The sequence below is a fragment of the Cupressus sempervirens genome, chromosome 2, assembly GCF_028749045.1.
Source record: "Cupressus sempervirens isolate cs-2001-9-10 chromosome 2, ASM2874904v1, whole genome shotgun sequence".
Classification (NCBI taxonomy): domain Eukaryota; kingdom Viridiplantae; phylum Streptophyta; class Pinopsida; order Cupressales; family Cupressaceae; genus Cupressus; species Cupressus sempervirens.
In genome coordinates, this window is record NC_143119.1 from 529,345,892 (window position 1) to 529,490,070 (window position 144,179).

General features: G+C 36.3%; 2 long non-coding RNA genes and 2 pseudogenes across 2 annotated transcripts; 3 read left to right on the forward strand and 1 right to left on the reverse strand.

Annotated features, from left to right (window-relative positions):
* Positions 1–30,290: 30,290 nt before the first annotated feature.
* LOC149573284 (uncharacterized) lies at positions 30,291–37,336 on the forward strand. Its single transcript, XR_016359651.1, has 2 exons — positions 30,291–30,426; positions 36,883–37,336. It is a non-coding gene; the product is annotated as an uncharacterized LOC149573284 (long non-coding RNA).
* LOC149573285 (pentatricopeptide repeat-containing protein At5g15010, mitochondrial-like) lies at positions 31,485–32,922 on the forward strand (annotated as a pseudogene).
* Positions 34,222–35,708, reverse strand: LOC149573286 (uncharacterized; annotated as a pseudogene).
* Positions 37,337–38,157: 821 nt separating the features above from the next.
* On the forward strand, positions 38,158–100,960 carry LOC149573287 (uncharacterized). Its single transcript, XR_016359652.1, has 2 exons — positions 38,158–38,210; positions 100,671–100,960. It is a non-coding gene; the product is annotated as an uncharacterized LOC149573287 (long non-coding RNA).
* Positions 100,961–144,179: the final 43,219 nt, after the last annotated feature.

Here is a 144,179-nt window from a genome sequence, read left to right on the forward strand (position 1 = left end):
GCGGCTGCAAGGGGTCGTAGGGGTAGCAACACCTACAGGAGGCAAGTGCAGGGAGTGGTGGGTGCCGACAGAGGACAGGGAGCAGGCGAAGAAAATGGTAGAGATTGTTGCGACGGACTGAGATCTGAGGGAGAAAAGGGAGGACATGGCAGAGGTTGGAACAACGGCAAGGGTCGTGGGGAGGAGGCGAGTGATGGTGGCGAGGGTTTGCAGAGGTTGCGGCAGGGACAAGGATTGGTGGCGATGGTGGCAAGGGTTATGGCCGCCATGGTGGAGCAAATGGAGGAGGCGGCGGTGTCGAGGTGCCGTGGGTGGCGGGAAGGGCTGCAACGGCGGAAGTGCAAAGGCAAGGCTGGGCGACAGGAGGCCGCGGGTTTCGTTGGCAGGAGCTGCTCGGCCGGCGGGGGAGATGAGCGGCAGGGCCAGAGGGGTTATGCGGCCAGTAGTGGCTATAGAGAAGCCGGGCAGTGCGGGGGCAGAGAAGTTGCGAGACAGGCGGCGCCAGGGGAGCGGGGGCCGCAGCGGCAGTTGCACTGCTCATGGGCGCCGTCGCAGCGGTGGCCTGCGACACACAACAAACAAAGTTAAAAAATTGCTTTGTTGTTTTAAAAAAAAAAAATTTAAATATTATTATTTTAATTATATATATATATATATATATATATATATATATATATATATATATATATATATATATATATATATATATATATATATATATATATATATATATATATATTAATATATATATATTTTTTTGTATTTTGATATTTGATATTTGATTTTTTTGATTTTTGAATTCTTAAATATATATAAAAATGCTAACAAAACCCCCCCTTTTTTTTAAGTTTAATAAATACAAATAATTTTAAATGATTTTTGAAAATAAAAAACGCACAAATGCATTAAAATAAAATGACCCCCACTCTTTTTTTTTTTTCAAACAATTTATGTATTAACAAAAAGGGGAGTATATTTTTTTTTCTTTTTAAATTTTCCTAGTAACAAATATTTAATGCATATGTACTCTAAAACTTGAAAACAAAGAAATAAGTAAAATATAAAGTGTTTTATGTCAAAAAAATTCCCTCAGGTCCTCCAAATGCAATGATGGGCTTTATGGCTTGATTAGACGCTCCTCATGAAACTTGATCTCCAAATGCAAGTTTTTTAACCTTCAAGCTTGAAAACTCATAAAACACTCAAAAATACATTAGATGGTTAGTTCGAACCCGTGAAGTGGATCCCACCGAGTGTGCCAAAATGTGTTGCATAAAAATGTAACTAAGGAATAACACTAAGCAACTAATGCATCTTCCTACATTAAATGCAAAACCTCAAAATATGAAAGAAGACATGTAAATGAACAACAAAATAGCACTATGCAAACCTCATGAAACCATCAAGTGTAGATGATTTCATTGCTCATGGGATGTGGTTGCTCACAAATCCAACAGCATAACAATGAGGTAGAAGGTGCTTGATAAGAATGAGGAAAGGGCTCTCCTTTTATAGGAAAATGGATGGCTAAGATTGAATGCAAGATGGATGGCTAGGATCTCTCAGGATCAATGAGGTGTCCATGAGGTGGAGGCCAAGTAGACTCCATGTGGATTAGGATTTTGACCATTCAAAGGGGGGAAGATGCTCACACATGTGTGAGCAACCTTTGATGTTACATGTCTATGATAGGTGTAAGAGGTGTGTAAGATCATGTTTCCTCACACATGTGTGAGACATCTTTGAAAGTGATGGGTCAATAACATGTGTAAGAGGGTTGGAGGCTCAAGGTTTCTCACACATGTGTGAGACACCTTGGTTCACATGTGAAGGGGGACAAGGTTGTAAGAGATGTAAGAGTCACATGTCACATGTGACTAGGGTTTGCTAATCCTTTGATTAGGATTGTGCAAATGATTAGTGATGTGATTAGAAGGGAAACTAGGATTAATTAGGGGATAAGTAGATTGACCTAGGTTAGAAGGATGGGTTAGGTTAGGGAAGTGAGGTTAGGTGAGGGTTAAAGTTAGGAGCCATGTGCTCAAATAGGATTAAATTTAATATTTAATTCCAAGAGGGATTAGGCAAGGATTAATTAAGTAAATGACATACTTAATTAAAGTGAAAGGGGTTAGATGCAAGTGGGAATAGGTTAGGATTTAAATAAACCTTAGTTTACTTAAATCAAGGAAAGGTGAACATAATTAAATAAATGTAAATTTTATTTAATTAAAGGTAAGGGAATTAAATAAATAATAAATATTTATTTAATTGGTCAAGATACGTGATTTGGACAATTTTAGGTGTCTACAATAGCCAAGCTAAGTGTCTTCCCCTTGAGAACACTCTGGTTTCTTCGGAGGTCATCACTGGCAAGGGGGGAGATTCTTCTACCCCTATAGGAATTGAGGCCAAGCTTCATCTCCTCATTAAGAACACTGATCATGCACAACTCGCCCTATGGGAAGATAGGTTAGATAACAGTGCGACGGATAGCCTTGATGATTGGTGCATGGTCAAGAAGAAAAAGAAGAACCAGAAGAAAAATCCCCCCCCCCCTCCCCCCATCTCCTGCTTCAACTAGAAGTAGGGTTAAAGCTGATATTGGGTCACCCCCCAAGGGAGCAGGAAGAAAGAACTTAAATCAGATTCTGCAAGAAGAAACAAGAAGGAACTTGGCAGATGGAAGCCAGAGGTCCATCAAGGATTTCTCAGGAAGTAAGAAATGAAAGTTATCTCTTGGAACATAAGGGGCCTTAATGGGGCTCACAAACAGGAACTCGTTAGAAATATGATTAGAGACCAAAGACCTAATTTTCTGATGTTACAGGAAACTAAGATGAAAAGGGACCTAGTAAGAAGGATATCTTTCAGTAAAACTTTTTGCTGCAAAGCATCTGATTCAGATGGAGCTTCAAGTGGTGTCTTAACCTTGTATAACACCAGAGCTTTCAAGTTAACTACTCTTTTCAGCTCTACTAATGCTCTTCTTTGTAAGGTTTTTCACTTCCAAAGAAATGAATCTTGGTTAATCCTTAACCTGTATGCCCCCAATACCAAGAAAGAAAGGAATGGCTTTTGGACAAAGCTCCTTGGCATCTTATCTAATTGTAACTTGAATAAAGGGATTATAATGGGGGACTTCAACTCGCCTCTATCTGATGCAGACAAAAGGGGGGGTCATGCCCTAGATCAGGATAGTAAATGCGACCTTGCTTCGTTCATTCAACATCTTGCCTTCCTAGATTTGGACCTTCAAGGTGGCAGCTTCACTTGGTCTAACAGAAGAATTGGGGGTGATAGTATTCTGGTTCGCCTTGATTGAGCCCTCATCTCCCCCGAATGGCTCCTCTCCCACTCCTGTAGATTATCCCTCCTCCCTAGGGTGGGCTCTGATCATTCCCCGATTTCTCTTTCTGCCTCCCCCCTCTCTAGCAACAAGGCCTTCCCTTTCCACTTTGAGAAAATGTGGCTCTCACACCCTGCGCTGGAAGGTAATATTTCCCATTGGTGGAGCATTAAGGTTGAAGGCACTATAATGTACAGAGTTGCCCAGAAGCTGAAAAATGTGAAAAGAAACATCAAATCATGGAATAGAACTGACTTTGGCCACATCTTCCAGGAGAAAGATGAGATATCTGATCAGCTCTATTCTATTCAGAATGAAATCCAGCATTCAGGATACAATGCTCATAATAGCCAGCAAGAAAAGGCCATCCTTTCGGATCTGCACAACATCATATCTAAGGAAGAGCTTTTCTGGAAACAGAGATCAAGAGTCAATTGGTTGAAGGAAGGAGACCACAACACCAAAATTTTTCACCTGACCAACCTTAAGCACCAGGCTAATAATAGAATAACCAACATTGTTAAGGGCCAAGTTCAGGTTACCAAGGAGGATGAAATTGAGAAGGAAGTTGTCTGCTACTTCTCATCTCTCCTCTCAGTTGATCCTTCCCTCTCTGGGTTTGAACAAGAGGAAATCCTAGCGACCATTCCCCCCATTCTTCAAGTTCACCACAACTCCATGCTGAAGGCAATTCCCTCCTTGGAGGAAATCCATCAAGCCCTCTTCTCTCTCCCGGGGGATAAAGCTCCTGGCCCAGATGGTTTCCCAACTTTTTTCTTTTAGATCTTTTGGAATATAGTGAAAAAGGATGTGGTTAAAGCGGTTTAGGAATTCTTTGGAGCCAGGAATTTGCTTAAAGAACTTAATGCTACCTTTCTGGTCCTCATCCCTAAAATCTCGGGTGCTAATTCTTTGGATAAATTCAGGCCCATTAGCCTTTGGAATTCCTTCTATAAGATCATTGCCAAGGTTCTCACTTCTAGGCTCCTTAGAGTTCTCCCTCTTATTATCTCTCCTTAGCAAACCGACTTTGTCCTAGGCAGGCAGATCCTTGATTCAATTGTTTCGGTTCATGAGGTTATCCACTCTCTTGAGGTGGGCAAAAGGAAGGCTTCCTTCTTAAGCTGGACCTGTCAAAAGCTTATGACAGGGTTGAATGGAAGTTCCTCTTTGCTATTCTTCATGCCTTTGGCCTCGATGATCAGGTTTGCAAGCTCATCTCCCAGCTTGTGTCTTCACCCTCTTTGTCGGTTCTGGTCGATGGCCACCTCTCTCCTTTCTTCTCCCCCTCTAGGGGTCCAAGGCAAGGAGACCCCATCTCTTCGGTCCTGTTTGTTATCATGACGAAATATCTTGGTAGACTCATCTAGAAGAAAATCAGGGACAGGTGTTTAGTGGGTTTGAGGCCTTCTTCGGGTCCATCCACTTTCACTCATCAACAACTTGTGGATGACAAGATTTTGGGGGGTGAAGCTTCAATTCAGGAGTCCAGGACCTTCAAAAGCATTCTTAATTCCTACACTAGGGGTACTGGACAAGCTATTAACTTAGACAAGAGCTCTGTCTTCTTCCTCAACACTCCTCTGGAGAGGCAGAGGAAAATTGCTCAAATTTTGGGTTGTGGCATTGGGTCCCTGCCGGCGACTTATCTTGGGCTTCCTCTAGGCTCCAAACCCTCAGACTCCTTTTGGACAAGCATTATCGACAACTTCATCAAGAAACTTGCTGGTTGGAAAGGGGCCACCCTTAGTCAGGCAGGTAAATGCACCTTGGTTAACTTGATTCTCCAGAACCTCCCCACCTATGCCCTCAGTCTCTTTGGGATTTCGATTAAGTTTGCGGACAGAATGGAGAGGATTCAGAGGGATTTTCTCTGGACTAGAACTGATGACCACAAGAGATACCACCCGGTTGCCTGGGACCAGGTTTGCTTGCACAAAAGCTACGGAGGTCTTAGAATCAGGAAAATTTCTCACCTCAATCAATCCCTCTTAGCTAAACTCCCTTGGCACATCTTTCAAGGCACAGGTGTTTGGAGGGACATCTTGGCTGAGAAGTACCTGGGAGGCCTATCTCTCTTCTCCATTTTCCAGGGGGCCGAGCTGCCATTGGGTTCTAACATTTGGAATGGTATCTTGAAGGCCCTTCCCCTTGCTAAATCCAGGGCCAAATGGAAAGCTGGAATGGGAGACAAAATCCTTTTTTGGTAGGACAGTTGGCTTTTTCAGGAACCTCTCAATAACCATCCTTCATTCGATAGGTGGGCTGATCAGGCAATAGGTAGATATGCTATGTTGGTTAGGAAATACAAAAATAGGAATGAATGGCACAATCTGGTGGAGCTTTCACAGGATCTCGAGCCTTTGATGGCCTCTTTGAACGCTATCAACATCAACCAGATAGGCGACGCCTTAGTCTGGGGAGACTCTTCTAGAGGCCATTATACTATAGCCTTAGGCTATCTTTCCCTTGTGGGCACAGGGGAGAAACCTATTTGGGCCAAGGCTTGGACCCCTGGATTAACGCCCAAAATCAACATTTTCTTTTGGCTCCTCTTGTAAGACAAAATCCTTACCCTGGATAATTTAGCCAAGAGAGGCAAAATTATACCCAGCAGATGCTGCCTATATAAGCATGACCTGGAAACGGTTAATCACATTTTCATTCACTGCCCCTTTTCCTCTAGAGTGCGGAGTCTTCTAACTTCCAATATGAACTTCTATTGGTGCCTGCCAGCCAGTATCCAGGAATTCTTCATACAGTGGAGTAGCAACCAAAAAGGCCTGAACTCCCAAATTTTGAGTTCCTGGATTATCCCACACTTTTGCTAGGGAATATGGAAGGAGCGCAACAACAAGATATTTAGAGACAGAGAAGCTCCTAAGAGTATTATAGCAGAGAAAATTGATGGCCTCATGAAAGAGAACTATTCCACAACTAGAGATGGAAACATAAAGGACAGAGGGAAAATTAAGGCCAGGAAAGAAGATAGGATCAAAAGAAGATAGCAGGCTACTTGGTCCTTCCCCCCCAAAAATTAGCATAAATCCAATTTCGATGGGGTAGCTAAGGGGAACCCTGGTCCCGCCGGATGCGGTGGAATCATAAGAAACAGCTTGGGAGGGGGCATTGCTACTATCTCCTCCTCTATTGGTCACCAAACCAACCATTTGGCTGAAGCTAGTGCGGCCAGACTCACTGTTAAGCTAGCCTTGGACTCAGGGATCGAACATCTATGGCTTGAAGGAGACTCCCTAAATATAATAAATTGTATTTTAGGAGTAACCAAACCCTTATGGACCATTGAAAGCATAATTGAGGACCTAAAAATGGACTTGAGAAAATTTAAAAATTACCACGTCAGCCATGTCTACCGTGAAGCTAATGTGGTTACTGATTGGTTCACAAATGCAGCGGTCACATTCAATTCGATGATGACGTGGGGAAACAATAATCATTTTCCAACGGTGGCTATGGAGCTCATCCGAAAGGAGAAAATTCAAGGTACCAACTCAAAATCTTTTTTATGATGATGAGACATGCTAAATCATGTTTTAAAAAGGGAATCATTTGGAGTTATGCGGAACCCCCACCATTTCATAATAACATGTACGAAATACACGAGCAAAAGAAAGCCAAACTTAAACCCAATAACACATGAATTAAAGCTCTTGTACTTAGCAATTTCTTCATCTTTGAGCTTTGCAATTCTGTTAAGGGTTTAGGGTTAGAGAGGCATAATATCGCAATGGTGGGAGAAAGGATTAGAAGAGAGCCATGGGGAGAAATGGAGAGCTGGAAAGAAAAAGGGAAGGTTAGGAAAAAACTCCAGAAGGGCGGCATAACTAGCTTCATGGAGAGGCTCCATGGTTTCAATGTGGGGGTTACCAAGATTATGGTTGAAACCTAGCACAATGGAAAGGTCAAAATTGATGGTGTTTCCCACCAAATCACAGAGGGTCTCATTGCGGAGGTGACTAGCTTCTCCCAGGAAGGCATGAGCTTCTTCAAGGATAAGAAGATGTCCGCCAATGCTATCAATGATTTCCTCAAGAACGACAAGGAGAAAAGCAAACTGGTAAATATTGACACCTACTATGACATTGAGTCCATCAAGAAGATCTGGGGGCATGTTTTGAGGATCATCATAGAGTATGTCACTTTGGAGCCTAGGTTTGATAGAGTCAAGACCCATCATTTTGTTCTGCTTAATCATTTTAGACATAAAGTGAAAATCTCCTTTCCTTTCTATATTAATACTTCTATGACTAAGAATATAGAGAGTTACAAGAAATGTCTTGTCAAGAACCTTGCCCTTCACGAAGTCCTTCTGCTCCTCATTTTTGAGTTTCTGAAAACCCATACAAGAGGCAAGTCCATTGGGGTTTCGGGTGGCTCCTCGGAGGACACCGCCAACTCAAACTCAAGGGAAGTGCGTGTTGTGAAATCTGTCAAGTCTAAAACCCAAAAAGCCAATCCCTCTCCCCACTTTCCTAGTAGGAAGAGCCCTAGGTTCCCTCCCCCTAACCCCCCTTCCCCTCATCCTAAGGAGTCTAGTGATGAGTCGGATACGGAGTCGGAGGAGGCAGATTCGGTGGCAGAGAAGGAAAGTGAGTTGGAAGATGACAAGGAGAAAGATAATGACAAGAAGGAGGTGACCCCCTTGGTAACCTAGGATAACCCCAAGAAAAGAAAATTGGACTAGACCCTAACCCATGATCATCTCAGTGACCTCGTCGATTTGCTTCCTAGCCCTATTGCACCCACCTCCCCTCTGGAGGTCCCCATTTCGCACCTAGAAGAGATGATAGAAATCATGGTTGAAAAGGGGGGGGGGGGCCATCAGGGAAAATAAGAGAAGAGCTCAGAGCAATCTCAATGTGGATAGGGCCAGAATGGGCATTGTCAGAGAACTTGCTAAAATCCAGGTGTTGGGGGATCTCGACAGTAGCACCCACTATAACGAGCTCCTTGACCTGACTCTTCTAGTTCTCTCTGACAATGTTCGTGAAATGGGTTTCAACTTTCTCAACAATGTAAAGAATAGCCTGATTGATAATTTCTACTCCATTAAGTGGCTTTTTCAAGAAATTAAGACTCTGAAGGATAGGTCCAACCAGACCAACAATAGGGGGGATGTCAAGGATCATGAGGCCAGAGGTAGTAAAGACCAAGAGGGCAACCAGGAAAAAGATAGAAGTTAGGACCCCAGAGACAATCAGGAGGACAGAATCACCCAGATCGAGCAAAAGGTCCAAAGGTTGGATTCTGTCCACCAGATTGTGACTAAACAGATTGTGGATACCCTCCATACCTTGAATGAAAACATTGTTAATCTGGGGGACTATCTGACCAATGTCGATCTTGTGGGGAATGTGGAGTAGAGTATAGAGTACAGAACAAATCGGGAAGATCCTCAGAAAGAGACTAGAAACCAGGAAAGTCAAAGGGACCAGAAGCATTTCCTCCCCAGGATCCAAGAGGAAGAGGCCAACCAGAAGGAAAGCGATGCTGCAGAAACCCTGCAGGCAATGGAAAACAAGGGACACTAGTCTGCCTACCAAGCTCTATTCCTAGTCTTTGTTTCTCAGGCTTCGGGCCTTTTTGTTTATGGCCTTTTGAGGTATCTTTTTTTTTTGTCTTTTAAGTTTTAAGTTGTTTTCTGCTGTAAAACTTTGGGTTTTAGGATCCTTGTAAAACCTATTTTCCTAATGAAAAATAAATATCTCTTGGATCAAAATATAACAAGGTAAATGTCTGTAGAACATAATGAATGAATCCAATATGGACAATCCATTTCTAATTATTTAAACATTTAATAATGGTTGTAAAAACAAAATAAAAAGGCACTTAAAACACATAAGAAAATATAGTCATAAACATGACTAACCACTGCTACAACAACCTAGTCTAGTGTAGCAAGATAATAGTACACAGTGCAATCTCTACACACATCTTAGGGTAATCACATAACAACATCATGATACCACATTGATCTTGGTAACCACTGGCCCAAACCTTGATGAACCATAAATCACATCATAATCTCAAAAATTAGCCATAAGCATAATCAAAGTAACTAATACAGTAACACAAATCCAATCACCTCAAGGGTGTAGACCATTCATGGTCCCAATCATGATCCCTTCTCAACCTAAGAGATCAACAAGGTTGCATTCATCAGGATGACTTATAAAAGTCAAATGGGAGAGGCACTACAAATTTGACCTTATCGGGATCCACAGAGATTCCTTCAGCAAATATAATGTGCCCTCAGTAATGAATCTTGTTTTCAAAAAAGGCACACTTGGATAACTTCCCATATAGGTTATGTTTACAAAGACTTTACATTACTAATTGTAGGTGGGCTAATTGTTCTTCTTCACTTCTAGAGTAAATAAGAATTTCATATAGAAATTCTATCACATTTTTTTCTAGATAGTCATAAAATACAATATTCATTAGATTCATAAAAGTAAAAGGTGCATTAGTTATCTTGAAAGGTACTACTATGAATTCATAGTGGCCATATCTAGTTTAGAATGTTGTCTTTAGTATGTCTTCATCCTTTATCCTTAATTGATGGTATGCTGATTGAAAATCAATTTTTGAGAACACTGTCACCCCTTTCATTTGATTAAACAAGACATCAATTCGGGGTAAAGGATACCTATTCTTGATGATTAACTTATTCAACATTTTATAATCAATGTATAGTCTTAAGGTTCCATCTTTCTTTCTAAAAAATATTACAGGAGCAACCCATGGTGATGCACTAGGTTTATATATCCCTTTATCCAATAGTTCTTGCAATTGTATTTTTAGTTCTTGCAATTTCATAGTATTTATCTTATAAGGGAATTTACATACTGGAGCTATTCCCAGCATTAATTCTATTGAGAAATCAAATTCTCTTTTAGGTGGCATCTGCAGTAATTCCTCAAAGAAAGCATCCTTATACTCAAGGAGAAAGGGGCTATTCTCAAAAGTAAGAGTTTCCTTCTCCTTATTTTCTTTTATGGTCACCATAAAAATTTGGTTCCCCCTTTTTCACCTTTTTTTCTTCAATTTCATAGCATAAATAGTCCCTATGGCTATGGGTTTATATGTGCCATAAATCTCAGTTTGGTACCCCTCACCATCTACACAATATACTATCTTATGGAGATATTCCAATGTGGCTTTATGTTCACTTAGCCAATTAATTCCTAGAATCACATCATAGGTTCTCAAGGGAGCAATATATAAATCCACCCTAGTGGTTATCCTATAAAATTCAACTAGTGCATCCTTTAGACATTTTTCAACTATCCTAACAACCTTATCCCCCTATTGGATTGTCCATGATGTATTCATTTCCATTACTGGCAATAACATCCTTTTAACTAATTTTGGAGATAAGAATTTTTTTGATGAACTAGTTTCTACCAAGATGCAAATAGGCTTACCAAAGAATGTACTTGTAGCCTCCAAGGGTGTATTCTAATGGTGGATTTGGTGATTTCTTACTACAACATAGATTTGGCATTGTGGAGGTAATAACCTAGGAGTTCCTCACAGTCCCCCTAGATAGTCCCTATAAAACTAATCTCCTTCACATGTGAAACATCCTCTTGCTAGTTGGGTAGGGGCTTGGGGCTATGCATTCCTCCTATTCTATTGTGCATTCCCATTACAATTATTTCCTTAATTCTAGTTAAATATCGACCTTGTAAACTCTCTCTTATTGTTCCTCTAGAGTCCTTGTTCTTAGATTTCCTTTTGAAGGGAGGTATTTTATCATTAAAAGAACATCTAGAAAATGCTAAAGATTGAAGTTTTCTTTCCTACTTGCAAGTCTTTTCCAACATTTGATTCATCCCTTTAAGAATGAACATATCCACTTCAACTCTGATCTCTATGTTCAAACCCAAAATGAACTTTCTTGCTTAAGCACATTAATCCTTTTAATAAATGGGGAAAAAATTCATCAATTTAACAAAGTGGTCTCAATACTATTGCATAGACTACTGACCTTGCCTTAGGTTCATGAATTCTATCATCTTCTCATCATAGTAAAGTTGAGGAAACCATCATTAGCGAAAGTGCTCTAAAATTTGTTCCCAACTCAAGGTGGCTTTAGTGTAATTGAACTACTCCTTAATATTGGTCCACCAACTAGCTACTTCACCCATGAGTTGATAAGCTCCCCATATGACCTTCATACTATCTAGATAATTTGTTAGTTCAAATTACTTCTCCATCTTAGTCAACCAATCTTCTACAACATCCCCAACATGTTTTCCATCAAATTTAGGCAGGGCAATCTTTTGTATATCCTTAGAAGGATCAAATAGCATTCTGAGCTTGTTGGGTCTATCGCTTGTGTTCTATTTAGGGGTGATATTTGTGAGTGGTGTAATTTCTTGTTCAGCTCTATAATGATGACACTCCTCATTTCTTTTCAAGTTCTTCGTAATATTCTCAACTTGCCCCTATTGGTTACTGAGATCATTCATAGTTTGTTGGAGGTTATGAAATTTTTCTCGTTGCTCCGTTAACAAGTTGATGAGCATCTCTATTTGATTTTCAGCTTGCTTATTTGGATTTTTCTCCTGGTTAGAGGTTGCATCTCTGCTTCCCATTCTACCTCACAATCCCCTAGTTTGGGCCATTTCCACCCTGAAATATACATGCCAATAATGATTATTCATTAATATCTAATATTTCAACTTTTCAATTCCTCTCTTTTATCTATTTAAAGTTTTGAAGTACTAAGAAACATACTTGTTATTAACAATAATAAAGTACAATTTTGTTTTCATAGAAAATTCATCTTCATTTATTTCTTTATACAAAATATTACAAGGATGCGAGTTATAAATATAGATTTCACTTCATACCTCACTGTTATGTATTTTACAATTAAACACAACTCTTTACACATAACATATACTAATAAAAGTCTTTTTAGCAAAGAATCTACTCTACTTCCACTTCCTCTTTCGACTCCTCCTCAGAGTTGAGAATGATGGGTACATTCCTTGGATGCACTTGTTCATGATGCTCCATTATTTTGTCATTAATAGTAGGGGCATTATGCCCTATTCCAAATGGAAAATCTTGCACTTTAGAGGGTATTATTTATCTTTGTGTCCACCTTACTTTGGCCCCCTTGTTCTTATTGTTTCAAGAATGTCTATACATAGTGGTGAAGGAACATCCTCTTGTTACACTCGAGGATTGGGTAGTGTAATTATAGAGGGTTTTCTCCTTCTTTGCATATATAATTCCCCATTTAGATCTCAAATTAATTAATTCATTCATTCATCTATTAGTAAAATGTAACATTCATGAATTATCACATGATAACATTCATTAACACATAAGATTCATTAGAAAATTCACATGAACATGAAAACATAAGATTCATTAGAACATTCACATGAACATTTGATAGCACAATTAAAACATCAAGACATAAACATAAAAAATTGTCAAATAAGTTGCATAAATGAGAATCATTTCTTTTTTGTCTTTTTATTTTTTTCTCCTTCCCTATATTGTTGCAGAGGCATATCCATGTCATCATCAATATTTCTTCTCACCATGAACGTGATCTCACCATCCTTTGAAAAGGTGGGTCCTCTACAATAACAAATAAAAGGGTTAAATTTAAACACTTTAAAGAACATAAACATAGCACTCTTTACTTTGTCCAACCACATCATCTTGCTCGATGACTTGAACCTCAACATGCTCATCAGAATCAACCTCTACATCCCCTATAATTGCAATACAAGATGTTTTCTTAATCCCAACATATATTAAAGTTAAATTTGTATTACTACACTAAATTCAATTTAAAATGTTTACTTGTATTAATAATTCAGAAATCAAAATTCAAATAGAAAATATATACCTTGAGTACTACAATGCACATTTGATTCATTGCCTCCATGGTGCTTAGTAGTGTATCAGGATTGGCAGGCTGCAATCCAATGTAAATAATTAGTACATCTATCAATAATATATACATATAAATATAAGACAAATACTAAGAAATGTTAATCATTTATTTTAATATGCTTATAAATATTCACTTTAAATTTCTAAACAAATATATAATCATTGTTTCGTTATTTAAGACAAATATAATCAATTTATGTTGGAACTTAATATCCAATATAGTAATTTGTAAAGTATTCAATTTGAAATAAAAATCAATTGATTTATTTACTTGATCGATAGATCCAATAGAAGAACCTTGTACACTCATTGCTCGGAGTTGTTCAACCATGACTGTATAGCCTTGTTTGTAGGCTATTTTCTTGTCCTCTTTAGAAATCATTCTTTTAAACTCGAAGGCCTACATTTTTGCTTGGTATCATGAAATTTTTATTGTATTGAATTTCATGAAGACCAAATTTATAACAATTTATAAATATTTGCATATGTTTTTTCATTTACTAATATTTACAATTTGTGTAGCAAGTTTTGAATATCCATTTGGGCCGAGCTTGTGTTTCCCATGTTTTTTTTTCTTGCTTCAGTTACCTTTGATGTGTCAAGAAACTTGTGTGAAGTTTGAAATATGTTAGATTACATAATTATTAAGAGAAAAAAGTACATAATTTCATTCTTAAAGTTATGACATACCTTCTTTCCTCCGGTGGCACTATTTCTCCATCATGTCTTGTACTTTTCTTAGTGGAATTCTTTTTAAGATTCTCCTACTCATTAATAGGAATATAGGGGGATCACTCATTATTAAGGGTTGTGTTCCATTTGGGTCCTATAGTTGTACCTAACATACTTCAAATATTTGACCACTTTCTCAAGGAGCCTAAGTTTTTGAAAGACGTTAGGTCCAAAATGTCTTGTCATAGCATCAATGAGTTTATCCTTTACCTTGTAAATTCCACCTTTTAAGAAAAAAAAACTATTAGATTCACAAATGAATTGAAGCTACCTTTTAATATATTTGAAGAAATAGATCAAAGGAAATTTGATCTAGCAATCAAATCAAAATATGATACCCTATGCATATGGTCAACCCAAATATGCACATACATTCATCATTAATCTTTTCATAAAATAGATTATTCCTTGCAAAATAATAATGGGACCAGTAGTTACTGCAAGGGACTGCACAAGAGGTTAGTACATTTGATTATGAGTATAAGATTGTATAGTAAAGGAAAGGATCAATCTTTAAAGTGCCTTTAAAGTTGGCTATTCTTAGGGAGTCCATCTTCATTTCTCACACAGAATTGATCACAATTATTTATTATTCCTGTACATCTAACATAGGTACATCTAGGAATTTCCTCATTGCCTCCAAGATAAAATAAATATGATATTACAAAATGCCCCCTAATAAATAATAGTTCAAGTGAAATAAACACATGAAAAATGAGAGAGAAAAAGAGGAATTTACTTACCACTAGGCATTGCCACCACATCTATGGCCATGCTACGTGTTGCCAAAATTGCAATCGACATTACCTCTATGGTTTTCTTCCTCATAGCAGGTGGCATAGTGAACATAGGATCAATGCTACGTGCTAAAAAATAAAATTGTTAGAGCATAAAAAAATATGGGCAAACATGGACAAGATTGTTAGAGCTATTAAAAACAATTGTATGAGCAAAACACAAATGTAGGATAGAATATGTGATGTACTTGAACCACATAAAGTATCCACATTTGGGGCATGGCCCTTTAACCTATTTTGCATCCTCTGTAAAAATAACACATTCATTTTATTTAATGACAAATAAAAAAGTATACTATAAAAACCATTATTGAACTTTTGTTATAATTAAAAACTACATTAATACTTACTATATAAGTCTGAACTAGGTGCATCAACTAATCCTCTCTCATCTGTATTTGAGGAGTCTAAGGTGAAATTGATGCCAATCAAGTTAACTCTCTTCATAGTGCACGAAGGACCTTTTGTAGTGCATCCACAAGATAAGTAGCTAATGCAAAATCAACAATGAATGGATCCTGCTCATCCCACGACTCCTCATGGACTACTTCTTCCTTTCACTCTTTCTAATCAACACTAATTTGTGAGAACAATATTATTAGCACCATATTTAAAATCAATCCAAAATAGTAGTGAAGCATAAAACTTAATAAAAAATATGCATTAACATATTTCTTGTATCTAATTTGAACAAAAACAATGAGTTTTACTTGTTAGGAAGAAGAAGTCCCATGAGAACCATCATCACTATGCATATCAGGTGGCTATTGATCCATACTATAGCCTTATATTTAAAAAAAAATCATTGAGACATGTTAAAACACATGTTTTCTTATTCTAATTTAGTAAACAGAACATTTAATGGTGTGTTGGAGTCATTGATTGGAGTTGATTTAAAATGTGAATAGTATGTACCACATCACCCATGATAGTGGCTTTGTTTGTATATATGGGATTTCTACATACAAATACATGATTTCCCTTGTGCACCTCAAATATGCAATTGGGTTGCTTCTTAGTTGACATAGGTCATGTACTATTTATAAAACTTACAATATTCCTTGATACTTTTGGCCTTTTCTCAAGGTATATAGCTATTGTTTTACTTTGTTCACTAACTTTTTGTTGTATATAATTTGTTGCGAGTGCATACTTGCACATACTTTTTTATATATCTAGTAATCTGCATCCAACTATTGTAATCATACCAAGGTCTGACATACTCCATCAATTAAACAACTTTTTTGTAAGAGACCTTTATTCCATCCATGGAAAATAGGCCCAAACCATGTAATGGGGATGGTGCTATGTGATATATCCTCTCTCTAACACAAAAATTAGTGTTTATTGGAGAAAGTTTATCGGGGACTCATTATTTCTGTAGATGTTTGTACCTAAAGAGACATCAAAGTCACCTTCACTCTCATCATCATAATAACATGACCCCTCTTGAGCAAGGAAAAATTTCATGCGCTTATTGAATTTATTTTTGATCTTTTGACCTTGAGTCAATCTTCTTGATTTAGACATACTAAATGTCTCACTTTCTTCTTCCATTCCTACATTTTCCTCACTCATGGAAGAAAAATCTAACAAATACCTATTCATTGGTACATACACTCCACAAAATGAGAGAAATTGATGGAAATGGGAGAGATATTTTAAATTTAGTAAAAGACATTAATCTCTACGGGGTGTACTGACTTATACCTAACGATCCATGAGACTGTGTGGGATGCTCGTGAAAGGGCTTTAGGTTTTTACATATGTAAATAAATTATCTTATGTTAGCTAAAAAATTCATGATACATATACTCAAAATAATATCAAATATTAGCATCACATATGAATTATAAACATTAAAAGGTACATGACAAGTTAGTCAGATTAATCATTGATCTATCAAGAACTCAATATTGAATAGTATATGTATTAATCACATAACTATACATTTCATTCATGCCATTGATAATCAAACCCCCCTTTAATTTTAGCTAATCAACCCCCTCATCATTGATATTATTCTTCGTCCATCTCATCATTAGGATCATCTTCATTGTCAACATCATCACCACCAGTATTGTGATCGTCTTTCTCATCCTCCTCCTCCTCCTCCTCCTCCTCATCATCATCATTATGATTAGTACCAAAATCATTGTTGTCTTCTTCACAAAAAAATTTACACCAGGAACATCATCAACTAATTCTCAATCATGATCATCATCTACATCATCTTCCACTTCTTCCTCTTCCTCAATATCTTCTTCTTCCATCGCATTTTACTTTATCAACCTTCCTCTTGGATCATGTCTAACAAAAAATGACTAGCTCAATTTATGTGGAACCTCTACATAGAATACCTACTCACATTGGCTTGGAAGAACATAGGGCTCATCCCCAATTGGCTCAAAAAACCTTGTATTAGTCATTGGAAATCTATTCTCATGCTCAATAATAGTTCTATTACACTAATAGGATTTTGCTAAATAAATGACTATGTGACTAAAACCTTGAGTCACAAGACTAAGAATTTTAGTCACGTGACTAAAAGTGATCAAATTCTAGTAATGTTTTGTAATTTATAGGTATAAGTGATTAAATAAATGATTAGTTTGGTCATTGGGTAAAATCACAAGGTAAGACAAAGATACATAACTAAATAAAGGATCAAATAAATGACTAAACAATTGGTCACCGAAAAAAATGATTAAATAAATGATCTATTAATTTTTTATCATATTAATACATTTAAAAAAAAAATTATAACTTTTATTATTCACCAATAGAGTTTTTCTCCTATCAATGTATCATTATTAGTTAACTTCTTTACATGTCCTCTTAATTGATATTGAACTAGAAGTGAACTCAAAATTGTCCTAATTTGCAATCAAACTCCTCAAAATCTATCTAGAAATTCTTTAAGAAAATAAAATCCCTCCATGCACTCATAAGAAAACTCCAAGTGTATTGCTGCACATCAATTAGATCAATTATCAATTAAGTATTTTATAATCTCAACATATTATTCTAATTAATTATATTAACGTTATGCAATAACCATCTTTATAAAATATAATACTATTTTATTATCATTACATTTAATATATTTAAGTATCAAATCTTAAAATAAAATGATTTAATAATGAAAATGATAAATATTTATAATTTGAATTGTCATATTTATTATTAATAATTCTTAAGCCGATAGGCTTTTTATTGTGGAAACTGCAATAGCCAAAAACATGTTGGATGTCAAAAAAGTGTTTGATATGGGAAAAAAGTTGCACTTTTTCTATGAGCATTCTTATATGAATAATTAAGAGAATATTAATAAATCATGGAGAATTAAATACATCAATTGTAGTTAAAACATCACCCATTGACAAAAGCTATCTAAAATAAGTAAAATATTTGATACTAGAAAACATGTACATGTAGATTTTTCCATTGAAATTTTTTGTTATCTTAACAAAAACTATTTTTCTCCTTAAATATAGACATCAGGAGTGGGATGCGACTTATTCTTTATTGTTAATGCCAGCAAAAGGAGTGAATATTAGTTTTAGTTTCAAAGAGGTTACAACTATAGAGATTATTTCAATTTTGTATGTGATCAACTTTAATTTTTGAAGTTAAGAAACTTTGGATTATTGAGAGGAGTTAATGTAAGGGGTTTGCAACATATTTGGTGTTTGCAGAGACCATCAACTATATGTGCTTTTGCAGTTATGGAGACCAATGCTCAATCACCAATTCTAGGGATATTTTTGAATTGGAGAATTACTGGAGGTAGAACAAAAGAATGTGCTCAATGTTGTTGTGGGTAACAACATTTTATGAATGGTAGAGTTCTTTCTATCCAAGATCTACTACCGACTAGAAGCTTTGCTATTTCTTTAATCATAATCTTTGTATCAAGCTATAGGATCACATTGTATCTAAATCTTGTAAATACTTGTATAGGTGGATTCACCTTCTAAATTTTGTAATTTGTAAATAGGGGTATGCCCCTTAGTTTTTATGTAATTTTTTAGGACGAAAGTCTCGGGCAAGACTGGAGGTTTTCTTCCCCGTTCTTTCCTACCAATGTCCGCTTGAATGGAGGACATGTAAAATTTTGATATTTGATTAATAAAATATATACCAAGGCTTCAACCATTTACCGATTTAAAAAAAAAGAAAACAACATTTTATGAATTATAGAGGAAATGAAATTGGAGGTTGTAGAGACAGATAAGCTCTAATTAGTATTGCTAAATATGATTTTATTTATAACTGATTTTACCCCTGAGAAGGCCTTCTATAGGTCTTTGTAATGACCCGTACCAGTAGGCCACTAAACAAACTCTAGATTTTAACGCAATGCTAAAATATATTGCTGAAATTAAAGAAATAGCAGTGCCAATGTATTCATTCAATGAAAATCAAATGTTTTTACAAATGATATGGAAAATTTCAGCACCAAAACATTATGACATAGCACATTACAAAGAAACCCTAATTGGTTGTATACAATTGAGAATTTGTTGCAACTACAGATTGAAATAAAGAACCTGGATTGATCAAATGGTGGAGACTGAATGCTGTAGATGATATGGTGAAAGTGCAACTCCACTGGAAACTCCAAATCAGCAATTAAGCACAAATGAAAGGATTGAAATATCCTTCCCATAGCTGCAATAATTTAGGTGATCTCTCACACCCTCAAAATTGCGTACCAATTGAGAGTTTTCGTTCTCAATGGCCAATTGTGACTATTTGTAGAAACCCTAGGCTCCACAATGCACATAAGCAAAATCAATAATAAATCTCGATGATAGACAATGATCCCTCAATGCCTATTTATTCTTTTTTCCTTAATAGGTCGACCTCCCTTTTTAATTTTTCTCTGCTTCTTCCAACAACCTCTAGAAGTTTTTCTTTATTTAATTTATAAAGTTACCTTATAATATATATATATATATATTTTTTTTTTAATTGATAATTTTATAATTAATTCCTCCCAAAAACAATAAATAAAAAAGTGGGACATTATAGGTCCGCCCCTCCTAAAATTGCTTGGCCTCAAGCAATCTTAATCTTGGATGCTGCAAAATCACTTCTCCCTCCCAAGTAGCATCTTCAATAGGCAAATCTTTCCACTTAACTAGATACTCTTTGATTACTCTCTTGTGAAGCTTCTTCTCTCTACTATCTAGAATGAATTCTAGCACTAAGATCAATTTACCTTCATCATTCAAGGGAGGTAATACTGCAGAAGGCATCACATTCTAACCCAATGCCTTTTTGAGGCATGATACATGAAACACATTGTGCACTTGACTATCTGTGGGAAGCTCCAACTCATAAGCCACCTCACTAATTCGTTTGATGATCTTGAATGGTCCATAATAGCGTGGCTTGAGTTTCTCTGTACCACTCTTCTTGAGAATGGACTGCTTATATGGCTGCAACATGAGGTAAACCATATCATTTACCTCAAAACTACGCTCAGTCCTCTTCTTGTTTGCATACTATTTTTGCTGGTTCTAAGCTCTAGCAATGTTGTTTTTGAGAGTAGCAACTATATCCTTACTTTCTTGTAATAGTTCACCTGCACGGGGTACTCGACTATCTCCCAACAACAAATCTAAGAAACTAGGTGCCTCATAACTGTAAAGTGCCATGAAGGGTGTAATTTGTATAGTCATATGATATGTAGTATTGTAACAATACTCACAGAGATATATCCGCTGTTGATCTGCCACATAATTCCTCAAATACCCTTCCACCCATTTTTTTACAATCTCTGTTTGACCATCAGTCTGTGGGTGATAACTGCTACTAGGTGTAAGCTCAGTGCCAGACAACCGAAATATCTCCTACCAAAAGTGACTCATGAAGCAGCTATCCCTATCACTCACAATGCTCTGAGGTAACCCGTGTAATTAAAAAATCTCCTTGAAGAAGACCTCTGCCACCTGAGTTGCTGAGTATGTAGTAGCGATAGGGAAGAAGTGAGCATATTTTGTCAGCCTATCCACCACCACATAGATACAATCACACCCCTGGGCCCTAGGCAAGCCCGTAATAAAATCTAGAGATGCACTCCCACTTCCTGTCAGGAATAGGAAGTGGCTATAGGAGCCCTGCTGGATAAGTGTGCTCTTGTTTGTTCTACTGGAAAACATGACACTCACACACATACTGCAAAACATCAGCCTTAAGTCCCTTCCAAGTGAATTGTTCCTGTACTAACCTGTAAATCTTGAAATACCCAGGATGGCCTGCTGTAGGTGAATTATGGAATGCTCTCAAAATCAACTGCTTCACTTTCAATCCTAGGACTAAGAAAATCCTATTCTTGTAAATGATAAAATCATCTATGAGAGTGTATCTGGTGTCAGTTGTTGTCCCCTCCACTATAGAAGAGGCCCATGTGTCTTTGGCATATTCTGCTACAATCAAGTGTTGCAAACCTCTGATATCTGAATCATAGAAGTGAGGTGTGGCCTACGGGATAAAGCATCTACTACAATATTTTGTGTCCCCTTAACATATGTGATATCAAAATCATATGCCTGTAACTTACTCACCCACTTCTGCTGACGATCATTCAGGTCCCGCTGTCCCAAAAAGTGCTTCAAACTATTATGATCAATTTTAATACAAAATTTTCTGCCCACAAGATACTGTCTAAATTTGGCCAAGGCATGCATGATGGCCAACATCTCCTTATCATATATGCTAAATGATCTCTCGCCCCCTTTGAGTTTCCTACTCTCATAAGCTATAGGATGCTTGTCCTGCATGAGTACAACACCAACTCCCTCTCCAGAAGCATCACATTGAAGCTCAAATGGTTTCGTGAAACCAGGCAATGCTAATACTGGGCATGTAGTCATTATTTCCTTGAACTGCATAAAACATTCTTATGCCTCCCGAGTCCACACAAATGCCCCTTTCTTCAGCAAATCTATCATGGGTGCTGCATGTCGTGAGTAGCCACTAACAAACCTGCGATAGAATCCACATAGACCAAGGAACCCTCTTAACTGTGTAAGGTTCTCTGGTGGTGGCCAATCAACAATAGCACAGATCTTTTCAGGATCCATTCGCACTCCTTCTGCACTAATGATGTGTCCAAGATACAACAATTCTGTCATCCCCAAATCACATTTGGACTCCTTGGCATACAAGGACTCGCTCTGTAAAATGCTTAATAATGTCTCCAAGTACTCTAAATGTTCCTGCCATGTCCTGCTATAGATCAAAATATCATCCAAGAACACTAGCACAAATTTCCTCAACTGATGGTGGAAGACCTTGTTCATAGTGGACTGAAAAGTGGCAGGTGCATTAGTCAAACCAAAAGGCATGACTACAAACTCAAACTGACCGTAATGACATCTAAAAGTAGTTTTTTCAATATCCTGCTCTCGAACTTTGATCTAGTGATAGCCTGATCTCAAATCAATTTTTGTGAAATAACAAGCCCCATGCAATTCATCTATTAGCTCATTGATGTGTGGGATGGGATACTTGTTCTTTATAGTTTTCTTATTCAACACCCTATAGTCAATACACATTCATAGAGTTCCATCCTTCTTTTTTACCAAAACAACAGAAGATGCAAAAGGTGACTTACTTGGTCTGATGTGTCCCATTGTTAGCAACTCGTTGATGGTCCTCTCGATCTCATCTTTGAGTCATTTTGGATGCCGATATGTTGTGATCATGATAGGCTTAGCACCTTCCTCCAACTCGATAATGTGCTCAATACCTCTGTTTGGTGGCTTGCTTGGTAGAATCTCGCTGAATACCTTCCCATACTTGATTCTCAATTTTTCAATATCTGGATGATATTCAGTTTTATGTTGCTCCCCCTGGGTAGGCATCAAGGCACATATTGCTGGTCACTCTATATTATTATGCCTGGCTAATCTCTCCAACCGCCTAAATGAGATAGTCCTAACATCACCATTACAGATAGCATTTAGCACATGAGTCCTGCCATCCACCACGAATCATATCTCCATACCCTCCAATCTTAGGGTAACCTCCTTCAAAGAATGTAGCCATTGCATCCCAAGTACTATGTCCATGTCACCCATGTTGACCACATGATAGTCTACCTTAAACTCATAGTTGTTTAGGCACAAAGGTAGATCTCGCACCATCCTATCACAACGAAGAGTATATCCATCAGCTACCTTAACTCTTAGTCCCTCGAACTCCTCAGTAATGAGTCCACGCCTCTCCACAAATTGTGCATCAATGAAATTATGCATGGCACCTATATCCAACAGAGTAATAATCTTTTCTCCTGCCAAGACTCCTCGAAATCTGAAAGATCCCTCTCTTTGAATACTAGACAGAAGTGCCTCCTGTAAATGTATCTCTGGAGCCTCTTTTTTCTCAGCACTATCTACCTCTTGTTCACCCTCTACCTCATCAAGATCCTCATCAGGGTGCTCTGAGATGTCTGAGTCTGAACCTTCATAATAAGCCCACATCACCCGGTTAGCTTTCCCCTTAGGCTTCATAGGACAATCATGACCAAACTCATAGGGACCTTTGCAAAAGAAGCATAGCTTCTTCCTACGCAGGTCATTAAGCGTTTTCTTATCACAAGGTGCAGCTAGCTTGTCTTTTGAGTCACTAACCTTCTCTTTACCCTTGCTGAATTCCCCTTTGTTATCTCTAAATGATGAAGAACTCTTTGAACTAAACCGGTTTGTTGGAGCTGCAAGTTCCATACTACGGGCTTTCTTTATGGCTTCCTGTAATGTAGGAGGATCAAAGACCTTTACCCACCCCATGAGTGGTTCAGTTAATCCCTCTGTGAATAAAATGACTAGCCTCCTTTCTAAAATGTTAGGAACCATCATTGCAAGCTTATGGAAGGCATTGATAAATTGTTCTAAACCTCTTGACTGTCTCAACTGGGCTAATTCCCAGAAATAAAATTTAGGATTTTTTTATCAAACCTTTCTATCAATCTATCCACAAACTCTTGATAAGTGGTTACCTGATTGTGTTGCAATGTTATCATGCCATGTGTCCACCAATCATGTGCTACCCCATCTAAGTGTAAAGTGGCATACTTGAGTGCTTCAATTTCTATCATAGTCTTCAGAGATAGGAAAGTATCCACCTTATGAATCCAAGCATGAGCAGTCATTTTTTCACTACCATCAAATGTGGGTAATACCAACTTGTTGGTGACCTGTTGCAACTCACTGTGTTTATCTACTTGCTTCTGCCTGGTAGCTTTATAGTTTAGGTACCTATCAAATGTCCATTGATCCTATACATATTCTGGTAATGAATCCCACTCATTCCTTTCTTGTCGAAGTTTATCTACAATATTAGTTACCATAGCATCATGTGTGCGTGCTAGAGTTTCTTCTCTAAATGTAGGACGTGTGGGTCTATCAGCTGTTCCAGACCGTGTCCTATGTTGTGATCCTGCCATGCTTCTATCATCCTGATCATGATTATTTCTCCTATTTTCCCCAATCAAATGTTGCATCATATCCATCATTTCCTGTGTACTTGCCTCAATTGACTGTAGAAGCCTCTCCTGTTGCTGTAAAGTCTCATCATCTCGCACACTTCTGGATGGGCTTGGAGAATGTCTCTTAGCCATATTCTTAGTTATGCTAGTTCCTTTGTAAACTAAATTAAATGGTGGCTGGGTAACCCTATCGGGTTGGCAGGAAATCGCTTTGAGACCATTGTAATGACCCGTACCAATAGGCCACTAAACAAACTCTAGATTTTAACACACTGCTAAAATAAATTGCTGAAATTAAAGAAATAGCAGTGCCAATGTATTCATTCAATGAAAATCAAATGTTTTTACAAATGATATGGAAAATTTCAGCACCAAAACATTATGACATAGCACATTACAAAGAAACCCTAACTAGCTGTATACAATTGAGAACTTGTTGCAACTACAGATTGAAATAAAGAACCTGGATTGATCAAATGGTGGAGAATGAATGCTATAGATGATATGGTGAAAGTGCAACTCCACTGGAAACTCCAAATCAGCAATTAAGCACAAATGAAAGGACCGAAATATCCTTCCCACAGCTGCAATAATTTAGGTGATCTCTCACACCCTCAAAATTGCGTACCTATTTATTCTTTTTTCCTTGATAGGTCGGCCTCCCTTTTTAATTTTTCTCTGCTTCTTCCAGCAACCTCTAGAAGCTTTTCTTTATTTAATTTATAAAGTTACCTTATAATATTATATATATATATATATATATTTTAATTGATAACTTTATAATTAATTCCTCCCAAAAATAATAAATAAAAAAATGGGACATTACAGTCTTGGTGGGCACTTATTTAATATGGGGATTGCTGAAGGAAAAAATGACATTGAAGCAAATCTTATGTATGTTATATGTGAAGCTCAAAATTGTGCAATTCATTTTGTCAATTTAATTTTCATGGGTACAATATTGAACATCATTATTTAAGAGGTTTAATGCATAATTTTGAACATCCTTATAATAAAGATTTTTAGAAGTGTAATTTTAAGCATTAGTTAACCAATTGAATATAGATCATAGATCAGATTGACGTGATCCATGATTTAAATTGATTTAACTATTGCTAATATATTGTAGAGATTTAGTAGAAGTTTTCTTTCTAATATATTTATTCATCTGAAAATAGGAAATGTCTATATCCAAAGCTCTTCACCTATTTTAAAATAAATTAGATCTTATTAATAATCTTATTAAAAAATTTAGGATGAGACATTGCTTTAGTGAACCCTTAAATAAGTTATTACAAACAAATATAAAAGATTTTGTTAAAAAATAAATTGAAACTGAAGATATCAAGTTGCATTTCACAACACAAATTAAGAACATTTATCTAGATTAAAAAATCCAAACCTTTCCACCATTTTATTTAACTAATGTAATTTTTTAAATTTATAATTCTAATCATCCAAATTAAACACACTAACTAGAAACAAAAACACCATCAATTAAATTTTTTTTATATGAATACTAATTTTTTAAAATGGTATAATTTTTTTAACAAAATATGTTTTGTAGATGGTATAATTTATCAAATTAGATTTTCTCAATATTATATTTTGAATTGTCTTCTAAATACTCATTGTACACCTAGGAGTTGTTTATAAGAACTTATGAATTATATATCACTAGTATTGGATCATGAAGACTCATTTATGATCAATCATCAATTTTCATGAAGAAGTCTTAGAAAATTGCAAGCACAAAATATTTTTATATATTTTATACATATTATTATATAATATTATATAAAAATATTAAATTTAATAGTGCAATTTTTTTATAAACATATACCTTTTGTAGAACTCACTCATAAGAAGGATGTTACAAGGGAGGAAGAAAACAAAAAGATATATTAAAATGAAATAAATAAAGAAAAAAGAACATTATAAGATAAATATATGAAAAAGAGATCAATTATAGAAATAATATATACTTCCATTATACCATCCACTAAAATTCAAATTCAAAATTTAATGTATTTAAAAAATTAGATCTATTTTATTTTTATTTATTCAATATTTTAATTTAACATAATAAATAGTATTAACAAGAGCTCTAATGGAGCTAGAGTCCCTGCCTTTTGTAAAAAATAAGAATATATTTGATCTACAATTAAAGAACAAGCACTAAAGAGGAAAATAAGCAAGGTTAGGAATATTTGATCTAAACAAGTGTGTTTTCCATAATATTGAGGACAACTGTGTCATGCCCAAACTACGAGGGCAAGAACATAAATTTTTTTTTTTTTTTAAAAATTATAATTAAAATGCTCTAAGTCTTAATCTGATTTCTTACAAGAGAAGTGAAGGTTCACTACAATTCATCTAAGGTTCAACCAAGAGAAGGAAAAATAAATTGTTTTAAAATTTTAAACTCTTACTATCAAATTTGTTATCAACACTTGTGCATTATCTAATTAACAATAAACTTAACTTTTTTCAAACTGGTTTCAAAATGAAGTAAAGATAAATAAGTCAAACTCTTTGAATCTTTTGAATTCAAAAGAACTTACTAATTAATGTGATGATACATTCGTAATTAAACATTATTTAAAAGTTATTCAAATTTTACTTAATTAAACCATCATCATTCATCCTATTTTTGATGAGCATCCATATAATTGAAAAATTACGATTAAATCTCATGGTAAGCAACATTACTCAATCACCATTTTTATTGGCAAACCTGATTCAAAGGCTCAACAGGGAAAGAACTAGGAAGAAAAGCTAGCGTCGTTGCCATTACAACAAGGTTTTGAGATACAAATTACATAGGATTTCAATCTTGAATTACAACACTTAAATTAAATTTCCTTCATGACCCTCGTCAAGGGTTCCATATCAATTTCTGCAAGACATTTCTAAGAACCGTGGAGGGAACAGAATCTGATCAGGTGACAACAAGCATGACTAAGAAACAATTCAAGCATGCATATTCATACAAGGTTTTCACAATATGATTCACAATGAATCAAAACTAGGGAAAGGTGGATTTTTCCAACAGAAGACGTCAGACACAACGTCAGTCCAACTAAAATGCCCTTTCCCGAAATTGGCCACTTCTGCCCTCTCCAAGGGTGAGTAATGCCAAAACACCCATGCAAGAACATCTCAAAAATTCATACAAAAACATGAAAGTAAATCATTCAAAATAACATGGTTTTCAAAGCTTCCCAACATAACCACAAACATACAAACATTCAAACAACAACAAGGTAGCATAAGCATGAAACAAACATGAAATCTGAACAAGGGAGATGAGAATTCCTACTTTCACAAAGAGGTAATGGAAAATGAACCAGTTTGAGTAGAGCTTTTCCCTTCCTTCCTTCAATCTTCCAAGACTCCTCTCTAAATGTAGAGATTGGGTAACAACCTCTACTAGACCAAGAAGGGCCTCTAAATAAGCCTCAAACTCAACCACCCAAGAGATCAATAACTTCTCCCACCCACTTACAATTCTAGAAACTCCTAACTCAACCCACACTATGGTTAAACACTAAGTGGAGGTGGGGTGATGAAACTCATGGTAACCACTTGCAATTTTCGCACAAAGGTAAAATGAGACTTTTTGAGTGATCTCAAAAGTCAACAAAAGGGGCTTAGGGTTTGGAAAAGACCCCCAACCCATACCCATACCCCTTGGGTATAAATATTTCATGATTTAAAGCCTTAGGAATAGGTTTAGAGCCAAACAAAAGCTAGGAAATAATTAGGACCAACTAACAACTCTAAAATGCAGATTCAGCACTAATCCGAATTAGGGTGACTAAACTCGATTAAGAACTCAATTAGCAAACTGACACTAACTTAAACCGACTAAGGTCTAGAGGTTACACAGCTAACCCTAGCTAGCACGAAGAAGAACATAAACAATTCACGAGTGTCAAGCGACACTAAAGAAACATAGTTACGAACATTAATATTTATTGATCACATAAGGATACATACATACATCTTAATTTAATTACGAACAACAAGGTTTCCAAAATTAGCACATAGAGATCAGTTATGTTCCTTCGTCAATTTTCTCGGCTAAAATATCTACACACTCATTGCACACATCAGTAGTCTCGAAAATCACATGTACATATGTATATATACATATCAGGAATCACATAAATTAAAACATCCATCTACAACAAAATCAGGGTTCCTCTCATCCTATTCAATTCTTAACCATTTAAAATATCTTAAACCAAAATGTTAATCCTACCTTAATTCATCAACATACATATACATAAAACATTAAATGACGGACATCAAATATCTAAAAATAACATCACACAACATGAAATAATATGATATGTTCAAGTATCTGATAATGTCTCGACATCTCGAGTCGTGAGTATCAAAATGATAAAGTAACAACTAAGGCTACGAAGGGTCGAGGTGAGGCTTGACAAACTGACTTAGTTCACTTAGAAATCATAAATGAGTTAGTAGAAATTATATGGTTACTTTGGAGTTATACATAGATGAACCATTTAATTATAATTTTATCAAAAAGTATTATCTACATTTTTTTTTTGATACTTAAATTTTATTAAATTGATAATTCAATGGATACTATATTTAAACATTATACTCTGCTTTTATTTTAATTACTTGTGTACATGCAAGAATGTAAGGTGTAGTCAAGTCCTTAAAATTTGAGAATATCTAGAAATGGAGTCTTAAAAGATGTTTCAAAGGTCTTTGGAGAGATTTTTCAAAGTAAGACTATTGCTTGGAGCACCATGTCTCCTAGCAATTAAAAAAATTAGTATGTTGATGAGGATATGAAGTTATTTCAAAACTTGATAGAGATGGGTAGATCTAGAATGCAATTATTGTTGAAAAAATTGAAAGTCTCTTAAGTTATCTTAGATAAATGCACATGGTTTAAAGCTAAACTCAATGATCTTTGTTGGTGTTCTTCTTGCATGTTTCAACACATGATATGGAAGTGCACGGAGGAATCTTTAAGGGATAGATATGAGGCAAGATTGGTCTACCACTCATGGTTTCTCTACATTATCATGGATGGAAATGTAGAAATAAGCATTGCATGAGTAAGACATCATGTTTGTAGCAAGACACTTGCCTACTTATATTTTCAAATTCAAATGAAAAAGAAAAATTATAAAGATAATAATGTGACTAGAAACTAAATATGTAAAAGTTTCATATTAGGTGGCTATATTGGTGTATATGAGATTTGTTAAAAATATATTTCATATAAATAAATAAATATACAAATTAAACTTTGTGAAATACAAATTATTTTATATAAATAAATAAATAAATATTTTTAAAAATAATTTACATAATATTAAATAATTTGAAAATATTTATAAGAAAGAATTTTTCATTAAAATTAGTAAATATATAAATAGTTTTAATTTTTTAATGAATATATTATAAAGTACATTTTTTTTTAGATTACGCTTTACAATTTTTGAATTTACATTTAGAACACATCTATTTATTTATTATTAGAAAATGGTACAAATGTAAAAAATGATTTACTTTCCAATTTACGTTAAAAAATAATTTACTTTCCAATTTCTAATGCTATGTCCAATCTTTTGTTTTTCCAAATACGGAAGTAAAGATGGCTCGAGAAAAACACACTCGTAACAAAAGGTTCGAGAAAAAATGAACTTGTAAAGGTGCTAATTAATTACCTCTCATCACCACCTCTTTATTTTCTTCAATTTTCTACTTACAAAATTACACATAAACGCTCGGAAATTAGCAACAAACCAATCAAAAGTTTGAAATTAACATACTATAATTGATTTTTTAAATCTAACTTTAGAAAACTGGAATGTAGCATAAGTTTTTTTAACACGAACTCATGCTCATCGAGAACATTAGTTCCTGCCTATAAGGAATAATATTTAAATACTATACAATAAATGTATGAAGAAGCCAATCACACCTGACGATTACTATTTTAATAAAATAAAAAAATATTTACAGTATTTTTTTTTCGTGCACTGAAACCCTAGTGCGAAACGGAAAAGCTGAGAGAAAATCACCAGAGCCGAAAACAATGAGCGCAGGTAATACTTTCATGATTTCTTCATATTTTGAAGTATTATTTTATGTTTTCAACTGATTGCATGAGCTTAGACTGCTGGAGGTAAAACTAGTTTTCTAGAAATGAAAATTGTAAGAGTGGAGCAAGTGTGTTTCGATTTTCATTTGTTTATGTTTTCAGATATTTTTAATGCATTTCAAAGTTGCATCAAATCACAAAAATTCTGGTAAATCCTTTAGTTCGAGATATTTTCATTCTTTTGACCTATAAACTGAGTAGATTCTAAGAATATTAAATTCTAATAAATCTCTTTTCAATTTATGTGTTAGGGTTTTGAAAATCTACGCTTTTAGATTCTAAGAATAATAAATTCTAATAAATTTAAGAAACTAAAGATAATAAAACAATGGAGAATATAAAATCTAAAATACTAAAATATTTAATTAAGAAAAAACAAACGGAGTAGAATGTAGATTTCCCTTTTAAAATATAAAGGCTTCAAAATTTGTATTATCAATTATTAAAAGAAAAAAACGCTGAAAAATTACATGTTACATGCAAATAGATAAATGAGCAGAAGTAAGAGGTTGTGATCATGCAACCAAACCGTAATTTTAACTAAAATTATATCATTAAAAAAAAAAACATAGATAGGATGAATCACATTTTGGCAAGTTAATCTTGAAATTAGACTGTGCTGCATCATTAGTTATGTTACTAGAACATCTTTAATATCCCAGGAAATTTACCAGCAACATTGATCGAGCATTGTACACAGGCAGCAATGGTTACTAGAACATCTTTAATATCCCAGAAAATTTACTAGCAACATTGATCGAGCATTGTACACAGGCAGCAATTGTCCTTAATATTGGGAGTATGGTCACTAGGGCTTGAACTCGTGGATTTATAATGGCCATAGCTCTGTCTTGTCGCTAGCACATACCCTGCTAAATCTACCGGTGCAGTTTCACTTTCTTGTTTTTCTGTCTTCTATAAGATGCAATGTAATTGTTAACAATGTTAATATTTTCTATACATAGCAGTGCACACCATTGAGATGGAGATGGTGATGGAGAGATGAATGTTAGGGATAGGCTCCTTCGGAGGACCATGGTCGAATGTCTATGGCAGACACCTATTTTTTATGTTCTTCCTTTATCAGCTATTTTGTCATATTTGTTTGTTCAATTATCTGCAAGGGTATTTTCAGGTCTTGCTGAAAACAAAATTGGAAATACAGAGGAACATGTGAGACAAGACATAAAGGATAGGGTTCATTGCTTTGTTTCTTAAAGTAAAAAATATGGCAGACTGAAAATAAAGTATCTGTCTCGGGATTTCCTTGCTCAAATAGACAACCTGTGCACATTATTTAAGGAGAGTGACATTTTTGTTCCTATCTTGGAGATAATTTCTCAAAGAAAAGATAACTTTCACAGCAGGTTTATTTCTACAAAGTATAAGATCTGTTTCTATTGATTGTGAGTAAGCTCATAGGATTTTGCAATGGATTGGGCAGCAGCCCGGGTATAGACACTCACTAGAAAGCTTGTATCTGATGATTCATATTTTGGGCAATGAACATCAATATTAGGCCATGTGGGAGTTGTTCAAAGATATAAAAAATGAGACCTTTTGGTGACCGACTTAAACTTTAGAACTCATCATTCATGACATATGAAAGATGGAATGTTAAAAGATTTAGTGGATGCTTTTGAGAGGATTGAAAACTTTGACCAAGGAAGTGGTACAGGAGAATTCAACAACCTAGTTCAAATTCTCTGCTGTTAAAAGCGTGTTGAGGATTGTCAACTGATATTTGAGAGATTGAAAATATAGTTTCACCCAATAAGAAAACATTTAGCATTCTCATCCATGGATGGTGCGAGGTAAATAGGCCAACATATGCATTTAGAATACTGGAATAGACGAGCCAAGAAGGTGTCCAGTCAACTTTGAGGCAAACACATCCTTTATAGAGGCACTTAGTGAAAAAGCATACAATTTCTTGATCACTTGCCTCTGTATGCTAGGTGAGTTAGACAAAACATGTGAGTTCTTTCTGAGAATGGTTAGATAAGGCTTCATTCCATATGTGAAAATATACAACCATGTTTTTGAAAACTTTGGCAGTAAAAAAAAAAACTAAAGAAGCCTTTGAGCTGTATAAGAGTTTCTAGAACAATCTTTTTTCTTGAGCCTTTAGGCTCATGACAACTTGCTTAACATGTTTTTATCTACTAGAAACATGGACATGCCATTTCAAATTTAGAAAGATGTGTAAGAATAGGGTTATAATTGTGGACGTCAGAGTTGCAGTGTGCTAATAGATGGTCTCTGTTCTAATGGTATACTTATAGAAGCTTTTGATCATTTTACAGAAATGTTAGAGAAGGGATTTATCCCAGGCTATCAAACCTACAGGATTTTAGGTTCTAGTTTTCTAAAAGTTTGAAACATGGAAAAGTTTAATGAGCATGAAGATACAATTAAGCAACTTGGTAAATACAGCTAGTAACTCACATGAAACAATGACAGAGTGATTAGAAGTTAATTGATGCAGAGGTGGCAGTGGAAACACAATGAACCCACAATCCGCTCTCATTCAAAAAACACATTATAACATTCTTTGACAAACTCAAATCTTTCCAAAATAGATACTTGAATCAAGTTCCAACTTTAATTTATCACAGAACAATAAGGAAAAATCGAAATCACATATGAGAGAAATATCACGAAAACATTGTAACAATTCTGAAATTGTCATTTTGATGACATATTTTATATACCCTTAATTAGGCAATCACAGCTTTAGATGGATACCCAACCCATTCAAATCCAGATCCCTTCGGTCAGAATTGGTAGAATTAGATTTCCTCAAACATGTAAAAATCTAAGCCAAATCCAACGGTGCACTAAAAAGTTATGATCCCTATAAAATGAATCATGTCTACTATTGCAAAAAATGTGTTGCTGGGTTGTGAAATAAATTAAGACAACATGAAATTGATGGACATTAGGATAACCAATCTGCATATTGCTTGGGATGGGTGTAGTTTTGAAAATAGAAAATGAAAGAAACTCAATATCTATGTTCCCAAATTTAATAGAATACAATTATTTTAAAGACAACTGAATCTTGAATTTTTGTTTGCGCTAGTAATTTATAAACCATTTACCAAATCTAGCCATGTGTATTGGAAACTAATTCACATTACCACAGTCATCTTTTCTTTAATGCTCAATAATCTGATATGATCATGGCCGAACACAAGTATATTGTTTCCATTTTATACTAGACCCGATACCATTTAATTTTAATAAATCGGTTTAAGACAGAGACCAAAATCCATTTACGTTGGATAAATTCATTCAATAAAATTAGCACTTAATTTAGAAATCTTTCTGCTTCGTATGTAGGTTGTTGAACAATGACTCCCTTGATGCATTATCGACTTCTGATAGGCAGTATAATAGTTCCTTTGAATGAATATGAACATAAATATAATGGGGTTCAAAATACCATTATGGTACTTCAGGATAAAAACTCTAACTCTTTTATATTCACTATACATCCATCGATTACCAACAGTCATAATGAATCCCAGAACATATTTCAAATGCAGGAATTATATATTTTCATTGATATTTGCTTCATTACACCAATTCTATCCTGGCTCGACCACACTTCACTGGTCAGGCCCTCTCTATTAAAAGACATACAAACTGTCATTACCGAACATCAATATAATAACTTCGTTGAACCAATTTTTAACAACTTTTCTAATCGATCTGATTACATGGTTTATGTTGTCAAGAGTTGTCAGCTCGACAACTTCCTGTCTCTTTCCTAATTACATCATTTAAATGGTCTATTAAAGACCTCACATATATAGTTCGTAAGTGAACCATATAACAATTAAAATTATGATTACGAGACCTTTATGAACATTGTCAAATTTCAATGGAAACTGACTTTCTTTGATTTCATATATCTTTTGGATCATCAAATTAGCCATAGCATTCTTCAAACAATCATTAATAAAATTCAAGGAAAATGGATTCTGATTCAAATAATAAGTAATCAGTTAGTATCAGTATTGATGAGCTGTGGAAAGAAGCTCGCAGATGCGGTCATTTTCCTAGTCCTGTAAAAGTGGTGTGGGGACCTGTGTCACAGAAAGCTCACATGGAAATTATCAAAGCAATAGCACTTATTGGGTGATGTTGCCAGGTATCATCGCAAGACACGACAAAGATCCTGGAATCTGTTTTCATCAATACCTGTTACACATGCTTTTTTGTGCCATTGAGTCTTGTTGTAACTTGGAGAAAGCTCAACAATATTCTTTGTGATTATTTACGTCAAGAAATTGCTACATTGAGGTTTTGTTGATCAACAAAAGAATTTCTTCCTCCGTAAATACTTACCATAATGTTGTCAAAATTAGCCAGCAACTTCTTAGGCCCCAATTTCTTGCACTTTCCTCTCATGCACTCCTCCACTTCCCTCACCTTTACCCTTCTTTCACCCTTGGCAGAGTCCCCATACAACCCAGATGTATTTGAACAATTTTTATTTTATTAGAATGACAGGAATGGTGTCCTCTGTTATCAGGGGTGGCTCAGGAATATTATTCATGGGTACCTCACATTCACTGGAGGTTGGATCACATGATGAGGATTTATCTTCACACTTGTTCACTTGTTCTGCAACTTCTTTTGATCTTTGATGCCCTTTTTCTTTGTTTTCATTTCCTTTTTCCTCCACTTGTACTCTGCCTTCTCTTGTTCCATTCGGGTCATTGGAACCATCAGAGCATCCTGAATCACAAGAAGCAATTAATAGGTGATCAAATCGTAATATAACTTGAATGAGAATAAAACAAGAAATTTAAATGCCCAATTACGGATAAACTTTGGCCTATGCCTTCCTCGATGAGGGATTTATCTGCATCCTGGGAGAAGTTAATAGATAAGAGAAGTAGATTCTTGGAAATTGATTTCAATAGCTTCATTCTTCTTTTGTCTGATAAGGACCCCCCTGAAGATCTGCAAGGTTCCTTAAATCTTTCTTCTTAAATTTGCAAGGTTCTTTAAATCTTTCATTTGAAATTTATTTGTCTTCCCACAATAAACCCTGATTGCTCCTGCATAGTACTACTTGTGACTTGGATCATTAAAAGAAAAATTCATGTAAGACATTTTGCAGTTCGAATTACTGTTGCTTCCCATTTCCATTTTATTAAACAAGAAACAACCAACCAATACTCCTTTGTGTACACCCAGTGCAGACTCCATGTCCCAGGTCCCTGAAGATATGAAATCAAAAGGATAAAATGAAAGAGAAAAAACTATACATCCCACATACTGAAACTAAAGGGCAGGTGGTAGATGAAAGTGATCCAGAGGAAGAAAGATCATGGATGGTAATAAGTAACTTCTTAAAAACTTTACAAGTATAATTTCTCAATTAATCAAAGTTGGGAGGTCACAATGGTAGGGACCTCAACACTTCAATTCAGTTAAAAAAAATTCCAAGAGTTCGTCATTACACCATGTGAAATACACACATGATAATTAGTAATTATATCTCTTCTTAAGTGAGTTTCTATTAGACATTCAAAGTAATTATATCTCTTCTTAAGTGAATACCCAACATCAACTCTACTGGCCCCAACGAATATCAACATGCCACCTCTGGCTGGCTCACATTACAGTTCTCTCTTGCATCAATTTGGGACATCAACATAGTGAAGCCTTTTTCACTTCTAAGTTTATTTTCAGCCTACTGGCCCCAATGAATATCAACATGCCACCTCTGACTGGCTCACAGTACAATCCTCTATTGCATCAATTTGGGACATCAACATGGTGGAGCCTTTGCCACTTCTAAGTTTCTTTTCAGCCTACTGGCCTCAACGAATGTCAACATGCCACCTCTAGCTGGCTCACATTATAATCCTCTATTGCATCAATTTGGGACATCAACATAGTGAAGCCTTTGTCACTTCTAAGTTTCTATTCAGCCTCTGAATCTTTGAAACCAGATATATATCATTCCTTGACTTCCAAAGTGCAAGCTGTAACTATCAACTGTAGTACAATACAGAGCCAAACACGATGACAATGCATCTGAATGCACATACTGTTTCTAAACAATGAACCCCAAAAACACACCACAGACACTTCCGGCCATTGACACGTGTAATAGTTAACCAAAAACTATTATAACCAGAGCAATGAACCCCGAAAACATGCCACAGACACTTCCAACCATTGACATATGTAATAGTCAACCAAAAACTATTATAACCAGAGCATAATGATAACATTAAGAGAGTTATAGTCGTAGCTTGTTACAGTTAATTCTGGAATTCAAATGCTCAGTCATATGATCATGTTTATTGTGTCAATAACAAACGTTTGACGTATCAATAAGATAATCAATAACAGTTGTACTTTATGTTTGCAGAAACATATCAAGAAGCTCCTAGGAACTGCCTAATTCTCCAGAACAGAAAATGGTACAGCATTTATACAGTGCCCACATAGTGCTAAGGAATAAGGTGCTGTGGTAATGAGTAAGATGCAGAAACCAATTAAGATGATGTTCTGTTACAGAACAGGATTACAGCTGGAAAAGTTAGTTATTTCAAATTTGTAATTGCTCAAACTTCCACTTTTTGTTGCGGTGCTATGAATCTCGTTTGTTTCACATTTTTGAACTATGCCATAACCAAGTACTATGTTCCAAATCCCACCATATAATTTCTCAGCATAAGAGCAATTTAATTTCTGAAGGATCACAGGCAATTTTTCTTAGCTAGTCTTCTTAAGTGGAAAAGAGATGTTTACATGCTTTTCCAATCTTTAACATCAATAACTTGCAAGATCCATGAATAGATCCATCAATTATTCTCACAAAATCGTTTACTTTCACTTTTTTGTCAAGTAGCATCATTCAAGATGCCCTTGTTTTCTTTTTTAATGTGAAAGTAGCCTTCCAATATGTGCGATCAAATGTTTACATTCATTGCTTCCTTGTGGAAATGATTGTATTTAGAGAGGTTTGTAGGGTTTTAACTAGCAATTTTCATTTTCCTCGGATCCTCAGATTTTAACTATTTGTTCTTAATCTAGTCATGTTATTGTTGATTATGCACATCTTCCTCTATCTGCTAGTAAAAGAACCAGAGCTATGTATTGAAGGTTTTGCATCAAGATATGTACCATGAATACAACTACTACTCCCATTACAAAAGATTCTCCGAATGACACAAGACCCATTAACCACAATGCAAACTCTGAATGCACTCAAAGAATCTTGAGTTGTATGAAATGATTGGATCATTGTCTCTTCAACCATACTATGCGCATATCGAGCTTTAGAATTTTAGCTTTGATGATGATGATAGACACTAATTGAGCAATAAGATAACATCTATTGTTCAGAGAAATTAGAACAACTACTTACATTTATAACTCTTATATATATGGGACTCTAAGCTCACCTGCAAACAAAATTGCTATGGAACTCTAAGCTCAAGTGTCTTGTCTTAAGAATTTGGCATCTCTAGAGTTCCTATTGGCAAAAAATATAATTTGAAAAGGCTATTGATCATAAATATTCATTATTCTTGTTGTATCTGTTGAGTATTTTTCTCCTCTAAAAGTTTCCAAATATTATATTACAATGTTTTTTCTTTGGGTATAATCTAAAAAGACAGAGATTGTGTGATGGAGGAATAGCACCTGTGGGAAGCAGAGAGGTGCAAGCTTCTATGCATGAAGACATTAAAGGTATCTAACAATAGGCTTTCATGAAATGCTTTTTATGCCTATTTCAAAGGTCTATTTATTTTGTGTTGTCACACATTTGATTGAAAATGATTTACTATTATTTCATGCACTGACACTCTTTTCCAGATAATATAGAAGCATCTAACAGTAGTCCAACATGCCATCCCCATCCAGGATTTATGTGGGGAGTTTGCATCCGATGTGGTGTGATGAAACCAAATTCAAATTCTGATGATCAAACTGGAGTTGCTTTTAAATATATTCATAAAGTATCCTGTGTTTTTTTTTTGTTTTTTTTTTGTTTTCGGTAAACGACCAATGTCATGATGTTATATTATTATTAATAAAATAATTACAATAGTGTTCCATCGTTCAAACGAGCACTGGTAGGAAAGAACGGGGAAATAAAACCTCCAATCTAGCCCGAGACCTCAGTCCTATATTATTACAACATAAAAGGGGCATACCCCAGTTAGAAAATCCTAATTATACATTACATTGTAAATATTTGTTTACAGTGATAATCAAGCACATCACTCTTTGAAGCCACCAGTGCCTCTTGCCAAGGATTCCAATATTTCCTTTTTATTTATGTGTAGAGACCAAATGCGCTTATCCCTGTCTAACTATCTTGCAATCAAATTGGTTAATAATAAATATTAAGATAGAATTCCATCTAATGCAAATTAGTTTTGATAAATCCTAATTAAATAACAAAGATAGGACCACAATAGATGCAATTAAAGTCTCCTATATAAATCAAGAACATAAAACTAATTACGCCTAACCAAACAGGACAATAAAGAATGATTAAAAGCCTAAAATCGAGATCATGACAACTACAAAAGCAAGATAAAGATTTAGATTTGACTGCTCAAATCTGGCAAGCAAGATTGGAAATATCCATCGCCAATTCCTTTTTTCCATACTCGGGCTAGCACCACAAAATTGCATGCCCAACATTTAGATGCCAACACAGAGATGCCTTACTAAATATTAAAAGTAGCATAATAGGTGTAGAAACCGGACGACAACAGAGAAATGAAAACAAAAATCGAAGACTAGCTAAGGATAGAGGTAGACAACAGAGTGCTATAGCATTAAGTACAATACATTATAAATTCTACTAATTTAGCCAATAACATGCTAGCGAAATGTTGAATACATAGTTAAGGAGATATATGAGGCAACCATCCCTGTTTATCATCCAGAATTTTGGCCAATTGTAGACAGAACAGAGTGCCTCCCTTTAAATGAAATCACAAGAACAACCTCCATATTCCCCAAGAAATTTCGATACAGAATTTTAAATCTAAGTTGTCAATCTATAATACTAATGCGAGAAGATAGTTATATACTATAAAACAAACATCCATAAGTGTAAATCAAATAGCTATGAGCATAATCAGAGCTAACACGCATCATCTAATTGAAGATATCATGAATAAACAACCTACCTTCCATTTATACTCACACTATCTCAACGACATTAAAATGAACCTTACAAATCAATAAAAAGACAATAACACACATTTTATGAATACTGAGGAGCTAGGGCCACCCAACATACATTAATATCTTATATAATTGATACCATAATACGCCTATTCACAAGTCCATGGTAAAAGAGTTTTCAAAATCTACATGCGCCTGTGACCCAGAGTATCATACAAAACCAAAATGCTTAAGTACAACTAAAAACGACTAAGCCATATCAATAGAGTCCATTACAAAAACCCTTTAGCAGGGATACATTGGTATCAATACTATTAGCAAAAACCTAGAAATATACCAACATCCGAGAAAACCTTACTTTGGGAATACCATAATCACTTTAGAGATATCATTAGGGTTTTCCACATGAAAGTTGGGGGGGAACTTGAAACTAGATTTAGCCCAATCGGTCTTCTTCGAATTTGGGGTACAAAAACTTAGGGCATCTAGATTGTCAAACAATACCCCAGGATGAATATATGCATTGAAAACACTGAGGTAATTTGTAAGTCAAACCCTATTCTCCTCCTGCACAATGCCCCTCTAGTGCAGAAGAAAATGCATACTTGCCTCCATCTTGGGCCATTCCCTGTAAAAGGCTAGGTTCTCACGAATGATCAGCGATGGACGATAGTAGGCAACCTCCAGATCTGGAGACCCCGGTGGAAGATCCATGTATTTCCACAGCTTATCATCAATACTCCTAACCGCTTGCTCAAGCCCCTTTCTCCATGTTGGATAAAAAATATCACATCAAAGCCGGATTATAACTCTGTGCTCTACCCTCGCTCTCGCCATGCAACCAATGAAGGAACTAGTTATATCATTGTTTGTCCTCCATGTGAATTTATAGTTAAAGACTCCTTCCCCAATAGCCTGCTCACAACAATCCTTGACATATTGTCCATTGGTTGTAGAATTCTATTCCAACGTTCTGGTTTAACATTGCCACGAAAGGCCATGGTACGAGTTTCCTTAGCATGAAAAACGTAGATGTTGGACTCCATTTGTAGAAAAGGACACACCAAACAATGTATGAGGAAAATGATAGCAGTGAATAAAACAAATACAAGCGAAGGGTCTGGAATGCCACTTTGGCATGACCTCATGAAACAATGACATCATCAGATCGCAACACGAGGAAAACAAAAAGGAAAATGATGGAGGAGCCATAGGGACAAAAAATCATGATATCAATGCCACTTTAGATAAAATAACAAAGGAGGCCACTTATCAATATAATAAGCGGAAAGGGAGGCATTCAAAAGCTTCGGCGAGGACCAATCATAGCAACTTACATAGTTGGCAACCAAAGCATACATAACATTCCATAATGGAGTGAAGTCATAAATAATAAACAACAAGAAAAAGGTGAACTCCTAAAATCAAAAGGCTAAATAAACTTGAAAGAGGAAAGAATTAATTTGGTAATTTAGGAGATATAGCTAAGACCAGTTATACTTTGTTAATGACCTGGAAATTAGCACCATCAGCACCTTTATTGGCTAGTTGATCCGCCTTTTGGTTACCTTCACGAAAAATGTGACATATCCTACTCTCAAGAAACTGATCTAGAAGCTTGAGCACTTCGCCTAATTTATAGTTGAGGACCCAATTAGGAGTGGTACGTTTCCTGATCGCGTTTAAGATGATCTGGGAGTCACCTTCTATGATAACTTTTGTCACCCCTAACTCATGACATAGATGCAATCCTTTTTCCAAAGCTTCTAATTCAGCTAGATTGTTGGAGGTGGGCCGAATAGACATAGCTTTTTAAGCTATCCATTTGCCTATATCATTGTTAATGATACAATCAATCCCTGCCGTACCTGGATTGCCTCTAGTTGCCCCATCAAAGTTGAGTTTAAACCATCCCTTCGAAGGGGGAGACCATTTACAATTTTTCCTAGCTTCTTTACTTTTCTTGAAGTAAACTAGAGGGGGGTTAATCAAGTTGACCCAATTCTTCTTCATAAGACCGTCCCGTGTAGAGAAAGATCCTTCCTCTTTCCTAGAATTTCTTAGATGGGAATTAGTTCCTTCCACTATACTAGCCTTAATTTTTAAAATTAACTCCTCACGCTTTAATTCGAAGTCAAGAAAAATGCATCTATTCCTCTCCTTCCAGATTTCCCATGAAATGATTGAAGGGCATATATTCCATAGTTTACTATAGATACCTTTAACCAAATTTGTGGGCCATCCTTTGAGGAGATCTAGGGAAGATTTTGGCAAAGGTGTAGACCACCCCAACCCGAGTCTAATCCATTCCTAACATGCTTGAGAAAAAGAACAACTATTTAATAGGTGGTCCACATCTTCGTTGTTTTGTTTACATAACACACATCTAGATGGACCTTGAAAGCCAAATTTGCAAGACCTGTCTGCTATTAAAATTTTGTTTTGGAGAGCAACCCATAAGAAGATTCCTGCCTTGGGGGGACAAGCGGCATCCCAACAGAGCTTGAGAGGAATATCTATTTTATTCCATCTTTGTGAATGTAACAGAGCTTTGTAACCATTTCTCACACTATATTTTCCGTCATTCGCTGCTGCCCAAATAAGTTCATCTTTCCTCTCAATTTGCTTAATTTCCCTATTTGACAAAATCTTTTCAAAGGCCTTTATAGCCATAACATCTGCTCCCACCCCTACCAAAGATTTCCAGACCCATTTGTTTGTTCCTTTCGAGGTGATTTTTGTCTTATAGTTACCGACTTTAACACCCCAAAGAGAGACTAATTTATTCTTGAGCTCCTCAGGGAAAGGTCTAGAAACTATAGAAGGGTGTCCATCCCAGAAATCCTCCCAAAATAAGGCCTCATCTCCCAAATTGACATCCCAGGTGAGAAACTTGCAAATTAAATCGAGAAACTTCAACATAAAATTCTAGCATTCCAAACCTTTAGGAGGGTTCTTCATTCTAAAAATCGATAGAGGGTCTTTTGCATTGAGATATTTATTATATAAAATCTTCGCCCATTTGTGATCTCTTTCTTTAAAAAGACGCTAAATTAATTTAGCTCCTAAGGTTTCGTTTTGCCATTCCAAATTCTTAATCCCAAGACCACCCATGCCCTTGGGTTTACAAATATTTTGCCATTTTATAAGTGCCAATTTTTTGTCTTCTTCACAATCTTTCCAAAGAAAATTCCTAAGCTTGGCTTCAAATTTTAGGCGATTACTTTTAGAGATAGGGAGGCAGGAAAGAGGATAGATAGGAATGGCCGATAAAACAAAACTAATTTTAGTAGTCTTTCCTACTTTCGAGAGCCATTTATCTTTCCAGTTTCCGATCTTAGCATCCAATTTTTCAAAGGTGTTATGCCAAACTTACTGGATTTCGTGCCCTTCTCTAGAGCAATGCCCAAATATTTACGAGGAAAGTGACCTTTTTTATAACCCATCAACTTACATATCTAATCTTATATTTCTTTTTTAGTATTTAAAAAATAGATTTCAGATTTGTTCTCATTTACTTTTTGACCGGATGCCACCATATAAGATTTTATGATGGTTTTAAGTCCTAATGCCTCAAAACCTGTACTTTTGCCAGGCAGTATAGTATCATCTACGTATTGCTGATGCGTGATGTTGGGCATGTTTCTTGCAATAGTAATGCCAATTTTTTTAAAAAAATTATAGTAGGCATCAGACACAACTCTCCTGAAGGCTTCCGCCATAATGATGAAGAGGGAGGGAGATAACAGGTCTCCTTCTCTAATACCTCTTGAAATTTCAAAGAAACCTTCAGGCATCCCATTAATGAGTATTGAAATTTTTAGAGTAGAAATAAATTTAAAAATGAGATTGATCCATTAATGGGAGAATCCAAAAGCTTCAAGAACCTTACACAAGAATCGTCAATCAACCATATCATAAGCTTTTTGAATATCTAGTTTCATGAACATGCATGGCTCTTTGTTCTTACAAGCAGAATGAATGGTTTCTTGGATTGTAAGAATGCCATCAAGAATGGATCTACTAGGAACAAAACCCGTTTGTTCCTCAGAAATTAACTTTGGTAGGAAACCCTTAAGTCTATTTGCTAGAATCTTGGAGAAAATCTTATAGACCGTGTTACACAGTGCAATAGGCCTAAAGTCCCTGACAGTCTTGTGCTCATTCCTTTTGGGAATCAATGTAAGAAAGGAATGATTGATTTCTAATAACATACCTCCGCCATTCCTTGACACTTCAATAGCTTTCCAGAGATCTTCCCCAATAATATCCCAACATTTTTGGAAGAAGAAGGCCTAAAAACCATCCGGACTTGGAGATTTATCTGGGTTCATATTAAAAACAACCGATTTCACCTCTTCCAAAGTTATAGGTTTATTTAATATCTTATTATCCTCGGGTGAAATTAGTTTGGGGATGAATTTAAGCATTTTATCTTGTGCCTCTCTATTCGAACCTTCGTAATTATTTAATATTTCCTGGAAGTGTGTCACGATGGTCTTCGCAATTTCACTTGGTTTCTTAGTTCATGAACCCAAGAGGTTTTTAATACTAGTTATTTTACTCTGCGATCTATTATATAGGATGGAGTTATGAAAAAATTTTGTATTCCGATCCCCTTCATCTAGCCACTTTTCTCTAGATTTCTGTCTCCAAAAAATCTCTTCTTTAGATAATATATCCTCCTATCTAGTGAGTAATTCTTTTGCTAACAAAAAAAACTTTCATTGTTCATGCCTTTCTTAATTATTTCTAAATTTAAGTTTCTTAGTCTATTTTCTATATCTATTTTTTCTTTAAAAAATATTGTTGAAATGTTTGTTCCATCTTAGAATCCATTCTTTGAGCATCTTCATTTTGGAGATGAAGATAAACATCTTGGAACCTTCAAAATTATCTTACGCCCACTATTATTTGATATTCTTGATGAAATTAGGATCTAGGAACCACATTTTTTCACATTTAAATGGGTTCCTAACGGGTTTTATTGGCTCTATAAATTCTAACCGAACTGAGAAATGATTAGACCTGACAATTGGCAAAATGGACGAATGAAAATTAAAATTATTAGCATCTAGATCACCTATAATAAAAAATCTATCCAATTTTTCAGCAATGTATGTGAAATCTTTCCTTCTATTATTTCATATAAAATTCCCATTATTAGTTGGTATGTCAATCATGCTATGCTTATCATACCATATTTTAAAATCTAAAGACGATTGCGAGAGATGTTGAATACCCCTTGCTTTTTCTAATAGATCTAAGATAGTATTAAAATCTCCTCCTACCAAAAAGGATCTATCCTTAAAGTTGTTAATGAAAGTACTAATTTCTTCCCAGACAACTTTTTTCCCCATATGATTAGTTGGGCCATAAAGATTAATTAAAATAAACTATAGATTTGACTTTAGACTCTGGACATTAACACTGATCCAATTGTTACTACACTTTAGACAAGCTATGAATACCTTCCTAGGATTCCAAAAAATTCCTAGATCTCCTGACACATCGACTGATTCTTGAAAGATGGAGCACCAAAGACCTAGCATCTTATCTAACTTCATTCCTTCAGCCTTATTTAACTTTGTTTCCTGTACTAAAATAATTTTTGATTCAAAAGATTTAAGGTTTTGTTTTAATAACCTTTTCTTGCTAGGGGCATTTAAGCCCCTAGCATTCCATGTTCTAATCTTCATGCCTCCTTGGGAAGACCCTTCCCCTTCTCGTCATTAAGTAACTGATCAATCTTTTGTTGTTCTCTACTAAGTCCATCTGCTGCCCTGAGTTCCTTCAGTGATCTTCTACCTCTTTTACCTTTCATTGTTCCATATTTAGGTGAGCTCTAATTCATCGGGATCCCGAGATGCTCTAATTCTTTTTCTGCACTCTGAGTAATAGAAATCTTGTTGCTGACCTTTCCTTCCATATCTTTAGTTTCAAGTTCTCTGATGATTTGATAAAAAATGCTAGGCTGATGTTCAACTTCGAAGTCTAAACCTTTCATTTTATCTGTACCAGCCTCTTTATCTCTTAGTTCTGTAAACATCACATTTCCATTGTTCTGAATCTACCCCTTGATGTTATCCTCAACCTCTATATTCAAAAGATCTCATCTTAAATCTTCACATGTATAGTTGCTACCTCCCAATTTAAGAATTTTCTGAACTATTTCTTCCTTCTGGGACTCTAAACTATCATCAATATTCTCGGAGAAGAATACCCGAACTAATTCATCAGATAATTGATCGAGATCCTCGTCTTCTGATTTCAGGTTTTCCAATATTGAATCCATAGTAATATCCTTATTAAGGAAGTTTTGTACTTCTTTTAACACGAAGCTTTCTGCCCTCTTTGCATTGCAATCCGTTACTTTTTGGTTGACTACTGGAGTAAATGGTGAACTATCTGAAGCTGATGGAGTCTACCAAAACTTGGAAGATCCGATAGCAACCTCTTTGCTTGAAGTTATTTCTCTTGAAACCTGCCGCTGACACTACTCCATATTAAGTACTTCCTCTATGGGTTTGAGAGTTTCATCTTTATCTACTTTTGATCCAAATAATAAGGAATTCTCTAGATCCTCTATGTTGTCTTTATCAGAATCCCTTGATGCCTTGTTTTGTTGAGATAATGGTAACATTTTGTCTTGATCCTCACTTGTAAGATTTATATGCTTATCTGAAGAGATTTTGCTGTGAGAGATATTCACTTCTTGTTGTTTAGTATCAATGGAACTAGACATGCTTTGATCCCTTTCGCTAGAAGCTGATTGATCTTGAACCAATAGTGGATGAATCCCATTGTTAGGAACCTGTGTGTTCCTTCTGTTTATTTTGTTAGAGTAGTGTTGTTGGACGCATATGCTTTGTAAGTCGTCCCGTGAGTATATTTTATTATCCCACATGCATAGGTAGTATTACTTTTCTAGATCGTACCCAGTATATAAGAATAGGTTGAGGCTCTTGATGGGCACGAACGAATTTATTGTATTGAGCTTGCTCAAAGGAGGTTACCCCCTCGAAGTGGCCTGCGATCAGTAGATTCATTCTGAGTTCTGCTATCACTTTGTATTCTGTTATTTCGAGCATTCGCACGATATTGCTATAAGGAGGTTCTTCACATCTGGTATCAGAGCACTCTCTTGGGCTCGCTGGGTGGAAATTACATCAAATTTTTTTTCTGTCGTGGCCTTCAGGTTCCTCTCACTTCTAATATCTCTTGTTATTGCAATAACTCTTTTCAGTTGTTCTGTCTGTGAGTGAATTTTTCTAAGTCGACTGTTAAAAAAAAAAAAAAAAAAAAAAAAAAAAAAAAAAAAAACCTTGTTTTATGGTTGTTACGCGTACAGGAGCAAAAATCATGGAAGAGGAAATTGCATCCCTCAAAACCAAACTTCAAGATCTGGATGACAAAATTCTGGGTCTTAACTTTCAGCAGTCAGCCATGAGCCGAAACCATTCAGGAGATACTGGGTCCTCTTCTAGCAATTTCCGTGGACCAAAGCTTGATTTTCCACGCTTCGATGGTTCTGATCCGACTGGATGGATCTATAGGGCAGAGCAGTATTTCAGCTTGCATAATACTTTGGATAACCACAAAGTCTCCCTTGCATCTTTTCATTTGGAACATGAAGCTCTTCAATGGTTCCGTTGGTACATCAAGGCTAATGTAGACCCAACGTGGCGAGAATTGTGCACCCTCATTTTGGAGCGCTTTGGCCCTAGTTCCTTTGATGATTTCACAGGAGCACTCACTAAACTGCGTCAAACAGGCACTGTAAGAGAATACCAGACATAGTTTGAAAAATTAGCTAATTACACAGAGGGCTTGTCTGATGAATTCTTCCGTAGTTGTTTTGTCAGTGGTCTGAAGGATGCACTTCGCTCAGAAGTCAAAATGTTTCGACCTACTACAATGATGGAAGCCCTTGGGTTGGCTAAGTTAGCGGAAGACAAGATTAGTGCTCTACAACGCTCCAGATCTAATTTTGTTCCATTCAGAAATACAAGTTCTCACAACCCTCCAGTCATACCAGCTCCCAGAACTACTCCGATCAAGCACTTGTCTGAAACAGAGATGCGAGTCAGGCGAGACAAAGGGCTTTGTTATAATTGTGATGAGAAATGGTCTCGGGGCCATAGATGTGTTCAGCAAAAGCTCTATCTCTTGGATGTGGATTCTCCACCGGAACTGGAAGAATATGTAGATGCTCAGGAAACAGTGGATGATGAGGTTGAGCCTCACCAGCCTGGACCTCCTTCACCAGAAGCTCCACCAGAGATATCTGTCCATGCTTTGGCAGGAGTCACTACTCCACAAACCATGCGGGTCCAGGGTTTCTTCAAGAAGATCCCTCTTACTATACTCATTGATTCTGGTAGCACTCATAACTTCATTGATCCACGAATAGCCAAACAGGCTGATTGCTTTATCCATCCCTGCTCTAGCTTTGAAGTCATGATTGCCAATGGGGGCACTTTACCTTGTAAAGGGAAATGTCGCAATGTGCGTCTCTCTATTGGAGATTATAACATGCGCTCTGACATGTTTGCCTTACCCTTAGGTGGCTGTGATGTGGTTTTGGGTGCCCAATGGTTACGCACTCTTGGCCCCATTCTCTGGGATTTTGCTGAACTTTGGATGCAGTTTTCAGCCGAGGGGCACCAACACACTTTGAAAGGCTTACAACCAGGGTCTCTCAGCATCATCAGTTCACACCGTATGGAAAAACTTCTTAAGAAGAATTCACATGGTGTCATCGCTCAGCTCCATTCCATTCAGATGCAACCATCAGCAGTCTCTAGCACTCCTGCCGATCTCCAACACATTTTGGACAAGTATTCTGGTATATTTGTTGAACCTGTGGGATTACCTCCTTCTCGTCCAGAGGACCACCATATTCAGCTCCTTCCTGGCAGTGTTCCGCCCAACATCAGGCCCTACCGCTACCCATTTCATCAGAAGACCGAAATCGAGATACTTGTCCGTGACTTACTGAAGCAAGGTATTATTCGCCCTAGTACCAGTTCCTTTTCTTCTCCAGTTCTGCTTGTTCGCAAAAAAGATGGGTCATGGCGACTCTGCATTGATTTCCGAGCACTTAATCATCTCACTATAAAGGACAAGTTTCCCATTCCAGTTGTTGATGAACTTCTTGATGAACTTCATGGGGCTCATTTTTTCTCCAAGTTAGATCTTCGTTCTGGGTATCATCAAATTCGGGTTAATGAGGAGGATATACCTAAAACTGCCTTCCGCACACATGATGGTCACTATGAATTTTTAGTCATGCCCTTTGGCCTCACGAATGCTCCTTCAACATTTCAGGCAGTGATGAATAACATATTTCGACCATACCTCCGGAAATTCATTCTGGTCTTCTTTGATGATATCCTCATATATAGCAAAACTTGGGCTGAGCATCTACATCATCTGGAGCTTGTCTTGCAACTTCTCTCTGATCATCAACTCTGTGCAAAACTATCTAAATGTGTCTTTGGCCAGGAGGAAGTGGAGTATCTCGGGCATATTGTTGCACACCATGGAGTGCGGGTGGATCCTACAAAAATAGATGCCATGAAAACTTGGCCGCATCCTAAAACTCTCAAGAGCCTTTGGGGTTTTTTGGGGTTGACTGGCTACTACCGCAAGTTTGTCAAAGATTACGGGAAAATTGCAGCACCATTGACAGCTCTGTTAAAAAAGGATGCCTTCTCCTGGACCCCTGTTGCTGAGACTGCATTTGAACAACTGAAACAGGCTATGTGCAGTACACCTGTTCTCGCGATGCCAGATTTTTCCAAACCCTTCACTATTGAGAGTGATGCTTGCGGCAATGGATTGGGTGCTGTTCTCCTGCAAGATGACCATCCTATTGCGTTCACTAGCAAAGCCCTCTCTGGTAAGAATCTAGCCCTCTCTACTTATGAAAAAGAAATGATGGCTATTTTGCATGCTGTACAGAAGTGGCGGCCATACCTCTTAGGGAGTCATTTTTGCATCAGAACCGATCACCAAAGTCTGAAATACTTCCTGGAACAACGGGTATCCTCTCCTACACAACAGAAATGGGTCAGCAAACTCATGGGGTATGATTATGAGATCACCTACAAGAAGGGTAAGGAGAATATTGTGGCAGATGCTCTTTCTCGCACATTTGATAATCAAGCTTCCCTTTCCGCTATTTCTATGCCCATTCCCAATTGGTTAGCGTCTGTTCAGCAGGGCTATGACAGTGACTCTTCTTTATCTCAAATCATTCACCAGCTAGCCAATAATCCTTCTGCTATACCACATTACTCTTGGGATGGTGCTTCTCTTCGATACAAGGGTCGGCTAGTGCTTCCTCAGAACCCAGCTCTACATCAGGCTATTTTTTATGAACTCCATGCTTCTCCTTCAGCAGGGCACTCAGGCTTCCTCAAAACTTATGAGCGAGCAAGGAGAAACTTCTTTTGGAAAGGGATGAAACAGACGATTCAACAGATGGTGGCTGAATGTGATACTTGCCAACGCCACAAGGGTGAAACGACCCTCCTTCCTGGCTTGCTCGAACCATTGCCCATCCCTACACGGATTTGGACTGATATTTCTATGGATTTCATTGAAGGGCTTCCTAAATCCGGTGGCAAGACAGTGATCTTGGTTGTGGTTGATCGTCTCTCGAAATATAGTCATTTTTGTGCCCTCAGCCACCCCTATACTGCCTCCTCTGTTGCACAAATCTTCATGGACCAGATATTTCGTCTTCATGGACTCCCTTCTTCCATTGTCTCTGATCGTGATGCAACTTTTACCAGTCATTTTTGGACTGAACTGTTTCAGAAAACTGGCACCAAACTGAAGATGAGTTTGGGCTATCACCCACAAACTGATGGTCAAACTGAAATTGTCAATAAATGCTTGGAAACTTATCTTCGTTGCTTCACTTCCGAACAGCAACATCAGTGGGCCAAGTGGCTCCCTTTAGCTGAATGGTGGTACAATACCTCTTACCACACTGCCTCTAAAATGACTCCATATGAAGCAGTCTATGGTCAGGCACCTCCAGTGCTCCTTCCCTACACTCCCAACAGCTCACCAGTCCAGGCAGTTGACATAGTTCTCCGCAGCAGGGATCAGATTCTTCGTACCTTACAGGATAATCTTCACATGGCCCGTAATCGGATGAAACAGCAAGCAGATCAACACCATTCTGAGCGCTCATTTCAAGTTGGGGATATGGTTTTTCTTCGTCTACAGCCATACAAACAATCCTCCCTAAAGCTGAAAGGGCGTCATAAGCTGGCCCCAAAATTTTATGGGCCTTATAAGGTTCTGCAGAAGATTGGTTCAGTTGCTTATAAACTGGAACTTCCTCCTTCTTCCCACATTCATCCAGTCTTTCATGTTTCTTGTCTAAAGAAAGTTCTGGGTACCACTGTCAGAGCACAAACTACTCTCCCTGAAATGGATACGGAAGGATCCATTATCCTGGAGCCGGTGGCAATCATTGACCAGCGCACTCGCCAGCTTCACTCTCGCTCCATCTCTGAGGTCTTGATTCAGTGGCATGGCATGCAACCAGAGGATGCTACCTGGGAACCCCTTCTTCAGATTCAACAACAATTTCCACACCTTCAGCTTTGAGGACAAAGCTTTTTTCTAAGGGAGAGGGGATGTTAGGAACCTATGTGTTCCTTCTGTTTATTTTGTTAGAGTAGTGTTGTTGGACGCATATGCTTTGTAAGTCGTCCCGTGAGTATATTTTATTATCCCACATGCATAGGTAGTATTACTTTTCTAGATCGTACCCAGTATATAAGAATAGGTTGAGGCTCTTGATGGGCACGGACGAATTTATTGTATTGAGCTTGCTCAAAGGAGGTTACCCCCTCGAAGTGGCCTGCGATCAGTAGATTCATTCTGAGTTCTGCTATCACTTTGTATTCTGTTATTTCGAGCATTCGCACGATATTGCTATAAGGAGGTTCTTCACACCCATTTATTTCCATATCTTTACATTCTTTTGATGATGTCCCCTGCCTTGAGGTTCTCTTTGACACTTCTTGTTTTCCTTTAGTTCTCCATTTTACTTTAGCATTATTACCTTGTGAAAATTTTGGACTCTTCATATGATTAGCCACTATAATAGATTTGAGTCTTCCCTTAGCTTCTTAATTATATTCAGTGATAGTCCTTTCTCTACATCAAAGATCTGTTTGAATCTTACTTTTTTCCAAACATAGTGAAGAGCTGTTTAGATCAAGTGACCTTTTCCTCCAATTCTTTTTTTGGGCTCTTATCTTTGGGAATTTGCTAAGAAAGTCTGAAGTCAGAGGTAGAGATTTGAAATTGTTGTTCTTGCTCCCATCTATCCTTACAATTTCTAATATTACCCCCTCAAATAATTGTAGATTTAAATCATAAGATGCTTTTTTTGTAATCACTTTCCTATGCCTTTGAAGTGGTTGATTAAACTTTGTTCTAATGAGTAGTTTTACATTATTGTAATACTGAAAGGAGGAGTCTACACCTATAAGATCTCCCAAGCCAGACCTTAAAGACTTAAGAATCTCTATTTGATTCAGCTCAGGCAGTAAGGATTGATTTGTTGGATACAATTGTTCAATTGTGTGTTGTCTTTGATGTTACACAAATGTCATATAAGTTATCAGACAGAGTCTACCGAGCTCAGTTGGTTAGCAAAGCGAATTACAGAGTCTACCGAGCGTTCCTGAATATACTCTGTGAAAATAGTTTCTACCGAGCTCACTTGGGCATCGAAGGTTTCTATGGCAGAAGTTAGTTTCTACCGAGCTCATAAGGTCAGCAAAGGAAAGTCAATGTTTACCGAGTTCACTCGGTCTCTAAAGGATTTTGTAGAATTCGTAGTGTTTACTTAGCATCAATTGATTAACATTGGAAATCATTTCTAAAGCAGTGTTTACCAAGTAGGGTCGGCCAATGAAGGATTTCATTGTTTTGGAAAATAAAGTTTAATTGTTTCATGTAATAATTGTAGCCGATTGATGTAATAATTATTGATAATTGTAACTTGTAAATGAGCCGACTTGACAATTTGTAAGGTATAAATAAAAGGTCAAGTTGTGAATTCTAAAGTATGGATGAATGAACGAGCGAGCATGCAAGTGAGATAATTGTGTGAAGAGGAAAGTGTGATCGAATTTTGAAGAAGGATCATATATCCTTTAGGAGCAACAAAGGTGTATTCAGTCAGAGAGGATCTAGTGAAGCAGATGAGAGATCTGTAACAACAAAGTTTAGTTGCATCTCATTCAGGTCACTTCATTGTTACTTTCTCATCATTGTAGCAGTGATTCCTAAATCTCTTAATAGAGTTGGTTTAACAACCATTTTTGTAAATCCTCTAATAAGGTGGAAAGTTCTACTGAATTGCTCTCAAGTCCTCTAGTAAGGCCACTCCTAGCAGGGTGATCAAATCCTCTAACAAGGTCACACCTAACAGTGTGTTTTGTAACTTTTAATAGGGTTGGCTCCTAACAAGGCTCACTTCAGAAGAGTGAAAATCAATAGCTAGTTACTTGGTGGTTTTTCCCATATTGGGTTTCCAGGTTAAATATGGTGTCTCTTGTGTTGATGTTATTTCTTTTATGCATGCATGTTAAATCTTTGTGCATGCTTAAAGATCAGTAATAAGTTAACATACATCTACCAAGTTACAACATTTTTTTGTGTGGCTATTGAGTGACAACAGTAATTAGTTTTTAAGACATCTAAGGGATATGTGGATTTGTTTTTGGAGTAATTGATTCAACCCCCCTTTCAGTTACTCCATCTATATTTCCAACAATTGGTATCAGAACTTTTGGTGCTTGTAGGAAGGATTTCAAGGATCTAAGCTAAAGATCAGGGTGTCTTACAAGAGGGAAATTCCAAGGCTTAACAGGAATAACTTTTTAGCATGACAAGGTCTCATGAGACTCCATCTGGCTTCCATTGGAGATACGAGATTGAAATATCTTGATGAAGCATATGTAACTCCTTCTGGTACACTATCTGTCAATGACATTGCTGAGGAGAAGACTCATAACACCATGATGATAGACATTGCATCTGCCATAAGCTATGAAGAATTTGATGATGTTAAGGACTGCAAAACTGCCTTTGAAATGTGGAACAAGCTGAAAGATATCTATGGAGGTGATGACAATGTGAAAAGAGCCAAAGCAGAAAGTCTAAGAGGACAATTTGATCAGATGAGGATGAAAACATTGCCAAATATGTTGAAAGAGTCAAAGTAGTCGTTAGTGCAATCAAGGCTTCTAAAGGAGACATTAAGAGGAAAGTAAAGTTCTTAGAACATTACTTCTCATTTATGCAATTATAGTTTCTACAATTCAAGAAAGAACATATGAAACAAATCATAAGATAAATTTAGAAGCCATAGTAGGAAGATTGACTGCATTTGAGCTAGATAACTATGACAACTATATTCAGCTTCCAAGAACATTGAATCAACATTTGAAGCCAAGCTTTCGCTCAAAAAAAAGGGCAATAAGATAAAGGATTCTCAGTTAGAAAGTGAAGAAGAATTATAACAGAGTTTTGACAGTGATCTTGAGGTAGTTGAAGCTCTACTAGCAAAGAAATATTCTAGAGGCAAAGGAAAATACAAAGGTAAGGTTTCTCTAATTTATTTTTCATGTGAGGAAATTGGTCATATTGCTGCTAGGTGCCTAAACAAGCAAAACAAGAATGAGAATAAAGGTCACAATTGCAATGGCAAGAAAGATTTCAAATCGTTCAAGGACAAAGGTAAGAAAACATGTTTCATGGCTAAAGATTTTAAGGATTCTGAGAATAGTGAGGATGAAATTGTTTACTTTGTTGTGAAAGATAAATCTGATAATGATGAAGAAGATAAGATGACACTTATCTCTCATGTAAGCAAAAATGATACATGGATCATAGATAGTGGTTGCTCTCATCATATGACTGGTGACAAAACAAAGTTTGAATATTTTGAAGACTATGATGGTGGTAGTTTGAGATTTGGTAATAATGAACCTTGTTGCATAAAATGAAAAGGAAGAATCTCACTAACCAAAGAGCTTGCATGTGATAATGCCTATTGGGTTGAAGGACTAAAACACAATCTGTTGAGTGTGGCACAACTACTCAATAATGGATTCAAAGTGGAATTCATGCATGGAAAAGAAAAACTCCTGGATGACAAAGGAAAGCTGATTGGATCAGGCATACAAACAAAATGTAACTTGTTCTATCTTGAACTTGGTGAATGTTCATGCTTAATTACTCAAGTTGAAGAAAGTTGGTTATGTCACAGAAGGTTATGTCATGTGAATTTTGATAATCTGGTGAAAATAAGAAAATTTAGGAAAGTAAGAGGCATTCCTAGTATAAAGAAACCTAATGTTGGTCTATGCAGGAATTGTCAAATTGGTAAGATGGGAAAGACTAGCTTTAAAAGTAAGAACTATTAGTTTGAAGAAGTTTTGGAAATTATGCATACTAATTTTTGTGGACCTATTGGAATTGAAAGCTATACTGGAGAAAAATTCATTCTTTTTGTTAATGATTACTCTAGAATGATGACTGGTCATGTATCTGAGAGAGAAATTAGAAGCATTTGAGAAGTTCAAATGGTATTTGGCCAGAGTAGAGAAGGAAATAGGGAAAAGACTAAAATGTTTGAGGTCAGACAGAGGTGGCGAATTCATCTCCCATGAATTCAATAACTTTTGCATTGAAAGGGGAATCAAAAGATAGGTATTAGCCCCTGGAACTCCCGAGCAAAATGGAATAGCTGAAAGGAGGAATAGATCTATCATGGACTGTGCAAGAACTTTAATGATTGAAAAGAACATTGCTATCAAATATTGGAAGGAAGCTATCAACACTACAATTCATATCTTGAACTGAGTACAGCTGAAAAATGACTCATTCAAATCTCCCTATGAGTTATGGTATGACTATAAACCCAATGTAAGTTACTAAAAGTATTTGGAAGTAAATGTTACATTTTGAAAGAATTTAGAAAAGAAAAATTTGATGTGAAGGGTGATGAAGGAATATTTTTGGGATATTTTTGCAAGAGTAAAGCATTTAGATGTTTGAATTTTTTTACTCACAAAGTCATAAAAAGTGCACATGTGAAAGTTGATGAGTTTGCATAAAGGATTGAAGAAGAAAGCAAAAAGGAACCAGAAGATTATAGGAGATTTTTTTTCATTGAACCTGATACAGTGCCAGATACATTTGTCAATCAGGAAACTTCTACTCCCGAGTCTTCAATCACCGAGTTGCAAGAAGTTCAAACTGAGCTACAGGGACCTGCGTCACATTCAGATGCTATCGAGCCAATGCCTACTGAGTCTGAAGGACTTGAGCAATAGTCAGATCAGCCAAAACCTGAAGTTGAAATTCAAAATGAAGATAGTGGGACTCAATCAAAAGGAAAGGAACCTGTACTAGCCAAGTATGTTAGGAGACATCATGCACCAAATCAGATTATTGGAGACAAATCTAAAGGTACTATGACAAGAAGTAAGCTAAAAAGTACTTGTTTACTTGCTGATTTTGAACCTACAAAATGTCAAAGATGCATTAGAAAATGAAAGTTGGATTGAGGCTATGAATGAAAAGATAGAGCAAATAGAGAAGAACAAAACTTGGACTCTTGTACCGAGGCCTAAAGATAAAAATGTGATTGGTACTAAGTGGGTATTCAGAAATAAGTTGAATGAAGATGGTAAGATATCAAGAAACAAAGCGAGAATGGTATGTAAAGGCCACTCTCAAGAATAAGGAATAGACTATGGAGAGACTTTTGCTCTTGTTTCAAGATTGGAAGGTGTTAAGACTTTACTTGCATATGCTACATACAAAGGATTTAAGGTATATCAAATAGATGTCAAATCTATATTTCTCAATGATATTCTGGATGAAGAAGTCTATATGGAACAACATGAAGGTTTTGTTAATCCAAACAAAAAGGAAATCGTCTGCAAATTACACAAAGCATTTTTTGGTTGGAAACAAGCCCCTAGAGCATGGTATGAAAGATTGCATAATTGTCTTATTCAGATTGGTTTTCAGAGAATTAATGATAATAGTAGCTTGTATATTAAGGAAGGACCAGATAACAAGATTGTTTTGGTAGAAATATTTGTGGATGACACTTTGTTTACAGGAAATGATGATCTATGCAAAAAAATTTCAGAGCAAATGAACAAGGAATTTGAGATGTCAATGTTTGGTGAAATTAAATTCTTTGTTGGTCTTCAAATTCAGCAGAGTAAGAATGGTATCTATATCACTCAATTTAAATACATCAAGTGATGGGGACACAACCCAAGAATAGAATGGACACAACAGAAAGGGAAATTGCATTAACTAAAAAATAAGCTAGTACATTCAGTACAGAGAAAATAAACTTCAAAACATGCCCTAAGGGCTTACAATAGCATAAATGTGGAGATAATTTCTTCTTTCAGTACCTCCTCTCAAACTCCACTCTGAACTGCCTTTTACAATGCCAAAAATCTCTTTAAATAGACCCCGGAGGGTTAAGGACTAGGAGTACATTTTAGAAAGTGCTAGTAGGCATCCACTGACCAAATAGAAGGTTCCAAAAGCTGCGTTAGAAGTCGACGCAAATCTAGAAGAATCCAGTAACGGTAATCGAACTTTCGAGAGGCATAACTTTTGAACCGTAGCTCCGATTGACGAACCGTTTACATTTTCGGAAAACTCTCGAAGCGCTCTATAGCCCTATGGACTAGCTATGCTCATCCCCCATTTTTCGGCCCTTTTTGAGGTCATTTAATGCCCCTAACCTGACTTTGAAGCATTCTTAGGAGGTCTCCACAACCCGAAAAACTGCAATAACTCTCAAACCGTGGGGCCTTTTGACCTGATTCTTTTTCTGGAATGCTCTAAATTACAATTACATTTATCTAGCCAATTTACACCTCCTAGTTCACCAAAATGATGGCTCAATTACATACTCCTATTTTTTCGGGATTTACACGAACACTGATAGTGGAACTGTGAGAGTTGGAACCTTTATTTGATCCAAATGGGTATCCAAAAATGAAAACACATGAAATAGAAACTAAGTCTAAGTATATTTTTTTGGGTGACACAGGATTGCCCTTATACCTCTGGATGCTCCTGCATCAGATACCTAGGGTAGATTGAAAAGTGACCCTGTCACTTTATGAATGGTAGAGGAAATCCCAAATGGGAAACCTTAGCTGCTGAAATCCAAGTTGAGTCCTCGATCGATCGTCCTTTCCATTTGACCAAATACTCTTCATACTGCCTATTTCTGGTACTCCTACCCACACGATGATCTAGAATGTCTTCTATCTCCTCCTTCTTAAAAGCAGGAGTTGGACATGGCTCTAACACCAGCTCCTCATCTGCACCATCATCATGATACTCTGTTAAATCTATAATGTTGAAAATGGGAAAAATGTGAATACCATCTGGCAGCTCCACTTCATATGCATTTCTTGAGTCTTGTTTCTTCAAAATTTTGTAGGGGCCAAATTTCTTCATTTTCAGCTTGTTGTAAGTACCGGCTGGAAATCTTTCTTTTCATAAGTGCACCATGACTAGATCCCCTACTTGGAATTCCTTATGTCTTCTCCTTTGATCAGCCCTAGCTTTATACTTTTGATTCATCTTGGTAATGTGTGCCTGAACCTCCTCATGTAGACGCTTGATATGTTCAGCAAATTCTTCCGCTTCAACACTTGTCCTCTCCCCTTGCTCTATCTTCCTCAATTCTGGTGCAGTCCTTGGGCTATTCCCATATACAATTTGGAATGGTGATTTTTCAGTACTCCAATTATAGAGTTATTGTAAGCAAACTCTGCTTGTGGTAGAATCAAATCCCATCCCTTGGGCTTATCCCCAACTAAACATCTCAGCAAATTGCCTAGACTTCTATTTACCACTTCTGTTTGGCCGTCAGTCTGCGGGTGATGCGCAGAACTGAATTTTAGGTCTGTTCTCAACTTCTTCCACAATGTCCTCCAGAAATACCCCACAAATTTAGTATCTCTATCATAAACTATACTCCTTGGGAGACCATGTAGTCTCACCACCTCTTTGAAGAACAAGTCTGCAATATGGACAGCATCATGAGTTTTGTGGCATGGAATGAAATGTGCCATTTTGGAGAACCTATCAACCACCACGAATACTGAGTCATTACCCCTTTGTGTCCTCGGCAATCCAAGAACAAAATCCATACTTATGTCCTCCCATGGCCTTGATGGAACAGGCAATGGCTGATATAGGCCAGTATTGTGACTAAACCCCTTGGCAACTTGACAAACCTGACAACTCTGTACAAACTTCTTCACATTCTGTGAAATTTGAGGCCAAAAATAATGTTCTCTAAGAATGGCAATGGTCTTATCTTGACCAAAATGTCCTGCCATCCCTCCACTGTGTTTCTCCTTAATCAGATTTTTCCTCATGGAACTCCTTGGAATGCACAATTGACTACCCTTGAACAACATGCCATCCTGAATCAAATAGTCTAACCACTTGGTTCTATCTATAGCAATAGGTTCTTTACAAGCTTTCCATGCTTTAGCAAAATCAGGATCCTCGGGATACAAATTCTTGAGTTCATCAAACCCAACTACTTCAACCTGCATTATTGTAAGCAACAACTGTCTCCTACTTAGTGCATCTGCAACCCTGTTAGATTTTTCACTTCTATGCTTCAACACAAATGTATAGCTATGCAAGAACTCTGCCCACTTCATATGCCTCTGATTCAATTTACCTTGGCTATTTAGGTACTGTAATGCTTGATGATCAGTATACAAAACAAATTCTTTTGGCAATAAATAATGCCTCCATTTCTTTAAGGCTTGAACTATTGCATAGAACTCTTGATCATAAACAGAATACTTCTTCTTTGCATCATTCAATTTTTCACTAAAATATGCAATAGGCTTACCTTCTTGGCTTAATACAACCCCAATAGTGCTGCCACTGGCATCACAATCCACCTGGAAAACCTTTCTAAAATCTGGAAGTGCCAACACAGGTTGTTCTGTTACCTTCTTCTTCAGCAATTCAAAACTTCTCACAGATGCTACAGTCCATTTGAACTCTTTTCTATCCCCTCTTATTGTATCAGTTAGGGGTGCACATATGCCACTGAAATTCTTAATAGACTTCCTGTAAAAACTAACCAGACCATGAAATGATCTTACCTCAGTAGCAGACCTTGGAGTAGGCCATTCCAAGATGGCTTTTACCTTCTCTGGATCCATTTTGAGACCTTCAGGTGATATAACAAACCCCAAATAGACTACTTTTTTGCAAAGATACACTTCTTCAGATTAATTAACAGTTTCTCTTCCCTTAGCCTTTCAAGGACACTACGAATATGCAATAAATGTTCTTCCAAAGTCTTGCTGAAAATTAAAATATCATCCAAATAAACAATAAAAAATTTTCACAAGAACTTTTTAAGTACCTCATTCATGAGCCGCATGAAAGTGCTTGGGCGTTTGTCAATCCAAAGGGCATGACTAACCACTCATAAAGACCCTCCTTGGTCTTGAAGGCTATTTTCCACTCATCTCCTTCTCGAATCCGTATCTGGTGATAACCACTCTTGAGATCTATCTTTGTGAAGTACTAAGCTCCACTCAAGCAGTCCATAAGATCATCCATCCTTGGCAAAGGAAATCGGTACTTGATGGTTACCCTGTTTATAGCTCGAGAATCTGTACACATCCTCCACTCTCCATCCTTCTTTGGTGCGAGTAATGCAGGTACTGCACATGGACTTAGGCTCTCTCGAATCAAGCCCTTCCTCAACAGCTCCTCAACCTGTCTATTTAGCTCCTCTGTTTCAGTAGGAGTCATCCTGTGAGCAGCCTTGTTAGGAAAACTAGCTCCTAGAATTAGATCTATCTGATGACTGATTTGCCTTACTGGTGGCAATCCATTTGGAACATTATTAGAGATAATATCTCCAAATTCCCCTAGTAAATCTGAAACTTCAAGTGGTATTTCACTGCTACCTTCCTTATCTTTCTTAGGAATCAAAGCATAGCACATATGCTGATGTTTCATGCCATCTAAAAACTTCCTTTCATCAACAAGACAAATCCTAGCACTTCTACATACCTTTTCACCTTCCTTTTTCATGGGCTTCAATTTGTGGCGAACTCCATCCTTTGTCAAAGAGTATGTGTTTGCATGTCCATCATGTACTGCATGTCTATCAAACTGCCATGGTCTACCCAACAATAGATGGCAAACATCCATCGAAATAACATCACAGAGAACTTCATCATGGTAACTCCCAATTTGAATTTCACTAAACATTGTTCACTTACCAGGACCTTATGATCATCTTTTACCCAAGCAATCCGATAGGGCTGGGGATGTTTCTCCCTCTTGAGCTTCAGCTTAGAGACCATCTCTTCTGATACCAAGTTATCAATGCTACCACCATCAATGATCACGTCACAACATTTATCCTCACACCTGCATCTGGTACGGAACAAACTCCTCCGTTGTCCTGGTTCAATCTCACCACTTAGTAGGACTCTTTCATTTACCAAGGTCTCTCCTCTTTCTGCATCCTCTGAATGTGATGATTGTGCATCTTCATCCACATGAGCAACCGTAGGTTGGCCCTCAGCTCTCCTATCTGTCCTTCCTTGTCATTGAGGGCATTCAAAGGCACGATGACCTTCTTCATTGCAATGGAAATAGGTACCACGGAAGCTGCCTCTTCCTTGTCCACGTCCTCTACCTCTTCCTCTTTGATTTCCAAAGTTTTGATCATGGGAGCGGTTGAAACCCTCATTCCTTTGGTTCTTGCTAGTACCCACATCTTCATTTTTCTTTTGGGTTTCATTGCGGCCTCCAGATGATCTACTGCTTCCCCTTCCTCCTTGATCGCGCCCTCTTTGTCTTCCTTCAAACCTTTTATTCAGCTTCTCTTCAACTCGTAGGGCAAACTGGTATGCCTCTTCAATGCTGGTCATTCTTACCAAACTTAATTCTTCCTAGATGCTAGGTCGCAACCCACTAATATAACGAGCAACCTTCTCCTTATTTGCTTCTGCATGCCCTGCTCTAATCAAGAGTCGGTAAAACTCCTTTGTATATTCTTGGACTGATCTTCCTGCTTGTTTTAACCCATGCATCTTCTTAAACGAATCAAACTCGTAGTCCATAGGAATGAACTACTTCAATTTGTCCACCATGCGATCCCACCTTGTGATCTTCTCCTTTCCTCTTTTGTTTCTTTCCAATTGAACCTCTTGCCACCAGATTTTGGCATGGCCTTTCAGTTTGGCCTTTGCAAACTTAACCCTATCTGGGTCTCTGATATCCTCATACTCAAATTATTCTTATAGTTCATTGATCCAATCGATCAACTCATCTGGTTTCAGATTTCCTGAAAATACACCCACTTCAATTGTAGGTCTTTTCCCAAACTTAGTAATGGCCTTAAAAAGCCTTTCCTCTGCATGATTTAGAACTTCCCCGTCAAATTCCCCTTCTGGTCCAATTTCGTCTTCTTCGTTGTCATCTTCACTTTTATCACCTGCGGCCGCAATTGTTCCTCTACGGAGCTCCTCCTGCAATGCTTGTACCTGCCTTTGGAGGGCTCTAACCTCCTCAGGATTAATAGCTCTGGCCCTTCCGCCACGCTCTCTTCGTGGAGGCATCTTCTTAACTCAAACCCACAACCACACAGTCCTGGTGCAAACTGCCTCACAGTCGGCACTCTGTCTACACACTCAGGAAAACGAGCTCTGATACCACTTGATGGGGACACAACCCAAGAACAGAATGGACACAATAGAAAGGGAAATTGTATTAACTGAAAAATAAGCTAGTACATTCAGTACAGAGAAAATAAACTTCAAAACATGCCCTAAGGGCTTACAATAGCATAAATGTGGAGATAATTTCTCCTTTCAGTACCTCCTCTCAAACTCCACTCTGAACTGCCTTTTACAATGCCAGAAATCTCCTTAAATAGACCCCTGAGGGTTAAGGACTAGGAGTACATTTTAGAAAGTGCTAGTAGGCATCCACCGACCAAATAGAAGGTTCCAAAAGCTGCGTTAGAAGTCGACGCAAATCTAGAAGAATCCAGTAATGGTAACCGAACTTCCGGGAGGCATAACTTTTGAACCATAGCTCTGATTGACGAACCGTTTACATTTTTGGAAAGCTTTCAAAGCGCTCTATAGCCCTATGGACCAGCTGCGCTCGTCCCCCATTTTTCGGCCCTCTTTGAGGTCATTTAATGCCCCTAACTTGACTTTGAAGCATTCTTAGGAGGTCTCCACAACCCGAAAAACTGCAATAACTCTCAAACCCTGGGGCCTTTTGACCTGATTCTTTTTCTGGAATGCTCTAAATTACAATTACATTTATCTAGCCAATTTACACCTCCTAGTTCACCAAAATGATGGCTCAATTACATACTCCTATTTTTTCGAGATTTACACGAACACTAATAGTGGAACTGTGAGAGTTGGAACCTTTATTTGACCCAAATGGGTATCCAAAAATGAAAACACATGAAACAGAAACTAAGTCTAAGTATATTTTTTTGGGTGACACAGGATTGCCCTTATACCTCTAGATGCTCTTGCATCATCAAGGAGATACTCAAAAAGTTTGGGATGAAAGATTGTAAACCAGTTGGAACTCCTATGTGCACTAGACTAAAGCTTACCAAGGATGATGAATCAAAAGAGGTAGATTAGACATTATATAGATCAATGATTGTAAAGTTGTAGTATGTAGTTTATACAAGGCCAGATATTGCTCTTGCAGTTGGTATTGTAGCAAGATTTTCAGCAAAACCAAGAGAGAATCACATGATGGCAATCAAAAGGATCATGAGATACTTGAAAGGCACTGAAGATTATGGATTGTGGTACAAATTTGGAGGTAACCTGGATTTGAAAGTGTTTACTGATGCTAATTGGGTAGGAAACATTGATGACAGAAAAAGTACAAGTGGAGGAGCTTTCTTTTTTGGAAAGAGGTTGGTTTCTTGGACAAGTAAAAAACAAAATTGTACATCCCAATTTACAATAGAAGTAGAGTATGTTACAGCAGCAGTAAATTGTTCCAATATTGTTTGGTTCAAACAGTTATTGGAAGGCGTGAAGGTGGAGATCAAAGAACCTATTGTTATGTTTTGTGACAATACAAGTGCAATCAATATATCCAAGAATCCAATAATGCATTAAAAAACCATGCACATTGCAATAAAGTTATCACTTTGTCAGAGAATTGGTGCAGGATAAGGAGATCAGATTGGAATATGTCCATACAAAGGAACAAATTGCTAACATATTCATGAAACCATTACCTAAGGATGCATTCTTGTATCTAAGAGGTAAGTTAGGGGTCATTCCCCTATCTGAAGCTCACTATAATGAAGTTTTAGTGATGCATCAACATATACCAAGTTGAAGATCTATCAGTTGATGCAACATAATCAAGGGAACATTGCATATGAATCAGTACTTAAGGGACATTGTTACTCATTTGACTTGTGTTGTCTATGGCATGTGTTGTCAAAGAGGGAGAGTATACTGTCACATCTTTCTGAAATTTGAATTTGATTATGGAAAGTTTGCTATTTGAAAATAAGCTATATAATTCCTTCATAGAAGGAGATTACTATATTAGAAAAGTTTGTGGCATAAAATCTAAGAGGGAGAAATATTCTGTCAGAAAAAGACTTGTTCTCAAATTTCTTCTGCTATGACATGTTGTGTTGCCATCAATGCCAAAAAGGGAGATTGTTGGATACAATTGTTCAATTGTGTGTTGTCTTTGTGTAATGTCCCCATTTTAGCAGTTGACCAAGTGTGTGTGCGTTAGCCTTGTTCTACATGGTCCTGAGGGCTAACGAAGGGTTTAATGGGATCTTGGAGTGTTTTGGCCTAGTCATTTCCAGTTTGGGCCAAAACGAAGTTGATTTACTCAGTTTCAGGCATACTTACTATTTTTAGTAAGTCGGCAGGACACAGTGCAGGTCAATTTTGGTGAGTGGATTCGATACTCCTCGGTGAGAGCTTTCCGATGAGCTATCACTTGCATTATTCGGAGTTCGATTGCTAATACATTTTAATGCCTGAAGTTTTATTAAAGTAACGTCTAATTTAATTGTAAAATATTAAAGTGTTACTTTAATATTTATTTTATGGTGATGTGTACCCAAGGGAGACATAAGGGGTATTTTAATATATGTTTTATATTACACATCTTTTATCCCACATTGCCCATATGAGTTGAGCGGACCTGTGGGAATAGAATAAAAGGAAGCATCTGTGGCTTCATTAGGCAGGTTGAATATGAGAAGAAATTGGTATGTGAGTTGCAGCTCAGTTCTTGGCATTTGAGGACGTCTATCCTCTCTTGTAACATTCTAGACGTCATTCCCTTGGGGTTTGGCCTTTGGAATTCTTTGTTTTTGGCTTCATTATCAGGCAGTTTAGTTGCATTTCCGGCTACAGGTAGATTTGGTATTTTGCTCATATCTTCTTCACTACTTGTCCGACGCTTATGCCGCTTTGAGGGAATGGTATTACGAAGGTAGTGGACTGATTGAAGGACAAAGTATTGTAGCAGCAAGTTCGTAAACATGGGTTGGAGTATTATGACAATATTGCTGAAGTAATTAGTGAGTTGATAAATCTGCCATGTATTTGGTTTTATGAATTCTGAAAATAACATTTTATTAGCAGCAGTTCATTTCCACTTTGCATATTATTGTAGTTCCTTTCTTGTTTATGTTGTATGATACCAATTCCATGCATGAAACACAACAAACAAATAAACGTTTGATTTCCGGAGTTATAAGGGGTTTTAAGAAGTTGAATGCAAACTGTTTGACATAATTCCTTTCAGCAATTTGGTTTAGTTTTTTTGGGACATCCAGGGGTGCCCATTACAGTGGTATCAGAGCTATAAGTCCTGCCATCCTGTGGAGGTCTTATAGGCAATTTGGAACAGCCGGATAGAGGGAAAAAGTAAGTAAAAAACACAGGCTAAGCATTTATGTTTGAGCATGCGACAGGGGTCTTATAATTTCCGTGATACCAGAGCAAGACAAAATAGGATTTCAGACTTGCAAAGCAAACAGTCTAGTACATCCGTGCAGGGGGACATTGAATTCAACCATACAGACACAGAGGAGATATTCTGTGATCAGGACAATAATATGGGTGATCGAGATGACAGGAATACAGGATTAGGCGGAGGCAGAAATGCTGGTCCAGATCAGGAGGAGGTACTGTTCCGATAGTTATTGGATACATTAGAGCAGGGGCAGCGTATGCAGCAGGAGCAGAATAGGCGAATGGACATGATGTTGCAGCTCATGGCTAGATAGATGGGTGTCAATATTAATCCAGGTGATGCCAACAACAGAAACAATAACAACGAGGGAAACAATAACAACGGGGGAAACAATAACCATGAAGGCCAAGGCAACAACAATGGTCCTGAGAATAACATTAATGGTAATAATGGACACGGCAATAATGGGAATGAGGCTGATAACTTTAGACACGTTGCATGCCCAGCACGGACTGCGAGCTCGAGACCTCTTCTACCCACTTTTCCACCCAGAGATCCGGTTCATCCAGTAAACGAACCGCAAATTACCGAGTTACAGGATCAGTTCAGGAGGGACTGGGAGGCTAGTGGACCAGAGTTTCAGGCGGATATTTCTCTTAGAGATTATATGGACTTGAGGATGAGACACATGCCTAAAGCAGGAGGGAGGAATCAAAACTTTGAGCTGAGGAAGAAAGTTGGAAAACTTTCTTTACCTTATTATGATGCTTCAGGGAAGATGACTGCACGAGCTTGGGTGCAGAAGGTAGATACATACTTGCAGCTAAATCCTATGCCTGAGGAGGAGGCTATCAAGTATGCGGCTATGCACTTGGATGGCATTGCACATGAATGGTGGCATCATGGCATGGTGACTTTGGGGCATAATCAGATTACATCCTATGAGGAATTCACTGAAACATTGATTGGGAGATTTGACACTAAGGATCCTGAGTTACATTTCAAGGAGCTAGCACAGTTAAAACAGTTAGGTTCTGTGGATGCTTACATTGCCGAGTTTCAGCGCTTGTCTGTACTTGTTACTGATATCTCTCCTAGGAGATTGGTGGTGTTATTTTGTGATGGTCTTGCTGATCCATTACGAGGTTGGGTGAAGGGACATGATCCACTCACGTTAGCTGAAGCAACTAAAAAGGCACGAGATTTAGCCCCTTCGGTATACAAAGGAAAAAACCATTCAACAGATTCTTCCTACCGCAAGGACAAAGACAAAAAATCATTTCAGAAAGAGTATAGCAAACCCAAAGAAGGATCAAAAGGACTAGACAATGAAACCTTGAATGAACTTCGAAAGAAGAAGCTGTGCTTCCATTGTAGAGAGCCTTGGGACTTATCTCATAAATGTTCTCTCAAGGCTAAGGCAAATCAAATGGAGTATTTTTCAGCAGAAGAGTCAGAGTCAGAAGGGGAGGATCAACACTCCGATTTAGATGAGGGTAACACTATAGAGGAGAGCAACATTCCTAAGGATGATAGATCGTTGGCACGCTTGACAGGGGCCCAAAAGGCAATCACATTTAAGGTCAGGGGTACTATCCAGGGGCAGAAAGTGATATCTCTTATTGACACTGGGGCTACACATAACTTCATAGATGCACAGTTGGTAGCCAGGAGAGGGTTACAGACAGAGGAGCATGATGGGTTTAGAGTCATGGTGGCTAACGGTGATAAGTTATTATGCACTCGGAAGATATCTAATCTTCGCATCAGGTTTGGAGATGGCTACGAGTTGGAGGATGAGTTCTATGTTGTGGACATGGGAGATTATGATGTCATCCTCGGCATGACATGGATGGCTTCACTAGTTGAGTTCACACTCAATCTAACGAAATTGGAGATGAGATTCCAGCATGAGGGGAGAACTGTGGTACTTAGAGGGCTTTCAGATGGAGGTTGCAGAATAGTGTCCTTGAGGAGAATGCAGAGACTTTTTCGTCATGATGACATAGAGTGGGCAGCAGAGTGCCACATTATGCCAACTTCACCAGAGCCACAAGAAAAGAGTCATCCACTAGATGTCCAGAAGATACTCGATAGACACGCTAAAGTATTTAGCGATATTCCTCATGGGGTTCCTCCTGACAGAGGGATGGAACATGTTATTGAGCTCGAGGAGGGAGCCAAACCAGTTATGATTACTCCCTATCGTCATCCTAAGAAACACAAGGATGAGATAGAGAAGGCAATTAAGGATTTGTTGGAGATGGGGCATATCAGGCCCAGTAAGAGCCCTTTTGCTTCAGCAGTAGTATTGGTAAAGAAGAAGGATGGGACGATGCGCATGTGCATCGATTACAGGGCACTGAATAAGAAAACAATTAAAAACAGGTATCCCATTCCTAGGATTGATGAGCTGATTGATGAGTTGCATGGGGCATGCTTCTTCACCAAAATTGATTTGTGATCCGGATACCATCAGATCAGGATGAGAGCAAAGGACATTGAGAAAACAGCCTTCCGATGTCACTATGGCCACTTTGAGTTCATGGTTATGCCATTTGGTCTAACCAATGCACCTGCTACATTTCAAAGTTGTATGAACCAGGTATTCAGGAAGCAGCTGAGGAGATTTGTCTTGATCTTCTTTGATGACATCTTGGTCTTCAGTAAGACCTGGGAGGAGCACTTACATCATCTAGAGGAGGTGTTATCTATTCTGGAGAGAGAATCATTGTATGCCAAGGAATCTAAATGTGAGTTTGGCATGACTGAGCTCCTTTACCTGGGGCATATCATTAGTGCAGATGGCGTTCGGGTTGATCCCGAAAAGATTAGAGCTATTGTAGAATGGCCTACTCCCACAAACCTTACACAGCTTAAGGGATTCTTTGGTTTATGTGGTTTTTATAGGAGGTTTGTTAAGGGATTCTCACAGATTGCTACACCCTTGACAGATCTTACCAGGAAAGGAGCCTTCGTGTGGACAGGGGCAGCACAGAGGTGTTTTGAGCATTTCAAGCAGGTAATGTCTTCATGTCCAGTTCTAGCTCTACCGGATTTCACGAAGCCTTTTGAGCTTCATTGTGATGCATCTGGTGATGGGATTGGAGCAGTATTGATGCAGGAGAAGCATCCCATTGCATTCGAGAGTAGGAAGCTCCGAGGAGTTGAGAAAAGTTATTCTGTCTATGACCAGGAGATGTTGGCCATAATGCATGCATTGGCCAAATTTCGATCATATTTGGTAGGTGGACGTTTTGTGATCAAGACTGATCACAACAGTATTAAATACTTCATGAGCCAGTGTGATCTTAATGACCGGCAACAAAAATGGGTGACTAAATTGCAGGCTTATGACTTTGACATAGAGTTTGTCAAAGGTAAGAAAAATGTGGTGGCTGATGCCTTATCTCGGAGACCTCACTTATGTGCTCTGGCAGAGATTTCAGGAGATTGGAGAGATCGGATTATAGCAGAGTATGTCGAAGATGCTTGGGCTTCTGGATTGATTTCAGGTACCATACAGGATGATCGCTATGAGGTGATAGATGGATTGATCAGAGTTCAGGACAGGGTTTATTTGATTCCATCATCACATTTGAGAGAGGCGATACTGAAGGCATTTCATGATGCACCCACAGCTGGACATCCGGGGGTCTTCAAGACCTACAGGCAGATCCGAGAGCGGTTTTCATGGAAAGGGCTCAAGGATGATGTTCAGAGGTATGTCAGGGAGTGTGTGGTTTGTCAATAGAATAAGGGAGAACACACATTTCCTGCAGGTTTATTACAGCCCTTGCCCATTCCTGATAGGAAATGGGAAAGTATTTCGATGGACTTCATCACTGGTTTACCACGAGTACAGGGAAGGGATTGCATCTATGTGGTGGTGGACCGCTTGACGAAGTTTGCTCACTTCATTGCTATTCCGTCCACTTACACAGCAACACAGGTGGCAGAGCTTTTCTTTAAAGAGATATTCAGGTTACATGGGTTGCCCAGATTCATTGTCAGCGACCGGGATAGTAAGTTTATGAGTGTTTTTTGGCAAGAGTTGTTTAGGTTGTGTGGTACAGATCTTACACCTAGCACTAGTTATCATCCGCAAACAGATGGGCAAACAGAGATTGTGAATAAATGGGCGGAAGGATATTTGAGGAACTATGTAACTACACAACAAAAGGCTTGGATCAGATGGTTGCATATGGGAGAGTATTGTTATAACACCACTTATCATATGTCCATCAAGATGACTCCTTTCATGGCACTCTATGGTTATGAAGCACCTAGCTTCATGGATTTAGTTTTGGGGGACAATAGAGTGTCCAAAGCCAAAAACTTATTGCAGGATAGTCAGGACATCCTGAAAGTGCTCAAAGAGAATATACAACAGGCCCAGAATCAACAGAAATTGTATGCTGATCAGCACCGAATAGAGCGCAGCTTCGAGGTAGGGGATATGGTTTACTTGAGGCTACAACCATATAGACAATCATCGCTCAAGAAGAGCAGAGCTGAAAAGTTGAAACCTAGATTTTATGGTCCATACAGGGTGATTCGCAAAGTGGGCAAAGTCGCCTATGAGCTTGAGCTTCCAGAAGGCAATCGAGTGCACAATGTGTTTCATGTGTCTAGGCTTAAGAAAGCCATTGGTCAGAGTGTAGTGCCTTCTGCAAATTTACCCCCTTTGGATGAGAAGGGGAAGCTTGTGTTAGTACCTGAGGCTATTCTGGATACCAGAGAGAGGAAGCTTAGAAGCAGGATAGTGAAGGAGTATTTGGTCAGATGGAAAGACCTGCCGGAGGAAGATTCTACATGGGAGAGTGAGCAGGTTATTCAGCAGGCTAGACTGAGATTGCTTGAGGACCAGCAATTTCAAGGGGGGCGGACTGTAATGTCCCCATTTTAGCAGTTGACCAAGTGTGTGTGCGTTAGCCTTGTTCTACATGGTCCCGAGGGCTAACGAAGGGTTTAATGGGATCTTGGAGTGTTTTGGCCTAGTCATTTCCAGTTTGGGCCAAAACGAAGTTGATTTACTCAGTTTCAGGCATACTTACTATTTTTAGTAAGTCGGCAGGACACAGTGCAGGTCAATTTTGGTGAGTGGATTCGATACTCCTCGGTGAGAGCTTTCCGATGAGCTATCACTCGCATTATTCGGAGTTTGATTGCTAATACATTTTAATGCCTGAAGTTTTATTAAAGTAACGTCTAATTTAATTGTAAAATATTAAAGTGTTACTTTAATATTTATTTTATGGTGATGTGTACCCAAGGGAGACATAAGGGGTATTTTAATATATGTTTTATATTACACATCTTTTATCCCACATTGCCCATATGAGTTGAGCGGACCCGTGGGAATAGAATAAAAGGAAGCATCTGTGGCTTCATTAGGCAGGTTGAATATGAGAAGAAATTGGTATGTGAGTTGCAGCTTAGTTCTTGGCATTTGAGGACGTCTATCCTCTTTTGTAACATTCTAGACGTCATTCCCTTGGGGTTTGGCCTTTGGAATTCTTTGTTTTTGGCTTCATTATCAGGCAGTTTAGTTGCATTTCCGGCTACAGGCAGATTTGGTATTTTGCTCATATCTTCTTCACTACTTGTCCGACGCTTATGCCGCTTTGAGGGAATGGTATTACGAAGGTAGTGGACTGATTGAAGGACAAAGTATTGTAGCAGCAAGTTCGTAAACATGGGCTGGAGTATTATGACAATATTGCTGAAGTAATTAGTGAGTTGATAAATCTGCCATGTATTTGGTTTTATGAATTCTGAAAATAACATTTTATTAGCAGCAGTTCATTTCCACTTTGCATATTATTGTAGTTCCTTTCTTGTTTATGTTGTATGATACCAATTCCATGCATGAAACACAACAAACAAATAAACGTTTGATTTCCGGAGTTATAAGGGGTTTTAAGAAGTTGAATGCAAACTGTTTGACATAATTCCTTTCAGCAATTTGGTTTAGTTTTTTTGGGACATCCAGGGGTGCCCATTACACTTTGATATTACAAAAATGTCATATTAGTTATCAGACAGAGTCTACCGAGCTCAGTTGGTTAGCAAAGAAAATTACAGAGTCTATCGAGCATTCTTAAATATACTCTGTGGAAACAATTTCTACCGAGCTCACTTGGGAGTCGAAGGTTTCTGTGGCAGAAGTTAGTTTCTACTAAGCTCACAAGGTCAACAAAGAAAAGTCAGTTTTTACCAAGTTCACTCATTCTCCAAAGGATTTTGTAGAATTTGAAGTGTTTACCGAGCTTCAGTTGGTTAACACATAAATCATTTCTGAAGTAGTGTTGACCGGTGAAGGATTTCATTGTTTTGGGAAATAAAGTTTAATTGTCTCATGTAATAATTATAGCCAACTGATGTAATAATTATTGATAATTGTAACTTTTATATGAGCCAACTTGACAATTTGTAAGGTATAAATAAAAGGTCAAGTTGTGAATTCTAAAGTATGGATGAATGAATGAGTGAGCATGCAAGTGAGATAATTGTGTGAAGAAGGAAGTATGAGCGAATTTTGAAGAAGGATAAGATATCCTTGAGGAGCAGCAAAGGTGTATTCGATCAGAGAGGATTTAGTGAAGCAAAATAGAGATCTGTAACAACAAAGTTCAGTTGTATCTCATTCAGGTCACTTCATTGTTACCTTTTCATCATTGTAGCAGTGATTCCTAAATTTCTTAACAGAGTTGGTTTAACAACCATTTTTGTAAATCCTCTAACAAGATGGATAGTTCTATTGAATTGCTCTTAAGTCCTCTAGCAAGGCCACTACTAGCAAGGTGATCAAATCCTCTAACAAGGTCACAACTAACAGTGTGTTTTGTAACCTTTAACAGGGTTGGCTCCTAACAGGGTTCACTTCAAAAGAGTGAAAATCAGTAGCTAGTTACTTGGTGGTTTTTCCCATATTGGGTTTCCACGTTAAATATGGTGTCTCTTGTGTTGATGTTATTTCTTTTATGCATGCATGTTAAATATTTGTGAATGCTTAAAGATCAATAATAAGTTAACATACATCTATTGAGTTACAACATTTTGCTATGTGGCTACCGAGTGACAACAGTAACTAGTTTTTAAGACATCTAAGGGATCTGTGGATTTGTTTTTGTGGTAACTTATTCACCCCCCTCTCGGTTATTCCATCTATATTTCCAACATGAATATGGACCCAGATTGGACACATAATATCTAAACTTTCTTAAAATTCGGATGCCATTCTATAAATTTAACCACGTAACCATTGAAAAAACATTTAGATACACATATAAATTCTTTTTTAATGGATTCATCCTTACAATGTAAGTATAAGACTTTATCTGATAAGTAAGAAATACTTACCTGTTCCTCACAATTTTCTACTAACCAGTTTGAGAGAAAGAACAAATCATCTTGGGGGCCACTCCATACTGCGAAGATTCCAAATTTTTGACAATCGTACCATATGTCTTCAATTTCCTTATCATATAAAAAGATGGAATTATCTTCAATTTTTGGAGATTTCTAAGACCCTAGATTTCCTTAGGGTTTGAAGCATCCACATGAGCTCCAACCGCTGAGTGCCGGTGTGGAGGACTATAAGAACATGGCTGAGAATTGGCCGGGGATGAGACAAAACTAGGGCTACTGGAGTGGAATGAAGAAAAAGATGCTAGTCTATCAACCTTTAATGGATGAAGAGAGGGGTTACATGTATTGGGATGCACATATTTTGTCAAATTAAAAACCTTAAATTGATTGCCTAAACTTTTGATAGTGAAAAATTGAGAACGATGGTTACCCAACAAACTTGATGCAGTGTGGATGGATTCAACCTAGGAAATTTTTGGAAATACTGCCTGACCATTTGGAACATTTTCCTAAGTAGGTGCTTCATGGTGAAAATGCCAATTGTGTCTTTCTTTCTCACCCAGATTTTCCAGAATGGAAAGTTTCTTCGAAGTTTTAACGACATAATCTGAATGGTATGCATCTAGACTACCTGTCAAAGAGGGTATGAATCACTGCTTCACAAAAGGCCTGGGCTTACTACTTGCAATTTGATTCATTCTAGGGTTTGTTTTTTTGAAATGATGACTAATTGCCTGCCCTACTTATTTTGCATTTTAAAAATTTGCCATTTTTTTAAAAACCATGCTATACTTAGTTTTCTATAAAGTATCCTTTTTATGAAAGCTAATTGTATGATTTAATTATTTGTTTGATTTCCTTGAATTGTGACTCGATTATAAAAAAACCCTCTTCTTAAATGTTTTTACAAATTGATTGTCTGTAGACAATACCACTAGTCTTAAATTTTCCTTATATAATTCCCTCGTTGATCTGTCAACAAATAAAATTCAACTATATATTTCTATAACTGAAACCATTTCACATGTAAATATTTTTTAGGATTTTGAGCTCATAGATAGAGAAGTTACACAGTTACATGATAATGATCTAAAGAAGTTACTACATGATATGTCACATCAACTTACTTAAAGAGCATATCAAATGTTGAATCAGGTGTGCTAGTCAATTCAAATGGCATTTGTTATTATTGTTTATTATTAGTCTATTCACTGCTTATTTTCACTTGATTGATTCCTTAGATTTATTTATTCTTATTTGCTGCTACATGACTTGTAATCCTTTCCATTCATGATAAGAGGTTCTTATTGAGGCAGTGCTATGACAATGTTTTCAGTTTGTTGTTGTAATACAGATATGATTTGATGTCATTTTCCTCTTTAATGTTGATTTCTGGTCTTTCAATGAGTGCTTATGTTGATTGGTTTGATCTAGATATTTGATTGCTGAAGAGTGATATCAGTGACTTAAGATTGCTTCCTTATATTTATTTATTCTTATGTGTTGCTACATGACTTGTAATCCTTTTCATTCATGATAAGAGGTTCTTATTGAGGTGGTGCTATGACAATGTTTTTAGTTTGCTGTTGTAAGTTAAACATATCTAATTTGATGTCATTTTCCTCTTGAATGTTGATTTTTGCTCTTTCAATGAGTGCTTATGTTGATTGGTTCAATCTAGATATTTGATTGCTGAAGAGTAATATTAGTGGATTATTATCCTTCTTTTTCTTCTATGTTTTATCTATGTCCAACATATTGATTGGAGATTTTATGTCCAAGGGCTTCAAATATTGGTAAAGAAAATATTTAAGGTTAAGCAATTAGAAGAGAAGCAAAAATCTTTCTTCCTTTTTGTTGTCTGGAGAATGGAGATATAGAGTGGAATAGAAATTGATTCTTTCAGCAAGAATTTTTAGAGTAGAGATGACAGAGTTCCTCTGTCTCTTGTGGAAACTACTGGTAAAGTCATCACTTGCAAATGTAAGATATCATCTTTCATTTTGAAATCTATATTTCTTGTCAATTTTCATGCCTCAAGATTCATGGGTTTTTTAACGAATTAGTCCTATTGTTGTTCTTTCTCTAAGTTGTTCAGTTTCGGTAGCATGGAGGGATAAGGAGTTGTTGGTAATACAAGATGTTTAGGTTGAGACTTTTTAAATCATCCATAATATTCTTATTAGGATAATAATGATTTAACCAAGGATTTGAATCTTGTCTTAGCAAAGCTTACATTTCTTGAACTTTTTTTTTCATTTTGTTTCTTTATGAACCCTATTTACACCTTCTAACCGTGTAGAATATAATTCAAGATTTTGTTCATACATAGTGTAAATATGATGTTAATATTTTCTTTCTTGATCATATTTTATATTCTGCCACATATAGTTCGAAAGTCTTTGACAAAATTAATTAAGCCAAAGGGTCAATAGATGCTATTCAACATATTCACATCTTGACTGTTGAAATGGGTTTGGAATTGTTTAATAGTGGAATTACAAGGACAAGAAATTTGGCTACATTGTCATTCTTGGAGTTGAAGCATGTTGGATCAATTTTTTTGGTAGTCTTTTGTTTTTTCCTTACAAAAGTTTCCTCCCAAAAATCAATCTCTTAGGTCATGGTAGGAATTGGCATAGTTCAACGTGTCCTCTGTACATCCATCGTACATGTCTTTTGCACGCTCTTGACATTGGTATTATTATGGTGATTACATTTCATCATTACAACAAGTGACTCTATTTTTGCAATGTACGCAAGCTAGTCTCAATTATTACAAAGACAATGAAAAGAAAAAATAGCTGGTGGAGACCTACAATGGGACATTACATTATCATTCAAATATAGCTTTGAAAAAGGGGACATTACATTATGATCAAGGATATTATGTTTATGGTTATGATTAAGCATCTCAGGATCCATCAATGTATGGTTCTGGAGTTTATCCTATAATTGGGTTTATTAATAGGTGAAGCATAGCCATTGCATACTAGACTTTACTAGTCCATTATTTCCATTTGTTATAGGTTTTTTCAAGAAATTTATCATAAACATTATTTAGTTCATTGCTACATTTATGAATTGACACCACTTTCCCTATTACTAGGAATAACTTAATTATAGATCATTAATAAAAACTTTTTATTCATGTGCCTTATTTTTATCGAATTCCTATTTTTATGTTGTTTGTAGATTAAGGTTCAATAAATGTCAACATCAGGTGTAATGAACACTTTTAGCACCCATCTAAATATAAGGAAGAGGAAATATTTGATCCTTTGACAACTCCATATGTTAAAAATGTTAATGTTTGGTAGCTTCAGTAGGATAATTATATGACTGTACACGTAATTATATATGAGATATAATTTTATGTGAGATATAAACTTATTATTTGAGAAAAATATGTGTGTGTGTGTGTGTGTGTGTATAACAATAGTTAAGTATATATATAATAATTATTTGATTATTGAATAGACATGTCCTCTGAAGGGACATGTTTATTCATGACCTATGTTTAAATATAAAAAGCGGATGTTGCATATGGAAAACATATACCTTATTATAGACAATGCTCAGTACATTTGCAACAACGATCCGAGAAACTCAACATGGTATCAGAGCCATGGTTAGATTAAGTTGGTGCTCTTTATTATTGAAGGGTCATAATGAAATCTTTTCTCAGTGGAAGTAGTCAGACATTCTCATAGATCGAGACTAATAGAGAAGAGTCATCCATAGTTCATTTCATCAGGACATCATTTGATGGATAATCCCTGAGTTGAGGCTTCTAAGACCTGTTGTGTATTTTGTGGCGAAGGGTGTGACTTTCATGATACGAAGATACTCCATCTGGAAGTGAATTGCCCCTTTCAAAATTAACTAAGACAGAGTATTAGTAATGCAAGAATGTTGTATGGCCTCGTTGCGATGAGATCCAGTGTGCGGTTGCCTAAAATGCTTCTTCTAGGTAGTAAGGAGATTTGAATAGGAATTGCCAGAAATATTTCCTTTTTGGCAACGAAGAGATTTGCTTGAAATATTTCTTTCTGCAGTGAGGAGATTCACCTGAAATATATCGCTTCTTAACAAGGACAATATTCGAACCAAGGTTGCCTCAAATTTTTCCTTTCCGACAGTAATGAGATTTGAACTTGGGTTGCATGAATTATTTCTTCAAGATAGCAGGATATTCAAATTGGGGTTGGTTGAGATATTTCTTCTTTGCAACAAGGGGATTCGAATCGGGTTTGTCGTTAAATCATTCTTCGAAGCCTTTATAGATATTTTACAGGCTCTACCTTTTCCTCACATTTGTGCTCTTTTTGTCTTCTAGTGGCATAAACAATATTATGTCTACAATAGTTTGGATGTCTGCCATGTAAGGAAAGATATTAGAATGTCAATGTGTTTGTACTATCGATAATGTGTTGGCAGCCACATGAACCCATGGTTTGCTTCACGAAGGTTTGAAAGGGAGTTACCTCATGTCATGAAAAAGTCGCTTGTTTTCCTACACAATGGTTCATGGATTGAATCACAAGGAGGGAAGCACATTCTCTTTGACCTTTAATTCGCAGGTGTGACTTAATAATGGCAATTGGGTATCTTTGCAAAGTTTTTCTTGCCACTGTGTCTCTTTATTCTCCAACGACAAAAGGAATCTTACATTTTATTTCTCCTCACATATATGTGTTGTTCTGTAATGCCTCTGTGGATTATGGAATCATGAAAAGAAGTGTCGATCTTCCAAAGGTATAATGGTATTGTTTCCTTATTCACTATTAAATCTTACAATATTAGAGTAGAATTGATTCGTCATAAATTAAGTATAGTATTAAATGTCTAATGTTTTTATAATAATGAGATCAATATGTTTGAGTAATTGATGAATATCATATGTTGATATTCTGGAGATCAATACTCTTGATATTGTATACAATATTAAATTGTGGAAAACTTCTGAGATATCCCTATTATTACCAATGGTGTAATATTTGTCTTGTGCTTATCCTCCCTTGCTAAGAGGGAGTGTTAATGTTTGGTAGCTTCAGTCGGATAATTATATGACTGTACGGGTAATTATATGAGATAATTTTATGTGAGATATAAACTTATTATTTGAGGGAAATATATATAACAATAGTTAAGTTTATATATAATAATTATTTGATTATTGAATAGACATGTCCTCTGAATGGAAATGTCTATTCATGACCTATGTTTAAATATAAAAAGAGGATGTTGCATACGGAAAACATATACCTTATTATAGGCAATGCTTAGTACATTTGCAGCAACGATCCGAGAAACTCAACAAAAAAGTGAGTATTTCAATTGATTGTATTTCATAGTTTTTATTAGATGTGATTTTCTAATGGGGTTTGATATTTTTAATTAATGCAAAGGTCTATTTTTTTGACATAAATTGCATAATATTTTGTATCTTCTATTGAGAAGTTAGCACAAGAAACAATACTTGTGTGTGGCTAAAGTGCTCCAAATTATATTTTATAAGACTTTATCACTACAATAATTTAGAGAAGTGTAATTGACATGAAATATAATTTTAAAATGCTTGAACAAAAGAATTTAAAACTGTTGAATTGTTATTGATAAAGTCTTAGATTATTGTTTTTCATAATAACTAAAATTTGTGTTCTTTGAGAAGAGTATATCATGTTATAGTGACCATTATCATGGTAGATCTAATGTTGGGAAGACAACTTTGTCAAATTTTTGCATTATTCTTTAAAGGGTACTAGCTCAATGGAAGAGCACTTTCTTTATAAGGAGGATGGTGGTTCAATTCCATCGTGTCTTAATATGACTAAATGATTAAATAAGCTACCAAATAAATTACCAAATAAAATTTCAAAAATATACTACCATATATACTATCAAATATACTACCATATAAAAAACTACCAAATATACTACCAAATCAGCTACCAAATATACAACCATATATACTACCCAAAAAACTACCAAATATACTACCAAAAAACAAAAATAAATGACTAAATCAATGACCTAATCAATGATTAAAATAGTTTAGTCATAAATTTGTTTGGGAGATAAATGTCTGGCAATAAACTACCATTGGTCATGTGATCAAAATTAGTCAGATCTATAATTTTTAGTAGTTTATTTAGTAATATACTGTTGTTTTTGTACTAGTGTTAAGATCATTTTGATTGAGTCGTAGTTTGTACCATTTGATGACAAAGAGAAGCAATTTGAAGGAATTAAAGTCACTGTCAAGTATATTAACCAAAATTCCATAGTATCAGTTTTGAGACTCTCAAGGATGTAAGTCATTTCTAGATGAAATATTGGTCACCTGGAAGAATGCACTTATCCCAGAATCACAAGTTCTCTTCATGTCATCCAGCTTTTTGATGCAAAATTTATAACAATTCCATAACATAGCCTTGTGGTGTTTTACCCACAATAATGTCAAACATGTATAAATTATTATACCACAAGTTAAAAAACATATGGTTGATTAACAAATTTATAAGTATCTGGAGCTCTTAAACCATATGCTAAATCTATTTCCTTTTGTGTAACATTGGGATCTTCATTACAATGAGCTTGTATAACCAATGAAGACATAAATTCCCATTTTAATATATGAATGGAATGTTGGCATCGTTCAATCCATGATTGTTTGCAATAAACAAATGTATTGCATCCCACTCTTTAGCAATTAGACAAAAGTATATAGATGACTTATGATAGATAAATTTTGAAGATTAAGAATTGATTAACTATATTAACATCTCATAATTTATTACCTTTCACTTTTCTCAATCTACCGTTCCCCACCAAGTACTTCCCTTCAAAATTTTTACTGGAGTCGAGATCCCAAATGTGATCTATATGGGTCTTTGCTACAAGATTAGGAAGATATTGTGTAACATACACCATAGCCTTGTATACCATATATCCCTCATCCATAGAACTCTCAGGAGGTGCTTTTTTTCGTACCAAACCCTTCAAAAATCTCAAATGCCTCTCAACCATCCACATTGATCTACTGTGTACAGGTCCATATAATTCAATCTCCTCAACTTGGTGTATGAGGTAGCCGAGTAGAAAGAAAATGGAAACCCAAATCAACTCTAATTTCCAAAAGGAATTATCCAAATTGATTAAACACAAGAAAGTGTTCAATGTAGAAATGGATCAAGTGATGAAAAATAGGGAGAAAGGGAGCTATACGATCTTTCTATTGTGGGGGAGTATGTGCCTAAATCTTGAAATAGATAAAAGACAAATACTAACCTTGAATCTAGAAAAAACTATTTTATGATGTCTGAATGTAGTTTTTGGAAAATCTACAATCGGTTTCAAACTAGAAATGTTGAGATAGAGAAAACTCAGAAATATTTTGTCATTTTGAAGTGAGGTCAACCTTGACCCTGTTGGTTGGGTACAATCTTACCTTGGGGCACAATTGTAACCCAAAAATTCGACCATTTCCTACATTGCTCTAACAAAATTTTTGTTCATGGATCTCGCAAGTTTGATGAAAAGTGTATCTGAATTTGCTCTCCAATTTGTTGTTCCACACTTGTATCTATAAGAAAAATAGTTTGTTTGTTTGAATGGGGGGTTTGCCCTAGTCAAACCCTAGGTTGGAATTAACCTTGAAATATAATTGAAATTATAATATACATAAACAAAGTAAATGGAACTATTCACCTTGCTTATGTGGAAATCCTTGTGGAAGATTCAAATCCTTGAATCCACAAGTACAAATTTTTTAGATGAATGTAGAAATGGATGTAGGATGTCTCAAATCAATATCATTAGATTTTCAACACCAATCTTGAATGTATCTATGCATAGAAGAAAGCTTGAATGACTATGGATGAAATATTCAACAAGAGGGCTCCATAGAGATATAATCCTTCAATAGCTAACAATGGATCTCCTTGATGAATTGGATGCTTGAAAACTTGAATGCTTAAATGCTTGATAGAACTTTATGTAGATGAATGTGATCATAACAATTAGATAGCTTGTGCATAAATTTTAGATAATAACTTTTCTCATAGATAATAGATATAAAGGAGATGGAAAGTAGATGTCAAAATGAGGGAAGAAGACTTCCTTAAATAGTGATTTAAGTCACTAACTCTTAGAGAAGTCTGACGTAGGAGTATTACATCCCATTTAACCTTAACCCCTAGGAATGGACCTAGATTATATGTAATTTAAGAGTCTACCATTCTGAAACCTGAAACAAGCAACTCGAAGCGGGAAAAGAAAATTTTTGAAGCCCGAGATCCCAAAACTCCTAGAAAATAAAAATAGGATTTGGGGTCAGGGACAAGGTCGACCCTGCTCTAGGTTAGGGTTAAGGTTTTCCTTGACCTATGTCAGGGTCGAGGTCAACCTTGATCCAGAAGGTCATCCTTGAGCTAGAGGCCAAAGTCCTCAGTTTCATAGAGTTGTTTGTTAGAAATAGGCTAGAAATAGAGATAGAGAAGGAAAAAAAAGGAAGGATGAGAGTTAGAACCTCCACTAGGGAGTATCAAATCCACAAATTAGGACACTTGAACACAAGAGTAGCAAGATGGAAACACAACTAACCACCTAAACCATAGTAGTATATGAAAACTTGTGGAAAGCAACATCACAATGTACAAAAACAACTAAACTCTTGTGTAGTTCCTCCCAACTATAATAGCATCATGAGACCTTGAAGGCCCTAGCCATCCCCACCATGTAACATCCCAAATTGCCAACTGGATAGTCAAAGTTGTCTTATGAGGGTGTCACTACTACAATGTAATAACATCATAAGAACAAGAACATCTAACATGCTAAACCAATAAAGCAATAGATATCTAACTAAGTAAATTACATCATCTAACCATATACTAAACAACATAAATAAGGAATACATCAATTAAACTAACATCATCTAAACACAATATCCAAACATTCCAATTAAAGCATAAATCACAAGGGAACATTATTTGGAAAATTGGATAAACCAAGTGAAACATCAAGCATCGATTGCATTGGAAAATAGACCATCGCTATACACCAATCCCCATTGGTGGTATAGGTAGCTATGTCTCCCAACCACATGAAACCTATAGGTCCACTTCTATTGTACTGATGGAGATAATGATCCAACAACAAACACACATAAAGAAAATGTCCATGGCTCATGCTCACACTAGATAGCAAAGAGGACTGCATCTAAGATCATGAGATTATGCAAGTACAACATGTCCTAATTGGACACTCTATGGGTCAACTATGTAGGGACTCGCTAGAGGGTAAATCATCTGGCATCTAGTAGTCCAAGCTAGTATCATGCGACATCAACTCCCCTTGGAGGTGCACGCACTTTGTCCTCAAACTAAAATTGGGTGCTCACATATCCTTTATTATCTTAAATTTATTACTCGATAATTTATTTAGTTATCACTTAATTAAGCCTTCTTCATGCCAACTTGGGAAATAATCACCAAGGTTATGATAGAAGCCCCTCCATGGTGTTACCCTACCCTACCCATGCTCATCACATAATGACTGCTCCTAGGCAATGCACATTCCCAACCCAACCCCAATTATGAACATAACTCCACCAAAATACAACTGGGAGTTCGGGCCTCGCAAGCACCCAACAAATGCACGTGTACATTCTTGTGTGTGGGTGTGTTAGAAATAGGAATTACTGAGAGGGGGTGAATCAATAATTTACAAACTCTAGTCACCAATTGGATATTATTTATTACTTCAAACAATACATAAGAAAGTAAACAAGTAATGTTGAATAGTAACAGTAACCATGCACAAAGATAACTCATAACACCATATTTTGTTAACTAGGGAAACCCTAGCCAAGGAAAAGCCCTAGTGGAGATGATACCCACTAGATAATATACTAATATATATGTTCCTTGTTAGAGGATGGACCTTGCTAGGAGTTAATGAGCTATTAGAAACAATAGTCCACCAAGATAATTGAGAGGGGGGGAGGTGAATCAATTATCCAACAATTAAAAAATTTATCTTCTTTAAACAAACTCAACCATTTAACCAAAGTAAATAACAACCATAATAAAATTTTCATAGATAATTACACCACATATGTTGACTAGGGAAACCCTTGATTAGAGAGAAAACCCCGGTGGGAATGATGCCCATAAGATGATGTACTAATATAAATATTCCTTGTTAGAGGATGGACCCTGTTAGGAGTCTATTACAACATTTAGTACAATGAGTCCCTATTAGTAGACTTTGAATTATTGTTAGGAGATTCCAACCCTATTAGGAGTTGTGGTATAATGTATAAAAGAAGATCCATTTGCCCAAGCATACAATTTAAACTACAAGAAGAGCTCATTGTTTGAATAAGCAATTTACTATTAGCTTCTTTCCTTTGCTCTTTCCTCTATCTTGTCAACTAGACCAATCACTATCAGACCTTATAGACTAGGTCATAAACCTTAAAATCAATTACCAAACCTCAAATCACTTGGCAAAACCTTGGCAATGAAGTTTCCTTCACTTCCACACTGCTTTGCTCAACTTCACATTCCACACTCTCTGCTCCTTATCATTAATTCACATTACATTCATTTGATCTACATGATAAAGAAAAATTTCCTTCTTTTATACTGAGTCCATAAAAAAATTCCTTGATTCAGTTGCTAGACCTTCTCAATTAATTATTATAGGACCACATCAAGAACACGTTACACTTAGCGATGACATTAATCTTCCACCTTGCAAATTGAATAAATTTTTGTACATGCAATATTATGATAAGAAAGCTTAGCCATGTCATCCTCAACATGTCTTCAACCTCAATCCTCAAGATATGAACTCTACTAAGAGATATAACAAGTTTACTAGAACATGCCTCTGTAAACTCTATCTTAGAATAGACATCACCAAAACTTATATAACTTCTTCTAGACTTATCCTTTCTTCTTTCAACATTAACTACATATACCAGATATTCATAAATATCTCCCATAACCTTGGGTGGTTATGATGCTCAACTATCTATCTGTACCAACTTGATTTTTTTTTTGTTCTTTAGTTAGATATCACAAAAAACTACTCTATTGACATAAATGACAAACTAAGTCACGAATGTAACATATCATCATAGTAATACTCCCCCATAGGAATATCATCAACATTCATGCTTTCCACAATCTTTCAAATCTTCCAACAATCTCACCCTTTGGCATTGATGGCAACATAGATGAAAAAAATCTAGTTCCAAGAATACCAACAAAAGGTTGTTCATCTTCAAATCCTCTTCATCAATCATTCTCCCCCATTGATATACCTCAATGTGCTTTATACCAAACTATGATTCTGCATACTGTGCTTATGTTAAAATTTTTCCTTGGCATATTGTTTTTCATGCCAAACTTCTCCCCCTTTGACATCAATGTCAAAGGTAACCAACTCTATTGCATCAAACTCTGCAACAACTCATACTTACTAGTTTGAGTGTTAAAAGACATTTTTCAAAACAACATCCAACAAGAGTCCTAGATGACTCTGTCCATCACAGATACTCCCCCATATAGGAAGCATTAGCATTCAGTCCAGACAAATAATGGTGCTCTGTTACACTGGACTAATGCACTCTTGCATCTTCTATTCTGATGTAAGAAGAGGCATAACCCCAAGCATACCTCACAAATACTGAAAAGTCTCTCTGGGAAGAGGCTTAGTCAATATATCTACAATCTGCTCTTTATTGCTCACATACTCCAATCTAATTTTCTTTTTTGCAACTTTTTCTCTCAACATATGATACTTAATAGAAATGTGCTTAGTCCTCAAATACAATATTGCATTCTTTACCATGCTTGTGTTGTCACAAAGTATAACAATAGGTTCATTGATATCTATCATTATATCCTTTAGCATCTAATTCATCCAAATGACTTGATTGCAATTATTTGCTACTGCAACATACTCTGCTTCTACTATACTTTGAGATGTACAATCCTACTTCTTGCTTAACCAAGAAACTAATCTTCCTCCAAGAAAGAATGCTCCTCCACTGGTGCTCTTTTTGTCATCCATACTGCCTTCCCAATCTGCATCAGTATAAGCACTTAAGTGAAATCATTAGATCTGTCATACCATAATCTAAACTTAGATTTTCCCTTCATATATCTAAATATTCTTTTGACTTCTGCATAATGTGCTTCTCTAGAATCAACTTAGAATTTTACAACAATTCCAACTGCATTTGCTATATCTGGCCTTGTGAGATATTGCAATCCTTTGATCATAGATCTATATTTCTTCTATTCAATAGTAGGTGTCTCATCCTTCATATATAACTTGTGTCTAGTCACCATAGGTGTTCCAACTAGTTTGCATGTTTCCAAACCAAACCTTTTCATTAAATCCTTCAAGCACTTAGTCTAAGAAATAAAGAATCCCTCATTATTCTATACAATCTACAATCCTAGGAAATATTTCATTTTTCCTATCATAATAATTTCAAATTTTTTCTTCATTTCTTCAGCAAACTTTTTAATTTTCTCATCATTTCCTCCAAATATAATATCATTAACAAATATTACCAAAATCATCAAACCATCATCAATTTCTTTCCAATACAGATTACTATTTACTATATCTTCACTATATCCAGGCTTTATCAAATGCTTGTCCAACCTTGCATACCAGGTTTTGAGTGCTTGCTTCAATCTATACAATACTTTCCTTAGTCTACATACTATGTCATTGTCATCTGTCAAAGGACATCCTTCAGGCTACTCAATGTATACCTCTTCTTCAAGTTCTCTATTTAGAAATGCTAACTTGACATCCATCAGATATACTTTGAATTTCTTTTGTGTTGCATAGGTTAGGAATAATCTTACTACTTCTATTCTATCCACTGGAGCATAGGTCTCCTCATAATCTATTCCTTCTTGCTGTGAGTAACCTTTAGATACCAATCTTGCTTTGTTTCTTACAACTTCTCCTTGCTAATTCATCTTGTTTATGAATACCCATTTAGTTCCTATCACATTCTTGTCTACTAGTCTTGGGACCAATTCCCATGTCTCATTCTTTACTATCCAATCCAATTCCTCTTTCATAGCTTATTTCTAGTAATCATCTTTACATGTTTTGTCTACATTCTTAGGCTCAACTTGAGATATTAAGCATAGTTCTTCATTTACTCTACTTCTAGTCACCACACCTTTGTCTTTGTTTCTGATGATCTATTTGGATGGTGATTCTTTATCATATTCTTTCCTGATGTAGGAGTTGTTATCTCAACTCTTAGCTCTACTAAAAGTTCTAAGCTTTGTTCCTGCGTTGGCTCTCCTTCATTCTACAAATCATTATTAGTCTCAAGAATTTTTTTGGCTTAGTAACAACATCATCATCTAAATTATAATCAACTATTCTCTCTTGTATTATGAATTTCTCATCAATTTTCACATTTGCACTTTCCATAATAGTCTTAGTTCTCTAATTATAACATCTATAAGCCTTTCTTTTCAATGAATAACGAATAATCATACCTTCATCACTTCTAGCATCAAACTTGCCAATGTCATCATCTCTTTTTATGTAACACTTACTTCCAAGTATTCTGAAATACTTAATTGTAGGTGAGTGACCAAACCGTAGTTCATAAGGTGTCTTGTTTGTGTCTTTCTTGACTTGCACTCTATTCATAGTGTAGACTGATGTATTTATAGCTTCTCTCTAAAATGTCTAGGATACATCATTCTTTGCTAACATAGCTCTTGTAGTTTTAGTAACTAACTTGTTCCTTCTCTCTACAATGCCATTCTATTTAGGGGTTCTCAAAGCTGATTGTTGTCTTTGAATTCCATTTTCTTCACAAAACATATTAAACTCATTTGAAGTAAATTCTCCTCCTCTATCTGATCTTAAACATTTAATCTTCATACCAAGTTTTTTCTTAACTCTATTCTTGAATATTTTGAACTTGTAAAATGCCTCAAATTATTCTTTAAGAAATTTAACCCACATAATTCTAGAAAAATCATCAACTAGAATCATAAAATACCTTTCACCATAGAATCCTTTAGTCTTTGTAGGACCATTAAGATCTATGTGTACAATCTCTAACTTTTCTATAGTGGTAAAATTCTTACTGTGAAAAGAAGTTCTTTTATGCTTTTCCAAAACACACTCCTTGCAAACTATATTAGTAGGATTTAGAATCTTCAGAAAATCTTTAACTGCAAACATTCTACTAGTCCTCACGATACTATCAAGGTTTATATGACAAAATCTCTTATGACATAACCAACTGTCATCTACCTTAGCAACCAAACATGTCATTTAAGTAAGATTCAACTGAAATACATTACCTCTAGATCTAGTTTTTGTTCCAGTTACCTTTCCATTTTTATCTTTGATCATGCATGTTTTTTCTGTGAACTACAACTAATAAATTTTGTCTACTAGTTGTCCAAAACTCAAAAGATTGTGCTTTAAACTATCAACAAAGTATACATCCTCAGTGTTAGTTTTACCATCAAGAGTTATAGATCCAATACCTTTTACTTGGCATGCTACATTGTTTCCAACTTTGACAATTCCTCCATCCTAACTTTTGAAGTCAACAAACTTGTTCATGTCACTAGTCATATGATGTGAACAACTATTGTCAATTATCCAATTAGGTTTTTTTTCAACCTGTGATACCAAAGCTACCTTCTCTGGGCTTTCTTCTTTAATTGCCACAAATCCAATTTCATCATCACTAGCACTTAATGCTTGTTTATCAGAATCATTATCTTCATTTGCATACAAACACTCTCTATCTTTTATAGGCTTATGATTTCCCTTATATTTTTTCTCCCTTTCAGGACACTTAGATGCATAATGACCATATTCATCACATGTCCAACATTTAAAGATTTTCTTACCTCCTTTTTCTCTTCTTACTAGAAGGGATACTCCTTCAATTTTTCTATCTTCCTCAGATCTACTACTGTTAGCAAAATCTCCTCTAGCACTTGTGCTCTTTGGTAATTTGGGTCAAATATTCTAGGCATTGAAAGATGTCTCTATTCTGGTCAATTCTCTAGACTATCTAAGTTCATTCTCAATTGCTTCAAGTCTTCCAAGTAATATCTCCTTTGAGAAATCTTTGGTACAAAATATTAACAATTGCATCATGTAAACCACTGACTTAAATGGTGGTGTTAGAGTATTCAATATCCTCCATATAACCTCATCATCTTCTTTGGTTCCTCCTTGAGCTTTAATACCTGCAGTAATTTCTAATATGTTTCTTATATATGTTCTTACAAATTTATCTTCCATCATTTTAGCATCTTCAAATGCACAAATCGAACTTTGTAGCCTCAACTTCTTAGAATGTGCATCACCTTCAAAACTATTTTCCAAAGCTTTCCAGATCAAATGTGAAGTAGCAAGTGATTTTACTTGATTGTATTCAACTTTAGGAAGTACAGTTAATAGTGCTTCCCTAGCTCTCATGTCACACATGAAAAGATCTCTTTCTTCCTCAATGCAAATTTTTAAATCCTTTTCTTCAATGATTGTCTTTGTTGATTTTGTTAAGATCCAATATCTTAGACCATACACAAAAAATGTGTCTTCATATTTTCCTTCTAGCTATCATAGTTTGTTCCATCAAACTTTAGACTATCTTTCCTCAACATGTTTGCTAAGGATCTTCCAAAGTTGTTAAACATTATCTTCAAGGACCTAAAGCTCTGATATCAATTGTTAGAAACAATAGTCCACCAAGATAATTGAGAGGGGGGATGAATTAGTTAACCAACAATTAAAAAATTTATCTTCTTTAAACAAAATTAACCATTCAGCCAAAGTAAATAGCAACCATAATAAAATACTCATAGACAATTATAGCAGATATTTTGACTAGGGAAACCCTTAATTAGAGGGAAAACTTTGGTGGGAATGATGCCCACAAGATGATGTACTAATATAAATATTCCTTGTTAGAGGATAGACCATGTTAGGAGTCGATTATAGCATTTAGTACAATGAGTCCCTATTAGGAGATTCCAACCCTATTAGGAGTTGTGCTAACCCTGTTAGGAGTTGTGGTTTAATGTATGCAAGAAGAGCCCATTGCCCAAACATGAAATTTCAACTATAAGAAGATCTCACTGCTCAAAAAAGTAATTTACTGTTATCTTCTTCCTTTCTTTGCTCTTCCCTCTATCTTGTCAACTAGACCAACATTTTTAGACCTTGTAGACCAAGTCACAAACTTCAGATCCAAATACAAAACCTTAGATCACTCAAAAAAACCTTAGAAATGAAGTTTCCTTCACTTCCACATTGCTATGCTCAACTTCACATTTTGCATTCTCTATTTCTTATCATTAATTCAAATTACATTCATTTGATCTACATGATAAAGGAAAATGTCCTTCCTTTATACCAAGTCCATAAGACAATTCCCTAAATTGGTTGTTAGATCTTCTCAATTAGTTATTATAGGACCACATTAAAAACATGTTATACTTAGCGATAACATTAATCTTTCACCTTACAACTTGAATAAATTTCCATACACACAATATTATGACAAGCAAGCTTAGTCATGTAATCCTCAACATGTCCTCAACCTTGATCCTCAAGATATCCTCTACTAAGAGATATAACAAGTTTACCAGAATATGCCTCTATAAACTCATCGTAGAATAGACATCACCAAAACTTACATAACTTCTTCTAGACTTATCCTTTATTCTTTTGACATTAGCTACCTATACCAGATACTCATAAATATCTCCCATAACCTTGGGTGGTTATGATGCTCAACTAGCCATCTATACTAACTTGATCTTTATGCTATTCTTCAATTAGATGCCATAGAAAATTGTTATGTTGACATCAATGAAAAACTCAATCACGAATGTAACATATCATCATAGTAGTACCCCCCCATAGGAATATCATCAGCATCCATGCCTCTCACAATCTTTCAGATCTTCCAACATGAGAAAATTCAGCATAGAGAGTTCCTATTAGGAGACTTTGAATCCCTGACAGAGATTCCAACCCTATTATGAGTTGTAGTACAGTAGATGCAAGATGAGCCCACTACCCAAACATGCACTTCCATTACAAGAAGAGCTCACTGCCCAAACAAGTAATTAGAACTTTGGTATATAGGTGCTATAACTTCTTTCTTGACTGATCTGTAATCTTTAGTTCAATCTCAAATCAGAAAATAGCTTTACAAAAGTTTTCATATATCACTTCACAAAAGTTTTCATATCATAATACTTTCACAACTACCACACTTGAATTCGCAAGATGTCCTTTACATAAAGACCATGCCTTTTCATAAATTTCTACTAGGTCAGCTAAGACCATAATATACTTTTCCAATGTAGAGTAAACATTTAGGATGTCGGCCCTAATTGGTCAAGTAATTGTTTTGTAAACAAAATAATTGCTTTCCTTTAATTCTATTATTTTGTTTCACTAGTAAAACAAAATATCTCTTTTTTGTATAGTCCGTACTAACTTCCAAGGTTGTATACATCATCATCAACATATATAATATCTCCATCTAACTTTTCTAATTATAATATGATGTCATAACAAGTTATATACAAAATAATACACTATTGTAAACCAAATTCATACTTAGACAATTTTTTGAGTACCAAAAGCTAAGTATCTTTATTTCTAAGGTTTCCTACAAGCATGTACATCATGTGTTTCCATAAATGACAACAATTACATAACTTAATTAGCCAATTTTCAGAAATCTCCCCCTTTGAAATTAATGGCAACAAAATAAGGAAAATTGGCTAAGCATCAAAAACATGTCCAAAACATTACAGTAACAATATGTTAATTAACTTTTACAACTTATCCTTCTTACATATGCTCCCCCTTTCAATAAGATTTCATAACTTACAATTTTACCTTATCCTCTGTACCTTAATTACAATTTTCTTATGCATATTCTCCCCCTTTGACATCAATGACAAAGGTTAGAATGTCAAAAACTGTAATCATCTACCTCAAAAACTATAATCATCTGCCTTAAACTAATAATATCTTTATACAGTCATCAAAACTTGTCTTAAGGTTGTTTAAACTTTTTGTCCATGTATCCTTGGTTGTTTCAACAGAAGTGAGAATTGCACATAGGGAATATGATGCAATCTCAACTACATTAAGATTGGAGTACAAAAAGTTTGAATAGGTGTCCTTGGCTTTGATACACTCCTCTAATTGTTTCTCATTAATAGATGTCCTCGAAGTAATAGACTCTCTAAATTTTGATACTTCAAGAAAAATTCTTTATGAAGTTCCAATTTCCTGATATCATTATGAATACTAGCCACTTGTCTTTCAAATTCATCAACTTTGTTTGAAGGTTGTTGTATCTTGCTTGATAGAGCTTCTAGCTCACTCATCTTTCCTTCAATCTTACTGTCAACACCCTTAGTCAACTTGTGAGATAAGGTACACTTAATGTACAATACCTTTCCATCTTGCTGACATTTCCAAAGTTCTTTGATACAAGTATCAATACTTAGAAAAACATATTTGATATTCTAATAAATGGTGCTAAATAAATTAGCATCATGTGAAATTTGTGCCTTTGACTCTCAAACGTTCAACAATTTTTTAAGTTCTTCATCAAACGATTTCAACATTTCCTATACACTCTGTTCAAGATCTGCCTCTGTATGCTAGACTACCAAGGTACTGTGTAATTTGTCAGTTACCTTCATTAAGGTTCTTTGCAGGCTCTTCACTGTTCTATTCTTCTAAATAAGTTTTGACAGAGATGAGATCAAGTCAGTTTGATCATCATCATCACTTGCCAATATAGCAAGAGAAAGTGGATTAGATGAACTAGATGGTTTAGATTAATCTTCCCTTTGCTTCTTTTTTGCTGCCTCTTTGACTCTTCTCTCTTCTTTCTCTTTTTCTTCCTTTTCTTTTCTTTTTTTCTCTTCCTCCTCTATTATCTTCTTCCTTTCTTCCTCTATTTTCTTTTTCATTTCTTCTTTAACTATTCTTTTCTATGCTTCCTCAACTTTTCTTTTCATTTCATCATCAAGCAATTTCTACTTGGCTTCTTTTATTTTTCTTTTTTCTTCTTCTAATAGCCTCTTCTCTTATTCAATTTGTTTCAATTGATATTCAATAACCTCGACCTGAGATTTAGGTTGTTTAAAAATCTCAAAGGATTTAGTATCATCAATGTTAATAGTAACATCGGTCTGATCAATTTGCATTGTGTCACCACTTACAAACACTTTTGATGTTCTAGGTATTGGTGAAGGTGTTGCCTTAGATTTTGTATTTATTTGACTTATAGCATATGGAATGCTATGTTCTGAAGATGTCTCTGCAATAGACACTAATAAAGGTTGCACATATTTTATTCCTTTTTTCATGGTTTTCCTAATTGCACGTGACTCACTTTTTCTCATATTGGCCTCTGTTAAAGCTTTCTTCATTATTGTCTCTATCTTCTTGTGAGATGCTTTCTCAAGAGATGCTTGATGAGCTGATTGGGTAATTTCTTAATAAGTCCCAAATCTATAATTAGCTTGGTTCTTCTCAGTGTTCAACAATAGATTTATATATCCAATTGCTACTTCATCACTTAATTCATAACCTAAGGGATCAAGGAATGTTTCCTGAGGTTCTACTACTTGAATGTGAGTTAAATTTGTATCAACCATAACACATATATCATCTTTAAATCTTTCTACGATTGTAGGTGATTTTAAATCTTTGTCTCATCTCATTATGAAATCTTTTCATTATCAAGTTCCCTCTATCCAATATTTTATCCACTGGATGTCTTCTACACACATCTATAATCTTCTCCATGGTACATCTCTCACTACTAATAATCTTTGTAACTAATAAGTATGGAAATATTTTAAGTACATGAAAAAATATATGATTAATTAATGATTGAAATCTGAACACACCATTCTTAGTCCTTTTGATTTTCTCTAAGTTTTCAAGAAGTTGCATTCTCAAAATTTCACTAAGGTTAACTTGTTCCTTCTCAACACAAATTTTATAGGTTGCATAGATGGATCCTACTAACAATTCATCAATCTTATAACTTCCACATATAGAATAGGCAATGATTCTACTTAGAAATCTTACATCATCTTGTTTAATGGTAGTGATCACCATAGCCTTCCCATTATAAACTGCTTTTGTGTAGCTCTTAACCTTCTTCTTAACAAGTTTCTCACCTATAGGTACATTGCCTTGTTTGCTAAGACCAACTACCTCATGAATAAAGTTGGCTAAAATATTAACTACATTGTCTTCCATCCACAATTTATCATCATGAATTCTACTTAGTATGATGTAAGTCCATTCATCAGTGTGTAATTCTCGCTAGAAATGATATTTTAAAAAATCTAGTTCTTTCAAATGTTCAAATCCAGGCTTCATAGTCATATCATGGTTAAATACTAATTCCATATCTTTGTTCATTTATTCACTTCCAATAGTTTCAAACTTATTGTTATGATAACCTCATACATCTTCCAAATATACTACATTGTTCGGAGTAATGAATAATGCCGAATTATGGTTTCCTTCTACGAGTTTCATAGAAAAACATTCAATTTTGGTCTCTCCTCATTCTCAACATTATGAACTACTAACATATCCATGGTTCTATCAAATATAAACTTTATCAAATAAATTTTGTAGATAAATGATAAAATACCTCTCTTTGAAAATAGGGTTTACTTTGAAATCACCTTGCCAAGTTGCTTCTGAGTGCTCTATGCTCTAGATGTAAACGCAATGAAGTGGTAGTTAAGTTTGTACTCCATTTTATTCCTCCAATTTGAACTTGCATTTATTGCATAATTTGCAAACATGAAAAAGTTTTCAATTACATTCTGAAATCAAATATCTATTCAATAATATTTGTTGGATCTTCAAATGCTATTGAAGTTTATCATAGCTTTCTTCCATCATGACAATGCTCCAAGACTCTTCACTCCATGAAATTCTCTGTAAAAACAGAGTTTTCATCTTCTGCTATAGAATTTTCTCAATAATAACTATAACTCTTAATTCCTTCGTAACAAGTTTCAATAAGCTCCAAATTTCAAGCAAGCTTAGATACCATCTAAACTTATCTTAATACACCTTTTCCCAACTTCGATACCTCTAATTCGATCTCTAAATGAAGTTTCAAATTCTAGTACTATGAACAATCTTAATTTAACTTAATTGAATCAAACTTGGTTACTGACTTTGATCTTCTTGTCTCACCATCTTCTAGCTTTTTATTTGAGATGTCTAATCCTTTTAAAAATGTCTCATTGAGCTCTTCTTAAAGTTATATGACTATATTTCTTTGTTCCTTAGTATCTTTCTTGGTTCTGGAGTTCCTCTCATGGTTTCTTCTATCATTTTTGACATTTCTTCGCCTATTCCTTCTATTCCTAAAGTTTCTTCCATTGTTCCTTCTATCTCCGAAGTTTTTGTTCATTCTACAATACTTTTTTGTATGTCTAAAGTTGTTACATAACTGACATACTAGAGTTTTGCTTCTAGGATTTTGTTGATCATTAGGTGCATGAAAATTCTGAGCTATGTGTCCAAAGTTATTACACTTATAACACACAATATGTCTTCTTTATTCATAAGGTATTCCTTCTCTTGATGTCCTCTCATTAGATGTTCTTCTATCTACAAGGTTAGTATTTCTAGAAATTCTACTATTTCTTCTATCATTATCATATTTAGGTTTCCTACAATCAATTTCTTTATTACCTATACCATAACAATAATGACAATAGAAATCTTTAACATGATTAAATGACTTATTTGTACAATCTCTTTTCGTATGACCTATTTCATTACATGAAAATAACTTACCTCTATATTTGTAGTGCCTGCCCCTGGTTTGCATTTTTGTTATCATTGCTGAATTCTTTTAAGGTTAGTTTTATGTTGATGGTTAGCAGCATTGTTTTGAGATTATCAGATATTGTGCTATGGATTCAGTTTATTATGTGATGAGATTACTTAGATTTTGCATTTCATGTATGCATGATGATTATTTTTAGTGTTTGTAGTTATTAATGATGATTAGTAAGATGATTTATTATCATATGTGTTTTCTTATGGATACTTACCCCATACTTGCATGTGTATGGTGTGCATATTTTCTTTTGTATGGCGTGTTTGATGTGGTTAAGGAAGGGAGTCGTAGTCACCTGCTAGTCGGGATCTACACGATGCACCACTTCCTGCCATTACCTGTTTAGTTTAGTATATATTGTGCTTGTACATGCGTAGTTTTTATGCAGGTTGCAAGTACCGGGTATCGACTTTCTTGAATTGTCAGGATGAGCGTACCCTATCACATTATCTCAATGATAAGAGAGGGGAGATAAATTCTCAAGTCCAAATCCCAACCCTTTAAGCCATTTGTTCTAATTGGAAAATTAGGACAAGTATATGAGTTGAGTACCCTCTAAATACATAGGATAACGTAATTCGTGATATAAACTCTTGGTTTGATTTTGTATGTATTTTGGCTATGATGGATTTTTCGTATTTTATTTTATGAGTCTTTGGAGTATTTTCTATTAATTAAGCCTAATTAAAAGATTTAATTAATGGTTTAATCAAATGAAAAATTAATATGGTATTTTAATATTTATTTAATTTAATTAATTGAAAAATTAATTAAATAAAATAATTAAATTTGAAAATAAAAAGTTATAAGTTTAAATTTGGAATGTGACAATATTTATTTTAATAATAATATATTTGGAGCTCATTTTTAAATAAATGACTAAATAATATTATTATTAAAGCTAATAAATATTTTAGCAATTAAGTTTTGGAAAATGAAATTTAAAAGTGAAAAATATATTTAAAATTATTAAAAGATTCTAGATTTCATGTGATTAAAATATAAAGATATTAAGATTGAAAAGTGGAATTATTAAAGTTAGTGCATGAGATTTAATAAATAAATAAATAAAATTAAAAAGAGTAAAAGTAAATATTAAATTAATTAATGTGCATTATTTTAATATTTGCTCACATAGGAGTTGGCAAATTCTCGAGAGTTGTCATGTAGACAACATAGGGGTTTGCACTCTAAGAATGCATAAGTTGTCTACACTTAGGAGTTAGCATTTTATTTGAGCACATGGTGTCTACAACCTTAAGACTTATCTAGAAGGTTGGAGAAGACCCATGCTTGGTTGTCATGCTTATCTTCTAGTTGTTTTTAGAGACACTCTAGATGCATCTTAGAGGCCTTTAAATAGAGGCTCTTCTAGTGTTTTTGTACAAGCTTAATGGAAGCTACAAGCTACAAGCTGAATAGAAGCTATAAGCTACAAGCTTAAAATGGAAGCTTCAAAGCTTACATGCATTGGAGAAGTTCATATGCTCATATATTTTCTACATGCTTCTATGCTTCTTCTAGCACTTCTAGTCACTTGGAGAATTTGGTTGGCTTGGGTCATGGAGAAATTGCAATGATGGGGAAGGAAGGGATTTTCTATGGACTTTTGAGGCATGGCGGATTAGCATCAGTGTCCAGGTGCACTCGTGATATTCACATATTCTCTTTGCACTATTTTTCTTCCTGTCTTCATCATGTCTGTTATATGTGTCTGAATACTCTTGTGAATGATTCCACAATTAAATTGGAATCTAGATATGTAGAGTTGCAAAAAAAATAATAGAAAAACCCTAGATCCAATTAAGGAAGAAATTAGATCTAAATGGGTTCGGGTCTGAATTAGAATCAAATTGAGAATGATAATTCCAAATTTATAGTTAAACCTGTTGGATGGATTAATGGATATGTTTAGAAAACAATTATTTAAAAGAGAAAATTCTTGTTTAGAAAAGCCCTTTGAACCTAAGTATATATTCTCTTTTGTAAATCTGCATATATATATATATATATATATATATATATATATATATATATATATATATATATATATATATATATATATATTTTAAATGCAGTGATAATTGATAACAAATTTTGTACACACACACACACACACACACATATACATATATACTTATATATCTATATACATACATATATATTTATTTAGTGAAATATTGAATATTTTATCGCAGTCGAAATTAATCCGAATTCGCAATTTGTAATACGTTTTTGTTTAAAAAATAATAATATTTATTAGTCATTTGGTGGGGGCGGGGTTTATACCCACTGCACCCCACTTGCCTTATTACCTCTGGCGGCAACGAGTACTTATAACTGTGGGTTGCACATATTATATGATGCCTGTACTGCGTATGCAGTGCACGGCTACAGAAGACGTTGCAGAGGCCGCACGGCTTATTAAGCTAGCGGCTACGTATTTGCATATGAGCCGCAACGATTGTAATCGCTTGCTCTTTTTTGTATATTATTTAAATTGTGTGTATATTATTTAGTGTAAATTTTATATTAAGTACTGTTTAGTATATATATTAAACACTATTTAATATATATTAAACACTATTTAATATATATTAAATGTTTATAAGAGATGATGATTTATAAATGTCAATAAATAATTTTGGATATTGTAATAGTTGTTTAATGAGGATGATTTTAAATTAAGAGACTTTAATGATGGATTAAGATTTAATTAAGTATTATTAAATTGACAAGAAGTCATTGTTATATTATAACATTACTATAAGTAGAATTGTTATGTTATTATTAATACGTTATATATTATTAGATAACTTGTCGATATACCTTAATGGTGTTAAGAGTTAGTCAAATATTAACTAATGAGTTTATGAAAGGATTCTATAGATCGAGTATTTATAGTTTGATGAGTTCATTATTTATTAATGTTTGTAAGGACTAGCAAACTATTAATAAATAATGGTTTAAATAGTTATCAACAAATTTGATTAGAGATAATCTAGTGGAGATTATTTAATGATTAAAGTTTTGTAAAGATATTAGTTTTGAAGTATAATTGATTTTTAATCAATTGATATTCATTGAGATGATATTATAACTATGATATTAATAATTAAGTTGTGCGATAGAGTCTTATTTGAAATGATTAATGATAATACGAATTTGTCAAAAGAATGTTGGTATTCCTTGAAAGATGACGAATGTGGTCATACAAAATTATTATTAAGATTTTCAATATAGCTTGTTATTAATATTCACAAATTATTATTGAATTATTAATATGATCATTTGAATATTGAATTATAGTTGACTTTTAACTTATAGAATTTTAGTTAGTTATTAGTCAACTGATGTTAATTAGAACGTTGCTATGGTTATGCAATTATTAATTAAATCAATTAATGAGAGTTAATTAGATTTAATTAATAATTAAGTTATGAAATAGAGATTTAATTGATATAATTCTTTTAATGAGATTGTAGAAATACTGATATCAAAGTTGATAGGTTTTATTTCTTTAACTTGAATTATGACTTTAGATATTATATGGTTGTCAACGATGGTGATGATTAAATTAAAAGACTCAAACTTTAGTAATACTTAATTAAGTTTCTATTTGAAAACTAATAAGATGTTAATAGGTCATGGATGGTGTACCTATGTTAATGGATTGAGATAAATAAAGTTATCTTCTTCTTATTCGAAGATTGATAATTGGTTCTTTTATAAATGAATAATGATCTTAGAAAAGTTGAAAGGTTAATCAATTAGAATATGGATCATGGTTAAATATAGAGAACAATTTAATTAAAGGTCAATGATGATCAGTTTAGTGAATATTTATCCTTAAGCTATTCTTAGAATGTAATTCTTAATAATAGAAGGATAATGCTATCGGAGAACAAATGGGTTGACTTGTAGGCCAAATGATGAAACTTAAGACACTTGAAAGTATACTTGCAAATAGAAAACTGGAAACCCCTACACATTATTCAACTATATGAATTTAGTAAACCAAAACATGTGTTTGCATTGTGTATTCTATATGCTTCTTGTTTTGGGTTTTTGGGTTGACTAGTGTTGACCAGTCTTAAGTTGTTACCAGAGGCTCGGGGGTTATGAGATGTGTTGGCATGTTGATCTTATATGGTCTCGATCTTTCTAAACCCAACCATGGTAATGTGATCGTATGCTCTATGAAATGTTTGTATTTACTGATTGTTATTGTTTATCAGTCTTCATGTGTGAAGCTGAGATGTATATGAGACACTTGAGCCAATCATTTTTGAGTCATCGATCAGTTATCCTTGGATTACTTTCTACTTGCCATGATGGGACTAAAATGTTGATTATTTTTTGATGATGTCATGTTGTGACATGTTTTGACTCTACCATTTTGGAGTCTTCGATCAGTATGATTTTGAGATATTCTTGGTTGCTTGTTGAGAACCAATGGATATTGTGATTTATCTTGAGATGTTTTTGGTTATTGAGAACCACTGGATACTTATGATTATCAGTGATGCCTTCAGTTGCCAATACAAAACTGTTGTGGTCATGATTTTCTATGGATGCTTTTCCAAATGCTCATGGAGATTTGATGATTCTTATCTTAGAGATTTGATGATTCTTCTTATGGATATTTGATGCTTTTATGCATATTTGATGATTTTATTATGGATTATCTTTTGTGATTTTGAGATTTATGATTCCATGAGCTTAGGGTAGGTAATCTACTTGTAGTGTTGAAAAGTGGCTTGCAATGGGGGTCGGGGCTCTAAGTGGCTGTCAGGGTAACTCATTGTAAGTTTGGTTAATAAGTGATAAAATTTACACACTAAATGGAGATTAAATGAACCTAAAAAGATAATTGTTTTGATGTTCTCGCCCATGCCTCGAGTGCTTGTACAGACTAGGATGAGAGTAGAGAGAACGCATGGTTGCTACCGTGCATTTCGTAGTATGCCTCGTTAGTATGAGAGGATACTAGTGGCCGCATGAGATTAGTATGGACCCGTGGAGTTTAACTAACTGCTAGGGTAACTTGTACGTGATAAATGCGATGACACTTTTCCGCTTGCAGAGTAGGTTTCCTACATGTCATTGTTGTGCCTCTAGGAATTAGATGTCAATTTTTGTGTTTGGAACCTTTGAGTTAGTATACTTTTAGGATTCTTGGACTTATAGAGATTTATGCTATGTGTTTTGGATAGCCTATTTGGGACTTGAGATTATCTCCTCAGCACGGTGGGAGTGGACCACTTAGGTTCCACGCGGTTGGGTGGTAGTGTTTTATCACTCTTATCATTTGAGATCCATTGAGACACCATGGTTGGAGCATTCTTGGTTGGTATTTATCTTCATTATGATCTTGGAGCATTATGATAGATGATATACCTTATGATGGATGTATTTGTTGGTATGTTTCTTATATTGATGATTTGCATATGTTAGATAATGGTATCCTATGCTTTACTTTGCATATTAGTAGGATGTTTTAGGAGTGACATTCCTACTATGATAATGCTGATGATCTCTTTGGTGCTTTGGAATGTTATGCACAGAGGGATGGCTAGGATCCATGATGGTCTAATGATGCTATTTACGGTTGGGAGGAACTGTGCACTTAGTTTTTATATTTGTGATATATGGTTATATTTTGTGATGGATGTTTATATCTTTTGTGATGACGTATCATGTATGATATGTGGTTTCATTTACTTCAATTGCATCATGGATTAATATTAGATGATGATGTTCTTTATTTACATAGATGTATGTTCTTTTAAGCTTTTCATGCCTTATGATATGTATGGTGGATGATTGAGCAATCTGAAAATGTAATTTATGAACATTGGATGTATCATTGTTATTTCATAAGGATGTGATGTTAGATGAATAGTTAATTTAGATGTGATACAATGTTAAGGGATCCTTAAAGAATGTAATTTGTTATGTCATGTTATGATTACTTTCAGTTGGATGTTACTATTGCTTCTGCAAATGTTATGAATGGTTTTACTTTTATGTTTAAAAAAAAAAATTTAAAAAAAATTGTTTGGTAAACGTAGTGAAATTTTAGATTAATTCTTTGGATCCTTTGGCGGGGCATTACAAAATTCATATCTAGTTTCTTTAGGATATTCCACTTGCTTTGGTTTACCTAATATCTCAACTTCATTTTCTTGTCCAACTTCTTTACGTTTATCAAAAGATTTACTAGATTCAATCTTATCATCAGGTTTATCTTTCTCTTTTGGATCTGATCTAATTTTAGATTTGTTTGCAAACATGTTTAATAGATAACCAAGACCATTTTTATCATAAGTAGGTCTCTGTATTGACATTAAATCATCAAGATTTTCTCTACTAGAATAAAGCTTCTCAAGTTGTTTCTTGCATTGAGTTAGTTCATCTTTCACAATAGTGTTGTAGTTATGAAGTTTCTTCATGATCTTCTTTCAATGACTTAAATTCAAATGTCTTCTTTGTTGGACTCACTCTAAGATCTGTATTCTCGATCTTTAAATCAGATTCAACTTTGTTTGGATCACTCTTCAAGGTCAACTTTAGATTCATAATCTTCAATCCATGCTTCAAGATCTTGTACTCTATCTTCAGCTTTGAATAATCACCATCACTAGTTTTAGATTTAGTAGATTCAAGCTTGGATCTGACATGTTCAATCTTTTCCTTCAATTTTTCAATATATACTTTGGAGTCTTCATATCTACCCTTCATCTTATCTCTTTCTTCAGTAAGGAGATCAATTTGTTCAAGTGTCTCTTCAAGGTTTTTCATCAATTGTTCCATATCCATAGGGATCTTACTTAAGTTGTTAAGCCTCTTCTGAGTAACTATGCTCTGATATCAATTGTTAGAGATAGAAATTACTAAGGTGGGGGTGGGGGATGAAACAATAATTTACAAACTTTAATTTCCAATTAGATATTATTAATTACTTTGAACCATACATAAGAAAGTAAATAGGTAATGTTGAATAGTAATAGTAACTATGCATAAAGATAACTCATAACACCATATTTTGTTAACTAGGGAAACCCTAGCCAAGGGAAAACCCCAGTGGGGATGATACCCACTAGATAATATACTAATATATATGTTCCTTGTTAGACGATGGACCCTATTAGGAACCAATGAGAAAATTTAGTATAGAGAGTTCCTATTAGGAGACTTTGAATCCCTATTAGGAGATTCCAACCCTATTAGGAGTTCTAGTGCAGTAGATGCAAGATGAACCCATTGCCTAAACATGCACTTCCAATTATAAGAAGAGCTCAATGCCCAAAAAAATAATTACCCCTCTGGTATATAGGTTTTGTAACTTCTTTCTTGACTAATCTGTGATCTTCATCTTCATCTTAGATCACAAAATAGCTTTACAAAACTTCACATATATCGCTTCACAAAAGTTTGCATATCATAATACTTGTACAACTACTACAATTCAATTCACATGATGTCCTTAGTATAAACACCATTCCTTTTCAAAAATTGTTTCTAGGTTGGCTAAGGCCATAATATACTTTTCCAACTTAGAGTAAACATCTAGGATGTCATCCCTAATCAGTCAAGTAATTATTTTATAAACAAAATAATTCTTTTCCTTTAATTCTGTTGTTCTTTTTCATTAGTAAAATACAGATATCTCTTTTTCATACAATCTGTATTGACTTCTAAGGTTGTATACATCATCATCAACATGTATACTATCTCCATCTAACATCACTAATCATAATATTATGGTAGTGACAAGTTACATATAAAATAATACACTACTGTAAACCAAATTCATACTTAGACATATTTTTGAGTACCAAAAGATATGTATCTTTATTTCTAAGGTTTCCTACAAGCATGTACATCATGTATTTTCATAAATGAAAACAATTACATATCTTAATTAGCCAATTGTCAATAGGGTGTATGACCATCACGAAGATCATAACACAAGGGTCGGATGAGAACACAAGCAACATAAAACTCAACTAAGTACAAGCTATAGATAATCACAGTCCTTTCCTAGTCTTACTAACATCCTATAGATAATCCAAGTCCACGACCAACATCATGCCAAGAAAACTTAAAAAAATTGGGTGACAAACAAATTGAGGTGAAAACTGTTAGATTATGGTGACTAATCAAGAAAGTACTATACATACTTCATAAATAGTGGCCGACTTATTATGGCCGACATATGGCCAACATGTTATAACCCTAAAGTGATTTAATACTTGTATAAAAGGGCTTAGAGTTGGGTATTTTTCATTATGTTGTGATGCGAAATTGGTTCTTGCGGCGGTATTGAGCTGTAAGGGATTACAGATTGTAATCAGGTTGTAATCACTGGATTGTAATAAGATCGAACTTGCTGTTTGGTGGACATAGCTCAGGGATTGGGTGAACCACGTTAAATCTTGGTGCCTTGTGTTCATTTCTGTGTGATCTATTATTTTTTTAGTTATTGGTTATATTTGCATGTAGTTTTTATTTCTGTCCGTGGTTTATCCTAACAAGTGGTATCAGAGCGAGGTTGTCTTTTAGTTATCCTCTGCAAGAAATTCTCACGGTTGAGTGGGAGCGATGGCAGATGAGGGTAAGCTGAGGGTTGACAGGTTTAATGGGCAGAACTTCCAGTTATGGAAGATGCAAATGGAAGACTATCTATATCAGAAGGATTTATGGAAGTCGTTGGAAGGAAAAGCCAAGAATCAGGGAACTATGTCAGAGGCTGCATGGGATCTTTTGGATAGAAAGGCACTCGGAAGCATTCGGTTATGCTTGGCACCATCAGTGGCATTTAATATTACAAAAGCAAAGACGATAGAAGATTTGATGAAAACCCTAGCAACACTATATGAAAAGCCCTCTGCTTCAAACAAGGTATTTCTCATGAAGCATTTATTTAATATAAAAATGACAGAAGGTGGATCTATTGCATATCATTTAAATTAGTTTAATACTATTACTAGTTAGTTATCTTCTGTGGGTATTAATTTTGATGAAGAAATTAGGGCTCTTTTGATTTTGTGTTCTTTGCTTGAAAACTGTAATGGCTTGGTAATGGCGGTGAGTAATTTTGTTCCTGGATCTAGTACCCTAAAATATGATGATGTGATCGGTGTTATTTTAAGTGAGAAAACTCATAGAAAATCCTCAGGTGGATCTACATCAGGAAGTGCTTTGAATGCACAAAGAAGGGGTAGAACAACTAAGAGAGGAAATAACTTTGGAAATTGTGGGAAATCAAGAGGAAAGTCAAAGGGGAGGAGGTCTCAATCGAGAGGACCAAATGATTGCTGGTACTGTGGAAAACCAGGTCACAAAAAGAAAGATTGTTGGAATCGAAAGAAAAATGAAGGAGATAAATCAGATGGAGACAAGGAGGAAAATGTGGTAAGTAACAAATCCAAAGAGGATGCTTTGCTTCTGTCTTTAGAGAGTGTTGATGATTCATGGGTTTTAGATTCTGGTGCTTCATTTCATGCTACACCTCATAGAGGTTATTTCATTGATTATGTCCAAGGGGATTTTGGGCTTGTTTATTTGGGGGATAATGAACCCTGTCAGATTGTTGGAAAGGGAAAAATTAAGATTAAGTTGCAAAATGGGAATCATTGGCTACTACATGAGGTAAAACATGTTCCAAAACTAAGTAAAAATTTAATTTCAGCAGGGCAACTCGGTGATGAGGGTTGTGTAGTTACTTTTAATGATAAAAATTGGAAGGTTTCAAAAGGTTCCCTTGTAGTAGCAAAAGGTGTGGAAGTAGGCACCTTATATCTTTGTACAGGTCATATTGTTCCTTCTACTCTAATTGTTTCAGAGAAAAATGAATGTTCAGGAACAATTGCTGCAGTTGAGCAGGAAGAACAAATAGCTGTTGTAGGTTCTGATACAGTGCTGTGGTACAATAGACTTGGGCATATGAGTGAGAAAGGTATGAAAGTACTTCATTCAAAGAAAGTTTTACTAAGTCTGAAATGTGTGAATATGGATTTCTGTGAAAGTTATGTGTATGGAAAACAAAAGAGAGTGAGTTTTGTAAAAATTGAGAAGGAAAACAAAAAGGAGAAATTAGAGCTTGTACATACAGATGTATGGGGACCAGCTCAGGTATCTTCCCTTGGTGGCTCTCATTATTATGTTACATTTATTGATGACGCAACTAGAAAAGTATGGGTTTATTTCCTTAGACAGAAATCTGATGTATTTTAAACTTTTAAGAAATGAAAATGCTTGGTTGAAAATGAGACTGGTAAGAAATTAAAATGTTTCAGATCTGATAATGGTGGTGAGTATTGCAGTCATGAATTTGAAGATTATTGCTCCACTAATGGTATTCGTAGACAGAAAACTATTCCAAGGACTCCACAGGAAAATGGAGTGGCTGAACGCATGAACATGACTATAATGGAGCGCGCAAGGAGCATGAGGTTGCATGCTGGGTTGCCCTTACACATGTGGGCAGAGGCTATCAATACTGTAGTATATTTGATTAATAGAGGTCTCTCTACTCCTTTGGGCTGTGGTATTCCAGAGGAAGCATGGACTGGTAAGAAGATGAGTTATTCTTTTCTCAAGACCTTCGGTTGTGAAGCTTTTGCTCATATAGACTCTAAAAATAGAACCAAGCTAGAAGCTAAATCAAAAAAATGTGTCTTTGTTGGATATAGCATTAATGACTTTGGTTATAGGCTTTGGGATTTTGAAAATCTTAAAATTGTTAGAAGTCGGGATGTCATATTCAATGAGAAAGTGTTGTACAAAGATCTATTGCAACAACATGAGAAGAAAGAAGATGATTATGTAGTGCTGGATGATACTCCAAAAGCTGATGTTCCAGCCATTCCTCATGATGTGCAACAACTACAACAACAAATACCACACACACCAGTGAATGTTAGACGGTCAACAAGGAAAATTAGACCTCCACAAAAGTTTTCTCCCTCTTTGTATTCTATTTTACTTACTGATGTTGGTGAACCTGGAAGTTATGATGAAGCTGTGTAGGTGGATACTAAGATTCAGTGGGAGTCTGTAATGAAAGATGAAATGGACTCTTTGCTGAAAAATAAGACATGAGATTTGTGCAAGTTGCCTGCAGGTAAAAAGGCTTTACAGAATAAGTGGGTTTACAGGTTGAAAGAAGAGGAAGGAGGTAAGAAAATAATTAAGGCCAGGTTAGTTGTAAAAGGATTTGCATAGAAAAAGGGAATTGATTTTGATGAGATATTTTCTCCTATTGTTAAAATGACTTCTATTCATACTGTTTTAAGTCTTGTGGCTACTGAAGATTTGCATTTAGAGCAGATGGATGTTAAAACAACCTTTCTTCATGGTGATTTGGATGAAGAAATATATATGGCTCAGCCACAGGGTTTTGAGGTCAAAGGTAAGGAGAACTTAGTGTGCAAATTGAAGAAAAGTTTATATGGCTTGAAGTAAGCACCTCAGCAATGGTATCTGAAATTTGACAATTTTATGCATGAGCATGGATATAACAGGTGTCATTCAGATTACTGTGTTTATTTTAAGAGGTTGGATGATGATAGCTACATTATTTTATGTTTATATGTTGATGATATGCTTGTAGCTGGGTCTAACATGGATCATATTAAGGGGCTGAAATGCCAGTTAGCACATGCATTTGCTATGAAGGATTTGGCGACAGCAAAGAAAATCCTTGGTATGAAGATTTGCAGAGATGGGAAGAACAAAACATTGACACTATCTCAAGCTGATTATGTTGAGAAGGTGTTGCAACGTTTCTCTATGGAGAATGCTAAAGCTTTCAGCACACCTTTACCCATTTATTTGAAATTGACTAAAAAAATGTGTCCCAAGACACAGGAAGAGGAGGATAAGATGTCCAAGGTACCCTATGCTTCAGCTGTAGGAAGCTTGATGTATGCTATGGTATGCACTAGGCCAGATATTGCACATGCAGTGGGAGTCGCTAGCAGGTATATGAGTCATTCAAGATTTGAGCATTGGAATGCTGTCAAGTGGATTCTCAGATATTTGAGAGGAACATCCAATAGGTGTTTACACTTTGGGGGCTCTACTACTGATTTATAGGGCTACGTTGACTCAGATTTGGCTGGGGATATTGATACCAGGTGAAGTACTACAAGTTATGTCTTTACTGTTGGTGGAGCAGTCGTGAGCTAGATTTCTAGGTTACAGAAGATTAATGCTCTATCCACTACAGAGGTAGAGTATGTTGCTGCTACAGAGGCAGCCAAGGAGATGATATGGCTTCAGTTCTTCTTGGAAGAATTGGGACATCCTCAGAAGGATAATTATTTGTTCACAGATAGTCAAAGTGCCATTCATCTTGCTAAGAATTCAGCTCTGCATTCTAAGACCAAACATATACAGTTGCGGTACCATTTCATTCGGTCAGTTTTGGAGGATGGATAGTTAAAGCTGGAGAAGATACATACCAATGACAATTCAACAGATATGTTGACAAAGGTTGTAACAAGGGAGAAGCTGAAATCCTCTTCAGCTTCGGTTGGTCTTTTAGACTGAACATGAATAAAAGAACAGTAGAGTCTAGGGTGGTTTGATCTAGTGGGAGCCCCATGTTGTAGTGGTATTTCTACAAGATCAGTCTCCAAGTGGGAGATTTTTTTTTAGTGTGGAGCCTAATCAGTCCCCAAGTGGGAGATTGTTAGATTATGGTGACTGATCAGGAAAGTACTGTACATAAATTTTTTTTTTGGGCTGTGGCCGACATGGTAGCCGACATATTATGGCCGTCATATGACCGACATGTTATAACCCTAAAGTGGTTTAATACTTGTATAAAAGGGCTTAGGGTTGGGTATTTTTCATTATGTTGTGATGCAAAATTGGTTCTTGCGGCGGTATTGAGCTGTAAGGGATTATGGATTGTAATTAGGTTGTAATCATTGGATTGTAATAAGATCGGACTTGCTGTTTGGTGGACGTAGCCCAGGGATTGGGTGAACCACATTAAATCTTGGTGCCTTGTGTTCATTTCTGTGTGATCTATTATTTTTTTAGTTATTTGGTTATATTTGCATGTAGTTTTTATTTATGTCTGTGGTTTATCCTAACAAAAACCTCTCAAAAACCAACGTTGACAAAAATCAACAAAAATAGAACTCATATACCTTGAGGATGAATAAGACACAAAAATCCAATAAAAAATGGGTTTAGACACTATATGCAAAAACAACCAGCATAACAGTGTGAAACCCCAAACCTTCATTCTGAAAATCAAGGAAACATTCATACCCAACCATCTAGATAGAACTAGCAATCAGAAATACATGGGAACACTAGTTCTAAACCTCTTAACATACAACTACCAAAAAAAAAAGAAAAAAAGAAGTTGAAACATAAAAATGAGAGAGCCCTACCTAATAGCCAAAAGGGAAAAAATGGGAAACAATATAATAAAATCAATATCTTGCAGAAGCTGCCAGAAGTCATGGTAATCCAAGGTCTTCCTGAGTTCTATCCAATGAGACTAATATCGCGAAGATCCCACACCCATAGCTCCTAGAGCAAATAGAAACACAATCCTCCAGAAGAGGATTTGGAAATTTTCTCTCAAATTTTATTTTCAAAAAGTGAAGAATAAAATTCCTTTTTGGATACTTATTCACTTTTTGAGTGAATAGTGGATTAGGGAAAATAAGCAAGTCACTTAGTTAAACCCTAATTCAACCCAAATAAAAATAGGCTATTCCAAGTAGTTGGAATTCGTCTACAACAAAGTTGTCAAGAATTATAATTAATTAAAATGAAGCCTAGAAACCCTTAAAACAAAATTACAGATTTCCTTAAAAACTTTCATGACAAATGTGATCCTCCAAATGCTAATCACATAATATAAATGAGTTTGGATTTAATAAATCACTAGAATGTTTTAATTTAAACAATTAAACAAGATACATTGACCATATAGGGATGACATTGGCTAGATATGAATAGTTGAATTGCTAACTCCATGTGCCCCTGCCAGGGACATAAATCCTATGTAGTAAAACACACAATCAAGTGCAATTTCATATAATAACATAGCCAAAGCAATAAATGTATTAAATAGCCTAATTTAACTATTTATTTAATTATAAAGAATTAATCCATTTACATCACTCACGTTTGCATAAAGCATCACAAAGAAAAAATAAAGTAAATAGCCACAACATTAAATTCAACATAAAAAAACATAATAAGAGGATATGTCCAAATACTAAATAACCATTTATCGTCATAAAACATATTGTCATCTCAAAAAGGCATCATCATGTAGATATGATCAACTAAATAGTATAGTAATCTAACATTTATGATATTGGAATTTAAAGTATAACATTTGACATTTAGGTTATGTCAAATGTAAACATTACTTGAGTAACAAGTATATCTTAGATCAAAATATAACAAGGTACAGACTGCAAACATAAGAGACACTACACTTTGTACCAATTATGTTAAGTGGCTAATATTGCCGGTGCCTAGTAATATCAAATTTAAAAACTGCAAGAAATTCGTGTACCACATTGAATTCTCTTCTCTCAAATGTGAACCCTTTGCATTTGATAGGAAAGGAAGGAAAAATAGTTTTCATTTTTTGACCATGAAATAATACATTTGTGATTTCCATATTCCATATGTATTCCAATGCAAATACCCTCTTTGTTACATGTATTGGAATTTTGTAGGGCTCTACAACTAAACCATTAAATATTAATACAATATGCTCTTCCATAAAACACTAGTCGACCAATTGAATTTGACTTCAAAATTGAATTAATCATTTATAGGACATAGAAAATCTAGGCATTGAATTGCCTATAATTTTTTGATAAATTGGTGTCAAAAAGAAGTCTACAAAGTGGTTGTAACTCCATTGGAGATCACCCATCCTAATCATAGATGTCCATTCAAATATTGGTTTATCAAACTTAAGTTGAAGCTTGTTTGTTTCAAAAATTTGAAGATTCTTTGATAACAGAAGATAGCACAAGTAGGTCTTGTATCTAAATGTCTTATGTGACAGTAGATCTAACCCTCTTTTAATCAATAACAATTTTTTATTCATGTGAAGTACAAATTTCCCAATATAATTATATCTTATGAGTTGTTTTAGACAATGAATATTGAAAATCCTTTCCAAAATGCTAGTTCACACTGTCTCATTACTTTCCAAACCTAAATACATTGATAGAAAAGATACATTATCTTGAACCCACTACAAAAACATATCCAATTCATAAGGAAATTTATAATATGAGGCACATTGAATGCATCTGCTAACCCTCTGATATAACAATGTATTTTATCTAAACCCAACTTGTCATATGTTTCTGATAGTTTTCCTAGGCCAATGTGGGTTGGGTTTTGTTCTTCAAACCCTAGGTCCAATAGTCTACTAAATTCACTCTGTGTGATGGACAAAAATACCTCCTATGTAGTTTGATTCACAATTGCCTTTCTATTTTCATCATAGTTTTTAACACAAATTATTACAAATTCTAGACAAGGGAATACTTGAGGGAACCCTATTAGTTTTTGGTGACTAATCAGGGAAGAATTGTACATACTTCATAATTATTTATGGCTGATGAATGGTCAACATATGGCCAATGTGTTGTAACCTTAAAGTGGCAAAAAATTCTTTTAATAAAATGGCTTAGGGTTAGGTATCTTTGATATATGTGATACAAAAATTGCTAACAAACTCCAAGTGAGCAATTCCACCAATCCACATTGCAACTTGTTTTATAATGCACCCTAAAATATTGTTCGTTTTAATATATTTTGACTCATTTTGTGCATGATTCCACTTATATTCAATTGCATATTTGATTGACTTAATACTCCTTCCATAGATAACTAGATCCAAAATATAATGGAATTCATCAGTAAAACCTGGCATTTTAACAAGATTGTGCATGTCAAAATATAGTTTCTTGGTCCCCTATATTTTCTTTTGGGTTGCAATTGTTAGAATTCTTTTAGAATAACTGAGAGGGGGGGTGAATTAGTTATTCAAGGTCCAATAATGTCTAATACAAATTCTTCTTTCTAGCCTTTTTACTTTCTTGTCAAATCCTTAATGGCATATAATTGAAATTATCATGCATGCAATTAAACATTAAACAATTATGAAAAGTAAACATGCATCACCACATAACACAAAGGATTTTGGTGACCTAGAAACCCTCTAGGAATAAGAAGGTAAAATTAGGGTGGGGATGATACCCACAAAATTATTGTGTAATAGAATTCAACCACTTCTGATGGTTTGCCCTATTAAAGGCCTACCCTGTTAAAGGCTTTACACACTGTCATATATGACCCTATTAAAGGATTTCTACACCCTGTTAGGAGTGTGCCCTGTTAGAGGACTTATGAACATTCAACTTAGAATGCCACCCTGTTAAGGGATTTACATAGAGCTGTTAGGCCCACCCAAGTCCATGGGATTTATAGTCACCTTCTCAAAAGAATCTTTTATCCCTCTCTAAAGATCTCCTATCCTTCTCCTGGGGATCTTCTATCCTTTTCCTGAGGCTTATCCACCTAGCTGTTAAGCTAACCTAGCAATGTAGGATTTCAATGTCTAATACAATGGTAAGAAAGTATTAGAAAGGTTTTGACCTGATAAAGATAGCAACTCTAACCTTGCAGATTTTAGATCACTCTTCGGCTCTTTTCTTTGCTTGGATTTTCTTCCTTGCAGTGCTGACAGCTTGTTCACCCTTTAAGATCTGTCTCCTTGAGTTCTTCCACTTGTCATGCCAATGCACTCTATGGTCACTTAATGAACTCAGAGTCTTAATGCTCTGTGCTTACTCCTCACTATGTCCTCCTTTTGAAACTTCACACTAGCCTTCTCTTGGCTTCTTCGCACGACCACACTTATGAACAAATCCCTCACACTCTCTTGATCTCTGACTTGTAACTCCTTATAAATAAGTTTTGTTCTTCATTTCCCACTCAAATCTTCCCTCTCATCAATTTGATTTGATCTAAGAGAATGATATTGTTTTCCCTCCAAATTGTTTCTTCCAGAAACTTCATGATAAGTCCATCAGTATTCGCTCAAAACTGGTTTGCATGGGTTACATGAAATTCTGTGACATCTACTCATCATCCTTATCATCCAACTAATTCAAAAAATTCAATGTAACAAACTTATTGTTACTAATCTAGTGAATCTTTTTGTCTTAACAAATAATGTAGCAACTTGGCATCATTGGTTTACTGATGCTCGACATTAACTAGGTCTAGATTGCTCAGCATCCTCTGTAGTTTTTTCTTACTCAGCAACTGAAGCTTTCCTGTATTGCTCGGCTTCTATAATTTTCTTGAATCACTCAGCTTCTATTTACTTCGTAGTGTTGGGCTCCTGTTGGATCCTAAGTTACTCGGCACATGTTGAATTCTGTATAGATTGGCATATGAACATCTTTGTTACTTGGCATATACAATTTTTTGGATCACTTGGTACCTGAATGTTTCTTAATTTTCTTGATATCCACTACCTTTTTCTAATGCTAGAACCTGAAGGATTGCTCGGCATTTGAAGAAATTTTCTCGGCTTTAACTAGCTTACTTCAGCACTCACAAATGAACTTAGTCAGGTTCTACAAATGACTTAGTTAAACCTTACATATTTGATGTGTCTTAGTGTGTCCATTCCCTATGTCTTAGAGTAAGTCATCAATACACTATTTCATCAATGGTTTAGCTAATCCTTATACTTCATTACAACATCATAACTTCAACCTTTCTCTAGGTGCTCTAGTTACATCTTATTGATTGCCTCCTCCTTGTCAATCAACCAATTGATAGTATTTGGATCACTTAAGCAATTGCCATTCTTGCAAGTAGCAAGTTTGACATCAATGACAAAAAAATGATTGAAAACATTCTTTACCAGTTCCATCATTCTTCATTCATGATCTTTTCAATCATTTCCAACAATCTACCTCTTTAGCATTGATGGCAAACCAAATTGATCAATTGATTGAGCTGATCAACTTAGTTACCACCAAAATTATACACCAAACATAAAACTTGTTTTCATTACATATCTTCCTTTTTGTATCATGTCTCCCTCTTTTGCTGATACAAATTGAATCCTTTGTTCTGTTTCTCCCTCTTGACTGCTGCATCCTTACTTTGTATTCCTGATCCTTCATGGCTGCTTGCTGATCAGTTTCTTATCTCTTCTAAATCTCCCTCTTTCATCTCTTTTTTTTTGGTATACTACTTGTATAAAATAAATAATTATGCTAAAAACACCAATTTACATGAAATGAAAGCATTTACAAAATTAAAAAGCATAACATATATGCTAGAAAAAGACAAGCCCTCAATTGAGAATATGAACCATTAAGAGGTTCTCTCAATGAGGCCTTTCTTGTTTAGGGATGAGTCTATTTGATAGATTTAGGATGTATGCTCAAATTTTCTCTATGCTTCAATGGAGATGGATTTGGGATTTTTGGTGTGGGTATATGTAAAAGTATGGATTTGGCTTCTCAAATTGACATGGTAACTTTAGCTTAAGGATTGTGATAAAATGGCTTGGGAGGGGATCCAATTTATAGGCTAAGGGCTTGAGAGATTTATGACCAAGATGCAAGAAGAGATAAAAGCTTATGGAGAGACCATATTGAATGAGAGGAGAGCACATGGATTGTGCTTCCTTATAGCCAATCAGGAAGTGACACATGTCACAGGGTCATTGGTTAGAGCAAGAGGGGTTGAGGGGTCAACAAAGGAGGCTCAAAGCTCATAAAGACCCTCATAATGGTTTGCAAGAGCAATGAATGGGCTTGTAAGAGTCATTCATGGCTTTGTAAGAGCTTTTATGGCTTGGTGATTGGGATATTTTGAGGGGATAGACTTTGGTTTGGCTTAGGAAAGTCTTAAGCTTGTTTAGGAATGTCCAAATGATTAGGGGATGGGTTAGGTTTTGGTTAGGATTAGATTAGGGGTGTTAGAGATGTGCAAGTGGATGGTACTAATGAGGGTGGTTGAGTTAGTAGCTAAGCTTAGTTAGTATGGGTGGATGGGGTGGATTAGGCTAAATAAAAGATTAAGGATAGGTTAGGGGCTATTAGATTTCAGGGCTTTATTTATCAAATAGACTTATTTAATAAATGAGGATTTTGGAATTACATAGGAGAATAGGATTAATTGATAAATAGTGGGTTATTTGATTTATCAATTAAGACTATAGATGATTTAATAAAATTAATTAGCTAGGGGATGGCAAAGGATTAATTTAATTAATGATGCCTTTAGAGATAGCTAAATAGGATTACCAAATCAGTGTAATCAAATTTACGTGTCTACATTTTGCCCCTCTTTGACATAGTGTTGAGACAACACTATTTCAAAGAAGTTCGAATGGAGACGACACGAGGAAGATGTTTTAGCAACAAGGTTGCCCCACTCTGAGATACTAGACATAGAGATGCCCCCTCAAGAAGGTGGCGAAGAGAGAAGATGAGGCTCGACGGCTTCTTGAAAAGCATAAGAATCAGGGATAAGCAAGTAGACTTAGATTGGCAAAGAGAAGGGGTTGAATTAGTGAAAACTCTCACTATGGGAGAATGATAAAGGAGAATCAGATGCACAAGAGGAAGCAAGCTTAAGACGTAAGGGGAGGTGGAGGATGAAGGAGCAGAGTGCTATAAAAAGGAATCCAGGAGGAGGGGATGGATGATGGGTACATAAAGTGGTTTGGATGGGGGAGAATGGAGATGAAGGGAATCTATTGAAGTGGTTTGAGCGGGGGGATATGTTAAAGAGAAGGATCACCACGTAGTGGAGCACTAGATTTAATATAGGAATGTTGGTTAATGGCCAAGGTTACCAAGAACATCAAGGCCTGTTCACCAACTTTTCAGAGGACTGACGAACGGATAAAAAAAAAACAAACACGTAAGGATTGCCCCAGCATCACACATGAATCTCAGAGGAAGTAGCATGGAACCGACACGGGGTAACCCATAAGCAAGAAAAGATACAAAAAAGAAAGCAAAATGCCAAACTAGAACCGGTTGCCAACAAGATGTGTAGGATGAGGTACTAACAGACCAAGATCAAACAGGAGGAAAGCTATATCCTACAAGGAGCTATCGGAGAGTACCTAAGTTGAGGGATCGGGAGGGGTGATGCAGCGAGCAACCTGAACTAAGAAGGATAACACTTTGGTGATAGGAGATCAAGCGAAAGGATGCAGTGGAATAGTTAACCAAGGGATGTTACAAGTGGACAAAGGTGTTATGCGATTTGTGGGGGTGAGAGGGGAATGTTTTGGAAGGTTGGGATGACCAAGAGGGGTAGGCAGGACACCGAAGGGGGCTATAAGGGGTGAAGATGGGGCTAGAAGGGGTCAGTTGTAGTCAGATTGAGGAGGAGATATTGATGATTAGGAGCTCTGCAACGAAGATTACGATGACGAGTATTGGACGACCAAAGCACCAAGCAGACATAGTGCGACGAGTATGAGTACGAGGGACATTCGATCAATCAGTAGGGTCTAAAATCACTTTGTTATTTTTGTTTATGCTTTTGGTAGAGAAGTCCTGTAAAGGAAAAAATGCGATCCCCCAAGCACGGGTCCAGCAAGATCAGCAGGATCGCGATCCTGCAAAAAATAGCATCGGGTGGGATGATGCGGGGGTTTAAACAAGAATTTGTGGGGAAGTAATCCTGGGGTGGCAAGTCATGCGAGAATGGGATAGAGTCAGTGGGATTGCATCCTCGCAAAGAGAAACATGATTCATGTAGCAGGGATGTATCCCCATGAGTAAAGGTCGTTGCATAGCAGGAAAGTGGGAGAAAGGGGCACATTGTAGGAACACAATCCCGTGAGATCAAGGATCAGTGGTATCAATAGTTAGGGAGATTGCAGGAACACGCTAGTGGGTTCGGGGTAAAAGGAAAGGGTTAGAGCAGAGTTTACATCGCGATCCTACTCGAAGATAGTTCCACAGGAATGTGAGAGGATAGGCTTTACGAGAATGCTGTTTCTGTAGAAATGCAGTTTTGGAAAAATAAAGGGAGAAAAAGCTGGGTTTGAGGGAGGGGAGGGGGGAGGATAAACAAGGAGATAAAAAAATGACGTATGGATTCTTGTCAATGGTGTGCAGTGGTCCCTGGATGCATTAGTGTCACAGGAGCGGCAAGCAGTAGTGTTGCACATGGGAGAGATGCTAACGCTAGCCGATTGAGTACAGATCGAGGTGATCGGGCTAGGCCACTTGGTGAGGTTGCCCCATACTCACACCTATATGATGATGGTTTTAACGCTGTGCGAGAGATGGCATAGTGAGATAGCGACGTTCCACTGACCGATGGGGGAGATGACAGTGATGCTGGAGGATGTGTACCGCATATTCAGATTGCTAGTGCAGGGGATCCCAGTCATGGTGACCAGAGAGATGACAACAAAGGTGGTTGTGCAGAGATTGGTGGGGTCTGAAGTGGAGTATAGGATCCAGAGGGGACAGTTTACATTGGACAAGCATCTGGATTGTGTGACGGCAGAGAGGTGGATCTACTTCTATGTTCTAGGGCTAGTTTCGAGGTACATTGCCCCAGATATAGGTGGGACAGGGGTGACACTGGCATTGATTCCAGTGGTGATGCAAATTGTGGATGTAGGATGCTGAGTGGTATGAGGTTCTCTGATGTTGGCCGAGCTATACCAGGACCTGCATCAGATAGTGTACCAGGGCGGTGGCCGACAGGGGAGGAGCATCGAGTTCTCAACACTGTTACAGGTATGGGCATGGGAGCATATTGTAGTACTTAGGTCATTGGGGCATAGAGATAGGAAACCAGAGGAGCTAGTGGCATATAGTTGAGCTGAGCCATTGACATACCATCACATGGATTCAATGGATTACTGGAGAGTGCAGATTGATGAGATAGTGGCGGTGGTATGGAGGCCATACATGGGCCTAGGACCATGGGTAGAGGAGGGAGAGAAGCTCCCCTACACCATTTCTCCATGTTTTGTGTTCAGGAGATGGGAGTATGTGGCAGAGCAGTATAGGCTAGACAGGGCACTGCAATAGTTTGGGTGGCAACAGGTGGCAATGGGAGATCCGCACTGGTATCAGTGGGTCACACACGAGCCGGTGTCGATGTACGGTCCATCACTACAGAGGGATAGTTTGCTAAGGGCATGGCGAGAGCTGGAGCCACAGCAGTGGGATTGGTTTGGTGGGGCAATAGATGCGGGCTCCACACAGGAGTACTGAGATACTTTTGTGAGGCTGAGACCAGTAGGGAGAGCACAGGGCATAAGGGCAGCAGTGGTGGTAGGGGAGCTAGCCCGAGCAGCCCGACAGGGGCGATATGTGGTGAGGGGGTTGCGGTAGCATGCAATAGTGGTTGCACAGGAGGAGCCCACCCGTCAAAGGAGGAGGGTGGTGGGGGAGGAGAGGAGAGCTGAGCCAGAGAGGAGAGTAGAGGAGAGGGGAGCCCAGCTAGAGAGAGGAGGAGAGGAGGCACAAGGGTGACAGAGGACAGCAGGGGGAGAGGTAGGAGGATCGTCTGTTAGGGAAGGAGAAGACAGATTGGTAGGCCGGTATGCCTCGCTAGAGCAGGCACACACAATGATGAGCTAGCTACTTTGGGATACATAGCAGGAGAGAGATCGGCTTTAGGTAGAGCGGGATTAGTTTAGAAAGGAGCGAGATACAGCCCAAGGGTAGGCAGATAGGGTAGGGGTGGAGGTGGGGAGGTAACAGATGAAGGTGGGCTGGGTGGAGGGGAGGTTGGATGCCATGACTGTGGAGCAGTAGGGGGTGCAGGCGAGACTAGACGCCCTCCAGCAGGAGCGAGATAGGCTGGTGGTGGAGGTGGTGACCTTACGGGCACATGTGGCAGTGGGATGGGGATTGGATGAGCTGCGAAGACTACGAGCAGAGATGTAGGAGTTGAGGGAAAGGGCTCGATTCTATTGGGGGAGGTACCATGCTGTAGTGCCAACATCACAGATTGAGCATTACAGGCGACTGACTTAGTCAAGCACAACAGGTACCCACACAGGGATGCAGGGAGGAGGGGAGAGTGGATGGAGTACTGGGGAAAGAGTGCAGGCGGGTCCTGGTGCACAGGGCATAGTTAGAGGGCAGGGCTGAGCCAACGGCATGGGATGGGAGAGGAGGCAGAGAGCTTTGGGATAGGGGGAGGACTGATGGGGCCACCACCTCCACTACCACCAGCACCACGGGCTGGGAGAGGGGCATAGTAGGAGACTGATGATGCAGGGATGATGGGTTGACCATCGATGAGCAGACATCTTTTTGGGATACTGGGTACTCTTATATAGGCTATTTTGAGACACGTGGAGATTTTGTGCAAGCTTAGACCCATTTGTATTATATGGACATTGTATATTGATGGACTTTTATTCTTTCATTCTTTCATTGATATAGAGATCTGATGATTCTGGTGATATATATGTGATGGACTGGTGATGTGATGTATAGTGGTTTGATATGTGTTGGATAGATAGTGATGTTTTGCTGATGTTGCTGATGATTGGTGATGTAGGATGCAATGTGTACTCTGATTTTATGATAGTGCTAATAGTTTTTGATATAGGATGTGATTTTGATGACATCGTATACACAATATAATATGATTTTGATGTGATTCAACTATGATAGTGTATATATGATGTGATATGATTTTGATCTATGATATCACAGATGTGATGTGATTTGATGTGAGCTTTGATGACATTCTTTTCTTATGATAGTGTAGATGTGGTGATTTTGCTGTATGATAGATGTCATGTAGTATGATAAGTTTTTGATATGATCCTGATGATGTAATGTTGCTTATGATGGATGTGATGTGATCCTGGAGAATTGATTGCTCTGGAGAGTATTCGTATGATGATGAGTACAAACTATAAAATAAGTGACAAATGTAAAATGAATTACCAACTAAAGGATAAAAAACAGATTTATGATATGAAAAAATGAATATAATGACAATTTAACACAAACTAAAGATGGAGGAAAGATTAAGACAAATGGATTGACAAAATAAAAGATGAAAATACAAAATGAAGTACAACTTTAATGATGAACATTAATGCTAAAATGAAACCTAAGCTAATAATGAATGAAGACAATGCTAAAATGAATCATAATCATTAATGATGAGTGACTTATGCTAAAATGAACTAAAAGAGAGAACAGTAACTTATGATATGCTAAAAAGAATACAAACTAAAGGATATACTTGGGATTTATGATAAGCAAGTGAGAATAACATAAAAGACCGAATGCAATAATATTCCATGATTTGATAATACAACATACAAGATTCTAGGAGATGCAAGACAAACAAGGGTGGTGGAATAAGATAACCAACATTTGACTTATGATAGTGTTCTATGATATGAAAAGTGATGATAGGAGATATTGACTCTAAGGAGAATAATGTTGGAAAAAGAGTGACCAACAAACTCGTAGTTAGGGGGATAATAGAGATTTTAGAGCTAGGATAGTAACTTATGATAGGGATCACATCATGATGAGAATGAATAAGAATTGATGTTCACGGCTGTGAAGCAAGTGATTTTGAGGATGTAAAAAGTGATAGTTCAAGGGAGAGGGGTGATGACAAGGAAGAAGATACCTAGGGGTTTCTAAAAAAAATAAAAGTGAGGCATAGGGGAAGCTTGAGTATGGGGTACTTTGTGAGGAAGTACCACTATGTAGTGTAAACACTTTAGTTGATATAGGATTGTTAGGGATCTGCTAAGGTTACTAAGAACGTCAAGGCCTTTTCCCCAAAATTCAATAGGACTGACTCAAATAGGCACGCAAGGATTGCCCCAACTTCACACATGAGTCTCGAAGAGATCAGTGTTGGAATGATGCTGGATGGTCCACAAGCAAACGAGATTACCCAAGTGCATCATGTTTTATCGAAAGATAAAAACATGTTGGAAATATGCAAGGATAATATCAAATTGACTCACAAGCAGAAAAAGACTGTGATCGAAACCAACCTCCTTAGTTGTCTCAGTCAAAACACACCATGATATGAAATGATCATGGCGATCTTGAGGAGGAAACAACAAAAGACATGTGGAAACAATCAATCAAAAAAAGAAACAACAAAAGATTCTACAAAGTGAAAAAGGAACCTTTTTTCAAAGGGATCAACTGACGGGCTACTAATGGGTTGCAACAAGACCTGGATAGTATGTACAAGTATGATTAGTTAAGGACATGGGAACTCATGACTAAATAGAAAAACATAGTAGTAAGTATATGCATGATGGGGGAAAGCTCAGGATGAGGAGATAGTGTTGTTATAATACACGAGTTTGTTTTGGTTGGATTATGTAAAGCGTGATTTGTGTACAAGGGTCTAGATATTGCTATATTCACATAGGTATGGCACATGGGAGACAAAGATTAGTGCAGAGGTATGAGACACATGTTACATGGGCTGTATATGCTACATATGGTAAAGATAGAAAACACATGATAGGGTAGATCTAGTAGAGTACAATGGTAGGATACATCAAGTATGGTACACGGGATGCTATAAATGAGATGGGATGTTTACAAAGTGCAAAGTGTTAGAGGATGATGTTGCAAAGTATGACAAATAACAATAAGGAACACCTTGGAAAAGTGGGTGGGATGAGTGATAAAATATGGAGGGGTGATAAAGGGGTGTGTGTCGGTAATAGATAATGGAAGAGCTGTAGTACACCTGGTGCCTATTCGCTAGGTTTTCACCAGGGACCTATCCAAGGCACTTGAATTGCCAAGTTTTCACCATTGGATGCTTTATTTTTACTTTGTGCCTTTTTTTCTTTCCTTGATTTGCAAATTCTATTGTTAGGCATAGAATTTCTTGAGGTGAATAATGTTGGTAGGATCATTTAGGACTTCACCTTCAAGGGTAGATAGCTCATAGGCTCCTAAGCCAAAAGATGTCCTAACAACATAAGGACCAAGCCAGGTGGGCTCAAACTTGCCTTTCTTTTCTCTATCAGCTTGAACCTTCATATTCTCTTTAAGGACCATGTCACCTTCTTGAAAATTGTGCAGATGGACTTTCGTGTTGAAATTGCACTTGAGGTGACTTTGATAGACCATGAGATGGTCGTAGGCCTGTTGCCATTTTCATCAAGTAGATCAAGTTGAGTAAGTCGAGCCACTCTATATTCTTCATCAGATATCTATCTTCAGAGAGAAATGTGAAGTGATGGGAGTTCAACCTCAATAGGCAGGACTGCTTCAGTACCATAGACCAAGGAGTATGGAGTTGTACCAGTGGCTATACAAAATGAAGTGCGGTATGCCTATAGGGTGGGATTCATTTGAAAATGCTAATCACGGCCAGAGTCATTGACAACTTTCTTGAGGATTTTGAGGAGGGTTTTATTAGTTGCCTCAGCCTGACCATTACCTTGTGGGAAATATGGGCTCAAGAAGCGGTGGTGGATGTGAAGGGAAGTGCACAATTCTTTCATTTTTAAGTTTTCAAAATTACCTCCGTGGTCTGTGCAAATGGTAGCTGGGATGCCAAAGTGATATATGATATGATATAATATAAATTAGGAAACTTGAGCTCCCGTGGCAGTAACAAGGGGAACTGCTTCAACCCACTTAGTGAAATAATCAGTGGCGGTGATTATCCATTTGTGCCCTTTTGAAGAAAGTGGTGCGATAAGACCAACAAGATCAAATCCCCAGCATGAAAAAGGCTATGGTGATGCAATGGGTTGCAAGTTTTGTGCTGGAGCCCAGATTAAATTAGCATGTTGTTGATAAGGTAAATATCATTTCACAAATTCAAATGCATCTTGTTCTAGAGTAGGCCAATAATATCCAGCCTAAAGGATCTACTTTGCTAGCACCATCCCACTCGTGTGAGCACCACAAAGTTCAGCGTGTACCTCTTTGAGAGCCATTACAACCTCATTTTGATGTAGAAATTGAGAGAGAGTATCATGATAACCACGATGATATAGGGTTTGGGTGATGATAGTGTAATAGGAAGCTTTGCGAATAAGGTTTTGGCATTGGGTTCATGTGAGGTGAGGAGATATGATACCATTTAGTAGGTAAGCATGAATTTCGTGGTACCATGGAGATTGGGGGCCAACCAAGATACATACCCATGTTGATTCATCATTCTCATATGCGGGTTCGTGCAGCTGCTCAACCAAGAATTCATATTGCTTAGCTTCGTCTGGTATTTCCAAGGGAGAACCAATAGTAGCCATAACATCAGCTGCCTTATTTTGGAGTCTAGGTATTTGTATAAATTGGATCTGAGTGAAATGCTCCTTCAATTGATTAACCAGATCTTTTTAAGGTAGTAACTTTTCATCCTTGGTTTGATATTCATTCAAATCTTGTTTGATGATAAGCTAAGAATCACCATAGACCTAAAGCTCTGTGATATTCCATTCAATGGCAATTTTTAGTCCTACGACAAGGGCCTCATACTTTACAATGTTATTGGTACACTGGAATTTTAGCTTGAAAGACTTAGGGATATAATCACCCTAAGGTGTAACCAAGAGTATGCCCGCACAGGAACCATGAGATGTATAGAAGTCATCAAAATATAGCTTCCAAAGTGATTTCTTTTCTATCAAACAGAGGTATTCGTCCCAAAATTCCATGATGAGTGGGTGATTTTCAACTAAGGGGGCATTAGCCAAGTGATCTGCAATAGCTTGGCCTTTAACAACCTTTCTATCAACATATTGAATATCAAACTCACTAAGAAGCATGACCCATTTTGCCAGGTGTCCAATGAGTACTATACGAGAGAGCATATATTTCAATGGATCAATCTTTGATATTTGTTGAATAGTATGGCTCAACATGTAGTGACATAGTTTCTGGGTGGCAAATACTACTGCTAAGAATGCCTTTTCCATTGGCGTGTAGTTTAGCTCATAGCCCACTAATTTTTGGCTGATATAATAAATGGCTCGTTCCTTTCTTGTATCATCAAGTTGTGCTAGTAAAGCTCCTAATGCTGTGGGAGTGGCTGTGATGTACAATATGAGTGGGCGCCCTATAACTGGAGGAACTAAAATAGGTGGATTAGCTAAGTATTTCTTGATGAGCTCAAAATTACGCTGGCAAGCTGTCCCACTTGAAATTCTAATCTTTCTTAAGCAGGTGAGTGAAAGGTTGACACTTATCAGCAATGTGAGAAATGAACTACCAGACTGATTGGAGTTTTACTTGCAAAGAATGAAGGTTCCTGAGTGTCTTAGGAGGAGCCATATCCATGATGGCTTTGACCTTCTTAGGGTCAATCTCAATACCGCGCTATGACACAATGAAGCCTAGGAGCTTTTTCGAGGTAACACCGAAGATACACTTCTTTGGATTTAGCATGAGATGATATTCTACCAGTCGGTTGAACGCTTTCTCGAGGTGAGATAAGTGATCCAAAGCATTGAGAGATTTGACTAGAATATCATCCACGTAATCCTCAAGTATCTTATGGATTAGGTCATGGAAGATGACTGTCATTGCGCATTGATAGGTTGCCCCAACGTTCTTTAACCCAAATGGCATCATATTGTAGTAGAATGTGCCCCAAGGTGTAGTAAATTCTATCTTATGCTGATCTTCTTCTTCTATATGAATCTAATTATATCCAGAGAAACCATCCATTAGTGATAAGAGTTCATGACCTGCGGTGAGATCCACAATCATGTCAATATTTGGTAGGGGAAAGTCATCCTTTGGACAAGCTTTATTAAGATCCCTGAAATTGGTGCAAATTTTGATATCACCAGAGGGCTTGGTAACAGGTACCATATTAGAAATCAATTCAAAATAATTTATTGGCCGAATGATTTTGGCTTCTAGCAACTTCTCTAGCTCTACTTTGACTAATAAAGCCACCTTAGGGTGCATTTTTCTATTTTTTTTCTTGACGGGCTTGGCCCCTGGATCCACTGCCAGATGGTGTACAACTAGGTTGGGGTCCAACACTGGCATATCTTGATATGACCATGCAAAGAGGCCTATATTTTCATGGAGAACTTCAAGAAGAAGCTCTGCTTGTTTAGTTGGTAAAGAGGCTATGATGTATGTGATATATGGTATTTCTGTTAGACTAATATTTAGAGGCTGAGTTTCTTCTGTCAAAACTGAAGATATAGGAGGTCGATGCTCCTTTGGGGGGAGGATGAAATCTCCATCTTCAGGTGCCTCTGAGAGGTTTTCACCGTTGGATACGTCTTTTATTCTTATTTCATTTTTTGAGTCACCTAATGGCGCTCCAGAGGAGTTTTCACCATGGGATGTTTTTCTTTTATCCTTTTGCTTTTTTGTTTCTTTTGGAATTTCACTTTTGTGACTAGAGATTTCCTCCTCCTCAAAGTAACCTGCAAGATCCAGCTTGTAGTCATATGCCGATGGTGGAGGTGGCTATTTATGTGGTATTTTTTCCCCCATGAATTTAATGAGTGCATGCTTAGTAGAGAACTCGTCAACATGAATGACACTGGGTTGGTCCCAATCTATGAGTTTGGGGTGAGTGAGGGGGAGGTCTATGAGATTCAAGGATAATTGGCAGAGCACTAAGGCTCTGAGGATTATTTCATCAAGGAAAATATCATCGTAAGCTTTCTTTTCAACTTCCTCAGTGATATCTTCAACCTCAATGAGAGTGTTTTGGATGTTCATAAAGGCGTGGCCTTCTGTTGTGGTGCCCCCAATTGTGGGGAGTCCATAGCCTAAGCCTTTGGTTTTTTTCCCTTGGTGTGCTTCTATAGGCTATCTCATACCTAATTCCTTGCAGCCTAAACCACCTCCTTGATAATCCCATTGCTTCGTGGCCAAGCGATGTGACAAGGGATATTTTTGTTTAAATTGATCAAGAAGTGCTTCACTTTTAGGAGGTGGCTCTTTGTATAGCTATGTGTTGATGTCTAGTGTTTTTTTTGCTCCATCAAGGATACCTTTGGTGACAAAAGTGGTAGGGCCTAACTGGTGAAGTCGAGCAGTGGTTTCTGGTATAAGCCCTTGATGTATTGGGCATCCTTGAGTATGTGGGTCAAGTGGTAGGGCGCCAACAGAAAAAGCATCTGTGAGACTATACTCGCCACAACCTTGGTAGTTGATCTTAACTATGGAGAGAGTGGAGGCTAAAATGGTGTTCAGATCATGGTAGGTGCCAGAGGAGTTGGCCATGGTGGTGCCAATTTTGATCCCAAGACAGTGATTGGTGTATGAAGTTTCAACCGCATTGCAATAAGCAAAGGGTTCAAAATCTGCGTGGATGGTTATCTTAGTGCCATTATGCAAAAAATTGATGCACTGATGATATGTGGATGGGACGGCCTTCATGGCATGAATCCATGGATGACCGAAGAGGATGTTATATGGAAGATTAAGATCAACTACATGACAAAGTGTTTCTTGAGTGGCTGGGCCAACTCTGATAGGGAGCAAGATGGTTCCTTTAGTAGTATGCTCCAAATTATCATATGCCTTGATGGTAATCACCTCATTGATGATATCTGCTTTAGTATATTTTGCCTACTTGATGAACTTTAGAGTACATAGGTTTAGAGCCGATCCAGTATCTATCATGACATGTTTAACTGCAAAGTCAGAAACCATAACAGTGATGCGAAGTGAGAGGATGTGATCGGGTTTAACTACTAGGATATCATTATTTTTGAAGGATAAGGAACATGAGGTTGAAAGATGGCTAACCAAGTTGCAAAACTCAATGGCGTTAATGTCAGAGGGGACACGAGACTCACATAGAGTGCTGTCAAGGATCTCTTGATAAAGTGGGCTTGTCCATAAGAGATCCAGGATGGAGATCTGGGGTGGCATGTTTCCAAGGTGTTCCAAAATGTTATACTATGGCCATAGTGAAATTGATTCTGATGGAGGTGCTCGAGATGGAGGTGGTCGTGCTAATGGTGGTTTGATTTGTGTGGGCACAGGTGGACCAGCTATATTGAGTCATGTCTGATAGGTAGCAATTGCACACTAGGTGTCTGGGCCTTTGATATTGATGACATTGACAAAGGATTCAACTTGGGATATGCAACCAATTAAGCTACCATAGTCTAAGTATGCTAAGGTATAATTTTGAGATGTGTCTCGGTTGTCACCTTGTTTACCTAGAGCATTGTTAGGTTTGTTGACAGGAGGGTTTGCAGGTGCCTTTCCTAAGTTGGTGTTATGAGGAGGGAAAGCATTTTGATACATCATTAATCCTGCATTAGGTGAGGGTTGTGCCTCCACTGTGATCTCTTTTCGGTCAATGAGGTCTTGTACATAATCCTTAAGCTACATGCATTTAAGGGTAGTGTGCCCTTTGACACGATGTAATTTGCAATATTCATTATCTTTGTACCAGGATGCCCTAGACTGATTGGATTCCAAGGGTTGCGTTTGTGGATATCGAACAAGGTTATCTTTGGCCAATTTTTTGAAGATTGTATCAAGAGGTTCCCCCAATGGGGTGTATGTTCGTGGTTACCTCTGGACACGAGGTTTACTACCTACCGCTAGTGTGATAGCATTAGCTTGATTATGAGGAACATGTATTTGTTGATGAGTTTGCATGGGTGGGTGGTGATACGCAGGAGGTTGCTGTTGATAAGTTTGTTGTTGGAAAAATGTGGTGGGAACATTGGTAGCTACCCCAACAATATGGACCTGTCGATTGTTAGTGACACCATCTGTCACTATATTCTTGTTTTTGTTCCAATATCAAGTTTTGTCATTGCTTGAACCACGATCTTGGGTATTTTATTTGTAAAATCTTATGACACCATCCTTAATGAGGCCTTGCTCGAGGCCTATTCGTTTCTCTTTGATGTCCTTGTATGTTTGTAAACAATTCATAACCATATGATGAGCGAGGCTAGGGTGTGCATTGTTTATGAACATCTTGACAAGATGGCGCTCAGGGATGGTACAAGAGATCCTTGTTGTGAGGATTTGCCAGCATTGTAAGTACTTTGTAAGACTTTCCCCTCTCCTTTTTTTAGTGTGGATAAGGTCTACCACAGATAATTCAGTTTCGACGAGATGGGTATACTGAGCAACAAAGGCCTCAGAAAGTTCTGCAAAAGTTTTAATAGTACCTTGAGGGATACGACAGAACCATTCCAAGGCTGATCCTGCTAAGCTCTTGGGAAAAAGTCACATGAGGAACACATCATTATAAGCTACCTCCTAACAATGCATCTATAATTCCTTAACATGAGTGACTGGATCACTCTTCCCCCTAAATTTGTCAAACTTGGGGATCTCGAAATGTTTAGGAAATGGAGTCAATGTGATAGTTCTATCAAAAGGGTATGGGTAATCATTTTCAAATTTGAAAGTTTTGGTGTCTATCCCATCCTTGAGGGCCTTGAGAGAATTCTTCATCTCTTCCCATTCAAACTTTACAGGTGGAGGAGCAGGTGCCCCCGATCCAAGTGCCCTCGGTGTAGGATACGTGCCATAATCTGAAGTGTGATATGGAGAACTCTGATGACCATATGGCATCTATGGAAAAATAGTTTGCGTAGCTGGCAAAGTGGATGCTATGGTTTACTGGAATGTGGGTTGTGCATACTATTGCATCTGCTGAGGTTGGTGTGGTAGATAACTATGAGGTTGCTACCCTATGAGATAGTTCTATGTGGTTGCTTGGGCATACTGTTGATGTGAAGATTGTGGCTGAAATGGTGGTAATGTGGATAATGCTTGTGCTATGCTCTGGGAATACATACCATGCCCAATATATGTGGGTTGTGTGCCTGCTTGAGAGTAGAACTGATTTGGAGTAGGCACAAGGTAGTTAGTTTGCAGCAAAGTGCTTACCGTAGGGAACTACAGTGGCAGTAGATTTGGGCTATTGCCTAGAGGTGGCATGGAGAAATAGTTGGTGAGGGGTGAGAGTGAATAGCTATGCGAAGCAATGGATGATAGTGTCGAAGGTATGAACGTGACTGCAGTGCTAGGGGGAAGACTAATGATAGGTGCCTGTCATAGTAATATTCCAAGGTCCCAAAGGAAAAGCAGCTGAAGAGCTTTGGCTAGTTACGAAGGAGTTGATAGTGATGTTTGGTGGGATGGAAGATGAGGTATTGGACCCTAATGGTGGTATTTGAGTAGCAAATGGACTAGATGTAATATGGTGTGGAAGCAAAAAGGTAGTGTTGCTAGATGCAAATGGAGGATTTGGTGGCGCAAAAAAATGAGTGGTATAAATAGATGCAAATGATATACTTGAGGTTTTTTGGGATGTAGTATGCACCAATGGTTGAGTGAGAATGGGGTGAGTGTTCTATGGAATGGGAATTAGCACCTCAGTCGAGGGGATATTTGGGTCTGCTAGTTCTACTTGAGGTGGTTTCCATCCAAACAATGGGTGAGTAGGATCTATTATGTTGATAGGTGGTGGACGTCCAAACTCAAAGACACCAACATTGTCTTGTAAGAAATTTTCCATGATGGTTTCCTTGTTGCGATTTATGATGGCATTTACAATGGTAGCTTGATCAAGTTGGTTCATGAAAGCCTCAATATCTATGGATGATCTTGGTTCCTCTGGGATTTGAGGTGGTGGGTCTGATGGTGTCAGGGACACTATAGAGTATGGATGAGCTCAGGATGTGTTACCACTATGAATAGGATCCATGTCTTTTTTCCATGTGTGCGTACCGAAATGTGTGGTGGGTGGCATGAAAGGATGCTTTTCCTAAAGATGCAAATGCAGTGAGGGATGATACTAAGGGTGTCCAAATGATATGGTGCTTATGTTTTCTTAAAATATAAATGTGGGAAATGTGATGTTGATGCAAAAAAGTGTGACCCTAACCTTTGGCTCAAGGTGATATGGGACACCAAAAACAACCTATTCCTAGCAAAGTGTTATGTTTCGAGAATACTCAAGATGATGAGAGATGTGATGCAAAGATTTTCCTAATTGAGTGAGGAAATAATGCTAAGATTTTAACAATGCAGGTGAAAGATTCTTCTTCAACAACCTAAGATGGGAGGAGATGGTCTAACTTCAAATGATTGAATGGGATAATGCAATTCCTAGACAAGAGACTAAACCTATATGTGTGTAAGTGTGTGCAAAAAAAGAAAGGACCTAATCAAAATGAGTAACAGTAGAGTTGTCGATAAGGCTCATATTAACACCACGTCGAAGGGTTAGGTTTTGGATTTTGTAGTCCCATTCAGTTTTGCAATGCTACTTCAGCTCCGTCTTTCTCAATTTGATCCAATTTGGCAATCCTAGGGTTAGGGGTATGCTTCTTATGCTCTGCTTCAATTTCCTTATAGGCTAGTATTTGAGGAAGCTTGGCCTTCTTAAACTTAGTCTTGGGATGGCTTGACATGAGAAATTTCCAAGGATTAAAATCACAACCTTGGGGTTCTTGGAGGTAGTGACTACGCTAAGTATGCCCTATGCTAGAATTGACCAAGTTTGGCAAACATTCATTCAACAAGTAAAAGATCAAGCAATACATAAGAACAACCAGATAGAAGTTTTGATCTCCAGAATGTGATACTTGCGCCAAGGAGTGTGTATGTTTTACAAATGTTTTGAGCAATCACTTCAAGCACACGAACATCCTAGATGGTTGGCTATAAAGCTGAGAGTTGGTTTATCTAAGGAGTCCTTGATATACACAAGGTACGTGAGGCCTAAATCCATAGATGAAACCAAAAGGATGTCAAACATGCCGAGAGGAGCAGTAACCCACTTCTCCTCTTTCACTTCTCAAGGCTATAAAGTTCCTTGAGGCTTAGCTTGAGTGACAAAATCTTGATCTCAAGAGAGGTGTCTTTGGATTCACCTCCCAATTTTTATACTCTGTCAGAACGCTGGAGTTGAGGTCGTCCTAAGGGGTGATGAAATCCCCAAGTAGGCCCCCTAAAAATAAAAGACAAGATTTTGGATCCTAATCTTATGCACCCAAGATGGCCTGCAAAGGCAACAAGGGGAGAGAAGACTCGGATGATCTCGGGCTAAAAGACAGATGTTCTTTTCCATTGACACTTAAGTTTTCTAGTCTAGACCTTGCAAACACATATGTTTAAGATGCAAATGTTCAATTCCAACTTGATATATGTGAACAAAAGAAAATGCGATCGAAGAATGAATACACAAAGGAGATTTAGGGTCAACAAGAAAGTAAACTCGCGCGCCTGGAGGTCCTCCACGTCAAGTATTGATTTATTTCCTTTAAGGAATTCAAGAGTTGGTGTTTGTTTGTTTTAAGGCCAAAACAAAGATGTGTGTAAAGCTCAATTTTAAGCATGCACCCAAAGACCCTCCATGTCAAGATTTGTTCAATTTTTATGCCCAAATAAAATGTTAGTGAGACTAATGTGCATTCAAAAAAGTTTCTATCTTAGAAAAACCAATAAAAACTCAAGTGAGTGAGGTTTGATTTTTGTGGAGCACTTAACACCCTCTTAGGTAGACCCATCCCCATATATGGCGCTGATATTGCAACCAATGGTTAGAATGATGGGTGATTAAAAAGGGTGAGTCCAAAAACAAACCCACTAAAAGTGTCTTGATTCATTTTTATAACTTAGAAAGTTTCTAAAATGTGGATTTGAGCGAACATACATTCCAATAGATTAAAAGAAAACATTGTTCATTTTAAGCCCAAAATTGAGATGTGTGTTTTGTTTGTGATTATGCATACATGTTCATTTCCTAAGATTTGACCATGTAAGATAAGCACAAAGACAATGACAATGACCAGACTCAGACAATGTTCCCGCAGAGAAAATGTGAGAAGCAACGTTCCCGCGAGGATAGCGTTCTCTCAAGTGGGTTCACAATCTCGTTGGAGTGATCTTTTGCGGGGATGCATTCCCATAGGTGTACCTAGGCACATGAATGCCAGGAAAAACTGTCAAAAAAAGAAATTAAAACCTTGAGCCAAAAAACCAAGAGCTCTTTTTGACAGAGTGATCCCACGAATTTATGGCCTTACAATGTTCCCGCAAGCAGGAATGATGATCCTATGGACAAAGTTTTATTACAAATTTGAGAAGTTAAGATAAGAAAAAGTCAATGTTCTCGCTAGCGGGAATGACGATTTCGCTGTTCTGAGGCACGTTCCTGCTGAGAGGTTGGTCGATGGGTTCGTTGGTTGGGTTTATGAGCATCTGCGAGTTGATTTGAACTGGTTTGCTGGCATTCTCGTTGGTCTTTCCATGTTCCTAGGGCTGTGGGATCGCGTCCCTGCCAGTCTGATGTCACGTTCTCGGGGCTACGGGATCATGTTCCTGGGGTCGTGGGGATGCAAAATGTTTTGTATTTTGACCATTTGCTGGGTGAAATTCAAGAATAGGGTTAGGAGCACATTCCTGAGGCATTCAATGTGACCCTGCAAGCAAAATAAAAAAGCAACACAAACAAAGATATTGCCATTAATGTTAGTTTTCCATGGTTAGCCAAAACATGAAAAAATATGTGAAACTAGCATTAAACAAGATTAAAACGACCCTTGCGGGGTCCCACCGAGCGTGCCAAAAAGTATACACTAAATAATTATGCTAGAAACACCAATTTACATGAAATGAAAGCATTTACAAAATTAAAAAGCATAACATATATGCTAGACAAAGACAAGCTCTCAATTGAGAATATGAACCATTAAGAGGTTCTCTCAATGAGGCCTTTCTTGTTTAGGGATGAGTCTATTTGATAGATTTAGGATGTATGCTCAAATTTTCTCTATGCTTCAATGGAGATGGATTTTGGATTTTTGGTGTGGGTATATGTAAAAGTATGGATTTGGCTTCTCAAATTGACATGGTAACTTTAGCTTAAGGATTGTGATAAAATGGCTTGGGAGGGGATCCAATTTATAGGCTAAGGGCTTGAGGGATTGATGGCCAAGATGCAAGGAGAGATAAAAGTTTATGGAGGGCTCAGATTGAATGAGAGGAGAGCACATGGATTGTGCTTTCTTATAGCTAATCAGGGAGTGACACATGTCACAGGGTCATTGGTTAGAGCAAGAGGGGTTGAGGGGTCAACAAAGGAGGCTCAAAGCTCATAAAGACCCTCATAATGGTTTGTAAGAGCAATGAATGGGTTTGTAAGAGTCATTCATAGCTTTGTAAGAGCTTTTATGGCTTGGTGGTTGGGATATTTTGAGGGGATAGACTTTGGTTTGGCTTAGGAAAGTCTTAAGCTTGTTTAGGAATGTGCAAATGATTAGGGGATGGGTTAGGCTTGGGTTAGGATTAGATTAGGGGTGTTAGAGATGTGCAAGTGGATGGTACTAATGAGGGTGGTTGAGTTAGTAGCTAAGCTTAGTTAGTATGGGTAGATGGGGTGGATTAGGCTAAATGAAGGATTGAGGATAGGTTAGGGGCTATTAGATTTGAGGGCTTTATTTATCAAATAGACTTATTTAATAAATGAGGATTTTGGAATTACATAGGAGAATAGGATTAATTGATAAATAGTGGGTTATTTGATTTATCAATTAGGACTATAGTTGATTTAATAAGATTAATCAGGTAGGGGATGGCAAAGGATTAATTTAATTAATGATACCTTTAGAGATAGCTAAATAGGATTACCAAAGTGGTGTAATAAAATTTAGGTGTCTACACTACTGATTTCATACATTCTCATACATCTCCCTCTTACCTTTTATTGATCAATTTCTCATAAATCTACCTCTTTGACATAAATGCCAAAGGTGTAGCATCTTCAACATGTTTGGTGTAAGCTTTGCATCTTATGTCTTTTTCCTCTATCACCATGCTTGTGACTGATCTAGAATTTTTGTTCCTGTTGTCATCCTCTGCATCATTCTTCTGATATTTCAATGATCTACTCCTATTGATGTAGGGTAGCTTCTGTGTTGCTTTAGACTGCTTGAGTTAGGGGCTTTATACCCCCAACTTGCCTCTAAGATATTCATAAGTATCCTTGGGAAATGGTTTGGTGAAGATATCTGCAATTTGTTCCTTTGTGTGAATGTACTCCATCTTCACTTGTTTGTCTTCCACCAATTCTCTGACATAGTGATACTTGATTGCAATATGCTTGGTTTTTGCATGCATTACTGGATTCTTGGATATGTTTATAGCACTTGTATTATCACAATATAGTATCACAGGTTTAGTTACCTCTTCTTTCATTCCTTTCAATAGATGTTTAAGCCATACAATGTTTGTGCAATTGATTTCTACTGCCACATATTCTGCTTCTGTAGTGGATTGAGATGTGGATGTTTGTTTCTTGCTAGTCCAAGTAACTAGCCTTTTACCTAAGAATAATGCTCCTCCACTTGTGCTTTTCCTATCATCAATGTTGCCTCCCCAATTTCTTTCTATGTATGCATTGAGCTCAAAATTCTCATTCTTTTTTTAGTATAGGCCAAAATCATCAGTTCTTTTGAGATACCTCATTATCCTTTTTACTGCAATGAGATGATTTTCTCTAGGATTAGTAGAGAATCTAGCCACTATTCCAACTACTAATGCTATGTCCGGTCTGCTATGTACAACATATTGTAGTTTTTCAATCATGGATCTGTACATTGTTTGATTGACTTTAGTTGATTCATCATTTTTGGATAGCTTATGTCCTGTTGCCATTGGTGTGCTGATAGGTTTGGAGTCTTCCAATCCAAATGTCTTGAGTATCTCTTTGATGTACTTTTATTATGTCACAAATATACCATGTTTTAGTTGATGTACTTGCAATCCAACAAAGAACTTGATTTCTCCAAACATAGACATCTCAAACTCATGTTTCATTTTGTTAGCAAAACTTTTGCAAAGTGCTTCCTTTCCTGCAAAAATTATGTCATCCACAAAGATTTCAGATACAAGGATATCCTTACCTTCTTCTGATTTGATTTCTACATGTTGTTGTTATCATCAGTTCTTTCAAATCCTATTTGCACTAGATACTTGTGAAGTCTCTCATACCAAGCTCTAGGGGCTTACTTTAATCCATATAGAGCCTTATGCAATTTGCATACCTTTTTTTTGTTATTTTCATCAACAAATCATTCTGGTTGCTCTTTGTAGACTTCCTCTTCAAGTATACCATTCATAAATGTAGACTTAACATCTATTTGATAGACTTTAAATCCTTTGAAGGCTACATATGCCAGTAAGGTTCTTACTCCTTCCATTCTGGCAACTGGAGAAAAAGTTTCTCCATAGTCTAGTCCTTCTTCTTGTGCATACCCTTTACAAACTAGTCTTGCCTTGTTCCTTGTGATTTCACCATTCTCATCTAACTTGTTTCTAAACACCCACTTGGTTCCAATTACATTCTTGTCAGCTGGTCTCAAGACTAAGGTCCATGTCTTGTTCTTTTCAATTTATTCTATTTCTTCTTTCATAGCATTGTACTAGTTATCATCTTTTATGGCTTCACTTACTGTTTTTGGTTCTGTTTTGCTAAGCAGACATGTCTCACTTTTGAGTCTATTCCTTGTCATTGGTCTTGCCTCCTTGTTTCCAATAATTTAATTTGTAGGATGATGTATTTTTACATACTTTTTCAATACTGGTTCTTTCCTTGTTTGCATGTTGTCTCTTTCAGAATCTGAATCTTCATGTGTATTTTCATTAGATATTTCTTCATTTCCTTCACATTGACAGTTATCAGAATTTGAATGAATATTCTCTATATTCTGCAGCTTAGCTTCTGAATGTGTCTACGGCTCGGCATTCACTATCTGTGACTCGACAGATACTTGATTTTGTTGCTGATTGTCATTCTAAGTTGTAACTTCACCATTACTAGGTATACCTTCATAAAAGTATACAAAGGCCTTGTATTCTTCTACTTTCTTGGTGTTCTCAACACTTTGAACTTCTGCAAGCTCATCAAATTTCACATTTGTGCTTTCTACTACTTTTTTAGTGTTAACATTCAAGCACTTATAAGCTTTGCTTCTAGTAGAATAACCAAGAAATGTGCCTTCCTCACTCTTTGCATCAAACTTTCTATTTCTAGACTCTTTATATATATAGCATCTGCATCCAAATATTTTGAAATGTTTTACATTAGGAGAATGCCCATACCATAATTCAAAAGGTGTTGCATTTGTAGCTTTCTTGACTTGAACTCTGTTGAGTGTGTAGACTGCAGTACTTACAACTTCTCTCTAGTACTTGAGTGCAACATTTTTCTCCATCATTAAGGTTCTAGCACAATCAATAACTGATCTATTCCTCCTTTTTGCTATACCATTTTGAGGTGGAGTCCTAGGTGTTGATGTCTGCCTTTTGATTCCTCTTTCATTGCAGAATTCTTCCAATTCTCTTGAGGTGAATTCACCTCCTCTATTAGATCCGAGACATTTTAGGCTCTTTCCAATCTCTTTTTCAACTCTGGCCAAGTACCATTTGAACATTTGGAACTCATTTGATTTTTGTTTTAGGAACATGACTATCATCATCCTTGAATAGTCATCCACAAATAGCATTATGTATCTGTCACCTTTGTAGCTTTGTACTTCAATAGGACCACACAAGTCAGTATGAAATAGCTCTAATATTTCATTAGAAGTATAAGCCTTTCTTTTGAAAGGTGACTAGGTCATCTTCCCTAGTTGGCATTGTTTGCACATGGTGTTATCAAGCTTCTTCAACTTTGGTAGACCTTTGACTTTCTTCATTTTGCTGATGCTTATCAGATTGTCAAAATTTACATGACATAGCCTCTTATGCCATAAACATACATCATTAGTTTGAACAATGAGACAAGAAGAATCTTCCATGTCTAGGTAGAACAAATTACTCCTAGTCTGGTCACCTTTTCCTATTAGACTTCCTTGAGAATCATAGATCTTGGCAACTCCATTTTCAAATTCAACCTTGCATCCTATGTTGCCTAACTGTGAGACACTTAACAAGTTATAATTCAGGCCTTCAACATAGTATGCATTATCACATGATATCTTTTCAATAAGCTTGATACTGCCTTTCCCTTTGATCTGACATGGTGCATTATTACCAAATCTAACACTATTTCCTTCATATTGAATAAAGGTAATGAACTTACTTTTATCTCTAGTCATGTGATGAGAGAATCCATTGTCTATGATCCATTTTTAATTCTTGTTCATGCAGGTTACCAGGGAAATTGCTTCATCTTCATTTGATTCATCTTTCATAGCCACATAGACTACTTCATCATCATTCTCGTCAGAGTCTTCTTCAACTATGTATCATCTTTTTCCTTTACCTCTGTAGTCCTTGTTGTCGTCTTTCTTGTTCTTGAGGTTGCCTCCATCCTTGTAATTTTTCTTTTGTGTGCATCTGGCTACAATTTGACCAACTTGATTACAATTGAAACAAATGATTGGCAACTTACCTTTGAATTTGCCTCTTCCTCTATGAAATCTTCTTCCTAGTAATGCCTCCAATTGGTCTACATCATCTTCATCAGTGCTACTATCACTAGATACATACTTTCCTTTTCCACTATTTTTCTTTGTTTGCACCTCCTCATTGTCTTTTATTGTCATCTTGGCTTTGAATGCAGATTCAAAGTTTTCTGGCTTGTAGTTGTCAAAGTTGGATAGCTAAAAGGTAGTGAGTCTTCCAATTATTCCTTCAAATGACAATGTGTTGCTTGGTACACACCTTAGCTCTTGGATGGCTGATACTCTTATAGCATAGATAGGAAGCAAAGTTCTCAAGTATTTTCTACATACTATTTCTTTTGATAACTATCCTTCTAGGCTTCTTATGGCACTTACCACTTCTTTCATCCTTGCACCATATTGAGTAGCATTCTCTCCTTCTTCCATTTTCATGTCATCAAACTTTCCTCTTAGGCTCTCTCTTTTGGCTCTCTTGACATTATCATCTCCTCCATAGATGTTTGATAATGTTTTTCACATCTGATGTGAAGTACCACATTCTTTGATGTCATCATACTCGTCATAGCTTAGTGTTGAAGCAATCTCTAACATCACTTGATTGTGCTCCTTCTTCTTGTTCATGTCTTCTGTAGTGAGGGGTCTTGCAGGGTCTACATGATCAGTTGTGATTGAGGTCTATGCATAGTCACCTATTGATCCAAGGTGCAACTTCATCATACTTTGCCATGCGACAAAGTTGTCTTTGTTTAGCTTGGGAACTTCTTTCTTGGACATCTTGATCTTCCTACTGCTAGTGCCTTGAAACAAATCAGCAGTGGGCTCTGATATCAATTGTTAGAATTCTTTTAGAATAACTGAGAGGGGGGGTGAATCAGTTATTCAAGGTCTAATAATGTCCAATACAAATTTTTCTTTCTAGCATTTTTACTTTCTTGTCAAATCCTTAATGGCATATAATTGAAATTATCATGCATGCAATTAAACATTAAACAATTATGAAAAGTAAACATGCATCACCACATAACACAAAAGATTTTGGTGACCCAAAAACCCTCCAAGAATAAGAAGGTAAAACTGGGGTGGGAATGATACCAAAAAAAATATTGCGAATAGATTTCAACCACTTTTGATAGTTTTCCCTATTAAAGGCCTGCCTATTAAAAGCTTTACACACTGTTAGATGTGACCCTGTTAAAGGATTTCTACACCCTGTTAGGAGTGTGCCCTATTAGAGGACTTATCAACATTCAACTTAGAATACGACTAGGGCCATTCAATCTTTGTTGATCAAATGATGTGTAACACTGTAAAGGATGACAACACTGCAATAGTTGTTATGTCAAGTATGTCACATGTCCTCTTTCCATGGAACATGTGAATACAACTCTACTATTACCAAAATTGACCTGAAATTCATTTGGAGTTGTTGATCTAAGTTGATCATATTGTGGTTGGGTTAATGCCATGTCTCTCATGTCACTATGATATCCACCATCCATGTCAAAATGATTAGTGAATAGTCACTAGTATTACATGTATGCCATGTGTCTTCTCTTCAGAGTGATTTGGAAAAATGAGTTTAGTTCTACCCAAATTGGCCTGAAATACATCTTGAACCATTTATCCTTGCTCATCCAATGGTAGTGGTGGCATCTCCTTTATTATATTAACACTTGAGTCATCATATTAAATTATAATTATAATAATAATTATTATATTATAATAATAACAAGATTCTTATAACACTTGTTAAAGATACAAATTACTAATTAAAATTAAACTGAATAAATGTGTTTGTGTTTTTATTTTAAGAAACAATTTAACTTATTTGTGTTATTTTTTTTAAAATTAATTTTTGATTGAATAATAAGAAGATATTCATAACAAATTAAACAGAAATTGAAAATTGGAATCTATGTGTTTGTGCATTGAATTTAAACTAAACCATTTACATTGACAAAATAATTATCTTATTTTATGCTTTTGATGATGATTAAGAAATAATTAATAACCTAATAGAATATAGTTAAATTATTTCAATTTATATAGCATAATTAAAGTTTTAATTAAAAATTAAAATTCATTACAATATGAATAGTTGAGCATTCTTATATAGCATATTTGTTAGTTATTAGAGACTAGAGATGACATGTGTCTTTTTTCTAGTTGCATTTATAAAAATGGTTGAGCGTTCCCCACATTTGCCCAAAAATCATCTCTGGTCATTAATCTAAATTGATTAAATGGTGCTACTATGAGCATAGTTATTTCACACTTGATCATGTTTTTCACGTGTCTTCTTCCACGAGCATTTGGAAAAGCTAGTTGGTTGTTGCCTGAAAAACATCTAAAGTCGTTGATCTTTGTTCATCCAACAGTCATCACGACATCACCTTTATAATGTTACTAACATAGTTCTTGAATATATTAGAATATTTCTAGTCTTAAAATTTAAATATTCTTTTAATGATATTTTAAATCTTATTGTGAAATAAGCCCATCCAATGGAGACTTAAATCTGATTGTAAAAGTAACTATCAATTATGTTCCACATATTCTATTATTTTGCACTGCTAGTGTTGAAACTAAACACTAAAGTAAGTGTCAAGTGATTTATTAATTAAATTGATTGTTAAATGTGAAACATCAATATGTTAGTCTTAATTCAATGTTAAATTTTATATTTTGTTTCTTAACAATTTAATAGAAAAATTCAAAAATGCCAAAATATTGCATAAGTATGCATAACAATGAAATAATTTTATATAAGAAATTCTAAAAATTTCATTGATATTCCTTAAAAAATACAATATGAGGTAGATGCATGTATAGTGATTATAATTTGATTAAACAAAATAGAAAGTGAAACAAAACTTAAGGGAAAAACCCTAGTACTACTGTACTAGTCATTGTAGAGAGTATGAGAATAGACTAAGGTTATGAATTCTTCTAGCCACGGGTTGTCTTGTGCCACTCCATTCAGGTTATACTTTTTTTGAAGAAAATCCAAGCCAATTTGTGCTCATTTCTTATGGTGCTTCAATTGCCCAGTAGTCAGGCCCAACAAAAATGGTTGTAGGGACACATTTTGGCTAGGTTCTAGAAGCTTGTGGATTTCACCCACCCAAGGGATCCCATCCCTAATTCTACATGAGCAACAATATCAATGTCATTGCCCAAGTATTATACTTTAAAATTCTTCCTCAAGAGCAGAAAAATGTCAACCCTTCTTCGAGTTCAAGTAGAGATGCTAGAAAATGAGACATAATGTTAGTGTTGACATAGTACCTATTATCATTCTCCAAAAACTTGCACCCAGAACCATTTTTATAGCATGAATAATGAAATTCATAGTAGTAACAACCTCATTGTAAATTGAAAAGAGGTTTTTATTAAGGATGTCACCTTAAAAGGCCTTATGTTCCTCTTGCGATTTGCATGTTAGGTGAATTGGAGCGTCCATCTTGACTATAGAGAAAGGACTACCACTCTACAATACCAAGTAAACCAGACCATAATTGAATGAGCTCTAATAGTATACCTATTACTAGACTATAAAATACCAAAAAAAAACATTATAAATGATGAAAGAAGTAGCTCAATTGCCTATAAGTAAGCTTAAGTGGCTGAGAAATGGTGCCCACATATTTGTTCATCTTGCTTCTAGTTCAATTATCTTAAATTATTAAATCTTCACAAATCTTTAACATAAAGCAAGTTTGTGCCAAAAAAATTGTAATGTGTGTGAAGTCAATAGAAGAGGGAATGCCACTACTATTGAGAAGACATGTATTTACTATTTGCTACAAGTGGTATAGGTTGGAAAGAAATGTGTCACCATTTTGGAGACCTGAACAAGGTCGAGGCTTCATTTGATATGTTTGTCCCAAAAATAACCTTCAACCATTGATATATTATCATCAAACGATAGTCTATAAATGGATATTACTTGTTACACATGTATGTTGGAGATATGAAATGTTATTAGAAACATTTCCCCAAAAGCCATTACTTCATACATTAATTCCTGGTCACATGTGGCATGTGTAGTATGTTTTATGTAGTACTACTAACCAGTAAGTACTCACTACAAAATGAGATGACGATTCACACTAATTTAGAAAGTAATAATAAAACACATCATCTTATTAATGTAAAATAGCTAGAGCCTAAAATAAAACACCATGCCCACTGAAATATCAAATGGCAAAAAAAAAGGGTTCTACTTTGCATTATATTCTTTCTATTTTTTTTACATTTCACCTTCATATATATATATATATATATATATATATGTATGTATGTATGTAGTATACCAATAATAGTTGTGGTATCCCTCAAAAAGGGAAGCGACAAATCTTTGAACCATTACATTTTAAATTCATACACTTTTAATAATATATTTTACAAAATAAACCCTAACTAAACTGACAATTCTTTGTGTAACACTTCTTTTATCTTTCAAAACATCCCAAAAGCATTGATCTGATGGACGGATCTAGACTAATTGCAGTATTGAATGCTTAAATAAAATCAAATTAGCGAAAGTCTTAATACATTTAACATAAATGAAATTAAGCATCACAAACTCAAAACCTTGAGGTGAAATAAACAAAATTGAGAGAGAAGAAGATAGAAAGTACAAACAAAGTTTGATTTCAGAGTTCGCCACAAATGTGACTACGTCTTTGGGTCGGCTCCAATAGAGTACGATTGATCCGATTAAACTCCAGAAATCAATTACAAATATGCACCAAAGAAGACCATTTCTTCTAGCACTTCGATAGCATAACAATACTCTGAAGTACGAAAATGGCTCCAAAAAAAAATCTCCCTATTCCTTTAAAAAAAAACTTCACCAAGAGCAATTTCTCTCAAGTCTCCCTTAATTTCTGTTGCCCCCAAATGACATCCTACCCCCCCTTTTTATACAAAATAATTTGCTTAAATTGGCTCAAAACTAATTAATTTAATAATAGGGAATAAAACAAAACACCCCACCTCGAAAATCTCCTTTGCCATTTTTACATTTTGGCATTTATACAATTTTGGTGGTTAAATAATTAACCAAAAAGGCTATTTTAAGGTGGGTAAGGCATTTGGTTATCAGTTAAATAAAACATTTGCTATCAATATCTTAACTTGCATAAGTGGCATGTCGGCACATGATTATTTTAGAATATGCGGGGTCGTGGTTTCAAACTCCATGGGCAGCCATTTAAAAAGTCTTTGGCAGCATGCATGGTTGAAATAGAAAGTTTGACAAATGTATTTTGAATACTTCGCGTGGCCTAATGGAAAAGTTTTATTTTGGTAGAAGGGTGGTTGGGAGTTTGACCCCCACCGACCCAAGTCCTCCATCCACTTGCCAATGATGTGTAAATGCCACCATGACACCATGATGATGTCATCAAAATTCAAAATGACATTTTTTATCTCCAAAATTCAAATTGCCATAACTTTTACATATGAAGTCTATTTTTGACGAAACGAACGCCGTCGAAAAGCTTGTGACAAGATCTTCAACTTGAAACCCATTGTTGACCACTTTTGAGGTGGTTTGATTTTCCCCCTTATCTAGCCCTCTGGTCTATCTATTGACCAAACCTTTGATCGAGCGTAACTTGCACAAACAGACTCATTTTTGCTTTGTTCAAGTTGTGTTGGAATTAGGATTCTGAGATCTTTTTGATGGTGCAAAAATTTGGAGATTTGAAGACACTTCAATTTTTACTAAAATTATCCACTGGATCAGGCCTCCCCACTGAAGACCTTTTGGACCTCCAAAAGTGACATTTACTCTGACATTAAGTGAGGACTTGGCCTCCCCACTTGTCCTATATCATCTATACATCTGAATACCTGGCTCACAAGCACAATGAAGACTGCAACAACATTGTTGATCATAAACATTATTCTATCACTTCCATAAGCATCAACATCAATTGTCGTAGCCACTAACCAATAAACTAGCATCAAGCTAAACAATAATGCAGAAATGAAAGAGAATAAGTCAACAACATATCGATCCTTCACAACAAGAACACTTTTACCCAAGGAACCATCAATGCTTTCAATCATCATTCCCTCATGTTGTACTATGGGTGCATCCTGCAATATCTGACCCTAGTTAGCTACTCCAAGTTCAAGTGTAGAACCACCTGTACTGACAGACATAAGAGTTAACTCTTTACTTGCATTAATTACCCTCTTTAACTGCCCTATGTTTGCAAAAGAATGATTAGTCTTAATCCTGTGAGAATGCACAATATACTGAATGCCATTTTTAAACAAGTGATAATGATTCTTCTCCCTGTAGAAAATTGCTTTTCTATCATAAAGATAAGGTCTACCAAGCACTATCCCACAGATATCTAGTGGAACCACATCAAACTATACTTTATCCACAAACTTACTAGTGATTGCGAATCTTAAGGTGCATTGCCTTGTTACTTGCAACTTATCATTTTCACAAATCCAGCCTAGTGGATAAGGTTTCTTATGCAATGTAGTTTTCAATCCCAAGTTTGTCACAATACTCTCAAAAATCAAGTTCACTTGAGAACCACTATCTATGAGTGCATCAATTTTAGTGTTCTTAGCAACAACCCTTAAATGAAATAGCTCATTCCTTTTCTTATCTTTAGAAAAATCATTTAATGTAGAAGAAGAAGCACAACTAGCAACAGAAACACTAGAAATAGGAGCTTTACCTTTCAAACCCATAGCTATTATCTTAGTCTCATCATTTGAATCTGAACCAAGATCCAAAACAACATTTGTTGCTTTCTCCTTACCTTTTTGTTTTTGATCAAATTTTTGAGCCCACTTAGGCTTCAATTCGAGATGCGTCTTCCAACAATGTTCTTCATCATGACCCTTCCTATCACAATGAGTGCAAGAAAGTTTCTCATCCTTCTTGACTGTAGCTGCCTTCTTTTCTTTCTCTGTCTCTGCATTCTTAGAATATTTCTTTACATCATTATCAAACTTATCAATAAAAGATCCTTTACCTCTTGACTCTAAGTGTGTAGCTTGAACAAACACTTCATCCAAATTACAAGGGTTCAATACCAAAATAGAATGTCTAAGGTAGGAATGAAGACCTCCTATGTACTTCAACAAAGTATCTTGGGTGTACAAAGGAACATTCAAAGCAATAGCCCTTTTCCTAAATTCATGGGTGTACTCTTCGACAGTTTGATCTTTCCCTTGCCTAAACATTTGCTAATCCATCATTAACTGTTGCATATGTCCTAGGGGATAAAACTACTTCTTAAGAGAATTAACAAACTCTTCCCAAGTTAAACTGACTCTACCATGTTGTGAAACTTCTACCTTAGTCTTACTTTCCCACCAGGTTAAAGCTGTACCTCCTAACTGAAGAGTAGCTAATTGAATCCTATCAACATCATCTAATAGGTTCTGGACTCTACAGTAGACTTCTACTTGCTGAATCCAATCATCCAATTTTTTAGCATTAAGTTCACCACAATACTTAGGCAAGTCAAATTTTACATCCAGTTTGATCTTAGGCTTATACCCACTCTTGAAAGGATTAAAAGAAGTAGAATGAGGAGAAGATGGAGAAGAAAGATAAGATGAAGAAGATGATGAAGATGGAGATGGAGGTTTAGGAGGGTCA